General features: G+C 41.1%; 7 protein-coding genes across 9 annotated transcripts; 4 read left to right on the plus strand and 3 right to left on the minus strand.

Moving 5' to 3' along the window:
- Nucleotides 1-2626: 2626 nt before the first annotated feature.
- On the plus strand, nt 2627-10435 carry alx3 (ALX homeobox 3). Its single transcript, XM_026154403.2, has 5 exons — nt 2627-3466; nt 5290-5605; nt 9008-9282; nt 9429-9554; nt 9707-10435. Exons 1-5 carry the CDS (start codon nt 3431-3433, stop codon nt 10055-10057), a joined length of 1104 nt encoding a protein of 367 aa, XP_026010188.1. The 5' UTR covers nt 2627-3430; the 3' UTR covers nt 10058-10435.
- Nucleotides 10436-12993: 2558 nt separating this feature from the next.
- rbm15 (RNA binding motif protein 15) lies at nt 12994-15906 on the plus strand. The gene has a single exon (XM_026154348.2). It carries the CDS (start codon nt 13283-13285, stop codon nt 15848-15850), a length of 2568 nt encoding a protein of 855 aa, XP_026010133.1. The 5' UTR covers nt 12994-13282; the 3' UTR covers nt 15851-15906.
- Nucleotides 15907-24091: 8185 nt separating this feature from the next.
- Nucleotides 24092-51175, minus strand: slc16a4 (solute carrier family 16 member 4). Of its 3 annotated transcripts, XM_026154254.2 has the most exons (11): nt 50887-51175; nt 50448-50525; nt 45813-45950; nt 37432-37564; nt 37163-37295; nt 36836-36979; nt 36508-36669; nt 35759-36409; nt 28897-29108; nt 26342-26435; nt 24092-24830 (listed from the first exon to the last, which is right to left on the minus strand). In XM_026154254.2, the coding sequence occupies exons 4-11, from the start codon at nt 37546-37548 to the stop codon at nt 24622-24624; spliced, it is 1722 nt and encodes a 573-aa protein (XP_026010039.1). In that variant the 5' UTR covers nt 37549-37564; nt 45813-45950; nt 50448-50525; nt 50887-51175; the 3' UTR covers nt 24092-24621. The 3 variants fall into 3 exon arrangements, with proteins under 3 accessions (XP_026010039.1, XP_026010040.1, XP_026010043.1); XM_026154255.2 differs by lacking the exons at nt 50448-50525; nt 50887-51175 and adding an exon at nt 46218-46344; XM_026154258.2 differs by lacking the exons at nt 45813-45950; nt 50448-50525; nt 50887-51175 and adding an exon at nt 39693-39832.
- A 448-nt stretch (nt 51176-51623) lies between these two features.
- On the minus strand, nt 51624-56335 carry lamtor5 (late endosomal/lysosomal adaptor, MAPK and MTOR activator 5). Its single transcript, XM_026154074.2, has 4 exons — nt 56131-56335; nt 55975-56036; nt 53476-53593; nt 51624-51999 (listed from the first exon to the last, which is right to left on the minus strand). Exons 1-4 carry the CDS (start codon nt 56163-56165, stop codon nt 51939-51941), a joined length of 276 nt encoding a protein of 91 aa, XP_026009859.1. The 5' UTR covers nt 56166-56335; the 3' UTR covers nt 51624-51938.
- A 5609-nt stretch (nt 56336-61944) lies between these two features.
- prok1 (prokineticin 1) lies at nt 61945-63718 on the plus strand. The gene is made up of 3 exons (XM_026155095.2): nt 61945-62103; nt 62867-62992; nt 63368-63718. The coding sequence occupies exons 1-3, from the start codon at nt 62026-62028 to the stop codon at nt 63485-63487; spliced, it is 324 nt and encodes a 107-aa protein (XP_026010880.1). The 5' UTR covers nt 61945-62025; the 3' UTR covers nt 63488-63718.
- A 1674-nt stretch (nt 63719-65392) lies between these two features.
- On the plus strand, nt 65393-68354 carry LOC113013362 (pepsin A-like). The gene is made up of 9 exons (XM_026154204.2): nt 65393-65451; nt 65658-65799; nt 65936-66053; nt 66569-66687; nt 66792-66988; nt 67185-67301; nt 67434-67578; nt 67777-67875; nt 67972-68354. The coding sequence occupies exons 1-9, from the start codon at nt 65393-65395 to the stop codon at nt 68107-68109; spliced, it is 1134 nt and encodes a 377-aa protein (XP_026009989.1). The 3' UTR covers nt 68110-68354.
- A 294-nt stretch (nt 68355-68648) lies between these two features.
- Nucleotides 68649-70452, minus strand: LOC113012999 (uncharacterized). The gene is made up of 6 exons (XM_026153490.2): nt 70244-70452; nt 69861-70172; nt 69604-69730; nt 69378-69496; nt 69201-69247; nt 68649-69080 (listed from the first exon to the last, which is right to left on the minus strand). Exons 1-6 carry the CDS (start codon nt 70281-70283, stop codon nt 68922-68924), a joined length of 804 nt encoding a protein of 267 aa, XP_026009275.1. The 5' UTR covers nt 70284-70452; the 3' UTR covers nt 68649-68921.
- Nucleotides 70453-144179: the final 73727 nt, after the last annotated feature.

Raw genomic sequence — 144179 nt, forward strand, 5'->3', positions numbered from 1 at the left:
TGCGGCTACATAAATTGACACTTGACAAACGACCCAGATTTGTTTTACGGGAAATTGCAGGCTATTTTTCAGTCTCCGTTACGCATGCGTCACCGCCTATCAGAGCCGCTTTGCCAACAGTCCCCAGCCTGCTTTTAAACGCATTTAGGGATTATTTATTTTTGGCTCTGGCGTGTGTCCGCTGTATCGAGGCCTTGCCGATACATCCAGATGGTTTTGCTGAAGTGTATGTTTACGGATTCCTGGAGATTGTGCGGAGTGAGGCTGCACCGGTCTGTCCTTCATTAAGCCACTCAGAGCATGGAGGCTTTTATCACGACAGACTGCGCTTTCATAACGACATGTTGCCGGACACACAGCGTTTCTGTGTCTGCGCTACTGTGCAGAGCGAGCCTCCTCATTCATGGCCGATAGAGAGGATGTTAAATGCTCCTTTTAAAGTGCTGAGACGTTAGAGTTGAAGATAACGCCTGCAAGGGGCCTTTAGCTTGTTGTATGACTGCACCCTTCAGCTGCAAATGTTTCAGATAACATCAATGATTTTTGGTTAAACTAGGCCTGTTAGAGACTGGTTCCTTTGTGCATTTGCGCCAAAAAGCTAAAAATGTATAACATAAAAGTTCTCATTGTGATTATTTTTATTTTAAACTGACAGAACTGACAATTTTCATAAACTTTAGTATTGCTGTGGCCTATATGCACCTTTATGGTAGTTCTGCCTTGAATTTTAATCAAAAAATCCCTCATTTCTAAAACACAGAGAGAACTACACTGAGCAGATATTGCAACAAGTCTTTTTATTTTGTTTATTTATGTATTGATTGATTGATATATTAGTCATATTAATGCCAATTTCCATTCTAATTAGTTCTGAAATATTGCACTATTTGTCAGTGCAGACTGTCACACGGTGTCTTCTGGTTTGAAAATCATCAGGGGGCTGACTGAGCAGTTTAGTATGAGGTGATCTTTGTAGCGGAGAAGTATGGAAAAATGTTTCTGTTCAGCGATTTATGCTCCTGCAAAGTTCTATGGAAAATAGTTTTGTTTCATGCAATCAAATTCATCAGAAAAACAAAAAACAAAACATTTATAGTTTATTTGTCTGCGTAAGTCTGTGTCCCTTCATCACTGATGTGGACAGGTCTTCTACTGTGTGTTGTGGCTGTGGGTCCTTTTTGCTGCTAACACTCACTGGGTTCCAGTGTGCACTATGACGCCTCGTATGAGGTCAGAGAGAGGACAGCAGTCCTACTTCCCATTTTCCTTCACCCCCCCACTCCCCAAACAAGCACCACTACAGCAGACCAACTTAAGCTTTAGCTTCCCATAATGCACCTCTCTAGCCAACTGACCCCAAGGTCGGCAGCTGTCAATCTTAGCCTCAGCTGGCTCTACAGCTTCTGGACATTGACTGGAGGATGTGAGGGAGGCCTCTGAGAGGAGCCCCGGCTCTGCATATGGGATCATCTCTGTGCATTCATGGTGCCTAATTAAATTAGCAATCCTTCTCCTATTCTAATGCAAACCTCAGGTTGAATTGCCACCCTGAACGTGAGAGGAAAGGCCCCAGGCACTGATACCCGGACAAAGACAGCCAAAGTTGTACTTCATTCTAGCTGGCAGTCTGTGATGGTATCCATGTGGCAGGTGGATCGTAGCAACCCCTCCATCTTCTTGCTTGCTTTTGGGGTGGGATGGGGTGTGTTTGTGTGTGTCTGGGTGTTGGGGGGCGGGGGGGGGGGGGGGGGGTTACTGAGAAAGACTAGGTCACATGTGACAAACTGTATTCACCTTCATATTGCACTGATAAATGATTGCATGTACGTCTTAAAGGCATTAGAGCCTGAATATTTTACTCAGCAGACTATTAAAGTGTGTGTGTGTGTGTGTGTGTGTGTGTGTGTGTGTGTGTGTGTGTGTGTGTGTGTGTGTGTGTGTGTAAGTGAGAGGATGTAAGGTTTCACAGGTCGCCCTGTAGACGTGGAAGTGACTTTAGCTTGAGGGCTGCACAGTGTGCAGTGAGAGTGCAGGGTCACCTTTATCCTATCTGTCTGTGCCCAGAGCAGGGAAGGCAGTGGAAGGAGGTTGGGGTGGTGGTGGGGAGTTGTAGGACTCCCAACAGGCTGAACTGATTTCCTGTACAGGGTCATGCCCAGGACAGACTTGGAGGACAAGGGTTTAAGACCGCAGGGAGTAGCAAGCGGCACTAGTTGATGCTATTTTCTGCTATTTCAGTGTTTTTAACCAACACATACTTACATACATACATATCTGTCTGATTTACTCAGATTTGCACATAATGTGCTTATTTAATAATGGAAAAGTACAGTACTTGGTTTAAGGCTGGAATTTCAACATCTATTTTAGTCTAAAAGTAGGAGCTTTAAGTTCTTGAATGAATGGATCCTCCACAACACCAAGATTGATTAGCCAAGCCACAGCACACATGAATTTCTATATAGACCTAAAGAAGACCTTGATTCCTCAACAAATCTAACATACCCACACAATCCACTGCATCTTGTGCTCTCTTGATGCAATATTCATATAAACACTGTAACCTGGGGCAGCTCAGAGATCATAGCATGGTCCTTCTTCCTCTTGCCCACATTTCTGGAATGCATTTACTCAGCTGGGTCTGTGAAAGAGAGCTCTGCTGCCTCGGGCCACTGAGGGCATGCTTGTCATGAGATTTGAGGAGCATATATACGTGGCTGCAATGTGTACATCTTAAAACTTGTACACCTCTAACGGTGTTAAGAGGTTTTTAATGGTGGTCAGCCAGACAAGTAGGCAACTACACCTAAGCTTAAATTTATGAGGAGGAACACACTTAGAGTGTGGGAGGATAAAAGGTGGCACTGTGGTTGTGATTAACATGACAACTCGACTGACCCACACATGTTAATCTAAGTCATGTTACTCATAAATGTCATTATGCCTTATATCTAAGGTCACTAATCATTTTAAACTTTAAGGGGCTCTTCTCTTTAATACAAGCAGCATTGTCTTTGAGATTCGAGTCCAGAAAAAGTTTTGTTTTATTCCAGAAACACACTTTTTGTGAGAGAATGGGTAAAAGAGGGAGGTTATTTTTTTTTATCATCTGCTCACTCCATAATGGACAGTGATTGTTATTAATATATTTCTCATTGATTCATTTGGCGGATTTGTTTTTTGTTTTATTTCTTTTTACAGAAAGAATTGCAAGTTTTCTCAGATTTCTTTAATTTTTTTGTAGCTCACTTTGTGAGCAAATTTCTTTCTGCAGAGAATTCCCCACACTCAGCCGAAAGGTGGATACGCTGATACTGAAGAGCATAAACTGGAATTGTAGGAAGCTCATGTGGCCTCTCTGGCCAAATGGACCCTTGTTTACGCACTTGTCCATCACTGGAGCCGTGTGAGGCCTCAGGTATCCAGAGAGATGTCCCCAAACCCAACAGCACCATGGCAGAACCTGGTAAGTGCACAGTGTTTACATGAGGTTTGTCTAGATCAGAGATAAGGTGTTAATCAAAAAGCCTTTTCAGTTAATGCTGAGTCTGTTTCTGAGGATGTTTTCATCTAAAGGGCAAAAATGAAACATTGATCTAGTGCACAAAATATAATTTTATGACCTTATTTTTGATATCGCTGTTTTATAGTAGAAGACTCTTATTAAAGCCGATGTCACGTAGTTAACAGGACAAAAAGAAGAAAAAAACGCACAATCTAAGAATAAAATGGCATAATTAAAACTGTGTATCAGCAGGGAAATGTTATGAGCCTCATAACTATTGTTTTGTTTTTATTATTTCTTTCACTATTATTTAGCACAGCCGCATGAACTCGGCTTCATAGTTTAGAGGAGAACGACACACTGAAGACTCATGCACACACACATGCAACAAAGTTGGTATTTTGCATTTAATCTGTCTGACTTCTACGGTAACAATTACCGATATTTCGGCCGATTACTGTTTCAGAGATGGCTGCTTATTGAGGTGTTTTTTTTTCTTACTCCCATTTTGTAAGTGGATTAGAAATGTTCTTGCGGTTAAAAAAAGCATTTCATACCGCCTCTAAAATCTCGTCCTTTACAAACGAGCTCCTGGAAAGGATATGTACTCTTTAATATATATTTATAAATTTTTTTTGTCACCGACAGCGTATTTTTAACGAACACAATTTTATAATTTTCATGATCTATTAAAAAAAAGCAAAAACAAAAGAAATCAAAAGAAAACAAACAAAACAAAACCAAACAAAAAAAGGTTATCACAGTGGAAAAACCCCACTTTTAATGTTTTTATCAGTAATTACCTTATTTGATCATTTATAACAATTTTATCGTCCCAGCGACGTCGGAATTCATTTGAATGGACACCGCAGACACCAAAAGCAACACTAGGGCTTTTCCCCATTTGTTAAAAGTCATTTTAATATCACAAATAAAAGTCACAAAACAGCGAATACTATTGTTTTCTTTTATCTAAAAAGATATATATGTCACCTTTTCTGGTCACAGGACAAGTTTGTATATGTATCATCAATAGGATGTACAAAAAAAAGAAATAAAGAAAGAAAATAACGTTGCTACGTATTCAATACTTCATACCTGTTTTTCATATAGATCAGAATTATAATATATATAATTTTAATGCATATAACATATATATTAGAATGAAAAAAAAAGTTCAATGAAATAAAACACTAACGGGCAGAGTTATGGTATCCGCCATTTTTATCGTTATTATTATTATTATTATTATTTTATCTTGTCACTTTTCTGTGCGTAAACTGCACCGTCTGATGCCTGCCTCTCCTGTCTCGCTTGATTTCGTGATTAGGATCGTAACAGCATATGAAACAGAAATTAAATGCTTAATTGGAAGGACAGAAACCACACGTGATTGAATTTTTGGCGGATTATGTCAGACTTGTGGAGAAACGTTCTCTCTCTCCCCTACCTCGCTCCTTTTCTCTCTCTCTGTCTTGCTCTCTCTCTCTGTCTGTCTGTTTGTCTCTCGCACACACACACACACACACACACACACACACACACACACACACACACACACACACACACACACACACACACATGTGCGCGAGCGCGCGATCAGTCCCGGTTTCACGGGTCTTTGTTTCTGATCTGTTAAATCCCACCCACTTGACATGAACATAGAGGAGAAAAAAAATCTCTCACTCGGGCGCCCACGTTAACGGCACCCAGTTGCTGTTGTCGACACAGCCTGCTGGACCTGTAAGATGGAGACGGAGAGCTGTTTGCCTTTCTCTTCGCAGACCAGCAGGAGGACGCCAACAAACTCTCCGGGACTCGAGCACGGCGGCTCCAGCTCCTTTCTCCCCTGCGATGAGCTCCAGAAATCGCACCTTCCTCCGCCTTCTCTTCCACACCGTCTCAGCCTGAGAGGGGATCTCTACGCGACCGCAATGGGGAGGTTTGGTGATGCTGCGGTGGACTTTACGCACGGCGCTTCTCCAGCGAACCCGACCGGTTCACCGTCCAAACACAGCAAGTTCTTGGACAGTATCAACCAGGACCAGAAAGGGGTGGCAATAAGCGGCAAACCGTCGTTTTATGAGAACAACACGGACGGTGAGTTAAAGAGTTTTTGAGTGAACATTTACTGGAATTAGCCGCGTCTTAACTATCTCAGTTTTAACTAAAACAAAGTGCAGTAGCTTGATAGCGGGCTTTGGATCAAATAAGAATCATTAAAAGTACTTTACGTTTGATTTGCCCCACCCCCTTTTTAAATTTTTTGTAACTTAGGTTTTTCTAAAGAAAATGCTCGCCATCATTCACTTGGCAACTGGTTGAAAAAAATAAGTAAATGGGAAAATCAAATATGGAAATCATTTTACACTTTTTTTTCTGGTTATTCAATTCAGTGGATCCTTTTTACAAATAATTTTTAGTATGCTGCATTTTGTGTACTTTTCATATAGTAATAAAAATAAAACAAAAGTGCATTTATGCAAAGAAAAGTGTGGTTGCAATAAAAATGTCACCAAGTTTTCTTTTTTCACTTAACAGTCCTTGATGTGAAGTTACAGAGGTTAAAGGTCAGCCTAACAGCAAGTTGGGTGTGTCATTAGACTACTACTCTTCTTTTCAGGCCAGCACTCAGCTTGGTATCTCTGTGTTTTTGCAGACGCTCACGCTTTCAGTTTCTCCTTCTTTTGCAGACTTTTTGGTCACACAAAACAGAACTGACTTTGTTTTGCAAGCACGGAGTTGCACAAATGTCAGACACGATCGCCCACAAATGTCCATCTTGGGAAGGAAAGCAACCGCTGTATATGTTGAACTGAAGCCTGAAGAAATTATGTGGTCTTTCACTTGTTTATTGGTGCTGATGATTCTGCAAAGCAGCAGAGGATATCAGCCCCGATAAGCTTCTCGGTATATCAGTGTCCAGAATAATATACATTAGTTTCATTCAAGTTAATGCCAAAGACAGCGAACACATTCATTAAATTTTCTTTTGCACAATTATTACTTATGATAACACGATAATATCAGCCGGCTTCTTTCGAAATTAACTTTTATTTTAATTCTTGCTCAAGGAAAATGAGGTGTGCGTGCTTCCCCTTTTCCTTTTCTGTCTTTATCTTGTGCGCGCACACAGACATGCGCAAGATTTCCACTCATAACTACTTAAATAGTTTGATTTATTTTGCAGTTTAATGCTTATTGGTGCGAGTGTGTAAACCAGCGCATGTACGTGCAGAACACGTGCGCGCGCGTGTGTGTGTTCTTACGTTTTCTCTTTTAAACTTTCAAAAGCAGACGCGTCTTCCTGTTTCGTCTGCAGTGAGAGGAAAGTTTAACGTAAAAAAACCCAAAACTTTTTTACATTGGTTTGTAATATTTTCTAGTTTTTCGCAATCAGCTATATTCTACTATAAAAGTTGAAAAAAATTAGAACGGTCAGATTTTAACTCAGTTATGGTGATTAGCCGATCTGTGGCTTTATCGTCGGGCACTAAAAGATTAAAATTTTAAAAATACTATATAGAAAAAACCCAACGATTCTGAAATGCAAAAGCAGTCCTTTATTTTTGCTTTTCTTTCTTTCATTTGTTATTTGGGAAGATGTAAATTCTTTTGGTGAAAAGAGAAAAATTCAGTTTTAATGATTGCACGTTGTTTTTGTATTTATTAGACTCATCTTCGTTGACACTCATTTTCTTTACGTCTGTTTGTTTGTGTTTGTGACTGTGGCGTAGCTGCCACAGTTGAGTTTTTTTAGATAAACTGCATGCACAGGCTTAATATTTCTTTTATTATTCCTATTTTACTCCTCAGAAATATGCCACACATACCTTCATTTTTTTCCAATCATGTTTAACCTTCTTATACTCCACAGATACCATGTGCTATAATAACTTAATATTTTAACTGTGCAACTTAATAACTTACTACACCAATCACGGCTAATAAATATTCTTTATTCAGAACTGAACAAATTCAGAATATTTTAAAACCTCGGAGTAACATTTTGTCCAAATTTAAGACAAATTTAAAACATTAAAATCCATAGCAAAATGCCTGGAAAAATGCCATTTAAATTTCCACAGTCGCAAAACAATAGCTCATCGTGCTCGCAGCATGATATTCCTGCCTTTTCATTTTGAACTTATCTCCTTTTTGCCTTTTCCTGCATTTCATATAGATCTCCAATTACACTTGAGTATAGTCATAGCAGATATGGGTGCTTGACAAGGTAAAAGCTCAATGCCCCCTTTTTTTTCCTGCAGTTGAGTATATTTTCAGCATGTGGTGTAAGGTTGGAACTAATGGACTTGAGGAAATTAATGTTGCAATAAAGAGTGTTCTCTGTTGGGCCCTATATTGAATTAAGAGCACAGCAAAGTAGTGTTTCAGCTGCCCAGAGTGAGTGAGTGCCTCCTGAAAGATGGAAAGTGGTTTTGTTTCGTAGCTCAGGGTTAAACATAATGAACTTGGACAACAACATCCAAACACTGCAGGAGGAGCCCTTTCCATGGTCTGTTAACAGGAAGGAAAGTAACGCTTTGAGATTTTCCCTCACTCCTGAATGTAAATGGCAGAATATATAGAATTAGTCCAAAACAATCATGTGCTTTAACAGATAAAAAAAATTGTGTTTCTCTTAGACTTTCTCTACATGCAATGTAAAGAGCCTGGGCGGGACTGTTGCTGTGTATTGCTGCTGTATAAATAACAGTTAATTCCTCTCTTCAGATATTTGTGACATATTTCAACAAGTTCCTATCAAGTGTAGGTGACCCTGAAAATGCCCTTTGTTCTGCATATTTTAATCAGCAGGTTAAAGTTTAGCCAGCTTTTTGAGTATTTTCTACCTAAATATGGCTCGTCTGGCTAATCGGAGTAAATCTGAATTTGTGTTGCTTGTGCATTTTCTCTGGCGGCTCACAGTTTTTAGTATAATTTGGGACTATTTTCTCAAACTGAGAAAATAGTCACATACATCACAGACAAAACTTTTGATGTGATACACAATTTGTGTTTATTTTAACTGCAGTGTGTTGGTTTTAAAATGTGTCCATGTGGGCCAAAGCTGTTTCCAGGTGAGCTGTGCTGGTTTAAAAAGGACTGCTCATCTCTATTTCTTTGCACAAGGGCCTGAAAAAGCTTTCAGCAACTTTGTATAAACTATGTGAAAAGAAAAAGGAAAGTACACAAAATCAACTCTTTCTGACCAACAGGTCATAAAGGCCAAAATGAGCAGCAGCAAGATAAACAAACCAGATCATTCATTATGTTTGCAGAGATTTGTACTTAAACAATTGTAAAATCTAAATAAAATTTGGCGTTCCATAAAAAGTCATTTAAGCTGTATCTTCAGGCAATGATAGTCTCAAATGATTAAATTTCAGTGTATATATTGATGCAGATGGACTTAGAAAAAACTGTTAGAATTTGTATATGATTTTATATTTTTTTAGTGGATGTGTAACTTTTCCTTTGCGTTTTCCTGCCTTGCTTCAGTTCGGGACAAAGACACTCCAAAAACCATGGGCTATCCTGGGATTGTCACGGACTGTTGTGGCAAGCTCAAAGAGCCAGGCAGTGGTTTACAAGGAGATTCTATCGCTGACTCCATTGACTTATCTGGCAAAAACAAGAAGCGACGTAATCGCACGACCTTCAGCACATTTCAACTGGAGGAGCTGGAGAAAGTGTTTCAAAAGACACACTACCCCGACGTGTACGCCCGGGAGCAGCTGGCGCTGCGGACGGAGCTCACTGAGGCTCGGGTTCAGGTATGCCAGGGCAACTCCATCACAGTTGACACCTTTTTTATTTTCTAAATGTAATCAGAAGAAAGTATGATGCCCTAACAAAAAGTTGTCTTCTGGAAATTTACTGTTATACTATTTTGTGTTATAATATATTTTATTTTTAAAAGGTTTGGTTCCAAAATCGCAGAGCCAAATGGAGGAAACGAGAACGCTATGGGAAGATCCAGGAGGTTCGCAACCATTTTGCTGCTACATATGACATTTCTCTTCTTCCTCGCCATGACGCATACCAGGTAGGCCAATGTAGCTCTCACATGGCATGCATGTTGTAGTCGTAAACTTAACATCATAAAACCTGCTGAGAGATTGCTTTTTGTTTTCACTGCACAGGACTGAACAATATTAAAACTTTTGCTGATATCATTCTAAATCTCTTCCTATCCAGATGCAGAGCAATCTGTGGCCGGGGGCAGCTTCAGGAGGAGGCGGTGGTTCGGGTGCAGGCTGTGTCCTAGGGGCTGACTCTATCTCCTCATCCTGCATGAGTCCGTACCCTCACCCCCACAGTAATCTGCAGGGCTTCATGGGCATGCCCACATCCTCCAGCCACCCGCACCATCACCATCACCCGCCTCACCATCCAGGCATCAACAGTCTCTATTCTCTCCACGGCTTCCCAGGAGGCCTCGGGTCGCCTTCCATCGAGGGCCCCGAGACCGAATACAAGCCAACAGGCCTGGTGGCGCTGAGGATGAAAGCCAAAGAACCAGGCAGCATTCTCTCCTGGCCAACATGACCATAATAATGCCAGCTCCCCATTATGCACTGACTGAGCCGCAGCACATTACAGTCGTCACCCATACACGATCCCAGATGTACATTTGTGGATTTGACTCGAATATTTCCTCCAAACATTTATATAAATCAACTTAGAGACGTGTTGCTATTCAGAACTGTTGGAACAGGCATTTTGCAAACAATAAGGCCAACTTGAGAATCTTGCACAAAACCCAACTTATTAATACAAACATTCTTGTTTCCAGTTCTTATTTTGTATCACAGTGCTGAGACCAAAGAGGAGAATTATTTAAGCATGTAAAAAATGTATCATATTAATCCCTTTTAATGTCTGTTGTGTTGTGCGTGAGTAATAAAGGGCTCCATGTAAATTTAACTGTCTTATTCAGCAGCAAACTATTTTGGGGAAGATGGATTTTCTTTTTCTTTCTTTTTTCAAAATGAACAAAAACCATCTCAGTTATAATTATTTTAGCCATGACTCTTTTGCAAAATAATAGCCATGTTTGCGATGCAAATATAACTGGCAATGTGGTTATGAGGTAAAAATACTTTACAGACTGTGGAGAAAAAAAAGGTTTCTGCTGTGCGGAAAGTGTACAGAGTGAATGTGCAGCCCGCTAGGCTTCACTTCAAGTTGCACTCCATGCATCAGGGGAAAGTGGCAGGTTCATAATGGAAAAACTAACCTGGTGACCACACTTCACTACTGATAATAAAGTAGATAACCACAGATGGTTATGTATTTGTCATGCATGTCCTACCATGTGAGGTGTTTAATCGATTACTGTGGCTCGCAGCATATTTTGTATGCTGAGGCCAGGTCAAGGTCAAATGTCTTCTGCATCCATGTGTACAAGCAGAATAGAACAGAATATACTCACATTATCCTGAATGCTGTCCTAATAATCGTTTTCAGAAAAATCTCCCCAAACAATTTATGTTATTGTCAAGGAAACATTGAATTGCACGGTACATCCCATATGGTGTGAATTACTAAATGCCAGTGCATTCATGTCAAACTGGCAAACATTTCAATCTGTGAGACTGATGTGAATTGAGAAAAAGAGTTTCACTGTGGGACAAAGCCCCGCCAAGCTGAACTCACTCCCCGGGAGTGTGCATGGCTTTCAGGGGAATATATTGGCTCCCCTTTGTCTTTGCCTGCTTCGGTTTGACAGCGATGCAGGGGCGGATTAGCTGCCTTCCCCTAAGTCTGTGCCGGAGTTTCCTGAGAGCCACTAACATGTGGTTCCAATAGAAGAATGCAGAAAGCCATCAGAAACACTTTCCACACCCACAGCTTCAAATTCCAGCCAGTCCCTGGGAGACGGCAGCTCTCACTGCAGTCACATAGTCCCCCTGATTAATTCCCAGATTAAGAGGAGAAGATAAGAAGACCTGTCAGAAGGGATAAGGGATTGAGGAGATTGCTGTGTTTAGGAAAGCTAGAGAAATAGCAGATGGTGGATCAGAGCTTAATTTTGATATTTATTTTTACAGTGTGAGCAGGTTAATCAAATCCACCCGTAAACAAAAGAGGAAGCTTGGTGGTTTAATGATTTTGATATTTTTATTCCTTAAAACAGTCAGAACAGCTGTAATAGATTAACTCAGGGGCTCATGATCATAGTTTGGCTTATTCTACTTCAAAAATGTCTCAGAGTGAACACACGGTGATGCCATTTCACTATAGGGGGCCATAGGTTTTCATCAAGCTCTCATTAAAGTTATCATGCTGTTGCATTGGCTTTGATCTGTGTTAAATCAATGTATCAGGATCCAAAGAGCCTCTATGAGTTTTTCAGAAAGAAATGAAAAATGATGAGTCATCGCTGCACAATGCTAGAGCTAATCATCACTCAGTATGTCAGGGTTGCTAGCTGTAGACTGTCACAAGAGCCTGGAAGCTAGTATACCCTCGGCCTCATTATTTGACTAAAAAAATATGATTTAAGGCTCATTAAAGTCTGTAAAGCTGACTGCTGGCCACTGCTCTGAGCTTTGATCTCAACAAGATTGATCTTGGCTTCAAGGTGTAGCTATTGAGACACAACAGATAAGCTACTTTTATTTAACATATCCCACTAAGGTAAACAAAGTAGTGCACTGTGTGATTGACTCGGTTTCAGCAGTTTGTCAAGGCTGCTTCCAAAATTTTATCGCTAGGAAAAATGTTTTGGCAGTCCATTCGAGAAAATCAAATATTCAGAATATAAAATGTTTGTGCCGAAGTGCAAACAGCAGTGCTTGATTTGAGCCAAAGCATGACTTGTAAAAAATGGGGAAATACTGTGAGACATTAAAGAGCAGACATTAGTAGGTTGTGATGCTTTCAACTTAAAAACTAAAGTGTTTTAATCGTCTCCATGAAAAGGCTGTAATATCTACTGCTACATGTGGCCTACACTGTAGCAGATATTAGTCAATATCAGCAGCTTGATTTGCTCGTATAGTTGCCAGGAAAGGCCCTTTCCGCTCAACGCTAAGGGGAGTGGGCTGCTGCACTTTCTGTTCAATACTGCCATCTTGTGGTATTGGATCTAATTGAAGATAAAAGGATTATCTGCTGGCCCCGACACCATAATTAAGTCTCACCTCCCGGGAAAAACGAAATGAATAATATTCTTACAAAACCTGCCCACAGTATTATGCTACAGTTAACAGTGAATGGACAGCAGAAACTGGCGTTGTGATATAAGCAATAAGATTTATCTTAAGTCTTAAGGTGCAGCCATTTAGACCTAACAAATAGGCCACTTTTATTTAAATAAGTAGAATAGCATACAGCTCAACAAAATAAAAATATAATATGACAATGCAAGTGTCTTAATAAGGTAAAAGCTTTTCTGAAATTTCAAAGGAATACAAAATACAAATAAAGTAAAATGTACGTTTATATTTAAACAAACACAAACAATTTCGATAACTTATTTATTAGTTTTTTATTTTATACTCAATTTATTAAGAAAATATAAAAAATATAGTGCCTGCCGCTGGGTGATTGACGTGCGCTTTAAAGCTTCCCACCCACTTTCTAACCAATCAGAACGAAGGGGTGGGTCTTCGAGCTAATCTTTACAAAATGGCGACTGTTGTTGTTTTGCCGCAGGGTCAGTGAATAAACCTGTTTTTCACTTCAGTAAATTTCTGCATTAAATTGCAGAAAAAATCGCACCAAGGAAGAGCAAGTGTCCCGACGGTCGACACCGAGTGGGCCGAAATGAAAGGTAAAGAGCGGTCGCCGATTAAAAAACGCTCCCGGGCCCTGGACGATATTCGAGACAGGGGAGGATGCCATCCGACCAGCAAGAAAATGGGGGCTCTGTCCGTTTCCAGTGGGAGTAATAATGGAAACAGTTCGTCCAAAGGCGACGGCGGCTCGACAAGACGGAGTCTCCTCGGGGAAAAAAGAGACCGAGATTTCGACGGTCACAGCCGGACTGGAAATAATCACAGTTGTCAGTCTGCAGCTGCCGCCGCCGCTGCAGCGAGCTCCGTGGGCAAAAACCACAACCTGAGCCTGACGCTGGATTTAGCCTCACCAAGGACCACCTCTCGGGGTGAGCCGCGGTTGCAGCCACCCAGCACAGAGAGTGAGTACAAAACGCTTAAAATCAGCGACCTCGGCACTCAGCTTAGCGACGAGGACATCGAGGACGGACTCTTTCACGAATTTAAAAAATTTGGCGATGTGAGCGTCAAGATAGGTCGTAGCAACGACGAGCGGATAGCCTTCGTAAATTTTAGGAAGCCGGAGGACGCCAGAGCGGCTAAGCACGCCAGGGGACGGCTGGTGCTGTACGACCGGCCGCTGAAAATCGAGGCGGTCTACATCAACCGGAGGAGAAGTCGGTCTCCGGTGGAGAGAGACGTGTACGGTGCGGCTCAAAGCCACAGACATTTGCAGAGACCCCTCTCGCCCACCGGGCTGGGATATAGAGACTACCGGCTGCAGCAGCTAGCCTTGGGACGGCTTCCTCCACCCCCACCCCCACCTTTGCCGAGAGAACTGGAGCGGGATAGGGAGTTCGCTCTGTTTGAAGCCAGAGCACGCCCAGCCTTCATTGCAGAACGGGCAGCTTTCCGAGAAGAGGATTTTATTTCTCCAGAAGATGACCAAAGAGCTAACAGGACGTTGTTTTTAGGCAATCTGGATATAACTGTCACAGAAGCAGACCTCAGGAGGGCCTTTGACAGGTTTGGAGTCATAACAGAAGTGGACATTAAGAGACCAACACGGGGGCAAACCAGCACGTATGGATTTCTGAAATTTGAGAATCTTGACATGGCTCATCGTGCTAAGCTTAGCATGTCTGGTAAAATAGTGGGCCGCAATCCCATAAAAATAGGCTATGGGAAAGCAACACCAACCACGCGCCTGTGGGTGGGTGGTCTTGGACCTTGGGTTCCCTTAGCTGCCTTGGCAAGAGAGTTTGATCGCTTTGGCACTATAAGGACCATTGACTACAGAAAAGGGGACACTTGGGCCTATATTCAGTATGAAAGTTTAGATGCTGCACAAGCAGCATGCACACACATGAGAGGCTTCCCACTGGGAGGTCCAGAGAGAAGACTTAGAGTGGACTTTGCAGACACTGAACATCGTTATCAGCAGCAGTTCCTGCAGCCTCTCCCAATACCACCATTTGACATGGTGGCTGAGTCATTTGTCCACCGTGCCACACCTGAACCACTGAGGGTCAGGGAACGAACTCCACCGCCGCTTCACTTCAGGGAGAGAGAGCTGTTTCCTGGAACTGACTGGCCCAATCCTGCTATTCGCGAGCGAGTACGTGCCTCACCTTTTGAGCCTCTGGAGCATTTGGACCGTGAGAGGCGAACTCGTGAGCCCTGGTCTTTGGAAAGAGAGCTGCAGGGGCGAGAGCCTGCTCGAAAGCGGCGCATATTGGAGGACGGACGCCACATAGACCACTCCCCTGACAGCACTGAGAGGACAGTAAGACGCAGACGTGCTTCTCCAGATGCCAGTCCTGGAGGCAGCAGCAGAGATGGGGGGCGCTTTAGTGACTCAGAACGCCCCCTGCGGGGCGAGAGAGCCTCTCCTGCGACAGAACGCCACAGCAGCCTTGAAAGAAGCGTGTCAGACCGAAGGCCCAAAAGCCAGAGTCTGTCTGATAAGGGACTTTCAAGCAACATTATTTCAGCAGTTGGAGAGCGCAAGCGCAAGGCAATCGATGGTGGCAAAGGACCAGCCAAGAGAGAACGTTCTGAGAGCAGCTCAAAGGGAGGCCAGCCATCCAAGCTGGATGGCACCAAACTCAGTTTGGCCTGGCATGGTATGCTATTGTTGAAGAACAGCAACTTTCCAGCCAACATGCACCTGTTAGAGGGAGACCACAACGTCGCCAGCGACCTGCTTGTCGACAGCGCTACAGGAAGGCGAGTGAGCGAGCTAAAGATCACGCAGCGACTCCGGCTGGACCAGCCCAAGCTCGACGAGGTGTCTCGGCGCATCAAGGTGGCAGGTCCGGGCGGCTACGCAATCCTGTTGGCGGTTCCCGGCACCACAGAGGATGCATCTTCATCTGACCCTGCAGCTTCAACTCAGCGGCCGCTTCGCAACCTGGTGTCCTACCTCAACCAAAAACAAGCGGCTGGAGTCATCAGCCTGCCTGTGGGAGGAAGCAGAGATAAAGACAACACAGGGGTTCTTCATGCTTTCCCTCCCTGTGATTTCTCCCAGCAGTTCCTGGATTCCTCTGCCAAAGCTCTGGCAAAAAGTGAAGAGGACTATCTAGTCATGATTGTGGTCCGCGGAGCATCTTAAAGAAACAAAACACACTAAATTCAAATGGAATTAAAAAAAAAAAAAAAAAAAAAAAAGGATCTGCTGTATGTCAGTAACTATTGCATGCTGTGTGTTCTGCATCATGGAGTACACTAGTATGGTTATTGAGTGTTATGTTACCATGTAAACCACTTAAAGGACAAACAGTGCCCCCCTGCAAAGCTAAAAGTATGTGTGTTTCTGAAGTTACTTTTCAGAGGTGTCAGTCACAATCATCAATCTGCAGTAATTTAGCCAAAATTCTGTAAAGCGGTTAAAGTTTAGTAAGCTTAATTTATGAACAGAGAAGTCATGCAGACTATATTTTTCTTTGTAGTTCATTTGCAGATTTAAAATGTTAGCCATCCAGGTCTGCAACAGAAAAAAGGAAAAAAGAAAAAGCAGGAGCGTTAGAAGTTTAAGAAGGGGACACAATAACAGCTCCATTTAAAATCGAACCACAAACTCTGTGTTGAAACCTCACCTTCCACAGGGTGCTAACAGTAACAGAAGAAGACATGTTTCTATTATAATGTCATGCATTAGACAAACAGGTGCTGTTATTGTGTCCTGATATTTGCACCAGGCTTTCAGAAAATACAATTTTTTTTTTCTTCAAAGCTTTGAATTACAGTGCAATAATATGTCTACTATTACCACTTTTTGATGAAGGGAGACAAACGCGATTTGAATTGTTTTTCTTTTCTTTTTTTGTGTTAGAGGGTCGGTGAACTATCTCTGGTTACATTTCAAGGTCAAAACATGTTGCACAATTTTTCTCTCACCCACCACATTACAGCGTTGTCCCATCTCTCATTTATTTTCATCCTTAACAAAAAGTCAGGCAAATGAAGTGTGGTTCACTGAGGAAGAGTTGTGCAATGCCTTTTAAGTGTTACGATGCTCATGCTTGTCTGTCGCTGTGGATTTTGAAAACTGGAAAACATTGTGAAGGTCAGCAGATTCAACTTTCCTAGATACAGCTCAGTTTAATTGCATTAGAAATTCAGTTTGGAACGAAAGTACAGATTATGTTCAGGCTTGTTGTTTGGGTTTAGGTGTATTTGTCTTGTACTCCTCTGAATTGGAACGCCAAAATTGCAAGATAGACAATGAACTCAGTGTGAGTCCACTGGTAAAGCTAAATGGTCATGTCAACTCTGTATGAAATGCTGAATACTAACAGAATTTATTTTCAAGGGAACAGCCCATTACACATAGCGTAGTTTAAAAAACAAAACAAAAAAACAGCTACTAACATTTTTTTTTTTTTTCACAAAATATTTTATTTTGTGCATCCCTGTCTTTAGAAATGGTTGTGAAAATGTGAACTATGAAAAAGTATAATAGTAATGGATAAAAAGCTTAGAGGATTTTGTGTTGATTTGACAGACTGCTTCATTTATTTACCCTAAAACCAGTAGGTCCTTCAATAATAATAATATTAAATATGCCAGTACAAACCTAATATTTGTACAGTAAGTAGGTCTGTGCAATTTTATAGTTTTAGAGGTATCTTAACAGTTAATGTTGATTTTATTTTAGCAGTCTAAATTTGACAGTATTTCACTCACGCTTGCCAACATTTATTTATTTTTCCCCAAGGCCTACCCTGTTTTGTTTTGCCAGTGTAGTTTTGCCATGTAGTAGTAACCTGCCATGCACTATAATTTGCTGAATTTGGTTTAATATGTATTGAAAACATTTATATGTGGGGGGGGGGAAAAAGAAAAGAAAATTGTTGTATATGTGAACATCACACCCACTGCGGCTTTGGACTCTTGAGGAGACGAGCACAGAGCTGAAAACCTCTGCAGAGAAGGCACCCTGGTGGTTGTGAGTCCTCACTGATGAGGCAGCTTTTAAGTTGTGTAGCCCATCTGCACCTGTGATGACTTCTGTTTAAAATGGAAAAATTGAGCAATGTACACTTTGATGTCATGGGGAAGGAAAATCCGTAGAGCCCATGCGAAGCTGTTCACATACCTGCAAGTGCATTTGGGCACTTAATGTGACCGATTATCAATAAATTGTTCATTTGAAGGGAAACATGTTTCTTCGATGGAAGTGAATTGAAGAAACGAGCTGCCCGTACCTTATTGTGTTTCGAAAAAGGAGTTGTCACTTGAAATTTTGTTTCTGCACACGAGAGGGGAGACGATTTGCAGTTTTAGCACCAGTGAAGAGAGACCCCCATTTCGAGTGAGGATTGCTGCTTACTTGCAGGCCAGTTCTGACCTCCTCAGTTGCCTAAATTACTTTCTCCCTCACAATTCCTGCTTATGTCCTCAACTGTTCCTGTTGGCATGCGAATGACTGATCAGGATCGAGGAGCCAGAGTCCAGTTTGCAGTGGCGGCACGTGCCAGTATCCTGTTGTCTCATGTTTCATGTGCAGTGTTCCTGGGTCTGAATACGAGGCGAGGGAAGCTCATCACCTCCGTCGCACACTCCACTCGGGAGATTGTGGGCGACGCCGCTCTGAAATTTCCATAGCATCTACAGTTCATGCTGTCACTCTCACTGCAGAGGCCAAGCTGAACCACTGGGCTGATTGTCTTTATTACACTTTGCCCAGTTATATGAGTTGATTTGACTAAATGTTTGTATCAGGGAAGAGGATTGGGCCAAACCTCAGCTAGGAATATTGTTTGTGTTCTCCTCTGATTGAACTCTCTCCGAGGAGACGAGTGAGGAAGCTCGTTTGCTTTTCTGAAGTCGTATGCCGTCATCACCCGAGGTCTGCTGCTGCTGCATGGAGCTGAAACACAAGCAGGCCTAATCCTTTACCCTTTTTTTGCATCGCTGGAAGGAATCTACGATGCACCTCACCACTTCCCCAAATTCATCTAGGAGACTTGTTTATTTTGACAATTCCCTTTTATAAGTTTAAGACCGCTGTAGACAAAAAAAGAGGAAAGAAAGCTTCCATTTCCCCCAACAACCTGTTATAGTCATGTTAGTGTGAAAGCAAATGCTGTGTTCTGTGCTGAGGATGAGCCCTTGCTTCACTAGAGAAACATTGCCATCTTGAGGACCACGGAGCACCTGCTTTCCTCTCTCACCATCTACCTGACACCATACAGAGCTGCTATCACTAAAACTGCTGTACAGAGACAGCACGATGGTGAGTAAGGTGACCGAGCGCTGCCTGCCAGGTCTGTATCGTTGGCTTTGGCAGCAGTGGTGAGTATTGAGTGTCAACACCTCACGTTTTCCAATAACAAATGGACAGCAGCACGGTGATTTTCATTACTGGGGTTATTTTTCTTTAATGACAATTGGCATGAATCCCAAAGGGCATGTAGGACAGAATGAGAATACAGTGCTGCGCTGACCGTCGCCAGTTTTAAGATTAAGCTAAATAAAAAGATAAACTGTCCCAAATGATCAACAATTGCAAATTAAAATTTAACAAATTATGTGGAAACATTTGCTTGTTAGGCTACTGCAACTGCCACACCTCTAGATCACGTACAAAATCCTGGGTATTGTTTCTGCAGCTTTCAGGTCAATATCATTCTTTCAGAGATCAATCATGTCACTGATTGTCAGGCACTAAAGGCAACACTAATATTGTGCTCTGTGAAGTTACTGGTATAAATTCAGTTATAAGGATCTCATTCTTTTATTGTGTGGCAAAAGATGGCTTTAAGCATTGGTGATAAATGAATGCATTATTGAACAAATCCTTTAGTATGAAATTTGAGGTGCTTTGAGTATGTATCAGTATGCTCATACGAGATTTAGAGACCTTTTTTTTTCACTCGACTGCATTTGTAACCTGTAGTTGCGGATTCCTGTGCAGATCTTAATTACTCTGACTAAATTACAAGTGAAACAACACTTTATTGATGTATAGGAATATAAAATAACTAAATGTAAGCCCCACCTTTACCAGTGAGATGCAGACACTAGTGAATGAGTAATTATAATCTGTATTTTATAATACTTGTTGTTAAATACTTCTTCCAAAATTGTTTCAAATCACTGTAGTTCCTTTTAAGAGTACTTTCTGTCATAGATAATATTAATGATTATGCATGCAGAAACCTTTAATTTATTATAGTCTCCAGTTAATAAAAACAAGCAAAATTAATTGATTGATTGCAGAGATCTAGTCCCAGATCCTCTAAATCCAACATAGAGCAGCTGAAGCTAGTAAAAATAAAAAGTCCAATCTGTGGTCAGAACTTCAGTGCGTGTTTTTTTGAGGCTGTGTAAATAGAAACGGAAACAGTGAGCTCAGATACTGTCAAATAGGACACTGTTTAATGGAAAGCAGAGTGCAGTAGTGTTATTAGGTATCACTGTACACTAATGTATCTTACAGGTCAGCAGCAAGATCATAGCTGGTAATGTTTTCTTCTGTTGTTGTTGTTTTTTAAATGTTCCCAATTATAGAAAAATCTACACAAATAGAAAGATTATTTAAATCACAGCTGTATAAAGTTTTTAACTTTTTGAGAGAAGGAATTCTGCAGATTCACACATTTCCAAGATTAGTTGTGGCATGAACCTTACACTGGGTGGTGGTCTAATAAGCTGCATCGGTTTCAGCAAATAAATTAACAGTTTTGGTAATTAACATAATATTTTTTTAAATGTTTCTGTAATGGTTAATCCATCAGTATGCACAAAATATTTTAATAGTTAAAATGTACCTGTTATTTTTATCCATGAATTCAAAAAATTAAGCACATGATGTTATTTTTTAACTTTTGATTAAGAAAAATTAGTTTTAGTGGTTGAATGTTATACTTGATTAATTTCTGACTTCTCAAATTTGGACATAAAAACATGAATTCAGTTTGTTAACAAAAACAAACAAGACATAATTTTTAAAAAACGTTTTTTAGACAGATTTCTAAAATATTTGTTTTCTCATTTTTTATCACGTGCAGTCAAAAATCTGTTAAGCACTGCATATCATCCAACTATACTGACTCTGGTTATAGTGTCACTACTTACATGATTTTGTGCAATCAATGTTTGCAAACACCTTTTTTGTACATAAGTATTTTTGCAAATAATCTGAAGCGAAGTATAACACTGTGAAATAAATCTCTAAGACCGAGGTACGATATGATATCCTTGTTAATACATTATTGTTAAAAGATGATCTGATTTGCTGTTATGGCCACAAAAACCACATATTCATACTTGCTTGTAGTATCCATGCTGACTGCAGTGTAGTTCGTTGTAGTGTTAAGCACCAATTTGTATATTAGCATTTTATGCTGGTGAGATTTCCTATTTCTTGATAAGTGTTTCTAATATAACTTTTTTCTTTTCTTTTTTTCACCTGACACACTTTAAAGTGTTAAATTTTGCAATCATTTTGCACCTTTTATGAGTGAAACCATGTTTGTATTTTTTTTTTTTTTTCCTCTCAGGGTTCAGCTGGACAGCTCTTTGTTCCCAGGATACTTGACACACCACCAGGTGTCATCTGCAGTAAGTACCCCGTATGTTGTGAGTAGCTGTAGCATGAAATCTGTGACAGCTGTAGATGAATATCTGGTATTTAGGAAAATGAGTGTAATTCTTATTTAGCACGTCCTGATAATGTGTCAATAAAACAAGTTTATTTGTTAAAACTTGTGTTTCTTGGCCTGGTGTTAGTTTGTCATCTGAATCACACAATAACAGACTGAGGTACACATCAGTTTATTACAGCTGACCTGCACACTGTTACAGCGCTTAAAAATGAACTCTACTGGCTTAGAACCAGAAATCTATGATTGGTTAACCATATCTCCTAAAGTCAATCAGTTAAAAAAAAAAATCCAGGAGTGAGAGTCAGGAATTTAAAATAAGTACCTTACCGAATAATGTGTTTGCTGCAACAAAAGCATCCAATCAAATGTCATCAAACGGCACATGGATATTGTTTAAGCGTACAGCTTCTTAACATATCCAGATAACTAGCAAGTAAAATGATCCCTAACCCAAATCTACCTTTAAAGCATCAAATACTTTTCATAAAAGATGCATTATAGTACAAAATAGTCAGTGGAACTAAATCACAAAAGCATACTGATGGTGAATGCAACTCGTGAGCCAAAAGAGCCTTTGTGCATGACTGCTGTTATAGAAACAATACAAAGAACCTCGCTCAGTATTGTGAAAAAGAGTTGAGGGGGAATAATTTGGTACTAATTGAGACAGCATTCTTTGAGCAAAAGCCTCATTCAGCCACACGAGGGCAGCAAAACAAAGCGCACGATTCAATTAAGACATTAAAAATAACTGAATAGTGGGTGGTCATAGTGGTTTAAAATACGCACATTTTTAACCAGCAATAAGCTTCAAGTTGAAGGTTTTTTCTAATGTGATCTTTGGCTGATATCAGAGGAAGTTAGTAAAAGATACATTACCTTGTAAGGCAAACAGTGGTGAAAAACAAGGAATCCACTGAAAACAAAGAACAAAACAAAACCCTCTCTACAATAAAAAAAAAAAAAAAAGATTTAAGACTCCCATGTACAAATACAATATCATTAGAAGTTGCATTGCCATTCACTGGCTGCCTGCAGGCACTGTAAAGACTGGGCAACAGTTTTAAACAGTCCACTTGTGGCACTGTGCATTTACATGGTCAACATTACACTATCAACACAGTTGGTCAGAGACATACAAGGACGTACAAGGATGACAAAATAACAAACAAAACAAGAACAAAATGCTGCTGTTCAGGGGAGCTCGTCGGCTCCATCGCTCCTCAGTCTAACTGCGACATAGAAAACACTGAAACCTTAACTGAACAACAGGCTTTCGGGAGCTGGTGATAGTTGCAGAGAAGGAAACATGTGTTTATGTGCGCATTTACCAAAGGAAAATCTCTCTCTCTGTGCATTTGCATAGAACAGCTCATGAGCGTGTGCTGACAAGTTAAAGATAACTGACATCTGAATGTTTGTCATCATCAGTGACCTAGAAAAGGAGAAAGTTGTTTCCTTATATAATTATAAACTACCTAAGGTTCTAATTTAATACATTTTTAAAAAATCTGAAGAAAATACTTCAGAAGATTGCAGCTGTAATCACTGTGTAAAAGATTAAAATATCCTATGTGATCAAAAAAGATGAAGTAAGTCTGAACTGTATTTGAAGCACCGAAAGGAGGTTAGGCGAACTCAAAGTGTTGCAACTGAATTCTCAGTTTACTGACCAGTAAAACAAGTTACTTCACAGGAGAAAGCAACTGAATAATAATTTGCAGTGTTACATAAGAAAGTTATAAGCAAATAGTGAGTGATTAAAGCGGTAAAAAATAAAATAAATTGAGGCACTAAAGATAGCTGAAGAGTACGGTGTGAAAGTATTAGGTGAGTAATGTCAGCAGCTGAATGTCGGTTAAAATAGTTCAATAGACATTTGAGTAGAATCAGTTAAAGTGTCAGCCTCCAGTGCTGAAAGCAGCCTAAATGTCAGTTAAAAATAAGGGACAAACATTTCAGCAGATGCATTTACTGCTAAAAGGAGCCGATGTGTAAAAGCTTTAAAAGGGCTACTTTGCATGACAACAGTGAAAGAGCTGGGGTAAGTGAACGCCCCACAAGCAGCTTGCGTTTCATGCAAACGTCCTGCAGCCCTTAAATGCTCAAGCTGTCTGAAGACCCTCCCACGGCACAATGCACACCCATGAAAACTCCTGGGCTCTAAAAAGCATAAAACTTCTCATGTGACTCCAGGAAAACCATGAAAGGTATGAAAAACTAAGCTAATGCCACCATTAGCATCTGTGCACAACTGAAAATAAGTATGAATGTGGTAAAAAAAAAAAAAAAATCCAGAGGTGACAGGCACAGCAGAACAATTTCTGTGGGGGGAAAAAACCTGAAAGCATGATGCTCAAACATCTGAGAAAAAGGTCAACAAGACTGAATTTTGTGTCATCATAAAAAGATGCTGAAATACTCAACGGACAAAAAAAGTGTTTGGAAAAATGAAGAATGCCACTGCGAGTCTCAAAGTGAGTACACCAGTAAACCACACGCCTACAATAATCAACTTAGCAAAGAGATACATTTTCTCGGTTAAACTGCAGAAGCAATGCAGGCTTTTTGGCTTCGTATTACAGATTATGTATTGTTTCACAGGCGCAGGCTGAAATAATACGGCAGCTCGGTATCTCGGCTATCTTGAGAGAATGTCATGCAGCATAATCACAAGCTGGCCCAAAGTGCATATCAGTGAGTAATGTTTACCAGATACAGGTAAAAGCTTCCCAAAGACATCAGGTGAAAAGTACTTTATCATGGATGCGTGCTTCCATGGATCATAACAAAAAAAAAAAAGAAAAGAAAGGAAACTCAACAGAAGACAGGATTTCGAGTTCAACTGCAGAGCTTCTTTCCGAGCAGTGTAATAAGCAACAAAACATTTCTGCACAGTCAGTGCAGTTTTATGTTTCTCTCCCAATAAGTTATGCTTGCATATGTGCGTATAATAAATTGTGGCAGGTGTTGTACGCAAGGATTTTCTCCAGTTTTGAATCGGTGTGCCTCTCATCAGAACACCGGGGGATAAAGTATTTTGAAGAGCACTAACATTTTGGCTTTGAAGGTTCAGAAAAGTCATTTTTTTTCCTCATCGACATCCCGACTACTGTAAGTTCTTAAACATCGTGTTGCTGTGCAGCCCGCGTTATGCTCCCGCTGAAATGAACGGACAAGGTCCCGACTTCAAGCTGGAGTCCAAGGTGAACAGTGGGCAGGTCTGTCATCGTGAGCGCGTTGGTTCCAGATTGAACCCTGGAGTTAATTCCTACACAGCGCCGTTCTGCAGGCGCTCAGGGGTGAAACAGCCATTGGTCTTACAGCTGCTTTCTGCTCTTTTGGCCTGGGACAGTTTCCTCTTGGCCTTCCAGCGCTGAGCCAGCGGCTCCATAAACAGAGAGAGGGAGGAGAGTAGATAGCAGAGCCCCGCCAGGTAGAAGGAACAGTCGTAGGTCTGAGTGTAATCATATAAGAACCCTAGAAAGCACAAAGATCACAAGGATGCGTTAAGAGCCTGTGTGTTCATCTGTGAATACAGTTATTATGTTTTCTTCTTCTGGCCACCCCCACTCCCTTTTTAAAAACAGGGTCATGACTTCACGATAAACTACAAAGCAACTCAACTGTTACTTTCTTCATTCCTGTATTTCTATTTATTTCCTTTACACAAGCCGTGTTGATACAAGCATGCGAATGCAGATGAGACGGAGCAGAAAGGCAGGTGTAAACACATTACACAGCCATCTGAAGTTTGAGCGTTTATCCTGACTGTAATATTTGAAAACATTTTTTTAATGCCCTACAGCCCGAGGCAGGGGCCATGGCTTGCCAAACGTTTAAACAGAAGGGATAGTAAACAGAGCCACACGTTATTTCCATACGGCCATAAAGGGGGCCATTACTCACGTTTAAAACTCCCGAAATCCATAAGCTCCTCTGTGGGGATTGCTCAACACAGTGTGAGTGGGTTCAAAGCCTCTCACTTTAATGTGGGCCAAATGTTACCAGATACATTTATTTTTCCTAGAAGTAGCTCACACATATGAAGACGAAAAAAATCTAGGGCACTATATCTGTATTATGATTCAGCATTTTGTATATTTAAGGAGACAGCCTGCCAGTTGAGCACACAGGCAGATGTTACTTCTGCAACAATCTTACGCTGCAAAATCAGTGTAACAATAATACCGTTTACAAAGCAGCTCTCTCAAACCTACCATGGATACATCGCTGTTATTCTAAGGGTTTGACATGAAGAATGCAATCTGACCCTGTAACCTTTGTATACATTTCCTTAAACTGAAATTCCAGTTAGTCTCGATGTCTCCAGGCGAGCTCTGACTGTAGGTTGTTTTTCTCCTGTGTTTCAGTTTTCACACTCCACAGTGACTGCATACACCCAGACAGGCTGACACACATTTGGGAAGCACCACAAGGAATTCAGGGCACCAGGAAAATATGTACACACACACATATACATATATATATATATATATATATATATATATATATATATATATATATATATATATATATATATATATATATATATATATATATATATATATACACATATATATATATATATATATATATATATATATATATATATACACATATACATATACATATATATATATATATATATATATATATACACATATACATATATATATATATATATATATATATATATATATACACATATACATATATACACATATACATATATATATATATATATATATATATATATATATATATATATATATATATATATATATATATATATATATATGTACACATTCACTCACTCCATGTCAGAAATAGCACACAGACACACACAAAAGTAACATCTTTGCTATCATCACATCACATACAGATGTAGTACATATGGTTATGTGTTACAGTAAGGGTTTCTCATTATGTACCTTTGGAAAAGTGAGACAGCACATGCTTGAATGTTTTCCAAGATGTGAATCACTCACCTGCCAAAGGAGGCCCTGTGAGGCAGCCCAGGCCGACAAAGAACATTGAGAAGCCCATGGAGTTATTGAGCTTCTCCGACCCCACGAGATCTACCTGCGGGGCAAAACAACATACCAAGCACTTGTCACTGCCATCTATTTGCATTTTAAACAGCCCATTCTGCAGCACTACAAACCATGAACATTACTACAGGTTTTCCAACAAACATTTGAGAGCACAACACTTTTAAATAAAGCGAGAAACTGGAAAAATTTAGCCCGATAACGATAGAAAAGCCAGTTCAAAATAATGGAATATGTGTTAAATGTGTTTAAAAAATGCTTCACTTTTATTTCTGCAGTCCCTAATTTCCATGTACAGCAAACATGACCTTCAGTGTTGTGCAAAAGTCTTGAGCCCCCATCTTTTCTTTATATGAAAAAACATAAAACATAAATGCAAATACAGTACATAAGGTTATGTATACGCTTGCATAAGCTTTCTTGTAATTTCTTTAGTATTCTTCAGGAATAGTTCTCCAGGCTTCCTAAAGGATATTCAAAGCTCCTCTTTGGATTTTGGATGCCTTTGGTTCTGTTATTTGACAAGATGATCCCACACTACTTTAATAATGTTGACATCTGGGAGTCCAAACTCTGACTTTATCGTTTTCTATCAAGATAAAGTTTTGCTGACAGAGCCTCCACCATGTTTCACTGTTGTACCTCTCTCCTGACCTCAAACTGGTGATGTTCTGCACCAGAAATTTCAAATTTGGATTGATCACTCTATAAGACCTCATGACATTGATTTTCAGTACAGTTCTTGCGTATTTAGTCATATTTCAGCCTTTCCTCCCTCTTTCACTTCCTTAAGAATGGCTTCTTGATAGGCACCATGCCATAGAGATCATTCCTGATGAGGCCTCAGTGAACAGAAGAGCTAGATGCATCTCTCTGGCTGTGTGTCAGGTCTTTCCCGTTTTTCTTTCTTATTTCTTAAGGACATGACTATCAGTTACTGTTTATCTGCTGTAGATAATTTTGTTTTCTTTTTTGTTACTAAAAGAAATAAAAAAAAGATCAAAATGGACTGAAAATTAGTTAAAAACAGCCAATGTCCACGAAAAACTTTGAAAGACCTTCAGAAAGAATGGAAAACTTGCTCAAGACAGAAATAAATGCTGTTTGAAGACTTTTGCACTCTACTGTAGATGTATAAAGATAAACCCGCATTGTGCCTTTATATCTGTAATAACCCAGCATGATTCTGCTCCTCAAACATTATTGATCTTAAAAAAAAAAAAAGCTTTAGCTGCATTTAGTTGTTGTATAGTCCCCGCCGCTGCGCTGATAAACCACTCAGTTTAATAGTGACAGCATTCTTCACATAAGCACTTTATGTTGGAGAGACTCTTAGTTCATAAATCAATAAATTACAGATTACTGCTATGATCTTCCCTTCTTAGAAAACCTTTGCCTGGAAAATAAGTAATTTCCATCAGCAGGCTGGTTTTATCTGTTTGTCACTGTCTGTTGGTTCTTCCAGTCAGATTTTCTAAAAAAAAAGACGAATCGGACGTCATCCCTTCAGCCCATAGATATATCCTGACCTTTGAGACCATACCATTGGCAAGTGAGGTCAAACGTGTGTCCTCATGCTTTTGTTTTGAGGGGTGATATATCTACAAGACACTGGATACCCACTGACTTAATGTGTTGATCCACCCATAACAGCAGTTAGGAAACATCTCATACCACCTGCTTCAAAGTTTTTCTTTCCATGTGGGATATAATCTAATTACTAAGCCAGTTCACCTTTACATGGCCCTTAAACTGCCAGACAAATCTGATATTGCTGACTTTGCAAGGTGAATGAACTACAGACTAACAGTATAGTGAGGGTGATAGCGGCAGGTTTGGTAAAAAGTCAAACAACACTAAGAGAGCACCCTGCGTTTCATTCCAAAGATACCACTGAATATGTAGCATTTAACCACCATTAATAGTTTTCATGCATTTTCTTTTAAAAAGAAAAACACTGAGAAATCTTTTCCTGCATGGTGTAACAAAGCAACAATTTTAATCCTATTGCATGGATGAAACATTGTCTAAACCTCGTGACTTGTTCATCGAGGTTGACTAACATTTTAGTTTTCTGGTTCTGTCATTTCCAAGTGTTTTTGGAGTATTTTGGACAATTTTGCTCTGTTCATACTCAAGACTTAAAAACATACACTTGTTAGCATTGCTGTTATCACCGTGGTCATATCAGCATGCTGACATTAGTGTTTAAATGGTATACCTGCACAGCCTTGCAGACTGACCTGTTGTTCACTGACTAAAGGACACTAGAATTGATTATTTGCACATGCACCAACTGAACCTTTTCATCTTAAACATATATTAAATGACACGTCTATTCCAGGGATGGTATTTTGAATTATGTATTTATATATTTCATTTTATTATATACACTGTATATATTTACAAAAAAAACTTATAAAGTGTTGAAACCATGGGGAACAGATAATTGAGGTTGTTTGTTTCCAAAGAGATGCATGCATCCCACTTACCAAAACAGGCAGCAGCAGAGCCATGTAGCCACCACAGAAGATGGCGAAAAAGACTGCGTAGACCATCAGCAGCATGTAAGAAGTTGCCAGTGGGGAAAGCAGGTTGACCAAGCCACACAGGATCAGGTAGGCTTTGTGGAAATGGTACTTGTGGAAAAGATTCCTGTCTGTCACCCAGCCCGAGGCCAACTGGGCGATGGTCTCTGTGATACCTGTAACAGGCAAAGGTGGACAGACAACTGGATGAGAAAGATATATATTTATATGACTTTAAATTTTGATATAAATGTGTGTAGGGCCATTTTTGATCTGTGCATTTATACTGATGAATTCATTACAGCAGAGAGTGTTACGATGAATAAAACGATTCACATTTTAGAATGTTGTGGTTGTAAAATAAAGGTAACACAGAAGTTCACCGCGCCTTGAGGCGACTGTTGTTGTGATTTGGCGCTATATAAATAAAATTGAATTGAATTGAAGTTTCTCTGGTTCACAAAGATCCAGCTGAAGATAGTTTTAAAAGCAACTCAGTCTCAAGGCACCCTTATTAAAATTCCAGCCAATTTACACATTTAACTAGTATGCAAATCTTGCATACATACGGGTGTGGCCACTTCTCAGGTAACTAATGTTTTTTTTTCCAATGTTCTAATAAAACCTTTAAGGTTTTTTTGTAAGTGCATTACTTCCTGTCTTGCTAACTAAATAAGCTTTCAATTCATTTTATATCAAGGTGAAGCACTAATCTAGCTAGTTTTGCAGGACTGTGAGCTGATGGAACTTCCTAGCTCTACATTCTTCTCTAAAATGATTATGTTCAGTTTAAAACAAAGATGCCAAAAAATCCCACAAAAAAACCAAAAAGATCATGACCAAAAACCAGGATTGTAACAGTCCACAAACCAAATGATCACCAGTTTTATATACAGGCTAGTGCACAAAGACATGAAAAATATTCCACTAGCTGTTACTTACATGCATAACAGCTGCATAAAAATGATGCAACATTTCATTGCAATTTCAGTATTAACGCTATAAGAAGCAGCTTCAGGTTGGACTGCATTCCTCAAGTGTGTTTGTTTCGACATCTATGAAACATTTTAGTGTTAAATCATCTACAAGCTCAGCTTTCTAAAGGAAGGGGCCCAGGCAGAACTAGATGATCCTCGAGTCTGTTACACTGACACTTTGAGCCATTTAATGATCGGTCATTATCAACACTTTTTCAGATAAATAAATGACGTTTTGAACAGCCCTGTATCTCCTGATCTTTCTTCTATTCCCACAATAAGGTTGTTGTGTTTTTAGTAAAATACCTTGACAACAACTAGATGGATTAACATGAAATTGAGATCTCACATTTCAAATTTAAATCCATCAACTACTACTTTAGAACTTGGTTCGAGGCTAACTCTGGTGTTGAGAATTAGGATTACAGGTTGATGCAGTTATTATGTGCTTAACGAAAACAACGCCAGGAGGAACTGTGAGTACATTTCTCAATGTGAAGGTTGTCTGTGCAGATAAATGATGTGTAAGGAAAGGGTAAAGAAAGCCTGTGAGGAGAAGGAAACTGAACTAAATAAAATAGGTCACTATTATCCAACCTAACTTCCCTGTTGCTCCTGTTCTCTTGACACAAGAATACTGTGTAACCGGCACAGTGGGTGGCAACACACCGACCTGTTAACATCTGCATTACACCAGCAACAATAAGCAAACTACCTATTAAGCATTTCTTCTCATCTGACTGATTGTTTGCTCTACTTGGGTATGATGACTGGGCAGATATGGACTGCGCTCTGCTGAGGTCAACTGGAATGCGATAGGTGATGTGGAAACTGCAGTGGTGTATTGAGCGTCGCAGGAATAGCTACAAGCAGGCAGTGCTGAGCAATTAATCAATGAAACAAACTGGTGCGGTACGGATTCAGAATTATCCATCCTTTGCACAGCCTCTGCAGCACAACTCCGCAGGCTGTAGGCAACTCTCAACTTCAATGCATGATATAAAAATCCTGCTGAATATGAGCTTACGTAGTCTAAATTCCCACTTTATGTTTTACAGTGTCGCTCTTCATAGCAAATTTGAATAAATCTTACATTAATCTACATTAACATGCAGATGTCAAGTAACAACAGTAAATTAGTAAAAGAATAGACTATAAAATGCTTCATCATCGAACATCTGTGCTTTCTTTATATGACAGCATTCTCCATGGAGGTTAGAAAATTGACATGAGGCAGCTGTTCACTGTTTATGTGTCCTCCTCTTGTGATCCAAGACATATCCTGCAGTGTCTCCTGCTTGCATACTGACAAGTTGTGAGTTTGTTTGTGTGTTTTAGCCTCAGCAGGTCGATTCAGCTTTGCAGCTGTCCTTGTTCAAACTCAGCACATTGCTATTTAAATTAGGCTTCACCAAGTAGCACCTTATGCCAAGTTCATGTGGTACACTGGTTTTGACCAGTTCTGTTAGTAGTACTACCAGGTACAGACATTTGTGAATGCCTCTGAGAATTAACAGATCATGAGGGGGGGAGGGGCATGTTGGTTTTCCCAGTTTCTATGAAACTGCTTCCTTCTCGTCTCGTCTCTTCTTCTGCACACACTTCTGCCTCAGAGCTCCTCTGCAAAGTATCAGCTACTTCAGGACTGGGCTCCAAAATTAAAAAACAAACAAACAAAACAACAACAACAACAACAACAAAAAACTGGGAGCCCCACTTGTCAACACGCCAACAACTTTACTCCATTAGCTGTTGCTTAGCGACTCCGGTTTGTTCCAGTGCTGGTGACTGAGGGTTGACGAAAAGACTGACCCGGACGATAGTGGCCTCTCTAACCGAGCCAAGTTAATGGGCCTCAATGACAAGCACTGGGTCAGAGAAAGAGGGACAGCGGGACATTGGGATGGTGGCTTTGTGGTGTGAGCAGCACCCCATCTCTTTAACTTTGTCTCGCTTTCTCCACCATTACAGCACATGAGCAGAGAAAGTGACAGAAAAAACGTGGCTGACAAAAAAGAACCTGTCTTGCTGCTTTCTGGAAGCTCTTCTGAGTAAACCCACAGACTATTATACTCTGGCTTTACAGCTTTAAGAAACAACAGACAGTTAATCTTCATATATTCTGTAATTGCATGAGTCTGACTCCAGTTCAAATGCTGCTGTTCCATACAAATACTGCCTCGGTCTGTGCCACATCATATCGTCCACAATGATCGCCATATAAATTGCGACAAGACTTAAAAGTTATATGAGGAGAACAATACTATAGTAATGCCACGTTACTATAGTAACTGGCCATCGGGCATACCGGGCATTTGTCCAGTGGGCTGATGGTGATTTTTCGTTTTTATGGGCCGATGACTTTTTTTTTTTTATAACAGTATAAACAATGAAAGGTGATGGATTGGCCAGAAGCTGGCAGATGTGTAAAAATAACTCAGTTGTTTGGTGGTGGCTATGGCGGAGCTGCCACAAGAGGCCAGGTGGATGAGGGAGAGGGGAGGCAGGAGGAGCAGAGATCCGAAGCGGCCGCTGGTCCGAGTGTCAGGTGAACTGAACTTCAGGTAAGAAGTTATGACCTGCAGTCTATCTGGGTCAGATATAAACCAAGTTTAGGTGGAGTTTATTTTTGTTGTGCTGAATTTTTACCGTCAGTTACAATAACTTGTACTGTGTACTAGCTAGCATGACGGAGTTTCTACAGCTGGGTGGGTGCTATGATGTTACTGATAGTGAACTTTATTTTATTCACAAGGTTAGTTAGTAGAGTTGCCAACCGTCCCCTAAAAAACTGAATTGTCCCGCATTCAGAGAAAATATTACACGTTTCGTATTGAGGTGAAAAGGAACACAGTTTGTCCCGGACTTCAGCTAGGATGGAAAAAGACACAAAGCTGGAGTTTTTCTCTGTCTTTACGCTGCAACTGCCTCTTCTTCTCTCATTCAATCGTGAAACTGATCAATGATCAGCTGATTGGCTTTTCTCTCGTGTTTGTTTATCGCCCACTTTGGGCCAGAAAGAGGAAACCAGCGGATGTTGAGCTAAACAACAGCAGCACGTTTAAGCTTGATCAGCTGTTGTTAGAATTTATTTAATATTAATTTCTAGTATCAGCTGATGTTTGCTGGAGCCACAGCTGTAAAAGCTGCTGGTCATGATGTCAGTTTGGTTATCTGGGGAGAGGGAAACATGAAGATGAAACCAGGAGATGTCCTTACTGAATCATCAGAGCTGAACAGGTGATGGAGAAACAGGTTTAACTTTTAGGTGACATGACTGAGTTGAAGGGAAGTTATGAACTGCTAGCCCATACATAAGCTGCCTTTATAGGTTAAAAGTATCAGAATCGGTGTCGATATTGGCAATACTGACCCTGTATTTACTTGATACTGGATCAATACCAAAATTTGCAGTATCACTCAGCACTAGTGAGTGTCACTGGACCACTTGCTAGCTGCACTCCATATGACACGAAGAGAAAACAGTAGATGGAAATTACAGATGTGGTTACCTGGTGGAAGAGCAGGGCTTTAAGCAGATGGTGAAAAAGTTTGAGCCAAGATAAAAAACTTTTAGATAGAAAATGTTCTGTGATAATATTATGCAGCTCCTTATGAGTCACAAAGCTACATCACTTTAGTTATTGTTAAACTATGTGCTCAGCAATTATTATTTATACTTTTACTTAAAATATCCAGGAAAAACACAACACTGATATTTCATTAAAGCTGAGTGACTGTTATTGGGCTACATGCTGCTGTTGCATTATTGTTATAGTATAGTCACACTTCGAATTAGGTTATCAGTGACAGCAGCTCACTGATTAAGGATGGAAAATTTACATTTAATGTGATTGCCTGCAAGCTGCAAGCATCACATTTTCTAGATGTCCTGTGATTTAATTCTGAGATCCTTTCTCCCACCCACTAATGCTGACACAGATTGGCTACAGGCAATTTTAAAACCAAAAAGATGGGCTTTTTTTCTGAACGCACAAAATGCATGATTTTGACACTAATAAAAAAATTGTACACAAAAAGTTTTGCTTTAATTCAAACAAACAAATGCACTTTTGTTGTGCTATCACATAAGAGCTGTGATATAATAGAAGTTTGATTTATTGATACCCCCTTTTCCTCTCAAACCCCTTATCACTACTACACCAATCAATAATAGATGTACCTATGTGTCATTATTTATAGCTAAAGTATGCCTTTCATTAATATTAATACAGTCTCTATCGGTTAACAGTTATTGATTATCAGTGGACAGATTATAAAACAAAGTGGTTAAAAACAACCACACATGGAGCTTTTCAGTTATTCATAAATCTACAGAATTACATGCATGGTGTGCATAATGTTAATGCTGTTCTCTGTTCATATGGAGTGGCCTCATCAGTGGCACACTGCTGAACCCACCCACCCTGGCCAGTAGACCAAAGTTCAGCTTTTATGTAAGAACATCCATTACATAAGACTGCAGAGTCTGAGCAGCTCACAAATAATTAATGGCTAGAGGTTGACTGAACACTTTTTTGCATCCCTCCTCAGACTCAGTCTGAAAAAACTAAACTAAACTGGAACTTCATCTTTATACTTCAAGGTCACTACTAAAGGTTATTTTTTATAAGACATAGCTGTTTAATTCTAAATTTGTCACATCTGTGAAACTACTTCAACTCTTACTGTCATAAACTTAAGGATGTCTGAGCACTCTAGTGCTGCAGAATCAAGCCAAAAATTCACTTCTACTTTAATCTACATACAGAGATTCTGCATATGAACATGCACAACCTGTAAGCAAATAGCAACATTTTTGGAAACCAAAGCTTTCTTAGTTCTTTTTGTAGTCAGAGTACTACAGAGCAGCTGAGCTGGCACTGGTCACATGTACGTTAAAATCCATGTGGATAACAACAGAAGGGAAACCTTTCCCGAAAAGCCACCTCAAAACTATCAGCAATTTTATTTGTTTTGTTTTAAATGCTTTTGAAACATGGCCAGCGTAGCTTAGATATTGTAACTACACTCTGGAACGCCCTGAAATACTGCCAGTTGTTTCCAGAAGACAACCAGACAATAAGATTCCACATTGATCCAGCTTAAACGAGTTAGAAGTCATGCAACAGTGCAACAGTGTTGCAAATTAACTGACGCTTGCAAATGTTTCTCTCATTGGTACAAGAGTTAAGTGGATTAGAAACAGTCATTTTTGGTAAAAAGTTACACATAAATATTTCTCATTAAGTTGGAAACAAGCTTGATATTGATGACTCTTCTTTAAAAAGGGGGCCACTGGCTGTAGATTACAGATGTGATCTTGTAATCTGCAAGTGACTGTCTGCTTTTATATCTTTAATTCAACAGTGATGTTAAAAAGGCTTGGACCCCAGAAACCCTATAATATTTGTAGCTTTTGATAAACTTTATAGATGACTTTAGATGGCTTGTATTTATTTAAATTGTGTTTTCATAATAATTTAATTTTATATTAATTTTATATTATATACTATTGCTAAAATATTTTTAAAAATGTATTTTCAAATAAATGTTTTTGAAACTTATCAAATCTTTGTAATTGTTCTTCACTACATCACAGAAACATGTAAGGAAGCAAAAACAAAGGAAGCAGAAAAGTGTATAAAAACAAAATTTGTCCCACTGCCCAAACTTCTCACCATGACTGCAGACCACATGCAGGCCATAAGCTGTATTGCTCTAGCTAATTATTTACAGCACAGACGAAAAAAAAAAAACAAGAGAGTTCTATTTTCCAAAATATCACACTACTCATTAAACGCTGATTGCAGTAACACAGAGAATCTATTAGCCAACATAAACCTTACCTGCGACAGAGATGATAAAGGAAGCATCCATGGCATCAATGTCCAGGGTTCTGGCTCGGGCAGACAGGTGGAAATAGGGAATAAAGTAGGCAAGCTGACTGAAGACCAAAGACCAAGTGTATATGCAAAAGAAAGGGTCCTTCAGCAAAGAGAAATCCAGTACTTTGGCTTTTGTGACAGTCACCTCACTTGGCGAGCTTGCATGTGAGGAAAATCCAACAATCGTGGACCCATTCATACTGCCATTGAGCTCCGCTGAGCAATCTGGAGTTGTGGGTTTACACTGACCCAGGTCATGATGGGGCTCATGGCCATTTACTCCATTCAGGACCAGTCTGGTCAGTTCAGGGTTCACTGACTGGTCCTGGAGTCCCTGAGTACATTGCCCCCCCACGTTCACGGTGTCCCTATGAGAGGGAGGAGGGGATTGAAGACAGTCTGATTTGGAGACGCCATTGGAAACGTGAGTGGACCCATTCAAACAGTTCTTGGAGTACTCCTTCTCTGAGGAGCTCTTGAGAGAAACAGCAGGACTCTTTTGGATGGCAGAGGAGGTAGGGTTTGAAACAGGTGGCTTTACATTGATGGGTCGCAGCAGCATGCCAGAGGCCACCAGATTCAGCATGAGACCACTGAGAATCAACATGGCTCCTAAACATGACAGTGAGAGTTTAGGATCTAAAACATCACTTTTAGATCACTCCATGGCCTGTATTTCTACACTTAGGCACAAAATTTCTCCTTCTTACCTTGCCAAGCATACCGGTCCAAAAGCAGCTGAGTGAAGGGAGCGAGAGCAAAGGTCAAACCCATACCAGAGCGTCCAATAGCATATGCTGTTGCTAACCTTTTTCTGAAGTACAGTGCTGTGACCACTGAGAAGGCCTGATACAGTAGTGCAAACCCCATTCCTGAGAGGAGCAAACAATGTTATTATCTGACATTGCGTCAGTCACGGGGACACACAGGTTGGTTTTACGAATTAATAACACGACACAGAAGTCGTCTTGTTACTAGAGTTCGTGTGGAAACAGCAACATTAAGGTACTTTACTGTTTAGCAATTAGTTAAACTCACCAACTATCACGCCCATGCTGATGTAGAGGAATACCACGCTGTTGGCGAATATACTCAACAGGAAGCCTCCGCTAACCAGCACTGCACCGGTGATCGAGGTCACTCTGGCTCCCACCTTGGCACATGCCACAGAGGCGAGGGGCGCTACAGAAGTGAGAGGAGACGAAACACAACGACAAAAAGCTAAATGCAGACATACAGACCACAAAAGGCTATTAAATACATTTTGTGAAGGAGAGACAGTAAGTCACAAGAAAATAAAACTGTGGAAAATGACGATAAAGATGTGATGCAATAGAAGGAAAAGATTTTTTTTTTAGTTTGAACCTCCAGACAGACGCAGACTTGACATGATGGAACCGATCCAGCTGATACTTTCTGCTGAGCCACCAAACTCATCTTGGAACGCCACAAAGAAGATCCCAAAGCTCTTTAGGGTGCCCATAACGAGGACATTTACCTGCACAGACACGAATGAGAATATACAGATAATGACAGATATATTTTCTCTGAGAGAAACTTTCCAGTTAATTATATATAAATAAATGGTTCAGTGGGGAAAAAAAGGAGATTATAGAGAACAGAGGTACGCATACCAGGAAGCAATGTAGCACGACCATCCAGCCCCAGCCCCCATCTGGAGGGTCCTCATACTGGATCTCTTTCTCTTTGTCCTTCTTCGAGGTCATGGCATCCTTCCTGAACAGGTTCATTATGGCCCTGGTTTCACTTGGAGAAGAAAGATAAAATCAATCACCTCAAAGCTGCAGAAAAAGGATATCATATCAGAAGTTATATTCAGCATAAGACCAAGAAGCCTTTCAGAGTTTTTTCAAGTAAAGACAAACAGACATGAAAAAATAAAACAATAGAACAACAATGTTCGAAATAAAACTGTGACTTTCTGCTTTTTGATTTAACTTTACAGAAACCCACAAGCCAAAACGTTAAATCATTTCGAATCAATAAAAGTAAAGTCTGATATTATATATGATACTGACATAAAACATCCATCCATTTCCTTCTGCTTATCCAATTCAGCATCATGGGAGGGATGGAGCCCATCCCAGGTACCATAGGGCGAGAGGCGTGGTACACCCAGGACAGGTCTCCAGTCTGTCACAGGGCTACCATAGAGAGACAGACAACCATTCACACTCACATTCACACTTATGGGCAATTTCACATTTAGAATTACCATTTAACATAACCCCACTAACTGCATGTCTTTGGACTGTGGGAGGAAACGGGAGTACACAGAGAGAACCCACACAGACAGATATATTCAAGAGTAATACTCTATTACTTTTTCATTTCATTGAGCTGTGAAGTGGGGTGACCTCAGTACTACTAGACCTGGTAACATCTCTTTTGCACCCTATTCAGCTATTGGACTGGATATAATGCTAACACTGCTGAGATATTGTCTCTACCAATGTGTAATGTGTAAGTGTTGATTATTGACTGCAGCATCTTCTAAGTCCCTGTTAGAACTAACACTGTGTCCTGTGTGTACCTGGTAGATGATTTCTTGTCTTTGTTATGTAATAAAAAATGGTTCGTTGGGTTGGGCAGCTAAAAGAGAAGTAGTTGTCTTAAACCAGCAGCAAAGTAAACCTACAGCTACAAAGCAACATTTCAACAATTTTAAACTACACATTCTAAAGCAGGGGTCTCAAACTTGGCCTGGGGGCCACTTGTGGACCACATCACCCCTACTTGCGGCCCGTATATTGACATGAAGAAAGATAATGCAATTTGGCTTTTTTGTTGGGGAGGATTTGTTTGTTGTTGCATGCACTGTTAAAATAAGTTCTTTAAAAAGCAAAAAATGATTTAATATAAAGGTAATATGAGCAGAGAGTACAAACATGTGGAGGGATTGGCTACGTTAGCTCAGTGAGAGAGTTATTTGTTAAAAAAAACATTTGTCAAACTATCGTTTTTGGCTTGTAGCTTAAACAGAACTGACTTTTCTTCCCTGTTTGAATTCAAAGGGATGCACATGATAACCTGGTAATTAAGTAGAAATGTAAAACAGAAATGCAGCATTAAAATAAAATGAACTTATACTAGTAGTGATGTCCTCACTGGCCGATACCAGAAGAGGTGAAAGAGGATAATAATGGATTAGTGAGTGGTTTAATAATGAAATGATTTTTAACGTATTGTGCTACACGTAGCACAATACGTGTAGCACAATAGACACATAGACACACACACGTATTGTGTGTGTGTCTATGTGGTCTATGTGTAACTAAACAAGTTAAGACTTAAGCTGTAAGACTTTGGCTTATTTCAAATGAACCCATGCCTCTGTTGTTAACAGATTCAGAAATGACTTGCTCTTTTGTGAGCCAGCTTCACTGCAGTTTGACTCCCAACGGGCAACATGTGACCTTGAATTACTTCGGGCCCTTGTTGGAACATATTTTCAAATACGCTGACTTGTATTAGCAAACATATATATATATATAATCACCCTTATTTGAAAATACAAGACAAAAAAATTCATCCATGGAGGCAAAAAAAAGGCAAAAGTGATTTTAGGTGAAAAGGTAACAGCTAGATAGAGTTAAGTTTAAATAAACCAAATGAAAACTTTCTCACAATAAGGAATAATGACAAACTGAGTCAGCAGCTGAATGCAGGCTGTGCCAGGGTCAGCGATAATACACAAGGGCAAACAGCAGCACAGATTAATGCATCTCAACAACAATGCAGACAGCAGTAAACAAACTCAGCTGTAAGTTTAGAAACTCGTTTAAAGTTAAGCATCTGTGTTGAGATCCAAGACACAGAAGGATGTGCATTTTAGCTTTCGTAGTGATGGTTTATCCTTAACATCGTCTTTTACCTGTAACTGTTGTTTTACTGGTGTGGAGAAACTGTGATAGCTTCCTCTCCAAACTGCGCTCTAGACACTCCTTGACTGATAAACTTCATATCTTTACAGTTGCCATCTCCACCCATAGATCCACCCATAGCTTTGACAGCCACACATGTTATTTAGCAACCAAACAATAAAAGCGCTTAGGTACCCCCAAAATGTTTCTTCTGTTTTTCTTCTGCCATGGAAGAATATGGCAGCAGCTGGAGCTGACTGGGGTCAGTCCCTTGATTGTTTTTACAAAGTTTCATGTCTGGGCCTTGGGCACTCTAGCACCACTAATGGGCTGAAGTTGGATTTGCGCCTAACTTCTGAACGATATGCCCAATTTTCAAACAAGAGTTGCGGTGATCTCTTGGATCAGCCTGGATTCAAAGCAATCCATGATTCTCAAGCAAATTGGATTTTTTGAAAAGTTTTACATGTTTGTTCAAAAGCTCCTTTATTTTTTGCAGTCCTTACCATAATCGGCAAAGCTATCCTTTACACGAAGACCTTTTAGACCTCACCAAATGTATCATATGGCGTGTTCATTTTTAAAAGCTTTGAATCATCACAGCCAATGGAAATGTGCAGCGAGGTGCCAAACAACTACCTCATAAGTTGGCAAAGACATACATTTAGGATCTTACTGAAGGGTTAAATCACAATTTACCTCATCTTGGGGCGACAGTGGCTCAGGGGGTTGGGAAGCGGATCTGTAACCGGAAGGTCGCCAGTTCGATCCCCGGGCTCTCTGTCCTGGTTGTTGTGTTCTTGGGCAAGACACTTTACCCTCCCGCCTACTGGTGTTGGCCAGTAGGTGCAATATGGCAGCCTCACTTCTGTCAGTCTGCCCCAGGGCTACAACTGTAGCTGCCTTCACCAGTGTGTGAGAGTGAATGAATAGTGGCATTGTAAAGTGCTTTGGGTGCCTTGAAAAGCGCTATCTTCAGAAAGTTATAATAACTGTGTGTTACAATAAATCAATATTCATTCGTTAACATAACTGTTATTATATCTCAGCAACTGTTGCAAGTTTTACACTATAAAGCCCCCTGTCCATTGTGATTGCAGCAGAATACATGATGGTAAATTATCCCAATAAAATACTAACGCGTCCCTGCTCAGTGTTTGACAGTCAGTTACATAAGATTGCCTCGTATTTGTGACCAGAGATATATACGCTGTCGATGAAGGTTTAATAAATAAGTAAGCCATTCGGTTCTGCTGTATCTGCAGAATAAAGGATTGTGACTTTAAATATTAATCGTAAGTTCTGCAGAAAGAGATAATATGTGTATAAGAAGACGGTACTTCAAGAAACGAGCAAAGCTGTAAAACCACGGGGCAAACTCCAAGTTTACCAAAGTATTAGCTGTAACTGCCTGTCCTGTGCCAGGGGTACCGGACAGTCTAACACAGGGCAGAACTGTCTTTCACGTAGCTCTGAAAAAGAGGACGTGAAAGCAGGATTCCAGTGTGCAATGTAAAGACAATATTTGAACAGAGCTATCCTAAAGTCTAAACAATGCAACGCTAAAGTGATTCCATACTGACCACAGATGGGTTTTGGCTCAGGCTAACAAGGCAGCTGCACCGGCTGGACAGAAGCCAAAGTCATTGCTCCTCAACACTGCCACTGTTGCCTGATGCATCCCATACATTCTTAATGAGCATTTCTCACACTGCAGTAAAGAGCTGATGTTGAGTGGTGACTACAGACAGATAGGGCACCGCACATGCAGCTGACTCTCCAATAACCTTACTTTTTTTTTTAAAGCTGTTCAGATGATTCGTTTGCTAGTGAGTAACCAAGTTACTGATGTTTCTATGATAACTACAATATGATGAATTCTAATATGAATTATATTGTATTGACACAGATGTTCCATCAAGTTTTGTCATGTAGCGGGTAACCCTAAATTACACTGGCTTAAGAAAACGGATGGATGGATGTAGCAGCTGAGTCAAAGGGGACCTAACACTCGTATTTCAAGTTTCCAAACTTTTTATTGTGGGAGTCAAGTATCCACCAATCTTCTTTGAGATCCTCTTCTTTAATCAGGCTCCATTTTCAGCATCCTGTGACTGATATATCCGCTACCTCTGCTCGACACATGTCCAAACCATTTCAGCCTTGCTTCTCTAACTTTGTCTCCAAACTGAGCTGTCCCTCTGACATACTCATGTTTACCCTGTCCATTCTAGTCACTTCTGTAAAAAGTCTTGATATTCGTCTCCAGCCACTCTACCCTGCCTGTGCTCCCTTCTGAACTGTCTATTGTTTTGAATGGTTGAACCCAGGTATTTAAAGGTATCTACCCTCACTACCCCCACTCCTTGCAGTTTTCCTGTTACACCCTTCTCTCTCAGTCACACACAGCTGTTTTGCTTCTACTGACCTTCATTCCTCTTCTCTCCATTGCATACCTCCACCTCTCAACACTCTCTTCCACCTGTTCCCTACTCTCACTACAAAACACGATGTTGTGTCTGAACATCTTAGCCCATGTAGACTTCTGTCTGACCTCATCTGTAAACCTGTCATTTAACACTGCATTGCTGGATAAAACCTACAGAGCACACAAGTTTATATGGTAAAGAAGCATATGAGATTAATAATGTTATGAACAACTAATGAACAAAATCCATGTTTGACTTTTTTTTTTTTTAAAGTTAACAGTAGGTGAAGCTGTGTTTGGTGTTCACAGCTGTTCCCCGCTTGGTTTACTAAAAACCAACAGCTTCAAAGGACCACCCAAAACCAGCTGAACCATATGAGCATCACAACAACTTTAAACCTTTGCTGCATTTAAACAAATGGCACAACAGCAGTCTATAACTATCGGTTACTACTGACATAAAGGCAGTTATTCGAAACTGTTTGCTGTCAGAGAGCAGTCCTAACCACCTGTTTACCCTAAGTCTTTTGTAGCCAGCATTGCTAACTCAGTCTGACTTAGAAATGTATAAAAAGCCAGGCCCAAACTAGAGAGAGAGAGCACACAGAGCGGATTAAATGGGAATGAATTGGGCCAGTGTAGTGCAAGAAAAGTATTTCCCCCTATGTGCGGTTAACAAGTTGTCCTTAGAGAGTGCTTGAGCGCATGTTTGTGAATGTGCCGAGTTTCAGGGTTTGAGCGACAGGGGACTGGAGTCCAGCACTTTGTAGTGTGGTGTTCACACTGTGTTACCGCAGATCTTTCATGCAAACCTTCTCTTTGCAAGACTTCATATGTGCATCTGGTCTAATACTGCATTTCATTGAGGTTACTGTGTGTGTAATGTTCTCCAAAACCTGTTCCGCACCTACATTTCCTTCATACTGCTATCAATGAAACTACTGCCCACCAAAACACAATGAGAACAAATATTTTGCAGCTCCACCCACTGAGTGCAAGACTTTACATGGCATCCACACTGAGCAAACTTGTGCACTTTCCCATGAAACACTTGCAATTATATTGCAATTATATTTTTTAAGTATGGCAAATCCAGTATTTATGACATCCATCTAACAATTCAGCACATTCATATATACCGAATTACAGTCTCCCGCTTCCTGACTGGCAAATCACCATAAATATTTGCATGTAACCTCCACATTGCATAACATGACCTTGTTTGTGAAACCTTTCACAGAGTAACAGCTGAGTCGAGTCCTAGAGCACCTTTTAAGGTCAAATCAGGCAGACACACCTAGCCTGGCTTTGTACTATTCAAAATAAACCCACTTATTATCAGCCAGCTATTGTTGTTGTGAGGCAATAACAAAGTTTTCATGCTAACTCAGCATGCAAGCCTCTCTCTAACCTGAGAGCAAACTGGAGCTATAAAATCAAAATTCAAAGATCCAACATTAATGTTAAGTCACCGTGTCTTGAACACACTCAAGCACTCTGCTTTAAGTTTAGCTGGTTACAATTAGCCTAAACAGGGGTCTAAACCAGTGAGATAATTCAAACTCTGAAGTATAGAATATTAAAAATATCCAAAGGCCTTTATGCAAATTATCCAACCATGACAGTACACCTATTAGACCAGTTTAGTGCTCACTAGAGACACATTTTGTTCATTCTGAAGGGAGAGCTAATTGAATAAATAAAATGACGTGCTTTATTTCCTTTACTACCAGGATGAACTTCTGAGAAGAGGTATGGGGTCTTCAGGGATCTAATGGAAGAATGTGTCAACTTTAATTCACCTGATTCTAAAGACAAATGTTTTGGAGTACAGGGGAGACACTTAACCCCCTTTTGTGCTCAATTAACTCATTTCAGCAGTTTCTTTTCTCCACTATGCAGTATCTATGGCAACCTGATCTGTGGGATAATATTTCTGGTTTATGAATTGGACTAAATTTTTTTATACTGTGAACAGGACAATGGCAATCACTGGTGACTGGACTAACCTTATTTGAGATGAAAATGCAAAAAAGGCAATCGCATTCAAGAGTTTGCATTTCCAATTTGCAATCTAGACAGCACTTGATTTTGAGTATTGACATTTTTTTCTCTATTAATACCTTGCTTAGAAATGACGGCAAAAATAAAAGGTCTTTTAACTCTTCAGCATTCTAAGTTTCTATTTATTTCTCCTTTTCCTTTACAGAAGTGGACTAGTGCAGCCTGCAGGTCAGTTTGTCGAAACCTGCAGATAAACTCAGGCTAAGAAAAACAACCCAAACTAGAGAAAAAAGAAAATAACTTATGAAGTTAAATATGACAAATTGCCAACTAAATATAACAAAAGACAAAAACAACTTCATTTCAGGGCGGCCCCTGAAGTACAGCCACTGTTTGACACCATTGTCTGACCCTTACAAGAAGCTAAACTCGTCTCTATGTATCCTCAAGTTCACTCCAGGAAATATTTCATAACTGTGTTTCATCTGTTATCCAAAAGAAAACTGTAAATAGGTAAACAGTGTTTAACAAAAAGCATATTAATGAACATAATCTCAGACTGTTTAAAATCAACACATCACCCAACACTTTCCCAAATGTGCCCCTCCTTTGTACTGCAGTTGGCACATTACTTCGGGATCTTGATTATAAAAGCAGCCTGGTTTGGCCGCTACTGGATCCAAACCCGAGGAAAGCCAAATACAGTTTGAAGGAGAGGTGAGAAACAGATTAATTAAGTACACATCTTAAAATGTGATATGTTTCATTATTTTAGAATCATACATGCAGGTTTATTCTGCTCTGGTTGGAACTTCTTGCCCACAGAGGCTTGAGTTTTCTGCTTCAGGTAGAGTTTCCCAAAAATGTTGTGTCAAATTTTAAAAAATAACAAAAAAAAAAGTGCTCCATTAACACACTTAAAAAAAATTATTAGTGTTAAAAATATCATTAGAATAACACCCACAAAATCTTTCACCTGGTTATTTGTGTCCCAATTGATGTAGCTCTGCACCCCACTTATGGGGCCCGGCTCATGGTTTTAGAACCACGTGCTAAGAGTAATATGAGACTTTAGCAGCTGGAGGGTTCGAATCAGGAGGTTCCTATAGCATAACAGTATAAATTTCTTCCAGCTTGAGCTGAAGTTCTGATGGCACCAAAAAAAACCAGGCACTGTGGTTTTCAAACTCCCAACTCATACAAGTTCTTGTCTTTTGGACTTGTGCACAGTAAACTCAAAGACTGTCTGTCTCTAGAAATTATGTCAGACTCTAACAGAAAGTTGTGTATCCTCTTAATAGCATTTTCTGTGACCCCAATACTGCCCCCCCCACACACACACACACACACTCACACACACTAGTTCTAGAAACACATGGCACTAAAGAGATCAAGGAAACCTTTGCAGATATCAGATCTCTTCAGTGAGGTCTTATATTCAGAGGTTGCAGAAAAAGAATATTCAAAAAGCATCAACGTTATACAAAAAAGAAAAAAAAATCAAAGCTCCACTAATTATATATGCATAATAACTGAAATGGAGACAGAATATAATTATTATTCCATTATTGTTCCACCATCCTGCAGAGTAACAGTTCTCTTTTCACCTGCTGTGAATGACTATTTAATTCGAATTACATTTTAAGATGTTTAAATCGATTTCTTATTCAGATGAAAATCTTCCTTTAGTAGAGCTTACCTGTTATGTTTTGTAGGTAGAAGCCCTGAAGGCACTGTAGGTGAAGATAAATCTCAGAAGTCCTAGTTTCTGAGTACCACCCTCAGAATGATTGAAGGGCACTTGGAACTACAGCTGCACCAAGATCAGCTTCATAACCTACAAATATAAGTGAAATAAAAACAGAAGAAATCATTGTGTTGAAGCATATGTTTTAGCACCTGTCAATGAGGCACCATTTAGAAAGAAGAAAGATAAATAAAACCACAGAGCCTGTAGGGAAATCCATTACATTAGAATACAAGCAAACTAGTTGCATTATTGTTCATCAGTCGTAAAGAAGACCCATCAAGATGTAGTGATAGATCTAGAACAAGGTAAAATAAATAAATAAATGTGTCTATTTCACCCAGAGAAGTGTCTTACCTTTCTCATCCCGAGCTACAAAAAAGTCTAAATCAAGTTATCCATGTGTTCCTGTGCTGTTGAATTCTAAACTATGACTTTGAGAGAAGTGTAAACACCTACAGAGGAGTTTGTGCTTAAAAAAAAACAAAAAACAGGTAGCCTATCTTGTTTAACAGGTTTTTAAGAAAATTGTGAAACGGAGGTTACGTGGTCCTTTTAAAGTCATGCATGTCAGCATTTTGACAAAAACTATGACTGAAAGAGACATATAAAGCTCTGTAAGACTAGAGTTAACTATGTGTAGTTTGTGGTGAATAGCTACAGGCTAAACAGCGAATAATAAGTTTCTTACTTAAGTGGGCTGTGTCTAAAGCCTTAGGGCTAATACAGGAAAATCAGCTTCACGGTGCAGCAATTGTACAAAAAGTGGGTCAAACAAAGATCACACTTCCAAAATAGTAACACACTTTACTCACATATGGCAAAACATTTGATTGGGTAGGAGTCTGAAAAACAGGATAGTTTGAGAACATACTCTATCACTGTAATATTTATAGTACCATGATTTGAAATTGGTGAAATGATCTCCCTGTGCTGCATTCCTACTGTCAGATAGAGCCTGTAAAATGGGTTTCATTTGACCACAAGATCCAAAATCAACTGAATCCAAAAAGTACTCTAAAAAAATAAAGATTTTGATTAAAAAAAAAATCAAAGGATGTTTCTATTGAACTGGGTAGCACCGAGCTCCATATGTAGGCCATAATGAAAGAGGGATGGAGTATAAATGAAAAGCAGGTTAGCGCAGAATTCATGTTAAAAAGGGCAAATGTCTTAAAAGGAGGAGGTATGTTACTTATAACTACACATAAACTACCATTTATTAATCAGTTAAAGGCACATCAAGTGTGGGAAAAACAACAGCTGGCTTCTTTAATAGTGCCTTCATTTAAAACTTGCTGAACTGGAGCGCTTTCCTCTCTTCTGTCAGAGACGAGAGGAATTGTTTTGATAATACATCAAAAAACTAAAAACCTGTTTCTCAAAAAACTTAACCAAACTTTTCATTCTTGACCAAGGTTCTAAAGTTCCTTCACCAAACACACTTTTTAACCACATTTTTAACACTTTTATCATTTAAAGTTATGCGCTTAAATAATTATTGAATGGTTCTACAGTTTCAATGTTAATGCCATGCTTTTAAAAATATTTTAAATTGAGAGCCTACCGATTCAAATTCCCAGCCACGGCTGGCCTCAGCTGCTGTGTCAGGTGTCTCTGTGCACAAAGAAATGCCCACGTGATCTCTGTGCCCCTCATTATAGTGGGTGCCTGCCTGACACCTACTCCTCGTCCCCTACCTGTGTGACTTTGCCTTCTTCCACCCTTAGCTGGGTAATTACCTTGCCCAAATGCCATTAATTGTGGCCCCTAATAAAAAGCGATACTTGATCAAAAAAGGTCAACCTGTATTTATTTTAGCATTGACTAATGAAATTGATCTTTTTTCATTATTTTTCCATTAGGTTTACCCAAAACTCATGAGGATGCAACCTATGTATGCATGACGTATGTTCAAACCTTCGGTTGTACAGTTCTCTAAGGACCTGTTTACAGAAAACAGGGGCACAATCGAGATATCCGTTATCAGTGCTGACTGACAGCAGGGCTATTCAACTTCTATAGCAACAGGTAGGAAAACTACTGAGGGTCCATACAATAATGTATACAGTATAACTTTAATAGCTATTTTACTAGGTGGCATCAAGTAGTCACGCGCATTCCTTTTCCTTTGTAGTATCGTTTTAAGTGATTCTAGACAGCAGCCAATCCATATAAAAAAGTAGGACAGTCTTCATTATGATGCACAAAAAGCTATATGTAAAAGGGAAAAAAACAGGACAAGAATAAGTTGCTGGCAGGCACAACAAATGTAGCTGGTTGGATACTGTATAACTGTATACATCAGACTAACGTTAAGCTTACATTAATTCGGGGCCTGTTCATAATAAGAAAAACGCATCTAATTATATACATTAAGTCTTTAAACCAGGTCTATAAGTGTAAAATGCTCACAGTAAGACAACACAGTTATCAAAGTAATTATAAACTGGCATGTCCATGGCAGAATCACAACCTATTCCAAGCAGTCACAAGTGGCTTGCAGCAGGTTCATACCCATATTTGTTTAAGGTGAAGTCACTAAAACAGTATCCAGACTAGCATGGCTGTTTGCACTATCACAACAATAGAAAAATAGATGACAGTCTTTGTAGTGTCACTAATACAGCATTACATGCTTTAGTAACATTGTAGACTAACCATACATACAAAAAAATGGGTAATTTAAAGTTGTTTCAGCCAATGAGAAAAGCTGGGCTGCCATTTCTTTGCTTGCAGCATTATGCAACCACCCCTGCATCCAATTTCATGAAACTGGAGGGGTGGGGGGGGGGGGAGGGGGGGGGATAAAGGGGAGAGGAGACATGAGCAAATGAGAACCCAATGAATTTTGGGGCAGTTCTTTAGAGGTGGAGTGAATAGGGCATAGGTGGGTTCGATTTGACGGAAGACGTGTCCCTCTAACTCGGCAGGGAACAGCATGCTCTCGTTGGGGATTGAAAGCATTTTCATAATGGAAAGGGACGCTTTGTGCAGTGGGGTGCAGTGGACTTTTTAGCTTTACAGGCCAACACTGTAAAGCCAAAAGTCAAAAGTCCACTGCACCCTCACTGGAAATGCTGTTTGTAGCAAAGATAGAGTGCATTTGACCAATTCAATGTGAAAGATGCACTCATCAATACATTGCTTTTACACAGATGTTTGCCTTCTTCGCTTGCAACCTATTTGATGGAAAATAGGTAACAAGAACACAGCGCTAACCTCAGTAAGAACATCCTGTGAATGTGTCTGTTATGATGGGCGTCCTATCCGACCAAGATTCTGTGTGGCACACAGAGGTGTGGCACACAGAGGTGTGGCAAGAGCAGACGTTTTGCTTTTAGTTGATAAGTAACATACCTGATTTGACTTTCTGTGTCCTGCACTTTAAGTTTCACAGTTTCCCTTCTGTCATTAACAGGCTTATCCAACACGCACTGCATAGATTTGATTGTTCATTATTTGTGTTTCCTCAGGCTGGAAAAGATGCATTTTCCAGGCGGAGGTCACATAAAAAGTCAAGAATTATTTCAGTTTTTTTCAGGTATGGATGAGGTATTTACTAGATTAATGATGTTATAGACTCAAGATTAAATGAATGAATGATTAAATTAGTGATCTTTGCGCACAGCATAATGTCAAACCTGCGATTAGTGAGCCTCGGCATCTGATCTTTCACTCCAATGATCCTAGCTACAGTCACCATCAGTAACTAAGAGAACACTGTTCTGTGAATGCAGACTTAGTAAATAACAATATTTAGTTATAGAAGACCTAAAAGTACTATAGGTTAGTGAAAAACAGTCATCCGGTCCAAAAGTGTTCTATAGCTGCATTAGTGAGAAAGACAACTCAGATTATTTAAAACCTTTAAACGTGCTAGATCAACCTTTAACCTTGTTCCCTATTAATTATCTCGCATTAAGTTTCTTCTTATAGATTTATCACCTCGTGTGCAGCTTGGGACCTGAGACTTGCTTGTTTATAATTCCACTTAAAAGTAAAAGGCATGCCCTTGTATGCAAAACCTGTGAAAATAAAAAATAGTGATGGACATAGTTGTGGTCACCTGTGCTACTTTTCATATGCACACAGGGCTTTGGAACCACACCGGAATCGCCCCTGGACCGGAGATGCAAAGTCCTATTCATAGTCTCCAGGTGATCAGCAGAGGAACAAGTCAACCACTTCATCATAACATGTTTTATTTGGAGTACTCCAGTCAACATAAAGTGTTAACAAAGCACAAGTATTAGTAATTAGGCCTGTTCACTGCCAGTGACATACTTTTGTGTGGATTATGCATCGATAGCTGAACTTTTTTTTCTCCTGGGAGATTAAATGGGAGTTTACATCTCCTAGGAGATTACATAAACTACGACTTTGCTAAAACTCACAAAAAAGTTCATTTAATTATACTTCGTTTATTATTGCTTGGTGACACTGTCTTTATGACTTTTGGTCCCATCAATCAAAATAACCCATATCATCCAGCAGTCTTGCTTCTACATCAGGAATAGTGAGATTATGGAGCAAGCCTTTGACTTGCAGTCGTATTATAGTGAGGAAAAAACAGGGTGGTCTTACCTTGTGTAGCTGCAAGCCAGTCCTTATCTTCACTTCGCAGGCCGGTTGCATTGCGCCGCTCACTTCAACTCAGCACCGCTGCGAAGTGAAGAGAAGGGTCGCTCAAACAGATGTGAAAATTCAGGCAGACATGGGATGGCACTGACACGAGATTATATCTCTTATCCACCAGACCAAAAAAAGAGGCCCGAACCTGGACTGACGCAATCTAGGTGAAACTCTCTTAACCCCGAAATAACTTTCATGGGTCAACGAGGATACCGGTCTGTTTTTGGACAGTTATATTTCTGTCCGTGTCTGAGCTTTGTGTGTGGGAGAACATAGATCTTTACCAATAAAAGAAAAATCCGGTTAAAATGTAATCCGAACATTTCGTTTACTCATCTGAGGAATAAGTAAGTTGAAACGTGTTTGCAGTTAAAGAAAAAGCTGCTCGTACCTTTGATTTCCCCCTGCCGTCGACTTGCTTCTGTCCCGCTTTGAACTAGTTTGTTTTGACGCGTAATTTGGGGTTTTCTCGCTCAGAGCTTCTGCGCCCATGAAAGACGTGCGCGTCACCATTGAGGGACTTCTCGGCACAGAGAGACTGCTGCGGGACGTTTTTCTCCGGGGATGATCGTGCCATAACTTTGCCTCTATGCCCCTGACCCTCTAAGTTGCATCTCACATCTCAGCCTCAGCATCGCTCTCTGTGCCGAGGAGCTGCAGAGGGCAAAGCCTTCGCGGAGGAGAACCACGTGACTGTAGCACCAATGAGCCCCAATCTGAAAGCTCGGAGACTAGGAAGGAAAAAAAAATCCCCTCTGCGGTCAGAACCTTAGAGCGAGGCAGACTTTACTCACATTACACGGTCTAGTATGTGAATAGGAGACCATGTGCTATAGAAAGCAGGATAGGCGGGAACTATATCTAAAAATAGGCCATCTGCAAGCAATATTACAAAATCAGTGCAAGTTCTTACAGAGAGGAGAGCACCCAGATGATACCTGTTCCCACCTGCACCTACTCTCAAAACGACTGGGGCTTTATAGCAGCTCCGTTTAATGATTGCAAACACTGAAACCAGTTTGTTCTCACCTCTGCAGCAAATATCATCCAGCTTCCAAGAAAATGGCTCAACCATGTAAGACTGAGCAAAGGAGAAAACAATGAATACTTAACACACATTAGGCAATCTCAAAGTCAAGTTAAAGTTTATTAGGGGTTGTTACTCTGTGTACGACAGCCTTGAAATCAAAAAGACACAGGAACAGAGAGCGTTGATATAACAAAGCACGGAGCTGGTTTTGGAAACGATATCAAAGTAACAGTATTACTTTCAGATCAGCATTTACCATTCAATTTAAAGAACAAGCATCTTCTTATTGAAATATGGAGTCTGAATATACAGAAGCAGCAAATCAGTTTTTGGATTGCGTGAATAAACTTAATGTGCATACACTTCTTTACAAAAAGAGAGAAAAAAAAAAATCCTCAGCGAGTCGGTTGTCTTCAAGATGCAATCTTATGAACTGCTACTGTGATGGTCCCGTGACTCCTCACCAGAATGTTCCTAAAGAACAAATAAAGATAAAAAAAAAATGTAGAAACTCTGAGCTGATAAACAAAAACTGTACTGACAAACAGGGATTAGTCAAAGGTGACAAAGTTCAGGAAATGCTCTGTTTTTCTCTATGACATGTTTTCACCTTTGACTGATAAATCTTTTTCAACCTGTCAGTCGTACACTGCTAATCTGATGATCAGTATGAGCAATCAATCAATGATTATTACTCAAAAAAAAATTTTTGTCATCATCATTACCACAAATTTCAGTAAACGAGGTAAACTAGCACAGAAAGAAAGCACCACTTCCTAGATTTCATCACAAAACCACAAATTTGTTCTTATCAAGTGGTTACAAATGATCAAACTCTAGAAATAATCAGAACAAAATAAATAACCACCTTTAAAAAGGAAACAGTTAAAAAACAATAACAACAAAAAACAGGCTCATCCATTGTCTCTATCCTATCACTTTAAAGTCTTAATTTTATTTTTAATAACTTCTCCTTTATGGTCACAAGTATTTTGAGAGCTGATGTTAATGGTACACCAGAAGGGGGCAGCAGAGCTGCAAAAATAAAGTCTTTTTGTCAAGCCTGTGATCAGTTAGAGAAATTAATCATTTGATTTTGGCCTGTTTTTAGATGTTTTTTGGAGGTACTGAAGATATGTTTAGCCTACTTTAGAGTTCAGAAATGTAGAATTATTGTAGAGACACTAACACTGCCCTCGATGTAATAAAGGCCTGAGTATGTCATAAACTTAGGAGTAGATTTCTAGGAGACTTTCCCCCACTTGAGCTGTGAAAGTAAGACAAAGAGAAGTTAATGTTGAGTGGAAATTCCCCAGGTGAGACCTGGGTGGCGGTCTCAGTGTTTGTAATATGTTAACTCTGTGTTCTCTGTTGTGTAGAGGAATTTGGTGTAGCTTAGGTGAGGAGATTACTTTTATGACCGGCAGGAAGTCACGTACACAAATACACACACACACACACACAGTGCTTTGACTGTTATGACGCACCCACACCTACATGCACAGTCACTCACGTGCACTCACATAGACACACAGGTACGCGGGCACACAGGCACTCACATGCTCGTGCATACACACACAGACACAGAGTTTGCAGCACACGGTGGTTTTATGATGGAGTCGCTTCTACAAAACTGTGTTTCACAGACAAAGGAGTGAAGATCTGCAGAGGGACACCAGCCTTGCACGTCCTCCCTTCTAGAAGATGCATGCTTAACTGAAGATGAATGAAGATGAATAAAGGTTTTGTGAAAATGACTACTGAGTTCCGGTGCCGTCTCTGGATGCCCGAGGAATAAAAAGAACTGGGGTGAAACTGATTTCGTAACAGTACTCATCTCCCTGCATATTAATCAGTGCAATGCTTGAATTCACTGAGATGGAGAAAAAAAGGAGAGATGAAAGTCAGTCAAACAAAAACCAAAAAGACAAAAGTCGTGTCAGTGCTCACCCCGACTCGGACTCCAGGCATACGGTTGGAGTGTCTGTTGGGTCTTTTGTGAGAGCTGCAGCTTGTTTGGCCAAAACGGACACAACACCGCCATGTTCATCAGACAGGGACCCGCGGCCTGGAAATAAAAGACTTTTTTTTAGAAGAAAAAAAAACACTCAAACCAGTGTTGATTAATTTCTCTTTAAGGTCATCGTGCATCTAACAAACTCATGTTGTCTAGCTTCTAGCTGAGGAGCCAAACCAACATTTTTTGATTTTAACACATTTCTTTGTTGATAAGGAAAACCAGGCTACACCTGAAGGAACAAATCCACGGTTTTGGACAAGCACACTAACTTCACTGCGTTTCCAGACCTACTCTTAGCAACAATCCAGAAAGTTTCTGCACCTGGTCAAGAAAACCCTGGAAAACACAATTTGCTGTTTCTGCACTTCAGTTTTTGTAAGATGAACAAAAATGAACATTTTACAGCATTATGTGGATAATTAGTTGGATTTGTCTGTAGATTTTGTTACGTTAGGACAGACAGTCTGTATGTAAGTTGAGTGGCTGCTACTTTACTACGCAGACATGAGAGTGCTGTGAATCTACTGAACTAAAATGTAGGAAGAAGTCAAATCAATACAGAAAGCTGTCAGAGAGTCAGACAGCAAAATTGTTTGGCCAGTAAGATTTTATTCATAATATTTTAATGAACTTCTTTTGAAGCATATACTTCAAATACACACAACTATCACACAGTGGACATTCCATCGCAGTGAAAAGTGAGCCTGTGAGTAGAGAGTCTACTTGTATTTCAATGATATGAAAGTCTGTTGGTCAAATGTAATAAAATCCGCAAATGCTGATAAAGCAGCACATAATCTGGTGTAAGTGATAACCCTTCCAGCTGAGTTATACCACTATCAATATGCTAATTATGTTTTTGAATGAAAGATACACGACACACAATTTGTTATTAAAGAGCAGCAATTTTTTGTATCAGAGAAAATCTAGTAAAACGTTTACATTTACAGTGGTCCCTCGCTATAACGCGGTTCACCTTTTGCAGCTTTGCTGTTTCGCAGATTTTTTTTGTGCAATTTTGCATGGTTTTTATTTTATTTATTTATTTTTACAGCGCGTTGTGTTCTGCGTCCTGATTGGCTGTAGACCATTGTCAATCAATCGTTCAGCTTGTCAAATTTACATAAATCTTCAATCGCTAGCAGTGTGACTCTGAAGTGCTGTACTGTATGTTTGTATGTTTTCTCCCCAACAAACACAACAATGTCAACGAAACGTTTTGCACCGTCAAGGGCGACCGCGGGTGCCTTTGGTTTCATTCTATAATACTGGAGATTATTTTTTATAATTATTATAGATGAAGTTGGCTACTTCGCGGATTTAACCTATCGCGTGTTATTTTTAGAACGTAACCCCCATGATAAACGAGGGACCACTGTACATTTGAAAAATACCATCTGTAACATTTATACCCATGTTTGGATGATTTTTACAGGAACTACATCAAAGTTAATCAAGGGATCACTAAAAGATTTATTAATCCTTGATAGAGCAAGCATAGGAGCAGGCTGCTGACTCTCAGTCATGTAAAAAAAGAATGTTTTCACGGGACTCGGTGGAGCACACTGCAGCCATCTTGTTCATGATGTTTAACATTTAACACATTTACCATGAGACATCCACTCATGGGAAGATTGTGGCATTGTGTGTTAACACACACCTGAATCCTGCAGACCACCAAATTCCCAAAATTTCAGCTTTCATAATTAATTGTCTTTCATTCTCACTTGACTTATATGCAGAATGAAAATTAATTCTCCATCAACATAGTTAAAGTTTTTTAATTATTGTATTTTATTATTGTATTAGAATAATGTATTAGTAGTGGATGGTTTAAAAACAACTTAGAACTTATTATTCTAAAACTAATGATTACATTTGACTACAAATACAGTATGTACAATGCTAATACTCAGATCAGTATACAATATAGTTTTACTACAATGTAAGTGCGTCTTTCTGTTTCATGCAGTGACAAACGTCACTAACCCATTATGATCAATGCTTTAGGTAGAAATTTTAGTATGGCCGTTGAGCTTCAACAATTAACAGATTGCAGGTAAAAAAAAAAATCCCCACATTTCCAAAGAAATGCCCACAACCTTTTTATTATGAAGGAGCTTAACGTGGATTTTTTTTAATTAATACTTGTGTTTTTACTTTGTTTATTTGAATTATTCTTTTGCTCTTGAATCTGTTTTATATTGTCTTATGTATTACTTTAAATGCTTATTTGTAGACCAGTATTGATCAATAAGAACTTAATGTTTTCGTGAAAACAACACCACTCGGTACTCTCTCTCCCATCCAAAGCGTAATGACTTATGGCTAAATAACCCATAACTTTGAGCATCTGAGCAGTGACACCAGTGCACTTTGACAAGTAAAAGGCCAGTTAACGTGAACTAGTTTGGGGTTTCCTCACTTACAGCCCAGGTTGTGTCCTTGTTGATCCGTGCAGAGCACACCAACCACTGCTGGATTCTTCATGCTGCCACAAACAAACACACAGAAGGAGCGAAAGTCGCTTTAAAGGTCACAAAAACGTAAAACATATACTCAGTGCTAGAGTGGTTTTAACTTACGTATCATCGAGATGCTGTTCGAGGGTCGACTCCATTCTTATCAATCGGGAATAACTTAAATCGAAGTTTGCTCAATGAAGCTGTATTTTTGTTGTTGTCTGCTACCTCAACGTTTCCGGGTAGAGTCAGCTGACTGTCACATGAACTAAGGGTCCATATGAGGACCAAAATATGCCAAGCGCGGAAATATACAATAGTATTGTAGGACCAAGTGAGTCATGCGCATTGAAATAAAGCGTTTCGTTTTCGATTTAATGATGAATGATGCATCAAAATACATTCCCTCATTCATTCATTTATTGGACATTCAGGCATTAATAAAGTCAATAATTATTTGATAATTCAATCGAAAATAAAAGGACTGATCATAAATAAATATTTCTAAATGAACTATAAATCCATTAATTTAATAAATATTTAAAATAAAATGGCATTAAACTAACAAATAAAAACTTAATAAAAAAACATTTTTAATGCCAAATTTAAAAACTATTTTTTCAAAACCCTTTTGAAAAAATGCAATTTTTAAAAGAGACATCACTAAATGGATTTAAAAAATCAATTACAAATACAAATGTATTTCTGACATTTAAAATGATGATTCACACTCCCCAGTTTAAAATCTATTGCCTGCTTGCATTCGCCTTTTCTGTTTTCTATGGGGTTAACTTCCATATTATCTAATTCATAATATATTGGCCGTTCTTACGTTCATATAAAGCACAGAGTTTGTGACTAGATAGATCGATATTTGCTAATACACTTTTGTAACTTCCATATTTACACCCTAGAGAATTAATTGTGCAGGAAAATCCCCGTAGATCAGCAGTTTCTGAAAAACTCAGAACAGCTCACCTTTGTTCTCCATTCTGATACTCAGTTTGAATTTCAAAATGTCATCTCGACTATCTCAATGCCTAAATAAAGAGTCATCAAACTTGCATATTTAATGAAGTGGCCAGTGAGTGTATGTCACAGTTTTGTGTGCAATGAAGCCAGAATGCAGGACACAACACAGAGGAGTCAATAGAAAGCTGATAATAAGTCCAAAAGCACAAAGTACAAAGAATACAAGGAGACCTGAAGACAACAAAAGCACATGCACAGGGAACAAAACACCAACATGACAAAGATGAAAGTAATCAAGACAATTCAACAGACAGAAAATACGATTCAAAAACAGGAAATCAGAGAGAAATAAATCACACTAAAGCAGGAAACAATCCAAAAGCTACAAATAAACACAGAGACAGGAAAGCTCATATTAAAAATGAAGGGAACACTGGAGAAGGGAACACTGGAGGACACAGAAAGATAAGATGAAGGGAATAACAGAGGCAAGCACAGAAGGAAGTTAACGCATGAGAAATAACTCAAACTAGGAACTGAAGCTAAATAAAGATCATGGATCCAAAACAAGCAGTAGGTTTGTTACCCATCTGAAAAGGCATCCAAAACACCATGAAAACTAAACAGTAGCCAGAACTAAAAAAATTAAAAAAAACAAAACAACAACTTTGCATAACATGAATAAACAAACAAACAAAAACCCAAATAGACTCAAATATAAAAAGGAAAAATTCAAAACCCAAACACTGAACAAAAAACAAACAGTGGACAAAACACAGGACCGTAACATTTACATCATGATGAGATTTCATATTCCCCACTCTGCGAAAAGTGTTTGATTCATGAGTATAATATTCAGTACAGTTTTCCGTGTCCCGAGGTCCTCATTCACTGAAGTAACTGTCTACACTAGATAGGTTATGTAATGAAACCTTGCTCCTCTATATTTCATCATTGATCTGTTACTCTCTTCATACCCACCTCCACTAGAAATTGATTTTGGTACTCAGAGGTGTATAAATATAAAATCAGATTAGTTTAGTTTTTCTTCTGAATATATTTATTGATTATTCACTTCCCAATGTATTCCTATGGAGCAGTCACTCGACACCCACAAATAAGCTGAGGTTGCCTAAAACAACTCCAATGTCGAAGGTGCTCCTCGGTACTGAGAAGCAAAATCACCCCTTCAAACACAATCTTCACCATCCATGTAACATAACAGAATGACTCAGCATAATAAATACAAGGACGGTAACAATGGCTTTTATTGCATGTAAAATATAGCAATAATACTTTGGGTTTAAAACAGAAATCTTGTTTCTTGTACCCTCTTGATGGCAGATTTTGTTAATGCAATTTCTTTAGAAGTTAGTGTGAGGCCTCTGGGCACACCTCCACATGATTTCTGCTGCCTGTCCCAGGATGGCTTGGCTTCAGTGCTCCTGCTGACAGGGCAAAAATGGGTGAATGTAATTATATGGCCACTGCATTGGAGGAATCCATCACCTGTGCAGCAGCAGGGTAATGTCCTGCTGAGTAACCCAAGGGGTGCTCTCCCCCTCCCTCCTTCCCTCTAATTTTTTTCTGTCTTTGGCTCTCGTCTTCTCTCGCTCATATTTCTCTTTTCGCAACTTAAATCACAGTCTGCCCGTTTTCTCTGACAACCAGCTGCTCATCACTGTCCAAGCAGTCACGTACTCACAGACGCATGTAAAAGTATAAGTCTGTGCATAAGGAACAATTTTCAGCCTGCTTTTTATGCCATACATGCATGCTCATGTATCATGTACACATCACATACACACAGTAACTCCTGCTATCTTCATGAGGACAGCCAATAAAATACTAAATCCATAAGCCCATTGCTGTAACCTTAGCCGTCACAGCAAAGCCAGTCACTCTAACCTTACTGAATTCTCAATGAAACCCTAAATCTAAGTCTTTTCCCTAATTTCAAATTAAAATTTGTCCTCCAAAGATAGTAGAACAGGCCTGCACACACACACACACACACACACACACACACAAACACACACACACACAGGAAATCTTTAATCTTGTACAACCAGAGGTTGGTATAAATCCAGTTATTCGTGACCTATACATTAGAGCTGCAGTAAATCTGCAAATGAGCTGGATCTGAAATAGAGACCTGACTCAGAGTCGATGTATCACTGCGATCCTCACTACCATAATTCAGAGACATTAAGACTCATTATTCCTATTCTCGTATCACTTTAGTGGCACTGTAGCTTCGACGTCTCAGTGAGGAGTGGTGCGAGGTTTTAATCATTCATTTAAACCTCTTTAAAACACATAGCATCATGACACACACCATACAGCAGGGGTCGGCAACCCTAGGCACGCGTGCCACAGTTGGCACGCGAAAGGGTTAACTGATGGCACGAGTATTCTCATTGTGCTGACTTTTTACAATCAGTTACAGTAACTCGTACTGCGTACTAGCTAGCATGACGGAGTTTCTATACAGCTGGGTGGGTGCTATGATGTTACTGATGTTGAACTTTATTTTATTCATAAGGTTAGTTAGTAGAGTTGCCAACTGTCCAGTAAAAAGACGAATCGTCCGTATTCAGAGAAATTATTACGTGTTTCGTATTGAGCTGAGAAGGGATGCAGTTTGTCCCGGACTTCAGCTACAATGAAAAAGACACAAAGCTGGAGTTATTCTGTGTCTTTACGCTGCAGCTGCCTCTTCTCCTCTCATTCTCTGCCCCTCCCTCTCCTGTTGCTACTTCAATTATGAAACTGATCAATGATCAGCTGATCGGCTTTTCTCTCTTGTTTGTTTATCGCCCACTTTGTGCCAGAAAGAGGAAACCGCCGGATGTCGCGCTAAACAACAGCAGCGCGTTTAAGCTTGATCAGCTGTTGTTAGAATGTATTTAATATTACTTTCTAGTATCAGCTGATGTTTGCTGGAGCCACAGCTGTAAAGCTGCTGGTCATGATGTCGGTTTGGTTATCTGGTGAGAGGGAAACATGAAGAGGAAACCAGGAGATGTCCTTACTGAATCATCAGGGCTGTGATGGAGAAACAGGTTTAACTTTTAGGTGACATGACTGAGTTGAAGGGAAGTTATGAACTGTTTCTGAGAGACAAATAACACCAGGATCCTTTTTTATGTAGCTGACAGCTGGTAACTGTGCAGGGGCGGGTTTAGCAAAGTTTTGCCAGGGGGGCAGGTAGGGCACCTAACAGGGAGAGGGGGGCACAAAGAAATACTTTCTTATTCTCATTTAAAATGTCTGTTATTAAATAATTATCTGAATCTTACAACCAAAGTTTTTATCTGACGTAAAATATATAGAAATCATATATATACCAACAAGACTGTACATCACTGTCACAACAGCGTTTGTTTTCATTTAAAGGCTTAATGGCTTTAATACCTGGTGGGCCGGTCTCTAGTCAAAATGCCCGGGACGATTTTTGTCCCAGTCCAGCCCTGGGCACGACACGCAGTGAATTAATATGAGAAGGTGCATTAAAAAATAAATGGCCGCGTCAGCGGTGCACATCGCAAATTAGCTCTCATAGACACATTAGTTGTGCTGCTTCTTCATGACGGTATCTTAGCTAACAACCCCAACTTAGCCTACTGGTGAGAGGGTCGTTGTTAGCTTTCCATATTCCGACATTTCAAAAGCTTCAGGAGCTGTCCGCTCAGCACAGCATCAGCACCACGGAAATACACGGATACATCCGTAGGCTTGAGACACAAGGCGTTTTTGGGACTTTCAGGTGTATGGACCAATTTTTTTTTTCTGATCAAACCAGAAATCTTTAATGAGCAGCTGGATTTGTCTCACATTAACTGGCTGAGTTAATGCCAGTTAATGCAACATCGAAGCAGCTGGAATCCACAGCTGTGCGTGTTCATGGAGCTGCATTTTCACCTGCTGGACATCACTACCTGACAGGTTTAACTGTCTTCAGAACATTGCAGAGGCCTTATTGACAGTATTTGACTCTACATATCTGTGTGAGCGGATTTTCTCTCACATGAGTCCTCAGGCAGCCGTCTGAATGCTGGACACTCGGAGACCTGTGTCTCTGAGTGGGAGACCAGAGATCACATTTTCCCTGTATTAACAGACATGCCATATTGGCCCAGTTTATTGTTCTTATCATTGTTGTGAGGAGACCATAAATAGCATTTGCATTTTCTGTTGTACAGTTCATTTGCTGTCATGGATAAAAAGTCTTTTTTTGTTTCAAAATAGCTGATAACTATTCACTGATAGCTGCCAACATCTGCGAACAAATATAATTCTATAAAGTGGTTCTATATAGTGCGTAACTGTTCATATAGAGCGTTATTAAATTTATTGCTAATGGAATCATATGGCACACTGACTTCTGAGGAAATTTTAAATGGCACTCGTCATCAGAAAGGTTGCCTACCCCTGCCATACAGTAATGTGATAAATAAGAAATATTGCGTTCTTGTTTCTGTTTTACCAGAAGACCAACCCACAAGTCAGTAATGTGGTAATGTCAGTAAACTCATTAGATGGCTTTGATTTTTATTTGTTTTGTCTTGATCACTTCTGATTGACAAATAGCTCAGGACTTGTGCCCTTTCTTCCACAGACATGTCAGATTTATTTTAGTTTGTCAACTCCTGAATTGGTTCTTTTGTTTTTGCTAGCTTGGTGGAAACTCTTACAGCTCCGGTCCAGAGACGATGTAGTCGAACCCTAAAGTGAGTCTTCGTAAGCCATCATCTGGATAGGTGAGATGACAGAGCTTCTGAGTGGACAGGCAGAAGGGGTGTAAGGGGGATTTTTCTGGCATGAGGAGGGAGGAAAGAAGAGAGGGAGGGGAGAGTGTTGGGTGGGGGGGGTCACAGGTGGATAAAGAGAAGGAGAAAGGGAGGCTGCCTTCTCTAAGGAGTTGAGTAAACGTTGAGGAGTGGCTGAAGAGTCGGGGAACCAGCTTGACGTGCCACAGAGACAGTTCACAGTTGTTGTGTGGTGCTGGGGGTGCTGAGAGAGTCTAGTTCTCTTGTTGCTGTCATGGGTTTCAGGGAGGTGCTGCTGTCCTTCCTCCTGTTGTCTGTTGGGAGCTGGTGCAGAGGAGCTGTTATCACAGGGGTAAGATGGAAATTTCTAATGGAGCAACTCAATGTTAAGGTTTTTGATTTATCAGACTAAAGCAATATTTTAATCAACTCATCAATCTGTGTGTTGTCATATTGAAAGTGCATTTTACATTGTGTCTATCATAACTGTAACTGTTGCTTCAGTTCAGTGCCCCATTCCACTTGGAATGGGGCACTAGTATATTCAAATAATTTTTTAAAAAATCAAGAAAAATATTTAAAATGTCTGTTTCTATCATTATATTTTCATCATCACAAAATCCTTTTATATGTATATATATATATATATATATATATATATATATATATATATATATATATATATATATATATATATATAATTTTTAGTTTTATTTTAAATTATTTTAACTTACATTTTTGTGTGTGGATGAAAACTGAACACATCACTTCTCTGGATAATATTGTTAAATTTCATTACAAATGACTAATGACAGATCATATCCTCCCCCGCTTGAAGTTAACTGGAAAAATCAGAGGAAATTATCTCAGCCCCCTGAATGCTATTCATTTGTAAATGGGTTAGGGAGAGGACAGGGAATAAATCAAATGGATTTCACTCGCCAAACATGGGAGGGTATCTCTATTACAATAAGTAAAAGTTATATATATGAAAAGATAAACTCTATATCTATTACCATATATGAAGATGAAACTGATTTATTGGCAACAATAGAATTGCTTTTATTACTTTTTGTCTAGACCTCTGCCACCTTGTCCTTCTATCTTTCCTGCAGGCTTGTGAGAGAGATGTGCAGTGTGGTTTTGGCCTTTGCTGTGCTGTCAGTCTATGGCTGAGGGGTCTGAGGATGTGTGTCCCAAGAGGTGTGGAAGGGGATGAGTGCCACCCCTTTAGCCACAAGGTGGGGATAAATGTGATGTCAGTTATAATAATCTTCCAGTGTTACACACACATACGCGCACATAGGCACACACACACGTTTATCCTTCTTTCCTGTTTTAAGAAATTCTGATTGCTGTCAAGCTGGCTGAAGCCTTAGAAAAGCTGCTGATAAGTGCAGGGGGTATTGATTCTACTCAGCAGATCTGAGCCATATATCTCTTTGATTATCTGGAACAGGCAACGATTACTTCTACTAACACCACATCCATCTCTGAAACTCAGACTGATTAAGAGAAGCTTTAGGGCCTGCAGTTCCAGTTGTCAGCTCATAAAGGATTTAAGCTGTCAGATTACCCCAAAGCTACATTCCCTTTCCCCTTTTTCACGCTTCCAGGTACCCTATCCAGGGAAAAGGCAACATCACACCTGCCCCTGTCTCCCCCACTTGGTGTGCACCAGGTATGCTGACAGCAAGTACAGGTGTACTGAGGACTTCAAAAACATGGACTTTTAACGGACGAGAGAACACCCAGAATGATGCAAGCACAACAGCAAACAGAGTGGAAATCTGAACGGCCTGCGGATCAAAATCTTCTTCAGTGACTTTATTCTTCATTTGTGTACTCTATGCACTAAAATGTATAGGTTCTACTGATGCACACAACAAGCACATAAAAAGAAACAGGGAAGTGTAACCAACAAGATCTACAATAAACATGAGACAGCTTTAATTTAACAAGCCAAATGTTACCCCGAGAGTTATTTGTGAACCTTTAGCACATCTGCTGTTTCTTTCATGCTCATTTTATATTAATTTATCATGAGACGTGTTCGAGTATTACTGTCAATAAACATATACATAAAGTTGTGTTTTATAGAGGGCTCAGTTAATATTGTTGCATAAAACATTATGTTCAGTATGGAATGGAAATGTCAACTGGTTTTAATCACGGTGTGATAACGGTCATAAACAGAATCTTAGTGCAAATACTTTCACACGCAAACTGACCTTGTATAATATATTTGATTAGTGCATACGTGAGTCAAGGTGAAATTCCCTCATGTTAAATCGTTAGTAGTTCTTTGTTTCTTCTGTCTTAAATTGAAATGTACCGTGTCCAGTGTGAAATCATGACCTGACACGTGGACTTCAAAAGCTTTAACTAATAAAAAATTAATAACAGGAAAACATTAAGGGAAAAAGTAGTATAGATCACCAGAGATGTTATGAACTGGGAGTATTACCCTGCAGCTGTGAGGTACTTGTGCTGTCCTTTACTTACTCTACTTGGTCTTTATATTTATACTCCACTGCATCTGTGTAAAATATTGTCCTTTGTACTTATATTTATTTGACATCTGCAGTAACTACTTACTTTTTAGGTCGAGTTACCACATAGAAAACATTTATAATGCTCATCAAATACAGCTCACCGTTACAGTATATAAAGAGCTGCAGCCTTAGCTACAGCATAAAACACCACTTATACATAAATGCACAGCAAATAATAATAAACCAGAATAAATTCAAAGACTAGCCACTTACATCATTTGTTTAATGTAGGATTACATTTTGCTAACTGTAATTGAGTATGTTTTGATTGGAGTACTATAATTGCTACTTCTATTGGGTGTGAATACTTTATGCTACCAATTTGTTAAATGTTACTGCAGCGTAGTACAGAAAAACAGCTATTGTTTTTCAGTGAACTTATGAAAATTGAGAAAAAGTGTTTGTCTAAATCTTAAACCTAACCCTAATTTCAGTTTATTAAGTCAAAACTTTGAGATAATAATGAGAAATTTTGACTTATGGATGGCAAAATAAGCAAATAAATACAGTGGTGGAAACAAGTTTCTGTAATTTACGGCTCACACTTTCACATGATTACATCTTTGCTTGTCCTACCTTTGTTTTATTGTTATCAGATAAACCTTTCCAAGTAATTCAAGCTCACATCTTTGGAAACCTTGAGGAAAGTTTGCATACTGGTATTAAGTAGAAGGTCTGGACATCATATCTCCTGAACTGCACACCAACACATTGGTGTACCTGTTTAGCACTTACAGTGTATTTAAATGATGTGACAAATAATAAAGTCAATCCTTTGGAAGTTAGTTGTCATTTTCAGTAGATACCCTGTAAATACAAGTTTGACTTTTAGAGTTGCAACTTTTAAGTTCATACAAAACATTTTTTTTACAATCTTCCTGAACACTTTCAGTGTTCACAAGCTTAATGGGATATTTGTCCCCAGATAAGAGTCTGTTTTCTAAATCATATGCTTCTTATCACCATCTTTCATATCAGCTTATAGGAAAGGGCATTTCGGAAAAACAACCTTGATTAGTTGTATATAAGGGCTGGCCTCAGCAACTGGACGTTCACTCATCTGAGTCTACCTGTAGAGACAGCAACATGATGAAGTGGCTGGTCGTTTTGACTGCCCTCGTGGCTTTCGCTGAATGTCTCCATAAGTAAGTCTGACTTGATTGGTTGTTTCTTTATTTGTTTTATGTATTTGACATTAAATACATAAAAAATTGTGAAACTCTCCGTGTTCCTATGAGGAGATCTAAAGGTCCTCCTGCTCACCTGAATATCGCACAGACATTTCTCCAGCTGTAAAGTTCAGGCCTGCCTTGCTCATTGCATGACTTTCTGCTCACATTGCTACATGTAGGATGCCCCTGATTAAGGGAAAATCTGCCAGGCAAACCCTCAAAGAGAAAGGGTTGTGGGAGGAGTACAGGAAGAGTCACCCATACAACCCAGCAGCCAAGTTCTACAGCAGTGGCACCGAGTCCATGACCAATGACGCTGACGTAAGCCCAGATTAGTAAAAAGCTTTAGATTTTGTTCATGTCGTTGAAAACATACCTTGCTTTACTTTTTCAAAATTGTCTTTTTAAATCTGAATCTGCATCTGTGTACTTGTTCCTTCTTTATCTGTCCCTCTAGTTGTCCTACTATGGTACGATCTCCATTGGAACCCCTCCTCAGTCCTTCTCTGTTATTTTTGACACTGGCTCCTCCAACTTGTGGGTCCCTTCAGTGTATTGCAACAGTTCAGCCTGTGGTGAGTGCCACTATGATGACTGCCGAAGCTCAGACAACATGGTACAACCTGGCCAGTATGGTTGGAACATACAGAAATGTGTACTTCTGTTATTAGATACTGTTCAAAAATATCCCTTTTTCATTTTAGGCTCTTTTTCATTCATGAATTTTATCCATAATGTAACTTTTTTCCAGCAGAAAATATGCTCTTAACTCGTGAGGCGAAATCAATATACAAGCCTAGATGAACTTGACCGCTAGCAACACTGGAATCCTTCGAGCATTAGTAGAAGTCATTTAGCAATAATAACAGAGCAGCACAGTTTGATTATCACAGTGACTTGAGATTTCTGCAGTATTTGCACTTGCAACTCTGATTCTCCACATAATGAATTGGTTTACTTTGGTAGCACATTCTTTCTAGCTTGTTCTAGTTGTAACTTTACCAGCAGAACAACACTCATTGCCATCACTGAAATGCTAGACATCCAAGTTGTATAAAATTGCAAAACTTAAAAATGCATTCCTCTGCAGAGAACCACAATCAATTCAACCCATCACAGTCATCCACCTTCCAGTGGGGTGACCAGTCTCTGTCCATCCAGTACGGGACTGGCAGCATGACTGGGTTACTGGGCAGCGACACTGTTGAGGTAACCAAAACCCGTGGAACAAAAAACTTAGTCTATTTAGACTTCAGATGGGCATCTCTTTGTGGTTTGCTGAACTGTGAGTGACAGCTGTTTTGCATGTCCAGGTGGGCGGCATCTCTGTGGCCAAGCAGGTGTTTGGATTGAGTGAGACAGAGGCTTCTTTCATGACTTACATGCAGGCTGATGGGATCTTAGGACTGGCCTTCCAGAGCATCGCCTCTGACAATGTTGTACCAGTTTTTAACAACATGATCACTCAGGGGCTGGTGTCAGAGCCCATTTTCTCAGTCTACCTGAGCGGGTACTGAAATGAAATGGAATTCAGTTGGCTGGAAAATCTTTATTGGGTTTTTCTTTTTGAGTATATTTTGTGAATTTATGATATGATTCTCTCTCTCTCTCTCTCTCTCTCTCTGTGTGTGTGTGTGTGTGTGTGTGTGTGTGTGTGTGTGTGTGTGTGTGTGTGTGTGTGTGTGTGTGTGTGTGTAATATCTTAGCAATAGTGAACAGGGCAGCGAGGTGGTCTTTGGTGGTACTGACAGCACCCACTACACTGGAACAATCACCTGGATCCCCCTGTCTTCTGCCACCTACTGGCAGATCAACATGGACAGGTGCCAATAAGTCATCCAAAAGCTGTTTTCTTCATAGCCAACATCTTTGCTTACAGCTTCATATCAGACACAAAAAATCACAAGGTTATAAAACTTCTTGGCTTGACTGTAATTCAACTTTCCACTTCACAGTGTTACCATCAACGGGCAGACTGTAGCCTGCTCTGGCGGGTGCCAGGCCATCATCGACACTGGCACCTCCCAGATTGTTGGTCCAACCACTGACATCAACAATCTGAATAGCTGGGTTGGAGCCTCAACCGACCAGTCAGGAGATGTGAGTCATACCATCGTGACACAAATTTTCCCCTTTTTCTGAACCCAGAGTAAACAGACATTTAAGACCCTGACGTCAGAACTTTGAAATAAAAATAATTAAGTGGGATTCGGATAGCTGCTTCGGTTGGAAAACTGTAAAATACCAATAAACAGATTTTCTTCTGCCTCATGGCCTCTGACTTTGTTCTGCTGACAGGCTATAGTGAACTGCCAGAACATCCCGAGCATGCCCGATGTCACCTTCACTCTCAATGGAAACGCCTTCACAGTCCCTGCATCTGCCTATGTTTCTCAGGTCAGTAAGACCATCCTGCCAACCACAGCACCAAATAATACAATACAATAATGAAGATTTGAAGAAATATATCTTTTCTTTCTCCCCTGTCCACAGAGCTCCTCTGGTTGTATGACTGGCTTTGGTCAGGGTGGCACCATGCAGCTCTGGATCTTGGGAGATGTTTTCATCCGGGAATACTATGCTGTCTTTAATGCCCAGTCCCAGAACATTGGTCTGGCCAAGTCAGCTTAATGACATCAGTAATCTCATAAATACTCCAAGCATGTATTTTAATGGAATGGGAGAGTTTATGCAAACAGGAGTTTGTGGAAAACGTGCATGTGAACATGTTGTAGCTGCCTTTACATTAAACAGATTATAGCAACGCATAGCATTTCTCTGTGTGTGTGTATCTGTGTCGACTGGACTTGCATGGCTATCTACTATTATCGCACATCAGTAGAATAAAGTGTTTCTGTGTTGTGCTGAAATGTCACAGGAACAAGAATCAGTCCAGTGTGTTCTTTTATACACTCGACCTTTTACAAAGGATCTGAAAGTTTTCACTTTTTTATGGTAAGGACAACAGGCTAAGAAAAAAATGACCCAACTGCTCTCAGAAGAAAAAAGGGCAGGTTGCCACTGACATCGAAGAAGCTGATAAGGACAAACATTGATAGAACAGATGATAACCTGATGACATGATTTCACAACTCTGCTGCTATCTCAACCTGTGAACATGAGAATGGGGAAGTCTCAAACACAGACAAAGCACACATTTACTGCAGAGACAGAGTTAACTGTTTTAATTTCATTTCTTATGCTGTCAACATTTCTCCATTAATAGCTCATTATTATAAACATCATCAGATTTCAGATTTTACAGTCCATTCAAGGTTTGGGATACAAAATAATCAAAACAAAGTAGAAGTGATCAGTCTCTGCTTGATCATTAAACATCTTTTAGTATTTAAGCAGTTAACTGACATATACATAAAAACTTTCCAACAAAACACTGACAAAAGAATTAAAGTGGATCAGACATTAAAATCTGTAACTCAAATTCACGGTTGGATTGCCAGTATGGAGTATTCCACCATCCCAGCATGCTCTTCGTCAGCAGCTCCTGTTGGTGCGTTGTGCATCCTCACATTTGCATACACTTCTTCGGGCTTCTGCAGAGCCCTGAAGTCCACCATTGTGTAAACTACGCTGCTCGTTTCCTAGTAGAGACACATTTTGCCAAGAGACAGTATTTTAGAGGAAGTTTAAAGTATAAACATGTCTCCAATTTAACATGATAGTGAGTCACAGCGACTGCTTGTTCCCTGTTTAGCACGTACCGAAGCTTCTTGGTTCAGTGAGTCACGGTGAGTTTGTCCATATTTGTCTACAAAGAAAAACAACAGAACTTCACATCATTTACCCATTCTATAAGAGGAAAAAAAAGAATATATTTTATCATAAACTTTGGCAGACAGTCTGAGCTCTGCGACAGCAGTTTTCAGGGAACTGCTTACCTAGCAGTTTGGATTTTCTCCTGACTCTGCAGCAAACAACACCAATCACTGAACTGATGAACATCATCACTGTAATTGCCACAATGACAGCCAGCGGCAAACTAAAACTCCAGGAGACTCTGAAGAGGAGCAGAGCACAAAAATGAAAAAACTATTCATGTTTCAGACACAGGAACAATTTGACCAGTGAGCAACAACAAAAACGAGCAATGTGCAGAGTGACCACCTGTTGCTGTCACCGTGGTCCTCTGCTAAAGCAGGTCTAGTGGACTCTGGGAGTGCTGTGGATGTGCCAGGGGCTTTGGTGGTCCCTGTGATTGGAGGCTGTGAATGGCTGAAGTGATCTGAAACTTCTGCAAATTTCAGATATAACAAAGTCAAATAAAAATCATGCTTAAATACAGCTAATAAACAATGACAGTAACAACTGTTGCATGAAATGCATTTAGAGCATCCTGTCAAAAGTTTTATAAGAATACTCACCAGACACTTCTACATAATAGTCCCTGTAGATGTGATTTGGGGCTCCCAGCACGACACACCTGTAAAAGCCTCCATCTACAAATTGCACATTTGCTATTCTAAATTCAATCCAGCCATCATTTTCTATTTTGGTCACTCTTCCTTTCAAAAGTTCACAGGTATATCCTGAACTGTCCATCAGCCTGTAGCAGCCTCCCGGATACAGTTTACAGCAAGCCTTGTTGTAACTGTTGTAAAATGAAGGAAAGGAGAGTCTCAGGAAAATGTGCTCGAACTCTTTAATCCTCTCCTGGCCTTTTAGATGACAGATATCTGGAAAACAAACAGCTGTCAATACAACTTCTCAAATACTGGAAAAAGTGGAATAGCCTTTTTTTTCATACCTATTAAAAGAATAAAAACAATGGAAAACTTCATCTTCATTGTGATGCTCGCTAATTCTCAGCACTTTGGGACAGTTTTAGTTTTGAATTCTTGCTGCAGGATTGAAGGCTCCTCCTAAAGAGGAAAGAAGAGGAAGTTATCAAAGACGTGGTCCTCACGAGGCTTTGGGAACTGTTGCTGGACACGTCTGTGGCACAACAGTTCTGTGGCTGATTCTTTTTTTGACTGTGTTATGTGTCTGCATATTGGAAATGGACACAAATGGAAATAGACAATGGAGAGTCAATATCACTGGAAAAGAAATATGAAAATGCTTTCACCTCATATCCAACAGCGAACATTTGTCTCATAGTTTTGCATTTACACAAGAATGTGATCGCTTTAGCAGCTCATTAAGTTGCATGACTAAAATCTTGCAAAACACAAAATGTACTATTGCTTTTTTATATGGTTACAATAATAAAATAAAACCAACTACATGAAACATATGCTGGTAGCTTTATTTTATTTTACTGCACAGACAAAGACACAAGGAGATTAACCGAACTAGTTCACTTCTGATGCAACATTTGTGTTTATTACATCGTGTGTGTGTGTGTGTGTGTGTGTGTGTGTGTGTGTGTGTGTGTGTGTGTGTGTGTGTGTGTGTGTGTGTGTGTGTGTGTGTGTGTGTGTGAGTGATTCAGCCTCCAGTACTATTAAAAGATTTTACCATATACTGTGATTTCCATTAACAAGTTATACTGTCATAAACTACAACTATGCCTGCCAGTGACTTTGTGAGGTCATTAGACTTACTTAGAGCTTTTTATTCTCATTGTGCATTTTCTTGGGTAGCTGGACCACAAAGGTAAAGTAAGAAGAAGAGAAACCAATATACAACGAAGGCGGAAAATAAATAAATAAATAAATAATTAAATAAATATAATAACATAAAAAACAGTGTATATGTATACATATGTGAGTGGAACTATATACATGGTGTATGTGTAGGAAACATTGAAACAGACTGGGACCAAAATAATTGCACATGAGCCAAAAATATTGCACATTAAAACAAATATTTACCAAAGCTGGAAAACAGAGTATTGAGAAAACATATTTCGATTTCTGCTGAGACATTTGGATGGTACAGTCAAAATTTAAGGATACTTGCTTAAGTTTAAACCAAGCATTTACTTTGAATGTGGCGTGGTTGTTGGTTTTGGTTTCAGTATTTCAGAAAGCACTGATCCACTGGCATTTCCCACACAGTCATCTGTAAGAGAAAATATCCAGTAAACGGAGGTTCTTCAGAAGAAAATGTGTTGCTGATATCAAAGGTCAGAGGAAGAAGGCCAGACTGCTTCAAGGTGAAAAGAAAGCAACAGTAACTCCAAGAAGGAAACCACATCGGATGCAACTTCTGTTAACTGAAGTATATATATGCATATATTATTCCCCGCTCGCCCCTGCGGGCGGTCAATCCTTCAAGCTCGGGTCCTTTACCAGAGGCCTGGGAGCTTGAGGGGATCTTAGCTGTTCCTAGGACTGCGCTCTTCTGGACAGAGATCTCTGATGTTGTTCCCAGGATCTGCTGGAGCCACTAGCCTAGCTTGGGAGTCACTGCAAATGACTCCCAAGCTATATATACATATGTATGTGTATATACACATACATATACATATATATATATATACACATATCAGTTGGTGGCATGCAGTCTGACTTCATCACATTTTAGTACCTGCTCAGATCTCTTCGAAGCCCGGCCAAGCAGGCACCATTTAGTACCAAGTACCAGGTACTGTGACATAATGGAAAACCCTGAAAACTGTGGCAAACTGTGGCAAGTCGATCTGATTAATTACTAATGTAAAAGGGGCTTTTTGAGACAGTGGTCTTGGTGCAGTTACAAATGAATTTCAGAGCAGTTCATTTATGGTATAGATTAACCATGACAGAGACACACAACCATTAACCTCTTTATGAATTAGAAAAAAGAGATGCTAAATCTTGTCATATTATGATTCTTTTTCAAATGCATTAGATTAGTGCTATCACTACAGGGGACAATGCTGCAGCCTTATTTGGTCTTGAGCTGCACGTTTACAAGGAAAGAGGATGATGCTTTTCCTTCTTTTACTTTAAACAAAACATCTCAGTTCAGTTCTATTCTCTGACACACTGTGGACATTTTCAGATTTGGTAGAAACTCTATCAAGATTTTATTCACAGCAAAAAAAAAGTGTACAGTATCTATTTCATCTACTGGCATCCATAAGCTCCTCATACAATGTACAAATTTTCACATTTACTATTTGACAAAAAAAGGAAAAAATATTAAGGAAGTTATTTATTTTGCTTTGGAAAAAAATTGTTTTAATGATTGAATGTTATGTCTGATTAATTTCTGAATTCTCAGACTGGTCCGGTGTGCAGGCCAAAATATGGGTATAAAAAGATGAATTCAGTTCCATGGCTTTGACTTTTAGTTTTTAACAAGTTTTTGCCAGATTTAAAAACAATATTTGTGCTTTCCTGTTATTAATGACTGCTGGTCTAATAAATGTTTTAAGCATTGTATCAGTATGATTTGTATTCATTCTAATACACAAAACTATTTATACAATTTTTTGCACAATTTGTTGGTTTGATAAATTAATCTTGGAACACTCCTGTGAGTAAAGCTGGCATACAAACATGAAATCACTTTAAATACAAGAAAAGGATCTTTTATAAAACCCACTGAGCCTGGACATAAACCCAAAGCTACATGAGAGTTTCTTAAAAACAGGTATATGAGATGAATAAACTCCTAGAGAGAAAAAATGAAACAAAGTTTGATTTACCAAATCTGTTATGAACTAAACAATAGTAGTAAAGCACTCCCGGATCTCTCGAGTGATCACTGAACAAGCTTTTCTTCTTTTCATCGTGGAAACATTCACGTGATCTTTTGTTTTGTTTTGTTTTTGCATTTGTTTTGCTGTAGTCTGATGTGACTATGTGTTTCACATTCATTCACATTGCTTTTTCTGTAATCGGGTGTCATTACACTAACTACAGTACTAGTGATGCTGTGATAAAACCCTGTGAATATGTCGAATCTGTCCGGCCAATTGCTTCGCCAAAACACAGATCACACAAAGCCCCATTCAACAGTATTTGGAAATACTGACATCTGCTGGTCATTCACTCTACAACAGCCCTGCTGTGATATATCAGTGAGTATGTGAACGTTAATCATGTATCAATTGCAGAATACCCGTATGAGTATGAGGTCCAGTGTGTGTGTGTGTGTGTGTGTGTGTGTGTGTGTGTGTGTGTGTGTGTGTGTGTGTGTGTGTGTGTGTGTGTGTGTGTTTATGAAACAACCCATCCACTCTACGATTGTTTTGCGAAGATGTCACATGCTCACAAAATGCTGATAATTTTAACATTTTTAGTGGCTCCATAATGTGCTTGCATTCTCCTCGGAATCACCCAGATCACATAAAACACTGCCTGGAATTCTGTAATGTGTTTTCAAAAGCTTGAATGACATAACGAGGGAGTAACGTTGTTTAAGAGAAAGGGGGCTTCGGTTGTACTTGGTTAAATGACATTCTGAAGAACGACAAAGGCCTCGACACAGACGTAACTTCCCTACTAACTAAACAATTTACAACGAAAGAAGCCCCCTGCGTACTCACATTATGATGAGTGTAGAATGGATGTTTTCACAGCAGGTATGGACAAGCATATGATCACAGCTACCAACATTTTCCCAGTATTACTATTTGTGTCACTTAAAGCACATTATGTCAGTTTGTTTAAGAAGCAGGGTTGCAGCCATTTCATTATGATGTCACTCTCAAAGATCACAGAGCAGATCACATAGCATTTGTAGAATCAAGAGATCTGGTACAAAGACGTGCATGTGGTGTCTTATTGCACCCCAAAATGATATGTGGCGGGATCTTTTAGTGGTTTTTGTACAGCGGATCAGTTAATTTGTGCGTGCATACCACCCCAAATGTACCTTGCATTCAAGAAAGACCTCAACTGTTACTGGAACATATTGCTCAGCTAAAATGCAGGTCCAGGTTTACAGGCCAGCTGTATTTCTGCTACGTGCACATGGAATTGACACTTCATTGCATATACATTTGCCTCCCGTTCCTTTTGTTGTTTTAGGTTAATACTTTAAAAGGCGATTTAAAAAAATTTAATAACGTGAGAGTTATGTCAGGTGGCATTGTATGTGTGTGAAAGCTGTACATTTCTCCTCAAATCAATGTTTTGATTCAGTGTGTCAACCCATGTGGTACTTTAAATTACACAAATGAAGGTTTAGAGTGCTGCAGTCTAGTAGGTATTGACTCAAGCAAGATTTAAAAAGCATTACAAGTTGATCATGACCCTAATTCAGAAAGCATTAATTTTTTCCTGCAAAAGAACACAACCTCCAGGCTTTTTCAGCATTGTCAGTTTGTGCAAAGAATCATTTTCCACTACATGTACAACAGGTGAAAAACAAATTAAAATAAACACATTAAACCTCCCAAGTGTTTTTTGTTTAATTGCTATTATTTTTCATTTCCTAAAGATTAATTGAAAGGTCCATGGAGTTTGGAGGGTGAGGACCCAGGAAACCGCAACAAGGAGGAGAGGGACAGAAAATGGCAAGTCGCAAAGGAGGCCTTGGAGACCATGATGAAAATGTCCACCTCACTCAGGCTTTTTGCTTTAGACTTTCCATTCTGGACCAATCTATGTGCAGAAATGTGCCTAAAACCCTGAAAACTGTTAAACTTACCACAGATATTCACTTAGTGTCTATAATAACAACATTTAATAGTTTCATGAATTGTGTTCATCTCATACCCAAACCACCTTTATCAAATTCTACTCTAAATTCTGCTCTAATACAATACCAGTACTCATGACCAGAGTGCACAAATGCAACATTGTTTTTTCATACTTGACAACACAATAAAACACAAGAAAAATCAGAATATGTTTGAGATTAGGATTTTTATTTGATGGTAAATCAATTTTCTTAAAATTTCATTTTGTTTTACTTTGATGCTATAATGGATGATTTTAAAATTCAGTTAAATCTAAGATTATATAGCATCGTAGCAAAACAAGAGTCTCCTCAAGGTGCTTTATAATGTAAGGTGAAAACCCTACAGTATTAGCAGGAAAATACCCAACAATCAAAAGATCCCCTTTGAGCAAGCACTAGGCGACAGTGGGGAGAAAAAACTCCCTTTTAACAGGAAGAAACCTCCAGCAGAACCAGGCTCAAGAGGGGGCGGCCATCTGCTGCGACCGGTTGGGGGTGATGGAGAGACAATATAGGGAGACAAGATGAAATATACTTCTGTTGGCCAATTACATTGTTTTTGAATAAATTATTAAATGCTTCGAGATCTTTAAAGAAGCATTGTAGTGTGTGTGTGTGTGTGTGTGTGTGTGTGGAGGGGGGGGGGGGGGTGCAGCTGGTCTTTTAGTCATCGCTGCTGCCCCTACAGCAGCTCCTAAACGGCTTCGTTAAAGCTTTTCCCACTGCCCGAAAGAACCTTGTAATTTTAGACTTCAGTGGGGGATTGAGTACAACCTCAATAATCATGTCCAGGAGATCCAGAAAAAGTTCATCAAAAGTGTAATCATCTGGTGTAAGAGCCGAATGTACAAACTGATCTGCAGAGTCAAGCTCCTTTATAAGGGCCTTACTCATTTTCTTTAGCATCCGCCGTTTGTTATTTTTAAGAGCACTCAGATATCCTGGGATTCTGACCTTATCTAGAAGCAGATCTGTAAGACGCCTGGTGATCGCTTCGTAATTTTCTATATTCAGATAGTTTGTGTCGAAAAGACATTTCTCCAGGAGCTCATCTAACAGACAGTTACTGAAGTCTCTGACAATTTTCTCAGACTCCTCCTGTAAGTTTTCAGAGGTTGATGGCTGACTTTGAGCTTCTGTAAGCCCAGCTTCAGTGATTGGTTCAGGCTCAGGGCTGTTTTCTGGGGGTGGGCCCTGCTCTAGTACACTCACGCAGGAGACTGTTTCATTTTTGGGAGGACAATCTGGACGTGACTCTGGTTCAGACAGTCTGTCATTTTCTTTTTGCTCTGTTGGAGTCAGTGCTCTTAAAATCACATCCTGGATGTCTCCCACGGCACCAGAAATCTTGTCACTTTGAACAGTTTGATCCAAAGCATCATTCTCTAACCACAGAAGAGTGTTTTGCAAAAACTTTTGCACTGAGTCTTCTACAGTCACATAGAGGACCTCGGGCGAAAAGGGTAACTCATCTGTTGGCTCTGCAGACCTAGAGATGACAGAGTCTGAAAGACATTTTCCTGATAGCATCACAGGGAGTACATATCTTTCAGTTGACTGGAGATGGTCATACACTTTATCTGTCAACTCCCTGGAAAACATCTCAATTTCCTTTATCCTTTCCAGGGGGTTCCAGATATGGTTCAAATGTTCTGGCCCGTTTAATTTATTAAACATTTGTTCAAGAACAGGTTTGATGGTGTTATAATCAACTGGGGAAGAACTCTTAAACATGCTATCCATCACTGGTGTGTTTACATAGCTACAAAAAGAACTGTAGCTGTCCATACAATCTGCTCTCTGATCATCAAGAGACTTGACCGGTTCGTGGAGACAGATGAAGAACCTTTTGTTTTTCTTCACCAGGTGTTTTATCTCTCTGATCATTTTGTAAAACTGCTTTTTGGCAAAAGCGCAGAAGTGGTCTTTGTGCAGCTTTTGGTCATTGCTTTTTCTGGATGGGATGCATGACGTGAAAAAGTTTTTCACCTTTTGGATATTTAACTGCACATTAAAAGCAGATTCGCGTGAGTCACATTTCTCACTAGATGTGACATCTTCACCATCAAAAGACTGCAGATTATCAATTATTGTCATTACAATGTCAGCTGCAGCTATTTCTGCTGGCGTGCTGGGACGCTGGAGACTTTCAGCTGTCTCAGCATCTGTGCACTTCTCTATCTCTGTGTCATCTTCGGCATTCGAATACTTCAGAGTGTCAAGTATTGCACTGACAACATCAGCCACGATCACTTCACCTGTGGTGCTGGAACGACTTTCCGCCATCTCTCCAGTTTCACTTTCTTTTATCTCTACAGGCGTCATGTCATTTTCATCCTTATTGTCCTCTGTGATTCCTGTGTCTGTGCTCCATTTGGTGAGAGCGCTGCTCACCTCCTCAACAACCATTGCCTTCTCAGAGATCTTTGATTCAGTACTCTCTGAATTAGACGGGCTAGGGGAACTAGCTGCGCCGCCCTTTGACATGCACTGGCTGCTTAGCTTAGCTGCACATTTTTCCAAACACGAGGCTGCGTGAGAGACCATGCGTCGAAGGTTTTTTGTGGTTGTCATTTTTCCACTGACATAAACGGCAGGATCTGACCGTAAATCCGGGTTGTTCAAGAGTAGAGTCACAGCTGAGTCGACCTTTTCTGAGATCTCCAATTCAATCAGTTTTGTCAGCTTCTTACTGGACTGACAGTTTTCATGGGGGATGTTAAGAGCGATGCCAATGCTGGTTGAAAGAGAGTCTCCCAGCGACGGAGCTATTTTTGCCACAGGTATGCTGATACCTGTTTGGGACAATTCGTCTGTCATTAACTCCTGAAGTGTGGGAAGTGCAGATTTCAGGATGCCGCTAGAAACTATCTGAATGATTTCGATTATCATATCAGCCAGTAATGCTTGGAGATCAGAGTCCCAGATTCCCTGTTCAATCATTCCCCATTGTACCTGGGAGAACTGATCGAAACACTTGGTTATAGCTGGTAAAATATGCTCGGGAATAATGGGGATAGAGCCTGTAGTCTGAAATTCAGCCATTGTGGACGTTTCTGTTTCAGTAAAATTATTTGAAGGACTTTGAAAATCTAAGATTCTAGAGTGCGAAGATCGCGGTCTGTACATCTCATTTACTTAACGCTAAGTAGATTGTGAGTCCTGGCGGGGTCTATATATAGGCTCAGTTGACTGTAACGTCACGGGCACGTCAAAGCGTTCGCTTACGTCACAGTCAGGCGATCAAAGCGTTCGCTACTTCACGTCACACGCATGCGCACTGTCTGTGTTTTGAACTCCCACGCACAGGCTTCCCGACTTAAACCGCTAATAAATTCTTACAGATGTCACAGGGTGGAAAGGGACAAGTTATCTAAGTTTTTCTACTATGCATGTTTTGCTGTGTTTTACCTTTTTAATATTTTAATATTGTACACTGGCTTATTTTTATGAGTTTTACTGCATGTTTTAATGGTATTTATTTGATGACTTGTCCTGGAAAGACTCCGCCCCTACCTGATAATAAACTGATCACACCTGCGAGAGATCCCAGAGAGGCCAATAAGAGGGCCTGGCAGACCAAAGGAAGGGGTTCGACCGAGAGGCTTGAGAGACGGCCAGGAGTAAGTGATGCCAGGCGGCAGCGCCTGCAAGCCGAAGGGGCTGGTGGAGCTGGGCGTTAGGAAAGGACGGGCAGCACCAGCGACTAGGGACGCGGAGCGAACAGGCGGACGGCAGTAGTAACGAGAGCCCAGCTTGTGCACTGCGGGAGAGCAGAGGCGGCGAGACAGCTGGTGCCGACTTGCAGTTTTAAAGAAGCGGCGGGCGGAGTTGAGAGCTCTGCCCACCCGGGGTAAGTCTTCGACTTAGCCCCTTTTATTGAATGAAAATTGCCGAAAAGAATAGTGACTGCCGCTCCCTCCCTTTCTTCAGCGTACCAGGACGCGGAATGCGGGGAGGAAGGCGAGGACTCCGCTGGGTTTCCCTTTTACATCACTTCGCTGGACTTTTTTAGTTCTTTGTGACTTTTATATCGTGGCGGATGCCACTGGACTTTTAATGTTGTGTTTTATTACTTTTTATTGTGTTACCCCTTGGCCAAGGTTGTTTTAATTCATTTTGCATTTTTAACTATTTAAATATAATAAATTATATTTTAATTATACAGTTTTTTAATCGTGTGCTTTCCCTTGGCGGCTCCACTGCTCTGTCCGTTTGGAGGAAGGTTTCCTTCCTTTAAAAAACGACACTGTGGAAATAAAATCAGCCTTTCCGCTCCGTTACACATACACATCGCCTTGGTGTAAAATACAGTATCTGGAAGCGAAAGGACATTTAGCCTCGTTATTTACTCTCTTAAAATGCACAACACCCATATATAAAGTAACCGCGTGCGGCATTTTAAGAGAGTAAATATTGACTCAAGCAAGATTTAAAAAGCATTACAAGTTGATCATGACCCTAATTCAGAAAGCATTAATTTTTTCCTGCAAAAGAACACAACCTCCAGGCTTTTTCAGCATTGTCAGTTTGTGCAAAGAATCATTTTCCACTACATGTACAACAGGTGAAAAACAAATTAAAATAAACACATTAAACCTCCCAAGTGTTTTTTGTTTAATTGCTATTATTTTTCATTTCCTAAAGATTAATTGAAAGGTCCATGGAGTTTGGAGGGTGAGGACCCAGGAAACCGCAACAAGGAGGAGAGGGACAGAAAATGGCAAGTCGCAAAGGAGGCCTTGGAGACCATGATGAAAATGTCCACCTCACTCAGGCTTTTTGCTTTAGACTTTCCATTCTGGACCAATCTATGTGCAGAAATGTGCCTAAAACCCTGAAAACTGTTAAACTTACCACAGATATTCACTTAGTGTCTATAATAACAACATTTAATAGTTTCATGAATTGTGTTCATCTCATACCCAAACCACCTTTATCAAATTCTACTCTAAATTCTGCTCTAATACAATACCAGTACTCATGACCAGAGTGCACAAATGCAACATTGTTTTTTCATACTTGACAACACAATAAAACACAAGAAAAATCAGAATATGTTTGAGATTAGGATTTTTATTTGATGGTAAATCAATTTTCTTAAAATTTCATTTTGTTTTACTTTGATGCTATAATAGATGATTTTAAAATTCAGTTAAATCTAAGATTATATAGCATCGTAGCAAAACAAGAGTCTCCTCAAGGTGCTTTATAATGTAAGGTGAAAACCCTACAGTATTAGCAGGAAAATACCCAACAATCAAAAGATCCCCTTTGAGCAAGCACTAGGCGACAGTGGGGAGAAAAAACTCCCTTTTAACAGGAAGAAACCTCCAGCAGAACCAGGCTCAAGAGGGGGCGGCCATCTGCTGCGACCGGTTGGGGGTGATGGAGAGACAATATAGGGAGACAAGATGAAATATACTTCTGTTGGCCAATTACATTGTTTTTGAATAAATTATTAAATGCTTCGAGATCTTTAAAGAAGCATTGTAGTGTGTGTGTGTGTGTGTGTGTGTGTGTGTGGAGGGGGGGGGGGGGTGCAGCTGGTCTTTTAGTCATCGCTGCTGCCCCTACAGCAGCTCCTAAACGGCTTCGTTAAAGCTTTTCCCACTGCCCGAAAGAACCTTGTAATTTTAGACTTCAGTGGGGGATTGAGTACAACCTCAATAATCATGTCCAGGAGATCCAGAAAAAGTTCATCAAAAGTGTAATCATCTGGTGTAAGAGCCGAATGTACAAACTGATCTGCAGAGTCAAGCTCCTTTATAAGGGCCTTACTCATTTTCTTTAGCATCCGCCGTTTGTTATTTTTAAGAGCACTCAGATATCCTGGGATTCTGACCTTATCTAGAAGCAGATCTGTAAGACGCCTGGTGATCGCTTCGTAATTTTCTATATTCAGATAGTTTGTGTCGAAAAGACATTTCTCCAGGAGCTCATCTAACAGACAGTTACTGAAGTCTCTGACAATTTTCTCAGACTCCTCCTGTAAGTTTTCAGAGGTTGATGGCTGACTTTGAGCTTCTGTAAGCCCAGCTTCAGTGATTGGTTCAGGCTCAGGGCTGTTTTCTGGGGGTGGGCCCTGCTCTAGTACACTCACGCAGGAGACTGTTTCATTTTTGGGAGGACAATCTGGACGTGACTCTGGTTCAGACAGTCTGTCATTTTCTTTTTGCTCTGTTGGAGTCAGTGCTCTTAAAATCACATCCTGGATGTCTCCCACGGCACCAGAAATCTTGTCACTTTGAACAGTTTGATCCAAAGCATCATTCTCTAACCACAGAAGAGTGTTTTGCAAAAACTTTTGCACTGAGTCTTCTACAGTCACATAGAGGACCTCGGGCGAAAAGGGTAACTCATCTGTTGGCTCTGCAGACCTAGAGATGACAGAGTCTGAAAGACATTTTCCTGATAGCATCACAGGGAGTACATATCTTTCAGTTGACTGGAGATGGTCATACACTTTATCTGTCAACTCCCTGGAAAACATCTCAATTTCCTTTATCCTTTCCAGGGGGTTCCAGATATGGTTCAAATGTTCTGGCCCGTTTAATTTATTAAACATTTGTTCAAGAACAGGTTTGATGGTGTTATAATCAACTGGGGAAGAACTCTTAAACATGCTATCCATCACTGGTGTGTTTACATAGCTACAAAAAGAACTGTAGCTGTCCATACAATCTGCTCTCTGATCATCAAGAGACTTGACCGGTTCGTGGAGACAGATGAAGAACCTTTTGTTTTTCTTCACCAGGTGTTTTATCTCTCTGATCATTTTGTAAAACTGCTTTTTGGCAAAAGCGCAGAAGTGGTCTTTGTGCAGCTTTTGGTCATTGCTTTTTCTGGATGGGATGCATGACGTGAAAAAGTTTTTCACCTTTTGGATATTTAACTGCACATTAAAAGCAGATTCGCGTGAGTCACATTTCTCACTAGATGTGACATCTTCACCATCAAAAGACTGCAGATTATCAATTATTGTCATTACAATGTCAGCTGCAGCTATTTCTGCTGGCGTGCTGGGACGCTGGAGACTTTCAGCTGTCTCAGCATCTGTGCACTTCTCTATCTCTGTGTCATCTTCGGCATTCGAATACTTCAGAGTGTCAAGTATTGCACTGACAACATCAGCCACGATCACTTCACCTGTGGTGCTGGAACGACTTTCCGCCATCTCTCCAGTTTCACTTTCTTTTATCTCTACAGGCATCATGTCATTTTCATCCTTATTGTCCTCTGTGATTCCTGTGTCTGTGCTCCATTTGGTGAGAGCGCTGCTCACCTCCTCAACAACCATTGCCTTCTCAGAGATCTTTGATTCAGTACTCTCTGAATTAGACGGGCTAGGGGAACTAGCTGCGCCGCCCTTTGACATGCACTGGCTGCTTAGCTTAGCTGCACATTTTTCCAAACACGAGGCTGCGTGAGAGACCATGCGTCGAAGGTTTTTTGTGGTTGTCATTTTTCCACTGACATAAACGGCAGGATCTGACCGTAAATCCGGGTTGTTCAAGAGTAGAGTCACAGCTGAGTCGACCTTTTCTGAGATCTCCAATTCAATCAGTTTTGTCAGCTTCTTACTGGACTGACAGTTTTCATGGGGGGTGTTAAGAGCGATGCCAATGCTGGTTGAAAGAGAGTCTCCCAGCGACGGAGCTATTTTTGCCACAGGTATGCTGATACCTGTTTGGGACAATTCGTCTGTCATTAACTCCTGAAGTGTGGGAAGTGCAGATTTCAGGATGCCGCTAGAAACTATCTGAATGATTTCGATTATCATATCAGCCAGTAATGCTTGGAGATCAGAGTCCCAGATTCCCTGTTCAATCATTCCCCATTGTACCTGGGAGAACTGATCGAAACACTTGGTTATAGCTGGTAAAATATGCTCGGGAATAATGGGGATAGAGCCTGTAGTCTGAAATTCAGCCATTGTGGACGTTTCTGTTTCAGTAAAATTATTTGAAGGACTTTGAAAATCTAAGATTCTAGAGTGCGAAGATCGCGGTCTGTACATCTCATTTACTTAACGCTAAGTAGATTGTGAGTCCTGGCGGGGTCTATATATAGGCTCAGTTGACTGTAACGTCACGGGCACGTCAAAGCGTTCGCTTACGTCACAGTCAGGCGATCAAAGCGTTCGCTACTTCACGTCACACGCATGCGCACTGTCTGTGTTTTGAACTCCCACGCACAGGCTTCCCGACTTAAACCGCTAATAAATTCTTACAGATGTCACAGGGTGGAAAGGGACAAGTTATCTAAGTTTTTCTACTATGCATGTTTTGCTGTGTTTTACCTTTTTAATATTTTAATATTGTACACTGGCTTATTTTTATGAGTTTTACTGCATGTTTTAATGGTATTTATTTGATGACTTGTCCTGGAAAGACTCCGCCCCTACCTGATAATAAACTGATCACACCTGCGAGAGATCCCAGAGAGGCCAATAAGAGGGCCTGGCAGACCAAAGGAAGGGGTTCGACCGAGAGGCTTGAGAGACGGCCAGGTGTAAGTGATGCCAGGCGGCAGCGCCTGCAAGCCGAAGGGGCTGGTGGAGCTGGGCGTTAGGAAAGGACGGGCAGCACCAGCGACTAGGGACGCGGAGCGAACAGGCGGACGGCAGTAGTAACGAGAGCCCAGCTTGTGCACTGCGGGAGAGCAGAGGCGGCGAGACAGCTGGTGCCGACTTGCAGTTTTAAAGAAGCGGCGGGCGGAGTTGAGAGCTCTGCCCACCCGGGGTAAGTCTTCGACTTAGCCCCTTTTATTGAATGAAAATTGCCGAAAAGAATAGTGACTGCCGCTCCCTCCCTTTCTTCAGCGTACCAGGACGCGGAATGCGGGGAGGAAGGCGAGGACTCCGCTGGGTTTCCCTTTTACATCACTTCGCTGGACTTTTTTAGTTCTTTGTGACTTTTATATCGTGGCGGATGCCACTGGACTTTTAATGTTGTGTTTTATTACTTTTTATTGTGTTACCCCTTGGCCAAGGTTGTTTTAATTCATTTTGCATTTTTAACTATTTAAATATAATAAATTATATTTTAATTATACAGTTTTTTAATCGTGTGCTTTCCCTTGGCGGCTCCACTGCTCTGTCCGTTTGGAGGAAGGTTTCCTTCCTTTAAAAAACGACACTGTGGAAATAAAATCAGCCTTTCCGCTCCGTTACACATACACATCGTGTTGGTGTAAAATACAGTATCTGGAAGCGAAAGGACATTTAGCCTCGTTATTTACTCTCTTAAAATGCACAACACCCATATATAAAGTAACCGCGTGCGGCATTTTAAGAGAGTAAATATTGACTCAAGCAAGATTTAAAAAGCATTACAAGTTGATCATGACCCTAATTCAGAAAGCATTAATTTTTTCCTGCAAAAGAACACAACCTCCAGGCTTTTTCAGCATTGTCAGTTTGTGCAAAGAATCATTTTCCACTACATGTACAACAGGTGAAAAACAAATTAAAATAAACACATTAAACCTCCCAAGTGTTTTTTGTTTAATTGCTATTATTTTTCATTTCCTAAAGATTAATTGAAAGGTCCATGGAGTTTGGAGGGTGAGGACCCAGGAAACCGCAACAAGGAGGAGAGGGACAGAAAATGGCAAGTCGCAAAGGAGGCCTTGGAGACCATGATGAAAATGTCCACCTCACTCAGGCTTTTTGCTTTAGACTTTCCATTCTGGACCAATCTATGTGCAGAAATGTGCCTAAAACCCTGAAAACTGTTAAACTTACCACAGATATTCACTTAGTGTCTATAATAACAACATTTAATAGTTTCATGAATTGTGTTCATCTCATACCCAAACCACCTTTATCAAATTCTACTCTAAATTCTGCTCTAATACAATACCAGTACTCATGACCAGAGTGCACAAATGCAACATTGTTTTTTCATACTTGACAACACAATAAAACACAAGAAAAATCAGAATATGTTTGAGATTAGGATTTTTATTTGATGGTAAATCAATTTTCTTAAAATTTCATTTTGTTTTACTTTGATGCTATAATGGATGATTTTAAAATTCAGTTAAATCTAAGATTATATAGCATCGTAGCAAAACAAGAGTCTCCTCAAGGTGCTTTATAATGTAAGGTGAAAACCCTACAGTATTAGCAGGAAAATACCCAACAATCAAAAGATCCCCTTTGAGCAAGCACTAGGCGACAGTGGGGAGAAAAAACTCCCTTTTAACAGGAAGAAACCTCCAGCAGAACCAGGCTCAAGAGGGGGCGGCCATCTGCTGCGACCGGTTGGGGGTGATGGAGAGACAATATAGGGAGACAAGATGAAATATACTTCTGTTGGCCAATTACATTGTTTTTGAATAAATTATTAAATGCTTCGAGATCTTTAAAGAAGCATTGTAGTGTGTGTGTGTGTGTGTGTGTGTGTGTGGAGGGGGGGGGGGGTGCAGCTGGTCTTTTAGTCATCGCTGCTGCCCCTACAGCAGCTCCTAAACGGCTTCGTTAAAGCTTTTCCCACTGCCCGAAAGAACCTTGTAATTTTAGACTTCAGTGGGGGATTGAGTACAACCTCAATAATCATGTCCAGGAGATCCAGAAAAAGTTCATCAAAAGTGTAATCATCTGGTGTAAGAGCCGAATGTACAAACTGATCTGCAGAGTCAAGCTCCTTTATAAGGGCCTTACTCATTTTCTTTAGCATCCGCCGTTTGTTATTTTTAAGAGCACTCAGATATCCTGGGATTCTGACCTTATCTAGAAGCAGATCTGTAAGACGCCTGGTGATCGCTTCGTAATTTTCTATATTCAGATAGTTTGTGTCGAAAAGACATTTCTCCAGGAGCTCATCTAACAGACAGTTACTGAAGTCTCTGACAATTTTCTCAGACTCCTCCTGTAAGTTTTCAGAGGTTGATGGCTGACTTTGAGCTTCTGTAAGCCCAGCTTCAGTGATTGGTTCAGGCTCAGGGCTGTTTTCTGGGGGTGGGCCCTGCTCTAGTACACTCACGCAGGAGACTGTTTCATTTTTGGGAGGACAATCTGGACGTGACTCTGGTTCAGACAGTCTGTCATTTTCTTTTTGCTCTGTTGGAGTCAGTGCTCTTAAAATCACATCCTGGATGTCTCCCACGGCACCAGAAATCTTGTCACTTTGAACAGTTTGATCCAAAGCATCATTCTCTAACCACAGAAGAGTGTTTTGCAAAAACTTTTGCACTGAGTCTTCTACAGTCACATAGAGGACCTCGGGCGAAAAGGGTAACTCATCTGTTGGCTCTGCAGACCTAGAGATGACAGAGTCTGAAAGACATTTTCCTGATAGCATCACAGGGAGTACATATCTTTCAGTTGACTGGAGATGGTCATACACTTTATCTGTCAACTCCCTGGAAAACATCTCAATTTCCTTTATCCTTTCCAGGGGGTTCCAGATATGGTTCAAATGTTCTGGCCCGTTTAATTTATTAAACATTTGTTCAAGAACAGGTTTGATGGTGTTATAATCAACTGGGGAAGAACTCTTAAACATGCTATCCATCACTGGTGTGTTTACATAGCTACAAAAAGAACTGTAGCTGTCCATACAATCTGCTCTCTGATCATCAAGAGACTTGACCGGTTCGTGGAGACAGATGAAGAACCTTTTGTTTTTCTTCACCAGGTGTTTTATCTCTCTGATCATTTTGTAAAACTGCTTTTTGGCAAAAGCGCAGAAGTGGTCTTTGTGCAGCTTTTGGTCATTGCTTTTTCTGGATGGGATGCATGACGTGAAAAAGTTTTTCACCTTTTGGATATTTAACTGCACATTAAAAGCAGATTCGCGTGAGTCACATTTCTCACTAGATGTGACATCTTCACCATCAAAAGACTGCAGATTATCAATTATTGTCATTACAATGTCAGCTGCAGCTATTTCTGCTGGCGTGCTGGGACGCTGGAGACTTTCAGCTGTCTCAGCATCTGTGCACTTCTCTATCTCTGTGTCATCTTCGGCATTCGAATACTTCAGAGTGTCAAGTATTGCACTGACAACATCAGCCACGATCACTTCACCTGTGGTGCTGGAACGACTTTCCGCCATCTCTCCAGTTTCACTTTCTTTTATCTCTACAGGCGTCATGTCATTTTCATCCTTATTGTCCTCTGTGATTCCTGTGTCTGTGCTCCATTTGGTGAGAGCGCTGCTCACCTCCTCAACAACCATTGCCTTCTCAGAGATCTTTGATTCAGTACTCTCTGAATTAGACGGGCTAGGGGAACTAGCTGCGCCGCCCTTTGACATGCACTGGCTGCTTAGCTTAGCTGCACATTTTTCCAAACACGAGGCTGCGTGAGAGACCATGCGTCGAAGGTTTTTTGTGGTTGTCATTTTTCCACTGACATAAACGGCAGGATCTGACCGTAAATCCGGGTTGTTCAAGAGTAGAGTCACAGCTGAGTCGACCTTTTCTGAGATCTCCAATTCAATCAGTTTTGTCAGCTTCTTACTGGACTGACAGTTTTCATGGGGGATGTTAAGAGCGATGCCAATGCTGGTTGAAAGAGAGTCTCCCAGCGACGGAGCTATTTTTGCCACAGGTATGCTGATACCTGTTTGGGACAATTCGTCTGTCATTAACTCCTGAAGTGTGGGAAGTGCAGATTTCAGGATGCCGCTAGAAACTATCTGAATGATTTCGATTATCATATCAGCCAGTAATGCTTGGAGATCAGAGTCCCAGATTCCCTGTTCAATCATTCCCCATTGTACCTGGGAGAACTGATCGAAACACTTGGTTATAGCTGGTAAAATATGCTCGGGAATAATGGGGATAGAGCCTGTAGTCTGAAATTCAGCCATTGTGGACGTTTCTGTTTCAGTAAAATTATTTGAAGGACTTTGAAAATCTAAGATTCTAGAGTGCGAAGATCGCGGTCTGTACATCTCATTTACTTAACGCTAAGTAGATTGTGAGTCCTGGCGGGGTCTATATATAGGCTCAGTTGACTGTAACGTCACGGGCACGTCAAAGCGTTCGCTTACGTCACAGTCAGGCGATCAAAGCGTTCGCTACTTCACGTCACACGCATGCGCACTGTCTGTGTTTTGAACTCCCACGCACAGGCTTCCCGACTTAAACCGCTAATAAATTCTTACAGATGTCACAGGGTGGAAAGGGACAAGTTATCTAAGTTTTTCTACTATGCATGTTTTGCTGTGTTTTACCTTTTTAATATTTTAATATTGTACACTGGCTTATTTTTATGAGTTTTACTGCATGTTTTAATGGTATTTATTTGATGACTTGTCCTGGAAAGACTCCGCCCCTACCTGATAATAAACTGATCACACCTGCGAGAGATCCCAGAGAGGCCAATAAGAGGGCCTGGCAGACCAAAGGAAGGGGTTCGACCGAGAGGCTTGAGAGACGGCCAGGAGTAAGTGATGCCAGGCGGCAGCGCCTGCAAGCCGAAGGGGCTGGTGGAGCTGGGCGTTAGGAAAGGACGGGCAGCACCAGCGACTAGGGACGCGGAGCGAACAGGCGGACGGCAGTAGTAACGAGAGCCCAGCTTGTGCACTGCGGGAGAGCAGAGGCGGCGAGACAGCTGGTGCCGACTTGCAGTTTTAAAGAAGCGGCGGGCGGAGTTGAGAGCTCTGCCCACCCGGGGTAAGTCTTCGACTTAGCCCCTTTTATTGAATGAAAATTGCCGAAAAGAATAGTGACTGCCGCTCCCTCCCTTTCTTCAGCGTACCAGGACGCGGAATGCGGGGAGGAAGGCGAGGACTCCGCTGGGTTTCCCTTTTACATCACTTCGCTGGACTTTTTTAGTTCTTTGTGACTTTTATATCGTGGCGGATGCCACTGGACTTTTAATGTTGTGTTTTATTACTTTTTATTGTGTTACCCCTTGGCCAAGGTTGTTTTAATTCATTTTGCATTTTTAACTATTTAAATATAATAAATTATATTTTAATTATACAGTTTTTTAATCGTGTGCTTTCCCTTGGCGGCTCCACTGCTCTGTCCGTTTGGAGGAAGGTTTCCTTCCTTTAAAAAACGACACTGTGGAAATAAAATCAGCCTTTCCGCTCCGTTACACATACACATCGCGTTGGTGTAAAATACAGTATCTGGAAGCGAAAGGACATTTAGCCTCGTTATTTACTCTCTTAAAATGCACAACACCCATATATAAAGTAACCGCGTGCGGCATTTTAAGAGAGTAAATATTGACTCAAGCAAGATTTAAAAAGCATTACAAGTTGATCATGACCCTAATTCAGAAAGCATTAATTTTTTCCTGCAAAAGAACACAACCTCCAGGCTTTTTCAGCATTGTCAGTTTGTGCAAAGAATCATTTTCCACTACATGTACAACAGGTGAAAAACAAATTAAAATAAACACATTAAACCTCCCAAGTGTTTTTTGTTTAATTGCTATTATTTTTCATTTCCTAAAGATTAATTGAAAGGTCCATGGAGTTTGGAGGGTGAGGACCCAGGAAACCGCAACAAGGAGGAGAGGGACAGAAAATGGCAAGTCGCAAAGGAGGCCTTGGAGACCATGATGAAAATGTCCACCTCACTCAGGCTTTTTGCTTTAGACTTTCCATTCTGGACCAATCTATGTGCAGAAATGTGCCTAAAACCCTGAAAACTGTTAAACTTACCACAGATATTCACTTAGTGTCTATAATAACAACATTTAATAGTTTCATGAATTGTGTTCATCTCATACCCAAACCACCTTTATCAAATTCTACTCTAAATTCTGCTCTAATACAATACCAGTACTCATGACCAGAGTGCACAAATGCAACATTGTTTTTTCATACTTGACAACACAATAAAACACAAGAAAAATCAGAATATGTTTGAGATTAGGATTTTTATTTGATGGTAAATCAATTTTCTTAAAATTTCATTTTGTTTTACTTTGATGCTATAATGGATGATTTTAAAATTCAGTTAAATCTAAGATTATATAGCATCGTAGCAAAACAAGAGTCTCCTCAAGGTGCTTTATAATGTAAGGTGAAAACCCTACAGTATTAGCAGGAAAATACCCAACAATCAAAAGATCCCCTTTGAGCAAGCACTAGGCGACAGTGGGGAGAAAAAACTCCCTTTTAACAGGAAGAAACCTCCAGCAGAACCAGGCTCAAGAGGGGGCGGCCATCTGCTGCGACCGGTTGGGGGTGATGGAGAGACAATATAGGGAGACAAGATGAAATATACTTCTGTTGGCCAATTACATTGTTTTTGAATAAATTATTAAATGCTTCGAGATCTTTAAAGAAGCATTGTAGTGTGTGTGTGTGTGTGTGTGTGTGTGTGTGTGGAGGGGGGGGGGGGGTGCAGCTGGTCTTTTAGTCATCGCTGCTGCCCCTACAGCAGCTCCTAAACGGCTTCGTTAAAGCTTTTCCCACTGCCCGAAAGAACCTTGTAATTTTAGACTTCAGTGGGGGATTGAGTACAACCTCAATAATCATGTCCAGGAGATCCAGAAAAAGTTCATCAAAAGTGTAATCATCTGGTGTAAGAGCCGAATGTACAAACTGATCTGCAGAGTCAAGCTCCTTTATAAGGGCCTTACTCATTTTCTTTAGCATCCGCCGTTTGTTATTTTTAAGAGCACTCAGATATCCTGGGATTCTGACCTTATCTAGAAGCAGATCTGTAAGACGCCTGGTGATCGCTTCGTAATTTTCTATATTCAGATAGTTTGTGTCGAAAAGACATTTCTCCAGGAGCTCATCTAACAGACAGTTACTGAAGTCTCTGACAATTTTCTCAGACTCCTCCTGTAAGTTTTCAGAGGTTGATGGCTGACTTTGAGCTTCTGTAAGCCCAGCTTCAGTGATTGGTTCAGGCTCAGGGCTGTTTTCTGGGGGTGGGCCCTGCTCTAGTACACTCACGCAGGAGACTGTTTCATTTTTGGGAGGACAATCTGGACGTGACTCTGGTTCAGACAGTCTGTCATTTTCTTTTTGCTCTGTTGGAGTCAGTGCTCTTAAAATCACATCCTGGATGTCTCCCACGGCACCAGAAATCTTGTCACTTTGAACAGTTTGATCCAAAGCATCATTCTCTAACCACAGAAGAGTGTTTTGCAAAAACTTTTGCACTGAGTCTTCTACAGTCACATAGAGGACCTCGGGCGAAAAGGGTAACTCATCTGTTGGCTCTGCAGACCTAGAGATGACAGAGTCTGAAAGACATTTTCCTGATAGCATCACAGGGAGTACATATCTTTCAGTTGACTGGAGATGGTCATACACTTTATCTGTCAACTCCCTGGAAAACATCTCAATTTCCTTTATCCTTTCCAGGGGGTTCCAGATATGGTTCAAATGTTCTGGCCCGTTTAATTTATTAAACATTTGTTCAAGAACAGGTTTGATGGTGTTATAATCAACTGGGGAAGAACTCTTAAACATGCTATCCATCACTGGTGTGTTTACATAGCTACAAAAAGAACTGTAGCTGTCCATACAATCTGCTCTCTGATCATCAAGAGACTTGACCGGTTCGTGGAGACAGATGAAGAACCTTTTGTTTTTCTTCACCAGGTGTTTTATCTCTCTGATCATTTTGTAAAACTGCTTTTTGGCAAAAGCGCAGAAGTGGTCTTTGTGCAGCTTTTGGTCATTGCTTTTTCTGGATGGGATGCATGACGTGAAAAAGTTTTTCACCTTTTGGATATTTAACTGCACATTAAAAGCAGATTCGCGTGAGTCACATTTCTCACTAGATGTGACATCTTCACCATCAAAAGACTGCAGATTATCAATTATTGTCATTACAATGTCAGCTGCAGCTATTTCTGCTGGCGTGCTGGGACGCTGGAGACTTTCAGCTGTCTCAGCATCTGTGCACTTCTCTATCTCTGTGTCATCTTCGGCATTCGAATACTTCAGAGTGTCAAGTATTGCACTGACAACATCAGCCACGATCACTTCACCTGTGGTGCTGGAACGACTTTCCGCCATCTCTCCAGTTTCACTTTCTTTTATCTCTACAGGCATCATGTCATTTTCATCCTTATTGTCCTCTGTGATTCCTGTGTCTGTGCTCCATTTGGTGAGAGCGCTGCTCACCTCCTCAACAACCATTGCCTTCTCAGAGATCTTTGATTCAGTACTCTCTGAATTAGACGGGCTAGGGGAACTAGCTGCGCCGCCCTTTGACATGCACTGGCTGCTTAGCTTAGCTGCACATTTTTCCAAACACGAGGCTGCGTGAGAGACCATGCGTCGAAGGTTTTTTGTGGTTGTCATTTTTCCACTGACATAAACGGCAGGATCTGACCGTAAATCCGGGTTGTTCAAGAGTAGAGTCACAGCTGAGTCGACCTTTTCTGAGATCTCCAATTCAATCAGTTTTGTCAGCTTCTTACTGGACTGACAGTTTTCATGGGGGGTGTTAAGAGCGATGCCAATGCTGGTTGAAAGAGAGTCTCCCAGCGACGGAGCTATTTTTGCCACAGGTATGCTGATACCTGTTTGGGACAATTCGTCTGTCATTAACTCCTGAAGTGTGGGAAGTGCAGATTTCAGGATGCCGCTAGAAACTATCTGAATGATTTCGATTATCATATCAGCCAGTAATGCTTGGAGATCAGAGTCCCAGATTCCCTGTTCAATCATTCCCCATTGTACCTGGGAGAACTGATCGAAACACTTGGTTATAGCTGGTAAAATATGCTCGGGAATAATGGGGATAGAGCCTGTAGTCTGAAATTCAGCCATTGTGGACGTTTCTGTTTCAGTAAAATTATTTGAAGGACTTTGAAAATCTAAGATTCTAGAGTGCGAAGATCGCGGTCTGTACATCTCATTTACTTAACGCTAAGTAGATTGTGAGTCCTGGCGGGGTCTATATATAGGCTCAGTTGACTGTAACGTCACGGGCACGTCAAAGCGTTCGCTTACGTCACAGTCAGGCGATCAAAGCGTTCGCTACTTCACGTCACACGCATGCGCACTGTCTGTGTTTTGAACTCCCACGCACAGGCTTCCCGACTTAAACCGCTAATAAATTCTTACAGATGTCACAGGGTGGAAAGGGACAAGTTATCTAAGTTTTTCTACTATGCATGTTTTGCTGTGTTTTACCTTTTTAATATTTTAATATTGTACACTGGCTTATTTTTATGAGTTTTACTGCATGTTTTAATGGTATTTATTTGATGACTTGTCCTGGAAAGACTCCGCCCCTACCTGATAATAAACTGATCACACCTGCGAGAGATCCCAGAGAGGCCAATAAGAGGGCCTGGCAGACCAAAGGAAGGGGTTCGACCGAGAGGCTTGAGAGACGGCCAGGTGTAAGTGATGCCAGGCGGCAGCGCCTGCAAGCCGAAGGGGCTGGTGGAGCTGGGCGTTAGGAAAGGACGGGCAGCACCAGCGACTAGGGACGCGGAGCGAACAGGCGGACGGCAGTAGTAACGAGAGCCCAGCTTGTGCACTGCGGGAGAGCAGAGGCGGCGAGACAGCTGGTGCCGACTTGCAGTTTTAAAGAAGCGGCGGGCGGAGTTGAGAGCTCTGCCCACCCGGGGTAAGTCTTCGACTTAGCCCCTTTTATTGAATGAAAATTGCCGAAAAGAATAGTGACTGCCGCTCCCTCCCTTTCTTCAGCGTACCAGGACGCGGAATGCGGGGAGGAAGGCGAGGACTCCGCTGGGTTTCCCTTTTACATCACTTCGCTGGACTTTTTTAGTTCTTTGTGACTTTTATATCGTGGCGGATGCCACTGGACTTTTAATGTTGTGTTTTATTACTTTTTATTGTGTTACCCCTTGGCCAAGGTTGTTTTAATTCATTTTGCATTTTTAACTATTTAAATATAATAAATTATATTTTAATTATACAGTTTTTTAATCGTGTGCTTTCCCTTGGCGGCTCCACTGCTCTGTCCGTTTGGAGGAAGGTTTCCTTCCTTTAAAAAACGACACTGTGGAAATAAAATCAGCCTTTCCGCTCCGTTACACATACACATCGTGTTGGTGTAAAATACAGTATCTGGAAGCGAAAGGACATTTAGCCTCGTTATTTACTCTCTTAAAATGCACAACACCCATATATAAAGTAACCGCGTGCGGCATTTTAAGAGAGTAAATATTGACTCAAGCAAGATTTAAAAAGCATTACAAGTTGATCATGACCCTAATTCAGAAAGCATTAATTTTTTCCTGCAAAAGAACACAACCTCCAGGCTTTTTCAGCATTGTCAGTTTGTGCAAAGAATCATTTTCCACTACATGTACAACAGGTGAAAAACAAATTAAAATAAACACATTAAACCTCCCAAGTGTTTTTTGTTTAATTGCTATTATTTTTCATTTCCTAAAGATTAATTGAAAGGTCCATGGAGTTTGGAGGGTGAGGACCCAGGAAACCGCAACAAGGAGGAGAGGGACAGAAAATGGCAAGTCGCAAAGGAGGCCTTGGAGACCATGATGAAAATGTCCACCTCACTCAGGCTTTTTGCTTTAGACTTTCCATTCTGGACCAATCTATGTGCAGAAATGTGCCTAAAACCCTGAAAACTGTTAAACTTACCACAGATATTCACTTAGTGTCTATAATAACAACATTTAATAGTTTCATGAATTGTGTTCATCTCATACCCAAACCACCTTTATCAAATTCTACTCTAAATTCTGCTCTAATACAATACCAGTACTCATGACCAGAGTGCACAAATGCAACATTGTTTTTTCATACTTGACAACACAATAAAACACAAGAAAAATCAGAATATGTTTGAGATTAGGATTTTTATTTGATGGTAAATCAATTTTCTTAAAATTTCATTTTGTTTTACTTTGATGCTATAATGGATGATTTTAAAATTCAGTTAAATCTAAGATTATATAGCATCGTAGCAAAACAAGAGTCTCCTCAAGGTGCTTTATAATGTAAGGTGAAAACCCTACAGTATTAGCAGGAAAATACCCAACAATCAAAAGATCCCCTTTGAGCAAGCACTAGGCGACAGTGGGGAGAAAAAACTCCCTTTTAACAGGAAGAAACCTCCAGCAGAACCAGGCTCAAGAGGGGGCGGCCATCTGCTGCGACCGGTTGGGGGTGATGGAGAGACAATATAGGGAGACAAGATGAAATATACTTCTGTTGGCCAATTACATTGTTTTTGAATAAATTATTAAATGCTTCGAGATCTTTAAAGAAGCATTGTAGTGTGTGTGTGTGTGTGTGTGTGTGTGTGGAGGGGGGGGGGGGGTGCAGCTGGTCTTTTAGTCATCGCTGCTGCCCCTACAGCAGCTCCTAAACGGCTTCGTTAAAGCTTTTCCCACTGCCCGAAAGAACCTTGTAATTTTAGACTTCAGTGGGGGATTGAGTACAACCTCAATAATCATGTCCAGGAGATCCAGAAAAAGTTCATCAAAAGTGTAATCATCTGGTGTAAGAGCCGAATGTACAAACTGATCTGCAGAGTCAAGCTCCTTTATAAGGGCCTTACTCATTTTCTTTAGCATCCGCCGTTTGTTATTTTTAAGAGCACTCAGATATCCTGGGATTCTGACCTTATCTAGAAGCAGATCTGTAAGACGCCTGGTGATCGCTTCGTAATTTTCTATATTCAGATAGTTTGTGTCGAAAAGACATTTCTCCAGGAGCTCATCTAACAGACAGTTACTGAAGTCTCTGACAATTTTCTCAGACTCCTCCTGTAAGTTTTCAGAGGTTGATGGCTGACTTTGAGCTTCTGTAAGCCCAGCTTCAGTGATTGGTTCAGGCTCAGGGCTGTTTTCTGGGGGTGGGCCCTGCTCTAGTACACTCACGCAGGAGACTGTTTCATTTTTGGGAGGACAATCTGGACGTGACTCTGGTTCAGACAGTCTGTCATTTTCTTTTTGCTCTGTTGGAGTCAGTGCTCTTAAAATCACATCCTGGATGTCTCCCACGGCACCAGAAATCTTGTCACTTTGAACAGTTTGATCCAAAGCATCATTCTCTAACCACAGAAGAGTGTTTTGCAAAAACTTTTGCACTGAGTCTTCTACAGTCACATAGAGGACCTCGGGCGAAAAGGGTAACTCATCTGTTGGCTCTGCAGACCTAGAGATGACAGAGTCTGAAAGACATTTTCCTGATAGCATCACAGGGAGTACATATCTTTCAGTTGACTGGAGATGGTCATACACTTTATCTGTCAACTCCCTGGAAAACATCTCAATTTCCTTTATCCTTTCCAGGGGGTTCCAGATATGGTTCAAATGTTCTGGCCCGTTTAATTTATTAAACATTTGTTCAAGAACAGGTTTGATGGTGTTATAATCAACTGGGGAAGAACTCTTAAACATGCTATCCATCACTGGTGTGTTTACATAGCTACAAAAAGAACTGTAGCTGTCCATACAATCTGCTCTCTGATCATCAAGAGACTTGACCGGTTCGTGGAGACAGATGAAGAACCTTTTGTTTTTCTTCACCAGGTGTTTTATCTCTCTGATCATTTTGTAAAACTGCTTTTTGGCAAAAGCGCAGAAGTGGTCTTTGTGCAGCTTTTGGTCATTGCTTTTTCTGGATGGGATGCATGACGTGAAAAAGTTTTTCACCTTTTGGATATTTAACTGCACATTAAAAGCAGATTCGCGTGAGTCACATTTCTCACTAGATGTGACATCTTCACCATCAAAAGACTGCAGATTATCAATTATTGTCATTACAATGTCAGCTGCAGCTATTTCTGCTGGCGTGCTGGGACGCTGGAGACTTTCAGCTGTCTCAGCATCTGTGCACTTCTCTATCTCTGTGTCATCTTCGGCATTCGAATACTTCAGAGTGTCAAGTATTGCACTGACAACATCAGCCACGATCACTTCACCTGTGGTGCTGGAACGACTTTCCGCCATCTCTCCAGTTTCACTTTCTTTTATCTCTACAGGCGTCATGTCATTTTCATCCTTATTGTCCTCTGTGATTCCTGTGTCTGTGCTCCATTTGGTGAGAGCGCTGCTCACCTCCTCAACAACCATTGCCTTCTCAGAGATCTTTGATTCAGTACTCTCTGAATTAGACGGGCTAGGGGAACTAGCTGCGCCGCCCTTTGACATGCACTGGCTGCTTAGCTTAGCTGCACATTTTTCCAAACACGAGGCTGCGTGAGAGACCATGCGTCGAAGGTTTTTTGTGGTTGTCATTTTTCCACTGACATAAACGGCAGGATCTGACCGTAAATCCGGGTTGTTCAAGAGTAGAGTCACAGCTGAGTCGACCTTTTCTGAGATCTCCAATTCAATCAGTTTTGTCAGCTTCTTACTGGACTGACAGTTTTCATGGGGGATGTTAAGAGCGATGCCAATGCTGGTTGAAAGAGAGTCTCCCAGCGACGGAGCTATTTTTGCCACAGGTATGCTGATACCTGTTTGGGACAATTCGTCTGTCATTAACTCCTGAAGTGTGGGAAGTGCAGATTTCAGGATGCCGCTAGAAACTATCTGAATGATTTCGATTATCATATCAGCCAGTAATGCTTGGAGATCAGAGTCCCAGATTCCCTGTTCAATCATTCCCCATTGTACCTGGGAGAACTGATCGAAACACTTGGTTATAGCTGGTAAAATATGCTCGGGAATAATGGGGATAGAGCCTGTAGTCTGAAATTCAGCCATTGTGGACGTTTCTGTTTCAGTAAAATTATTTGAAGGACTTTGAAAATCTAAGATTCTAGAGTGCGAAGATCGCGGTCTGTACATCTCATTTACTTAACGCTAAGTAGATTGTGAGTCCTGGCGGGGTCTATATATAGGCTCAGTTGACTGTAACGTCACGGGCACGTCAAAGCGTTCGCTTACGTCACAGTCAGGCGATCAAAGCGTTCGCTACTTCACGTCACACGCATGCGCACTGTCTGTGTTTTGAACTCCCACGCACAGGCTTCCCGACTTAAACCGCTAATAAATTCTTACAGATGTCACAGGGTGGAAAGGGACAAGTTATCTAAGTTTTTCTACTATGCATGTTTTGCTGTGTTTTACCTTTTTAATATTTTAATATTGTACACTGGCTTATTTTTATGAGTTTTACTGCATGTTTTAATGGTATTTATTTGATGACTTGTCCTGGAAAGACTCCGCCCCTACCTGATAATAAACTGATCACACCTGCGAGAGATCCCAGAGAGGCCAATAAGAGGGCCTGGCAGACCAAAGGAAGGGGTTCGACCGAGAGGCTTGAGAGACGGCCAGGAGTAAGTGATGCCAGGCGGCAGCGCCTGCAAGCCGAAGGGGCTGGTGGAGCTGGGCGTTAGGAAAGGACGGGCAGCACCAGCGACTAGGGACGCGGAGCGAACAGGCGGACGGCAGTAGTAACGAGAGCCCAGCTTGTGCACTGCGGGAGAGCAGAGGCGGCGAGACAGCTGGTGCCGACTTGCAGTTTTAAAGAAGCGGCGGGCGGAGTTGAGAGCTCTGCCCACCCGGGGTAAGTCTTCGACTTAGCCCCTTTTATTGAATGAAAATTGCCGAAAAGAATAGTGACTGCCGCTCCCTCCCTTTCTTCAGCGTACCAGGACGCGGAATGCGGGGAGGAAGGCGAGGACTCCGCTGGGTTTCCCTTTTACATCACTTCGCTGGACTTTTTTAGTTCTTTGTGACTTTTATATCGTGGCGGATGCCACTGGACTTTTAATGTTGTGTTTTATTACTTTTTATTGTGTTACCCCTTGGCCAAGGTTGTTTTAATTCATTTTGCATTTTTAACTATTTAAATATAATAAATTATATTTTAATTATACAGTTTTTTAATCGTGTGCTTTCCCTTGGCGGCTCCACTGCTCTGTCCGTTTGGAGGAAGGTTTCCTTCCTTTAAAAAACGACACTGTGGAAATAAAATCAGCCTTTCCGCTCCGTTACACATACACATCGCGTTGGTGTAAAATACAGTATCTGGAAGCGAAAGGACATTTAGCCTCGTTATTTACTCTCTTAAAATGCACAACACCCATATATAAAGTAACCGCGTGCGGCATTTTAAGAGAGTAAATATTGACTCAAGCAAGATTTAAAAAGCATTACAAGTTGATCATGACCCTAATTCAGAAAGCATTAATTTTTTCCTGCAAAAGAACACAACCTCCAGGCTTTTTCAGCATTGTCAGTTTGTGCAAAGAATCATTTTCCACTACATGTACAACAGGTGAAAAACAAATTAAAATAAACACATTAAACCTCCCAAGTGTTTTTTGTTTAATTGCTATTATTTTTCATTTCCTAAAGATTAATTGAAAGGTCCATGGAGTTTGGAGGGTGAGGACCCAGGAAACCGCAACAAGGAGGAGAGGGACAGAAAATGGCAAGTCGCAAAGGAGGCCTTGGAGACCATGATGAAAATGTCCACCTCACTCAGGCTTTTTGCTTTAGACTTTCCATTCTGGACCAATCTATGTGCAGAAATGTGCCTAAAACCCTGAAAACTGTTAAACTTACCACAGATATTCACTTAGTGTCTATAATAACAACATTTAATAGTTTCATGAATTGTGTTCATCTCATACCCAAACCACCTTTATCAAATTCTACTCTAAATTCTGCTCTAATACAATACCAGTACTCATGACCAGAGTGCACAAATGCAACATTGTTTTTTCATACTTGACAACACAATAAAACACAAGAAAAATCAGAATATGTTTGAGATTAGGATTTTTATTTGATGGTAAATCAATTTTCTTAAAATTTCATTTTGTTTTACTTTGATGCTATAATGGATGATTTTAAAATTCAGTTAAATCTAAGATTATATAGCATCGTAGCAAAACAAGAGTCTCCTCAAGGTGCTTTATAATGTAAGGTGAAAACCCTACAGTATTAGCAGGAAAATACCCAACAATCAAAAGATCCCCTTTGAGCAAGCACTAGGCGACAGTGGGGAGAAAAAACTCCCTTTTAACAGGAAGAAACCTCCAGCAGAACCAGGCTCAAGAGGGGGCGGCCATCTGCTGCGACCGGTTGGGGGTGATGGAGAGACAATATAGGGAGACAAGATGAAATATACTTCTGTTGGCCAATTACATTGTTTTTGAATAAATTATTAAATGCTTCGAGATCTTTAAAGAAGCATTGTAGTGTGTGTGTGTGTGTGTGTGTGTGTGTGGAGGGGGGGGGGGGGGTGCAGCTGGTCTTTTAGTCATCGCTGCTGCCCCTACAGCAGCTCCTAAACGGCTTCGTTAAAGCTTTTCCCACTGCCCGAAAGAACCTTGTAATTTTAGACTTCAGTGGGGGATTGAGTACAACCTCAATAATCATGTCCAGGAGATCCAGAAAAAGTTCATCAAAAGTGTAATCATCTGGTGTAAGAGCCGAATGTACAAACTGATCTGCAGAGTCAAGCTCCTTTATAAGGGCCTTACTCATTTTCTTTAGCATCCGCCGTTTGTTATTTTTAAGAGCACTCAGATATCCTGGGATTCTGACCTTATCTAGAAGCAGATCTGTAAGACGCCTGGTGATCGCTTCGTAATTTTCTATATTCAGATAGTTTGTGTCGAAAAGACATTTCTCCAGGAGCTCATCTAACAGACAGTTACTGAAGTCTCTGACAATTTTCTCAGACTCCTCCTGTAAGTTTTCAGAGGTTGATGGCTGACTTTGAGCTTCTGTAAGCCCAGCTTCAGTGATTGGTTCAGGCTCAGGGCTGTTTTCTGGGGGTGGGCCCTGCTCTAGTACACTCACGCAGGAGACTGTTTCATTTTTGGGAGGACAATCTGGACGTGACTCTGGTTCAGACAGTCTGTCATTTTCTTTTTGCTCTGTTGGAGTCAGTGCTCTTAAAATCACATCCTGGATGTCTCCCACGGCACCAGAAATCTTGTCACTTTGAACAGTTTGATCCAAAGCATCATTCTCTAACCACAGAAGAGTGTTTTGCAAAAACTTTTGCACTGAGTCTTCTACAGTCACATAGAGGACCTCGGGCGAAAAGGGTAACTCATCTGTTGGCTCTGCAGACCTAGAGATGACAGAGTCTGAAAGACATTTTCCTGATAGCATCACAGGGAGTACATATCTTTCAGTTGACTGGAGATGGTCATACACTTTATCTGTCAACTCCCTGGAAAACATCTCAATTTCCTTTATCCTTTCCAGGGGGTTCCAGATATGGTTCAAATGTTCTGGCCCGTTTAATTTATTAAACATTTGTTCAAGAACAGGTTTGATGGTGTTATAATCAACTGGGGAAGAACTCTTAAACATGCTATCCATCACTGGTGTGTTTACATAGCTACAAAAAGAACTGTAGCTGTCCATACAATCTGCTCTCTGATCATCAAGAGACTTGACCGGTTCGTGGAGACAGATGAAGAACCTTTTGTTTTTCTTCACCAGGTGTTTTATCTCTCTGATCATTTTGTAAAACTGCTTTTTGGCAAAAGCGCAGAAGTGGTCTTTGTGCAGCTTTTGGTCATTGCTTTTTCTGGATGGGATGCATGACGTGAAAAAGTTTTTCACCTTTTGGATATTTAACTGCACATTAAAAGCAGATTCGCGTGAGTCACATTTCTCACTAGATGTGACATCTTCACCATCAAAAGACTGCAGATTATCAATTATTGTCATTACAATGTCAGCTGCAGCTATTTCTGCTGGCGTGCTGGGACGCTGGAGACTTTCAGCTGTCTCAGCATCTGTGCACTTCTCTATCTCTGTGTCATCTTCGGCATTCGAATACTTCAGAGTGTCAAGTATTGCACTGACAACATCAGCCACGATCACTTCACCTGTGGTGCTGGAACGACTTTCCGCCATCTCTCCAGTTTCACTTTCTTTTATCTCTACAGGCGTCATGTCATTTTCATCCTTATTGTCCTCTGTGATTCCTGTGTCTGTGCTCCATTTGGTGAGAGCGCTGCTCACCTCCTCAACAACCATTGCCTTCTCAGAGATCTTTGATTCAGTACTCTCTGAATTAGACGGGCTAGGGGAACTAGCTGCGCCGCCCTTTGACATGCACTGGCTGCTTAGCTTAGCTGCACATTTTTCCAAACACGAGGCTGCGTGAGAGACCATGCGTCGAAGGTTTTTTGTGGTTGTCATTTTTCCACTGACATAAACGGCAGGATCTGACCGTAAATCCGGGTTGTTCAAGAGTAGAGTCACAGCTGAGTCGACCTTTTCTGAGATCTCCAATTCAATCAGTTTTGTCAGCTTCTTACTGGACTGACAGTTTTCATGGGGGATGTTAAGAGCGATGCCAATGCTGGTTGAAAGAGAGTCTCCCAGCGACGGAGCTATTTTTGCCACAGGTATGCTGATACCTGTTTGGGACAATTCGTCTGTCATTAACTCCTGAAGTGTGGGAAGTGCAGATTTCAGGATGCCGCTAGAAACTATCTGAATGATTTCGATTATCATATCAGCCAGTAATGCTTGGAGATCAGAGTCCCAGATTCCCTGTTCAATCATTCCCCATTGTACCTGGGAGAACTGATCGAAACACTTGGTTATAGCTGGTAAAATATGCTCGGGAATAATGGGGATAGAGCCTGTAGTCTGAAATTCAGCCATTGTGGACGTTTCTGTTTCAGTAAAATTATTTGAAGGACTTTGAAAATCTAAGATTCTAGAGTGCGAAGATCGCGGTCTGTACATCTCATTTACTTAACGCTAAGTAGATTGTGAGTCCTGGCGGGGTCTATATATAGGCTCAGTTGACTGTAACGTCACGGGCACGTCAAAGCGTTCGCTTACGTCACAGTCAGGCGATCAAAGCGTTCGCTACTTCACGTCACACGCATGCGCACTGTCTGTGTTTTGAACTCCCACGCACAGGCTTCCCGACTTAAACCGCTAATAAATTCTTACAGATGTCACAGGGTGGAAAGGGACAAGTTATCTAAGTTTTTCTACTATGCATGTTTTGCTGTGTTTTACCTTTTTAATATTTTAATATTGTACACTGGCTTATTTTTATGAGTTTTACTGCATGTTTTAATGGTATTTATTTGATGACTTGTCCTGGAAAGACTCCGCCCCTACCTGATAATAAACTGATCACACCTGCGAGAGATCCCAGAGAGGCCAATAAGAGGGCCTGGCAGACCAAAGGAAGGGGTTCGACCGAGAGGCTTGAGAGACGGCCAGGAGTAAGTGATGCCAGGCGGCAGCGCCTGCAAGCCGAAGGGGCTGGTGGAGCTGGGCGTTAGGAAAGGACGGGCAGCACCAGCGACTAGGGACGCGGAGCGAACAGGCGGACGGCAGTAGTAACGAGAGCCCAGCTTGTGCACTGCGGGAGAGCAGAGGCGGCGAGACAGCTGGTGCCGACTTGCAGTTTTAAAGAAGCGGCGGGCGGAGTTGAGAGCTCTGCCCACCCGGGGTAAGTCTTCGACTTAGCCCCTTTTATTGAATGAAAATTGCCGAAAAGAATAGTGACTGCCGCTCCCTCCCTTTCTTCAGCGTACCAGGACGCGGAATGCGGGGAGGAAGGCGAGGACTCCGCTGGGTTTCCCTTTTACATCACTTCGCTGGACTTTTTTAGTTCTTTGTGACTTTTATATCGTGGCGGATGCCACTGGACTTTTAATGTTGTGTTTTATTACTTTTTATTGTGTTACCCCTTGGCCAAGGTTGTTTTAATTCATTTTGCATTTTTAACTATTTAAATATAATAAATTATATTTTAATTATACAGTTTTTTAATCGTGTGCTTTCCCTTGGCGGCTCCACTGCTCTGTCCGTTTGGAGGAAGGTTTCCTTCCTTTAAAAAACGACACTGTGGAAATAAAATCAGCCTTTCCGCTCCGTTACACATACACATCGCCTTGGTGTAAAATACAGTATCTGGAAGCGAAAGGACATTTAGCCTCGTTATTTACTCTCTTAAAATGCACAACACCCATATATAAAGTAACCGCGTGCGGCATTTTAAGAGAGTAAATATTGACTCAAGCAAGATTTAAAAAGCATTACAAGTTGATCATGACCCTAATTCAGAAAGCATTAATTTTTTCCTGCAAAAGAACACAACCTCCAGGCTTTTTCAGCATTGTCAGTTTGTGCAAAGAATCATTTTCCACTACATGTACAACAGGTGAAAAACAAATTAAAATAAACACATTAAACCTCCCAAGTGTTTTTTGTTTAATTGCTATTATTTTTCATTTCCTAAAGATTAATTGAAAGGTCCATGGAGTTTGGAGGGTGAGGACCCAGGAAACCGCAACAAGGAGGAGAGGGACAGAAAATGGCAAGTCGCAAAGGAGGCCTTGGAGACCATGATGAAAATGTCCACCTCACTCAGGCTTTTTGCTTTAGACTTTCCATTCTGGACCAATCTATGTGCAGAAATGTGCCTAAAACCCTGAAAACTGTTAAACTTACCACAGATATTCACTTAGTGTCTATAATAACAACATTTAATAGTTTCATGAATTGTGTTCATCTCATACCCAAACCACCTTTATCAAATTCTACTCTAAATTCTGCTCTAATACAATACCAGTACTCATGACCAGAGTGCACAAATGCAACATTGTTTTTTCATACTTGACAACACAATAAAACACAAGAAAAATCAGAATATGTTTGAGATTAGGATTTTTATTTGATGGTAAATCAATTTTCTTAAAATTTCATTTTGTTTTACTTTGATGCTATAATAGATGATTTTAAAATTCAGTTAAATCTAAGATTATATAGCATCGTAGCAAAACAAGAGTCTCCTCAAGGTGCTTTATAATGTAAGGTGAAAACCCTACAGTATTAGCAGGAAAATACCCAACAATCAAAAGATCCCCTTTGAGCAAGCACTAGGCGACAGTGGGGAGAAAAAACTCCCTTTTAACAGGAAGAAACCTCCAGCAGAACCAGGCTCAAGAGGGGGCGGCCATCTGCTGCGACCGGTTGGGGGTGATGGAGAGACAATATAGGGAGACAAGATGAAATATACTTCTGTTGGCCAATTACATTGTTTTTGAATAAATTATTAAATGCTTCGAGATCTTTAAAGAAGCATTGTAGTGTGTGTGTGTGTGTGTGTGTGTGTGTGTGGAGGGGGGGGGGGGGTGCAGCTGGTCTTTTAGTCATCGCTGCTGCCCCTACAGCAGCTCCTAAACGGCTTCGTTAAAGCTTTTCCCACTGCCCGAAAGAACCTTGTAATTTTAGACTTCAGTGGGGGATTGAGTACAACCTCAATAATCATGTCCAGGAGATCCAGAAAAAGTTCATCAAAAGTGTAATCATCTGGTGTAAGAGCCGAATGTACAAACTGATCTGCAGAGTCAAGCTCCTTTATAAGGGCCTTACTCATTTTCTTTAGCATCCGCCGTTTGTTATTTTTAAGAGCACTCAGATATCCTGGGATTCTGACCTTATCTAGAAGCAGATCTGTAAGACGCCTGGTGATCGCTTCGTAATTTTCTATATTCAGATAGTTTGTGTCGAAAAGACATTTCTCCAGGAGCTCATCTAACAGACAGTTACTGAAGTCTCTGACAATTTTCTCAGACTCCTCCTGTAAGTTTTCAGAGGTTGATGGCTGACTTTGAGCTTCTGTAAGCCCAGCTTCAGTGATTGGTTCAGGCTCAGGGCTGTTTTCTGGGGGTGGGCCCTGCTCTAGTACACTCACGCAGGAGACTGTTTCATTTTTGGGAGGACAATCTGGACGTGACTCTGGTTCAGACAGTCTGTCATTTTCTTTTTGCTCTGTTGGAGTCAGTGCTCTTAAAATCACATCCTGGATGTCTCCCACGGCACCAGAAATCTTGTCACTTTGAACAGTTTGATCCAAAGCATCATTCTCTAACCACAGAAGAGTGTTTTGCAAAAACTTTTGCACTGAGTCTTCTACAGTCACATAGAGGACCTCGGGCGAAAAGGGTAACTCATCTGTTGGCTCTGCAGACCTAGAGATGACAGAGTCTGAAAGACATTTTCCTGATAGCATCACAGGGAGTACATATCTTTCAGTTGACTGGAGATGGTCATACACTTTATCTGTCAACTCCCTGGAAAACATCTCAATTTCCTTTATCCTTTCCAGGGGGTTCCAGATATGGTTCAAATGTTCTGGCCCGTTTAATTTATTAAACATTTGTTCAAGAACAGGTTTGATGGTGTTATAATCAACTGGGGAAGAACTCTTAAACATGCTATCCATCACTGGTGTGTTTACATAGCTACAAAAAGAACTGTAGCTGTCCATACAATCTGCTCTCTGATCATCAAGAGACTTGACCGGTTCGTGGAGACAGATGAAGAACCTTTTGTTTTTCTTCACCAGGTGTTTTATCTCTCTGATCATTTTGTAAAACTGCTTTTTGGCAAAAGCGCAGAAGTGGTCTTTGTGCAGCTTTTGGTCATTGCTTTTTCTGGATGGGATGCATGACGTGAAAAAGTTTTTCACCTTTTGGATATTTAACTGCACATTAAAAGCAGATTCGCGTGAGTCACATTTCTCACTAGATGTGACATCTTCACCATCAAAAGACTGCAGATTATCAATTATTGTCATTACAATGTCAGCTGCAGCTATTTCTGCTGGCGTGCTGGGACGCTGGAGACTTTCAGCTGTCTCAGCATCTGTGCACTTCTCTATCTCTGTGTCATCTTCGGCATTCGAATACTTCAGAGTGTCAAGTATTGCACTGACAACATCAGCCACGATCACTTCACCTGTGGTGCTGGAACGACTTTCCGCCATCTCTCCAGTTTCACTTTCTTTTATCTCTACAGGCATCATGTCATTTTCATCCTTATTGTCCTCTGTGATTCCTGTGTCTGTGCTCCATTTGGTGAGAGCGCTGCTCACCTCCTCAACAACCATTGCCTTCTCAGAGATCTTTGATTCAGTACTCTCTGAATTAGACGGGCTAGGGGAACTAGCTGCGCCGCCCTTTGACATGCACTGGCTGCTTAGCTTAGCTGCACATTTTTCCAAACACGAGGCTGCGTGAGAGACCATGCGTCGAAGGTTTTTTGTGGTTGTCATTTTTCCACTGACATAAACGGCAGGATCTGACCGTAAATCCGGGTTGTTCAAGAGTAGAGTCACAGCTGAGTCGACCTTTTCTGAGATCTCCAATTCAATCAGTTTTGTCAGCTTCTTACTGGACTGACAGTTTTCATGGGGGGTGTTAAGAGCGATGCCAATGCTGGTTGAAAGAGAGTCTCCCAGCGACGGAGCTATTTTTGCCACAGGTATGCTGATACCTGTTTGGGACAATTCGTCTGTCATTAACTCCTGAAGTGTGGGAAGTGCAGATTTCAGGATGCCGCTAGAAACTATCTGAATGATTTCGATTATCATATCAGCCAGTAATGCTTGGAGATCAGAGTCCCAGATTCCCTGTTCAATCATTCCCCATTGTACCTGGGAGAACTGATCGAAACACTTGGTTATAGCTGGTAAAATATGCTCGGGAATAATGGGGATAGAGCCTGTAGTCTGAAATTCAGCCATTGTGGACGTTTCTGTTTCAGTAAAATTATTTGAAGGACTTTGAAAATCTAAGATTCTAGAGTGCGAAGATCGCGGTCTGTACATCTCATTTACTTAACGCTAAGTAGATTGTGAGTCCTGGCGGGGTCTATATATAGGCTCAGTTGACTGTAACGTCACGGGCACGTCAAAGCGTTCGCTTACGTCACAGTCAGGCGATCAAAGCGTTCGCTACTTCACGTCACACGCATGCGCACTGTCTGTGTTTTGAACTCCCACGCACAGGCTTCCCGACTTAAACCGCTAATAAATTCTTACAGATGTCACAGGGTGGAAAGGGACAAGTTATCTAAGTTTTTCTACTATGCATGTTTTGCTGTGTTTTACCTTTTTAATATTTTAATATTGTACACTGGCTTATTTTTATGAGTTTTACTGCATGTTTTAATGGTATTTATTTGATGACTTGTCCTGGAAAGACTCCGCCCCTACCTGATAATAAACTGATCACACCTGCGAGAGATCCCAGAGAGGCCAATAAGAGGGCCTGGCAGACCAAAGGAAGGGGTTCGACCGAGAGGCTTGAGAGACGGCCAGGTGTAAGTGATGCCAGGCGGCAGCGCCTGCAAGCCGAAGGGGCTGGTGGAGCTGGGCGTTAGGAAAGGACGGGCAGCACCAGCGACTAGGGACGCGGAGCGAACAGGCGGACGGCAGTAGTAACGAGAGCCCAGCTTGTGCACTGCGGGAGAGCAGAGGCGGCGAGACAGCTGGTGCCGACTTGCAGTTTTAAAGAAGCGGCGGGCGGAGTTGAGAGCTCTGCCCACCCGGGGTAAGTCTTCGACTTAGCCCCTTTTATTGAATGAAAATTGCCGAAAAGAATAGTGACTGCCGCTCCCTCCCTTTCTTCAGCGTACCAGGACGCGGAATGCGGGGAGGAAGGCGAGGACTCCGCTGGGTTTCCCTTTTACATCACTTCGCTGGACTTTTTTAGTTCTTTGTGACTTTTATATCGTGGCGGATGCCACTGGACTTTTAATGTTGTGTTTTATTACTTTTTATTGTGTTACCCCTTGGCCAAGGTTGTTTTAATTCATTTTGCATTTTTAACTATTTAAATATAATAAATTATATTTTAATTATACAGTTTTTTAATCGTGTGCTTTCCCTTGGCGGCTCCACTGCTCTGTCCGTTTGGAGGAAGGTTTCCTTCCTTTAAAAAACGACACTGTGGAAATAAAATCAGCCTTTCCGCTCCGTTACACATACACATCGTGTTGGTGTAAAATACAGTATCTGGAAGCGAAAGGACATTTAGCCTCGTTATTTACTCTCTTAAAATGCACAACACCCATATATAAAGTAACCGCGTGCGGCATTTTAAGAGAGTAAATATTGACTCAAGCAAGATTTAAAAAGCATTACAAGTTGATCATGACCCTAATTCAGAAAGCATTAATTTTTTCCTGCAAAAGAACACAACCTCCAGGCTTTTTCAGCATTGTCAGTTTGTGCAAAGAATCATTTTCCACTACATGTACAACAGGTGAAAAACAAATTAAAATAAACACATTAAACCTCCCAAGTGTTTTTTGTTTAATTGCTATTATTTTTCATTTCCTAAAGATTAATTGAAAGGTCCATGGAGTTTGGAGGGTGAGGACCCAGGAAACCGCAACAAGGAGGAGAGGGACAGAAAATGGCAAGTCGCAAAGGAGGCCTTGGAGACCATGATGAAAATGTCCACCTCACTCAGGCTTTTTGCTTTAGACTTTCCATTCTGGACCAATCTATGTGCAGAAATGTGCCTAAAACCCTGAAAACTGTTAAACTTACCACAGATATTCACTTAGTGTCTATAATAACAACATTTAATAGTTTCATGAATTGTGTTCATCTCATACCCAAACCACCTTTATCAAATTCTACTCTAAATTCTGCTCTAATACAATACCAGTACTCATGACCAGAGTGCACAAATGCAACATTGTTTTTTCATACTTGACAACACAATAAAACACAAGAAAAATCAGAATATGTTTGAGATTAGGATTTTTATTTGATGGTAAATCAATTTTCTTAAAATTTCATTTTGTTTTACTTTGATGCTATAATGGATGATTTTAAAATTCAGTTAAATCTAAGATTATATAGCATCGTAGCAAAACAAGAGTCTCCTCAAGGTGCTTTATAATGTAAGGTGAAAACCCTACAGTATTAGCAGGAAAATACCCAACAATCAAAAGATCCCCTTTGAGCAAGCACTAGGCGACAGTGGGGAGAAAAAACTCCCTTTTAACAGGAAGAAACCTCCAGCAGAACCAGGCTCAAGAGGGGGCGGCCATCTGCTGCGACCGGTTGGGGGTGATGGAGAGACAATATAGGGAGACAAGATGAAATATACTTCTGTTGGCCAATTACATTGTTTTTGAATAAATTATTAAATGCTTCGAGATCTTTAAAGAAGCATTGTAGTGTGTGTGTGTGTGTGTGTGTGTGTGTGGAGGGGGGGGGGGGTGCAGCTGGTCTTTTAGTCATCGCTGCTGCCCCTACAGCAGCTCCTAAACGGCTTCGTTAAAGCTTTTCCCACTGCCCGAAAGAACCTTGTAATTTTAGACTTCAGTGGGGGATTGAGTACAACCTCAATAATCATGTCCAGGAGATCCAGAAAAAGTTCATCAAAAGTGTAATCATCTGGTGTAAGAGCCGAATGTACAAACTGATCTGCAGAGTCAAGCTCCTTTATAAGGGCCTTACTCATTTTCTTTAGCATCCGCCGTTTGTTATTTTTAAGAGCACTCAGATATCCTGGGATTCTGACCTTATCTAGAAGCAGATCTGTAAGACGCCTGGTGATCGCTTCGTAATTTTCTATATTCAGATAGTTTGTGTCGAAAAGACATTTCTCCAGGAGCTCATCTAACAGACAGTTACTGAAGTCTCTGACAATTTTCTCAGACTCCTCCTGTAAGTTTTCAGAGGTTGATGGCTGACTTTGAGCTTCTGTAAGCCCAGCTTCAGTGATTGGTTCAGGCTCAGGGCTGTTTTCTGGGGGTGGGCCCTGCTCTAGTACACTCACGCAGGAGACTGTTTCATTTTTGGGAGGACAATCTGGACGTGACTCTGGTTCAGACAGTCTGTCATTTTCTTTTTGCTCTGTTGGAGTCAGTGCTCTTAAAATCACATCCTGGATGTCTCCCACGGCACCAGAAATCTTGTCACTTTGAACAGTTTGATCCAAAGCATCATTCTCTAACCACAGAAGAGTGTTTTGCAAAAACTTTTGCACTGAGTCTTCTACAGTCACATAGAGGACCTCGGGCGAAAAGGGTAACTCATCTGTTGGCTCTGCAGACCTAGAGATGACAGAGTCTGAAAGACATTTTCCTGATAGCATCACAGGGAGTACATATCTTTCAGTTGACTGGAGATGGTCATACACTTTATCTGTCAACTCCCTGGAAAACATCTCAATTTCCTTTATCCTTTCCAGGGGGTTCCAGATATGGTTCAAATGTTCTGGCCCGTTTAATTTATTAAACATTTGTTCAAGAACAGGTTTGATGGTGTTATAATCAACTGGGGAAGAACTCTTAAACATGCTATCCATCACTGGTGTGTTTACATAGCTACAAAAAGAACTGTAGCTGTCCATACAATCTGCTCTCTGATCATCAAGAGACTTGACCGGTTCGTGGAGACAGATGAAGAACCTTTTGTTTTTCTTCACCAGGTGTTTTATCTCTCTGATCATTTTGTAAAACTGCTTTTTGGCAAAAGCGCAGAAGTGGTCTTTGTGCAGCTTTTGGTCATTGCTTTTTCTGGATGGGATGCATGACGTGAAAAAGTTTTTCACCTTTTGGATATTTAACTGCACATTAAAAGCAGATTCGCGTGAGTCACATTTCTCACTAGATGTGACATCTTCACCATCAAAAGACTGCAGATTATCAATTATTGTCATTACAATGTCAGCTGCAGCTATTTCTGCTGGCGTGCTGGGACGCTGGAGACTTTCAGCTGTCTCAGCATCTGTGCACTTCTCTATCTCTGTGTCATCTTCGGCATTCGAATACTTCAGAGTGTCAAGTATTGCACTGACAACATCAGCCACGATCACTTCACCTGTGGTGCTGGAACGACTTTCCGCCATCTCTCCAGTTTCACTTTCTTTTATCTCTACAGGCGTCATGTCATTTTCATCCTTATTGTCCTCTGTGATTCCTGTGTCTGTGCTCCATTTGGTGAGAGCGCTGCTCACCTCCTCAACAACCATTGCCTTCTCAGAGATCTTTGATTCAGTACTCTCTGAATTAGACGGGCTAGGGGAACTAGCTGCGCCGCCCTTTGACATGCACTGGCTGCTTAGCTTAGCTGCACATTTTTCCAAACACGAGGCTGCGTGAGAGACCATGCGTCGAAGGTTTTTTGTGGTTGTCATTTTTCCACTGACATAAACGGCAGGATCTGACCGTAAATCCGGGTTGTTCAAGAGTAGAGTCACAGCTGAGTCGACCTTTTCTGAGATCTCCAATTCAATCAGTTTTGTCAGCTTCTTACTGGACTGACAGTTTTCATGGGGGATGTTAAGAGCGATGCCAATGCTGGTTGAAAGAGAGTCTCCCAGCGACGGAGCTATTTTTGCCACAGGTATGCTGATACCTGTTTGGGACAATTCGTCTGTCATTAACTCCTGAAGTGTGGGAAGTGCAGATTTCAGGATGCCGCTAGAAACTATCTGAATGATTTCGATTATCATATCAGCCAGTAATGCTTGGAGATCAGAGTCCCAGATTCCCTGTTCAATCATTCCCCATTGTACCTGGGAGAACTGATCGAAACACTTGGTTATAGCTGGTAAAATATGCTCGGGAATAATGGGGATAGAGCCTGTAGTCTGAAATTCAGCCATTGTGGACGTTTCTGTTTCAGTAAAATTATTTGAAGGACTTTGAAAATCTAAGATTCTAGAGTGCGAAGATCGCGGTCTGTACATCTCATTTACTTAACGCTAAGTAGATTGTGAGTCCTGGCGGGGTCTATATATAGGCTCAGTTGACTGTAACGTCACGGGCACGTCAAAGCGTTCGCTTACGTCACAGTCAGGCGATCAAAGCGTTCGCTACTTCACGTCACACGCATGCGCACTGTCTGTGTTTTGAACTCCCACGCACAGGCTTCCCGACTTAAACCGCTAATAAATTCTTACAGATGTCACAGGGTGGAAAGGGACAAGTTATCTAAGTTTTTCTACTATGCATGTTTTGCTGTGTTTTACCTTTTTAATATTTTAATATTGTACACTGGCTTATTTTTATGAGTTTTACTGCATGTTTTAATGGTATTTATTTGATGACTTGTCCTGGAAAGACTCCGCCCCTACCTGATAATAAACTGATCACACCTGCGAGAGATCCCAGAGAGGCCAATAAGAGGGCCTGGCAGACCAAAGGAAGGGGTTCGACCGAGAGGCTTGAGAGACGGCCAGGAGTAAGTGATGCCAGGCGGCAGCGCCTGCAAGCCGAAGGGGCTGGTGGAGCTGGGCGTTAGGAAAGGACGGGCAGCACCAGCGACTAGGGACGCGGAGCGAACAGGCGGACGGCAGTAGTAACGAGAGCCCAGCTTGTGCACTGCGGGAGAGCAGAGGCGGCGAGACAGCTGGTGCCGACTTGCAGTTTTAAAGAAGCGGCGGGCGGAGTTGAGAGCTCTGCCCACCCGGGGTAAGTCTTCGACTTAGCCCCTTTTATTGAATGAAAATTGCCGAAAAGAATAGTGACTGCCGCTCCCTCCCTTTCTTCAGCGTACCAGGACGCGGAATGCGGGGAGGAAGGCGAGGACTCCGCTGGGTTTCCCTTTTACATCACTTCGCTGGACTTTTTTAGTTCTTTGTGACTTTTATATCGTGGCGGATGCCACTGGACTTTTAATGTTGTGTTTTATTACTTTTTATTGTGTTACCCCTTGGCCAAGGTTGTTTTAATTCATTTTGCATTTTTAACTATTTAAATATAATAAATTATATTTTAATTATACAGTTTTTTAATCGTGTGCTTTCCCTTGGCGGCTCCACTGCTCTGTCCGTTTGGAGGAAGGTTTCCTTCCTTTAAAAAACGACACTGTGGAAATAAAATCAGCCTTTCCGCTCCGTTACACATACACATCGCGTTGGTGTAAAATACAGTATCTGGAAGCGAAAGGACATTTAGCCTCGTTATTTACTCTCTTAAAATGCACAACACCCATATATAAAGTAACCGCGTGCGGCATTTTAAGAGAGTAAATATTGACTCAAGCAAGATTTAAAAAGCATTACAAGTTGATCATGACCCTAATTCAGAAAGCATTAATTTTTTCCTGCAAAAGAACACAACCTCCAGGCTTTTTCAGCATTGTCAGTTTGTGCAAAGAATCATTTTCCACTACATGTACAACAGGTGAAAAACAAATTAAAATAAACACATTAAACCTCCCAAGTGTTTTTTGTTTAATTGCTATTATTTTTCATTTCCTAAAGATTAATTGAAAGGTCCATGGAGTTTGGAGGGTGAGGACCCAGGAAACCGCAACAAGGAGGAGAGGGACAGAAAATGGCAAGTCGCAAAGGAGGCCTTGGAGACCATGATGAAAATGTCCACCTCACTCAGGCTTTTTGCTTTAGACTTTCCATTCTGGACCAATCTATGTGCAGAAATGTGCCTAAAACCCTGAAAACTGTTAAACTTACCACAGATATTCACTTAGTGTCTATAATAACAACATTTAATAGTTTCATGAATTGTGTTCATCTCATACCCAAACCACCTTTATCAAATTCTACTCTAAATTCTGCTCTAATACAATACCAGTACTCATGACCAGAGTGCACAAATGCAACATTGTTTTTTCATACTTGACAACACAATAAAACACAAGAAAAATCAGAATATGTTTGAGATTAGGATTTTTATTTGATGGTAAATCAATTTTCTTAAAATTTCATTTTGTTTTACTTTGATGCTATAATGGATGATTTTAAAATTCAGTTAAATCTAAGATTATATAGCATCGTAGCAAAACAAGAGTCTCCTCAAGGTGCTTTATAATGTAAGGTGAAAACCCTACAGTATTAGCAGGAAAATACCCAACAATCAAAAGATCCCCTTTGAGCAAGCACTAGGCGACAGTGGGGAGAAAAAACTCCCTTTTAACAGGAAGAAACCTCCAGCAGAACCAGGCTCAAGAGGGGGCGGCCATCTGCTGCGACCGGTTGGGGGTGATGGAGAGACAATATAGGGAGACAAGATGAAATATACTTCTGTTGGCCAATTACATTGTTTTTGAATAAATTATTAAATGCTTCGAGATCTTTAAAGAAGCATTGTAGTGTGTGTGTGTGTGTGTGTGTGTGTGTGTGTGGAGGGGGGGGGGGGGTGCAGCTGGTCTTTTAGTCATCGCTGCTGCCCCTACAGCAGCTCCTAAACGGCTTCGTTAAAGCTTTTCCCACTGCCCGAAAGAACCTTGTAATTTTAGACTTCAGTGGGGGATTGAGTACAACCTCAATAATCATGTCCAGGAGATCCAGAAAAAGTTCATCAAAAGTGTAATCATCTGGTGTAAGAGCCGAATGTACAAACTGATCTGCAGAGTCAAGCTCCTTTATAAGGGCCTTACTCATTTTCTTTAGCATCCGCCGTTTGTTATTTTTAAGAGCACTCAGATATCCTGGGATTCTGACCTTATCTAGAAGCAGATCTGTAAGACGCCTGGTGATCGCTTCGTAATTTTCTATATTCAGATAGTTTGTGTCGAAAAGACATTTCTCCAGGAGCTCATCTAACAGACAGTTACTGAAGTCTCTGACAATTTTCTCAGACTCCTCCTGTAAGTTTTCAGAGGTTGATGGCTGACTTTGAGCTTCTGTAAGCCCAGCTTCAGTGATTGGTTCAGGCTCAGGGCTGTTTTCTGGGGGTGGGCCCTGCTCTAGTACACTCACGCAGGAGACTGTTTCATTTTTGGGAGGACAATCTGGACGTGACTCTGGTTCAGACAGTCTGTCATTTTCTTTTTGCTCTGTTGGAGTCAGTGCTCTTAAAATCACATCCTGGATGTCTCCCACGGCACCAGAAATCTTGTCACTTTGAACAGTTTGATCCAAAGCATCATTCTCTAACCACAGAAGAGTGTTTTGCAAAAACTTTTGCACTGAGTCTTCTACAGTCACATAGAGGACCTCGGGCGAAAAGGGTAACTCATCTGTTGGCTCTGCAGACCTAGAGATGACAGAGTCTGAAAGACATTTTCCTGATAGCATCACAGGGAGTACATATCTTTCAGTTGACTGGAGATGGTCATACACTTTATCTGTCAACTCCCTGGAAAACATCTCAATTTCCTTTATCCTTTCCAGGGGGTTCCAGATATGGTTCAAATGTTCTGGCCCGTTTAATTTATTAAACATTTGTTCAAGAACAGGTTTGATGGTGTTATAATCAACTGGGGAAGAACTCTTAAACATGCTATCCATCACTGGTGTGTTTACATAGCTACAAAAAGAACTGTAGCTGTCCATACAATCTGCTCTCTGATCATCAAGAGACTTGACCGGTTCGTGGAGACAGATGAAGAACCTTTTGTTTTTCTTCACCAGGTGTTTTATCTCTCTGATCATTTTGTAAAACTGCTTTTTGGCAAAAGCGCAGAAGTGGTCTTTGTGCAGCTTTTGGTCATTGCTTTTTCTGGATGGGATGCATGACGTGAAAAAGTTTTTCACCTTTTGGATATTTAACTGCACATTAAAAGCAGATTCGCGTGAGTCACATTTCTCACTAGATGTGACATCTTCACCATCAAAAGACTGCAGATTATCAATTATTGTCATTACAATGTCAGCTGCAGCTATTTCTGCTGGCGTGCTGGGACGCTGGAGACTTTCAGCTGTCTCAGCATCTGTGCACTTCTCTATCTCTGTGTCATCTTCGGCATTCGAATACTTCAGAGTGTCAAGTATTGCACTGACAACATCAGCCACGATCACTTCACCTGTGGTGCTGGAACGACTTTCCGCCATCTCTCCAGTTTCACTTTCTTTTATCTCTACAGGCATCATGTCATTTTCATCCTTATTGTCCTCTGTGATTCCTGTGTCTGTGCTCCATTTGGTGAGAGCGCTGCTCACCTCCTCAACAACCATTGCCTTCTCAGAGATCTTTGATTCAGTACTCTCTGAATTAGACGGGCTAGGGGAACTAGCTGCGCCGCCCTTTGACATGCACTGGCTGCTTAGCTTAGCTGCACATTTTTCCAAACACGAGGCTGCGTGAGAGACCATGCGTCGAAGGTTTTTTGTGGTTGTCATTTTTCCACTGACATAAACGGCAGGATCTGACCGTAAATCCGGGTTGTTCAAGAGTAGAGTCACAGCTGAGTCGACCTTTTCTGAGATCTCCAATTCAATCAGTTTTGTCAGCTTCTTACTGGACTGACAGTTTTCATGGGGGGTGTTAAGAGCGATGCCAATGCTGGTTGAAAGAGAGTCTCCCAGCGACGGAGCTATTTTTGCCACAGGTATGCTGATACCTGTTTGGGACAATTCGTCTGTCATTAACTCCTGAAGTGTGGGAAGTGCAGATTTCAGGATGCCGCTAGAAACTATCTGAATGATTTCGATTATCATATCAGCCAGTAATGCTTGGAGATCAGAGTCCCAGATTCCCTGTTCAATCATTCCCCATTGTACCTGGGAGAACTGATCGAAACACTTGGTTATAGCTGGTAAAATATGCTCGGGAATAATGGGGATAGAGCCTGTAGTCTGAAATTCAGCCATTGTGGACGTTTCTGTTTCAGTAAAATTATTTGAAGGACTTTGAAAATCTAAGATTCTAGAGTGCGAAGATCGCGGTCTGTACATCTCATTTACTTAACGCTAAGTAGATTGTGAGTCCTGGCGGGGTCTATATATAGGCTCAGTTGACTGTAACGTCACGGGCACGTCAAAGCGTTCGCTTACGTCACAGTCAGGCGATCAAAGCGTTCGCTACTTCACGTCACACGCATGCGCACTGTCTGTGTTTTGAACTCCCACGCACAGGCTTCCCGACTTAAACCGCTAATAAATTCTTACAGATGTCACAGGGTGGAAAGGGACAAGTTATCTAAGTTTTTCTACTATGCATGTTTTGCTGTGTTTTACCTTTTTAATATTTTAATATTGTACACTGGCTTATTTTTATGAGTTTTACTGCATGTTTTAATGGTATTTATTTGATGACTTGTCCTGGAAAGACTCCGCCCCTACCTGATAATAAACTGATCACACCTGCGAGAGATCCCAGAGAGGCCAATAAGAGGGCCTGGCAGACCAAAGGAAGGGGTTCGACCGAGAGGCTTGAGAGACGGCCAGGTGTAAGTGATGCCAGGCGGCAGCGCCTGCAAGCCGAAGGGGCTGGTGGAGCTGGGCGTTAGGAAAGGACGGGCAGCACCAGCGACTAGGGACGCGGAGCGAACAGGCGGACGGCAGTAGTAACGAGAGCCCAGCTTGTGCACTGCGGGAGAGCAGAGGCGGCGAGACAGCTGGTGCCGACTTGCAGTTTTAAAGAAGCGGCGGGCGGAGTTGAGAGCTCTGCCCACCCGGGGTAAGTCTTCGACTTAGCCCCTTTTATTGAATGAAAATTGCCGAAAAGAATAGTGACTGCCGCTCCCTCCCTTTCTTCAGCGTACCAGGACGCGGAATGCGGGGAGGAAGGCGAGGACTCCGCTGGGTTTCCCTTTTACATCACTTCGCTGGACTTTTTTAGTTCTTTGTGACTTTTATATCGTGGCGGATGCCACTGGACTTTTAATGTTGTGTTTTATTACTTTTTATTGTGTTACCCCTTGGCCAAGGTTGTTTTAATTCATTTTGCATTTTTAACTATTTAAATATAATAAATTATATTTTAATTATACAGTTTTTTAATCGTGTGCTTTCCCTTGGCGGCTCCACTGCTCTGTCCGTTTGGAGGAAGGTTTCCTTCCTTTAAAAAACGACACTGTGGAAATAAAATCAGCCTTTCCGCTCCGTTACACATACACATCGTGTTGGTGTAAAATACAGTATCTGGAAGCGAAAGGACATTTAGCCTCGTTATTTACTCTCTTAAAATGCACAACACCCATATATAAAGTAACCGCGTGCGGCATTTTAAGAGAGTAAATATTGACTCAAGCAAGATTTAAAAAGCATTACAAGTTGATCATGACCCTAATTCAGAAAGCATTAATTTTTTCCTGCAAAAGAACACAACCTCCAGGCTTTTTCAGCATTGTCAGTTTGTGCAAAGAATCATTTTCCACTACATGTACAACAGGTGAAAAACAAATTAAAATAAACACATTAAACCTCCCAAGTGTTTTTTGTTTAATTGCTATTATTTTTCATTTCCTAAAGATTAATTGAAAGGTCCATGGAGTTTGGAGGGTGAGGACCCAGGAAACCGCAACAAGGAGGAGAGGGACAGAAAATGGCAAGTCGCAAAGGAGGCCTTGGAGACCATGATGAAAATGTCCACCTCACTCAGGCTTTTTGCTTTAGACTTTCCATTCTGGACCAATCTATGTGCAGAAATGTGCCTAAAACCCTGAAAACTGTTAAACTTACCACAGATATTCACTTAGTGTCTATAATAACAACATTTAATAGTTTCATGAATTGTGTTCATCTCATACCCAAACCACCTTTATCAAATTCTACTCTAAATTCTGCTCTAATACAATACCAGTACTCATGACCAGAGTGCACAAATGCAACATTGTTTTTTCATACTTGACAACACAATAAAACACAAGAAAAATCAGAATATGTTTGAGATTAGGATTTTTATTTGATGGTAAATCAATTTTCTTAAAATTTCATTTTGTTTTACTTTGATGCTATAATGGATGATTTTAAAATTCAGTTAAATCTAAGATTATATAGCATCGTAGCAAAACAAGAGTCTCCTCAAGGTGCTTTATAATGTAAGGTGAAAACCCTACAGTATTAGCAGGAAAATACCCAACAATCAAAAGATCCCCTTTGAGCAAGCACTAGGCGACAGTGGGGAGAAAAAACTCCCTTTTAACAGGAAGAAACCTCCAGCAGAACCAGGCTCAAGAGGGGGCGGCCATCTGCTGCGACCGGTTGGGGGTGATGGAGAGACAATATAGGGAGACAAGATGAAATATACTTCTGTTGGCCAATTACATTGTTTTTGAATAAATTATTAAATGCTTCGAGATCTTTAAAGAAGCATTGTAGTGTGTGTGTGTGTGTGTGTGTGTGTGTGTGAGGGGGGGGGGGGGTGCAGCTGGTCTTTTAGTCATCGCTGCTGCCCCTACAGCAGCTCCTAAACGGCTTCGTTAAAGCTTTTCCCACTGCCCGAAAGAACCTTGTAATTTTAGACTTCAGTGGGGGATTGAGTACAACCTCAATAATCATGTCCAGGAGATCCAGAAAAAGTTCATCAAAAGTGTAATCATCTGGTGTAAGAGCCGAATGTACAAACTGATCTGCAGAGTCAAGCTCCTTTATAAGGGCCTTACTCATTTTCTTTAGCATCCGCCGTTTGTTATTTTTAAGAGCACTCAGATATCCTGGGATTCTGACCTTATCTAGAAGCAGATCTGTAAGACGCCTGGTGATCGCTTCGTAATTTTCTATATTCAGATAGTTTGTGTCGAAAAGACATTTCTCCAGGAGCTCATCTAACAGACAGTTACTGAAGTCTCTGACAATTTTCTCAGACTCCTCCTGTAAGTTTTCAGAGGTTGATGGCTGACTTTGAGCTTCTGTAAGCCCAGCTTCAGTGATTGGTTCAGGCTCAGGGCTGTTTTCTGGGGGTGGGCCCTGCTCTAGTACACTCACGCAGGAGACTGTTTCATTTTTGGGAGGACAATCTGGACGTGACTCTGGTTCAGACAGTCTGTCATTTTCTTTTTGCTCTGTTGGAGTCAGTGCTCTTAAAATCACATCCTGGATGTCTCCCACGGCACCAGAAATCTTGTCACTTTGAACAGTTTGATCCAAAGCATCATTCTCTAACCACAGAAGAGTGTTTTGCAAAAACTTTTGCACGAGTCTTCTACAGTCACATAGAGGACCTCGGGCGAAAAGGGTAACTCATCTGTTGGCTCTGCAGACCTAGAGATGACAGAGTCTGAAAGACATTTTCCTGATAGCATCACAGGGAGTACATATCTTTCAGTTGACTGGAGATGGTCATACACTTTATCTGTCAACTCCCTGGAAAACATCTCAATTTCCTTTATCCTTTCCAGGGGGTTCCAGATATGGTTCAAATGTTCTGGCCCGTTTAATTTATTAAACATTTGTTCAAGAACAGGTTTGATGGTGTTATAATCAACTGGGGAAGAACTCTTAAACATGCTATCCATCACTGGTGTGTTTACATAGCTACAAAAAGAACTGTAGCTGTCCATACAATCTGCTCTCTGATCATCAAGAGACTTGACCGGTTCGTGGAGACAGATGAAGAACCTTTTGTTTTTCTTCACCAGGTGTTTTATCTCTCTGATCATTTTGTAAAACTGCTTTTTGGCAAAAGCGCAGAAGTGGTCTTTGTGCAGCTTTTGGTCATTGCTTTTTCTGGATGGGATGCATGACGTGAAAAAGTTTTTCACCTTTTGGATATTTAACTGCACATTAAAAGCAGATTCGCGTGAGTCACATTTCTCACTAGATGTGACATCTTCACCATCAAAAGACTGCAGATTATCAATTATTGTCATTACAATGTCAGCTGCAGCTATTTCTGCTGGCGTGCTGGGACGCTGGAGACTTTCAGCTGTCTCAGCATCTGTGCACTTCTCTATCTCTGTGTCATCTTCGGCATTCGAATACTTCAGAGTGTCAAGTATTGCACTGACAACATCAGCCACGATCACTTCACCTGTGGTGCTGGAACGACTTTCCGCCATCTCTCCAGTTTCACTTTCTTTTATCTCTACAGGCGTCATGTCATTTTCATCCTTATTGTCCTCTGTGATTCCTGTGTCTGTGCTCCATTTGGTGAGAGCGCTGCTCACCTCCTCAACAACCATTGCCTTCTCAGAGATCTTTGATTCAGTACTCTCTGAATTAGACGGGCTAGGGGAACTAGCTGCGCCGCCCTTTGACATGCACTGGCTGCTTAGCTTAGCTGCACATTTTTCCAAACACGAGGCTGCGTGAGAGACCATGCGTCGAAGGTTTTTTGTGGTTGTCATTTTTCCACTGACATAAACGGCAGGATCTGACCGTAAATCCGGGTTGTTCAAGAGTAGAGTCACAGCTGAGTCGACCTTTTCTGAGATCTCCAATTCAATCAGTTTTGTCAGCTTCTTACTGGACTGACAGTTTTCATGGGGGATGTTAAGAGCGATGCCAATGCTGGTTGAAAGAGAGTCTCCCAGCGACGGAGCTATTTTTGCCACAGGTATGCTGATACCTGTTTGGGACAATTCGTCTGTCATTAACTCCTGAAGTGTGGGAAGTGCAGATTTCAGGATGCCGCTAGAAACTATCTGAATGATTTCGATTATCATATCAGCCAGTAATGCTTGGAGATCAGAGTCCCAGATTCCCTGTTCAATCATTCCCCATTGTACCTGGGAGAACTGATCGAAACACTTGGTTATAGCTGGTAAAATATGCTCGGGAATAATGGGGATAGAGCCTGTAGTCTGAAATTCAGCCATTGTGGACGTTTCTGTTTCAGTAAAATTATTTGAAGGACTTTGAAAATCTAAGATTCTAGAGTGCGAAGATCGCGGTCTGTACATCTCATTTACTTAACGCTAAGTAGATTGTGAGTCCTGGCGGGGTCTATATATAGGCTCAGTTGACTGTAACGTCACGGGCACGTCAAAGCGTTCGCTTACGTCACAGTCAGGCGATCAAAGCGTTCGCTACTTCACGTCACACGCATGCGCACTGTCTGTGTTTTGAACTCCCACGCACAGGCTTCCCGACTTAAACCGCTAATAAATTCTTACAGATGTCACAGGGTGGAAAGGGACAAGTTATCTAAGTTTTTCTACTATGCATGTTTTGCTGTGTTTTACCTTTTTAATATTTTAATATTGTACACTGGCTTATTTTTATGAGTTTTACTGCATGTTTTAATGGTATTTATTTGATGACTTGTCCTGGAAAGACTCCGCCCCTACCTGATAATAAACTGATCACACCTGCGAGAGATCCCAGAGAGGCCAATAAGAGGGCCTGGCAGACCAAAGGAAGGGGTTCGACCGAGAGGCTTGAGAGACGGCCAGGAGTAAGTGATGCCAGGCGGCAGCGCCTGCAAGCCGAAGGGGCTGGTGGAGCTGGGCGTTAGGAAAGGACGGGCAGCACCAGCGACTAGGGACGCGGAGCGAACAGGCGGACGGCAGTAGTAACGAGAGCCCAGCTTGTGCACTGCGGGAGAGCAGAGGCGGCGAGACAGCTGGTGCCGACTTGCAGTTTTAAAGAAGCGGCGGGCGGAGTTGAGAGCTCTGCCCACCCGGGGTAAGTCTTCGACTTAGCCCCTTTTATTGAATGAAAATTGCCGAAAAGAATAGTGACTGCCGCTCCCTCCCTTTCTTCAGCGTACCAGGACGCGGAATGCGGGGAGGAAGGCGAGGACTCCGCTGGGTTTCCCTTTTACATCACTTCGCTGGACTTTTTTAGTTCTTTGTGACTTTTATATCGTGGCGGATGCCACTGGACTTTTAATGTTGTGTTTTATTACTTTTTATTGTGTTACCCCTTGGCCAAGGTTGTTTTAATTCATTTTGCATTTTTAACTATTTAAATATAATAAATTATATTTTAATTATACAGTTTTTTAATCGTGTGCTTTCCCTTGGCGGCTCCACTGCTCTGTCCGTTTGGAGGAAGGTTTCCTTCCTTTAAAAAACGACACTGTGGAAATAAAATCAGCCTTTCCGCTCCGTTACACATACACATCGCGTTGGTGTAAAATACAGTATCTGGAAGCGAAAGGACATTTAGCCTCGTTATTTACTCTCTTAAAATGCACAACACCCATATATAAAGTAACCGCGTGCGGCATTTTAAGAGAGTAAATATTGACTCAAGCAAGATTTAAAAAGCATTACAAGTTGATCATGACCCTAATTCAGAAAGCATTAATTTTTTCCTGCAAAAGAACACAACCTCCAGGCTTTTTCAGCATTGTCAGTTTGTGCAAAGAATCATTTTCCACTACATGTACAACAGGTGAAAAACAAATTAAAATAAACACATTAAACCTCCCAAGTGTTTTTTGTTTAATTGCTATTATTTTTCATTTCCTAAAGATTAATTGAAAGGTCCATGGAGTTTGGAGGGTGAGGACCCAGGAAACCGCAACAAGGAGGAGAGGGACAGAAAATGGCAAGTCGCAAAGGAGGCCTTGGAGACCATGATGAAAATGTCCACCTCACTCAGGCTTTTTGCTTTAGACTTTCCATTCTGGACCAATCTATGTGCAGAAATGTGCCTAAAACCCTGAAAACTGTTAAACTTACCACAGATATTCACTTAGTGTCTATAATAACAACATTTAATAGTTTCATGAATTGTGTTCATCTCATACCCAAACCACCTTTATCAAATTCTACTCTAAATTCTGCTCTAATACAATACCAGTACTCATGACCAGAGTGCACAAATGCAACATTGTTTTTTCATACTTGACAACACAATAAAACACAAGAAAAATCAGAATATGTTTGAGATTAGGATTTTTATTTGATGGTAAATCAATTTTCTTAAAATTTCATTTTGTTTTACTTTGATGCTATAATAGATGATTTTAAAATTCAGTTAAATCTAAGATTATATAGCATCGTAGCAAAACAAGAGTCTCCTCAAGGTGCTTTATAATGTAAGGTGAAAACCCTACAGTATTAGCAGGAAAATACCCAACAATCAAAAGATCCCCTTTGAGCAAGCACTAGGCGACAGTGGGGAGAAAAAACTCCCTTTTAACAGGAAGAAACCTCCAGCAGAACCAGGCTCAAGAGGGGGCGGCCATCTGCTGCGACCGGTTGGGGGTGATGGAGAGACAATATGGGGAGACAAGATGAAATATACTTCTGTTGGCCAATTACATTGTTTTTGAATAAATTATTAAATGCTTCGAGATCTTTAAAGAAGCATTGTAGTGTGTGTGTGTGTGTGTGTGTGTGTGTGTGGAGGGGGGGGGGGGGTGCAGCTGGTCTTTTAGTCATCGCTGCTGCCCCTACAGCAGCTCCTAAACGGCTTCGTTAAAGCTTTTCCCACTGCCCGAAAGAACCTTGTAATTTTAGACTTCAGTGGGGGATTGAGTACAACCTCAATAATCATGTCCAGGAGATCCAGAAAAAGTTCATCAAAAGTGTAATCATCTGGTGTAAGAGCCGAATGTACAAACTGATCTGCAGAGTCAAGCTCCTTTATAAGGGCCTTACTCATTTTCTTTAGCATCCGCCGTTTGTTATTTTTAAGAGCACTCAGATATCCTGGGATTCTGACCTTATCTAGAAGCAGATCTGTAAGACGCCTGGTGATCGCTTCGTAATTTTCTATATTCAGATAGTTTGTGTCGAAAAGACATTTCTCCAGGAGCTCATCTAACAGACAGTTACTGAAGTCTCTGACAATTTTCTCAGACTCCTCCTGTAAGTTTTCAGAGGTTGATGGCTGACTTTGAGCTTCTGTAAGCCCAGCTTCAGTGATTGGTTCAGGCTCAGGGCTGTTTTCTGGGGGTGGGCCCTGCTCTAGTACACTCACGCAGGAGACTGTTTCATTTTTGGGAGGACAATCTGGACGTGACTCTGGTTCAGACAGTCTGTCATTTTCTTTTTGCTCTGTTGGAGTCAGTGCTCTTAAAATCACATCCTGGATGTCTCCCACGGCACCAGAAATCTTGTCACTTTGAACAGTTTGATCCAAAGCATCATTCTCTAACCACAGAAGAGTGTTTTGCAAAAACTTTTGCACTGAGTCTTCTACAGTCACATAGAGGACCTCGGGCGAAAAGGGTAACTCATCTGTTGGCTCTGCAGACCTAGAGATGACAGAGTCTGAAAGACATTTTCCTGATAGCATCACAGGGAGTACATATCTTTCAGTTGACTGGAGATGGTCATACACTTTATCTGTCAACTCCCTGGAAAACATCTCAATTTCCTTTATCCTTTCCAGGGGGTTCCAGATATGGTTCAAATGTTCTGGCCCGTTTAATTTATTAAACATTTGTTCAAGAACAGGTTTGATGGTGTTATAATCAACTGGGGAAGAACTCTTAAACATGCTATCCATCACTGGTGTGTTTACATAGCTACAAAAAGAACTGTAGCTGTCCATACAATCTGCTCTCTGATCATCAAGAGACTTGACCGGTTCGTGGAGACAGATGAAGAACCTTTTGTTTTTCTTCACCAGGTGTTTTATCTCTCTGATCATTTTGTAAAACTGCTTTTTGGCAAAAGCGCAGAAGTGGTCTTTGTGCAGCTTTTGGTCATTGCTTTTTCTGGATGGGATGCATGACGTGAAAAAGTTTTTCACCTTTTGGATATTTAACTGCACATTAAAAGCAGATTCGCGTGAGTCACATTTCTCACTAGATGTGACATCTTCACCATCAAAAGACTGCAGATTATCAATTATTGTCATTACAATGTCAGCTGCAGCTATTTCTGCTGGCGTGCTGGGACGCTGGAGACTTTCAGCTGTCTCAGCATCTGTGCACTTCTCTATCTCTGTGTCATCTTCGGCATTCGAATACTTCAGAGTGTCAAGTATTGCACTGACAACATCAGCCACGATCACTTCACCTGTGGTGCTGGAACGACTTTCCGCCATCTCTCCAGTTTCACTTTCTTTTATCTCTACAGGCGTCATGTCATTTTCATCCTTATTGTCCTCTGTGATTCCTGTGTCTGTGCTCCATTTGGTGAGAGCGCTGCTCACCTCCTCAACAACCATTGCCTTCTCAGAGATCTTTGATTCAGTACTCTCTGAATTAGACGGGCTAGGGGAACTAGCTGCGCCGCCCTTTGACATGCACTGGCTGCTTAGCTTAGCTGCACATTTTTCCAAACACGAGGCTGCGTGAGAGACCATGCGTCGAAGGTTTTTTGTGGTTGTCATTTTTCCACTGACATAAACGGCAGGATCTGACCGTAAATCCGGGTTGTTCAAGAGTAGAGTCACAGCTGAGTCGACCTTTTCTGAGATCTCCAATTCAATCAGTTTTGTCAGCTTCTTACTGGACTGACAGTTTTCATGGGGGGTGTTAAGAGCGATGCCAATGCTGGTTGAAAGAGAGTCTCCCAGCGACGGAGCTATTTTTGCCACAGGTATGCTGATACCTGTTTGGGACAATTCGTCTGTCATTAACTCCTGAAGTGTGGGAAGTGCAGATTTCAGGATGCCGCTAGAAACTATCTGAATGATTTCGATTATCATATCAGCCAGTAATGCTTGGAGATCAGAGTCCCAGATTCCCTGTTCAATCATTCCCCATTGTACCTGGGAGAACTGATCGAAACACTTGGTTATAGCTGGTAAAATATGCTCGGGAATAATGGGGATAGAGCCTGTAGTCTGAAATTCAGCCATTGTGGACGTTTCTGTTTCAGTAAAATTATTTGAAGGACTTTGAAAATCTAAGATTCTAGAGTGCGAAGATCGCGGTCTGTACATCTCATTTACTTAACGCTAAGTAGATTGTGAGTCCTGGCGGGGTCTATATATAGGCTCAGTTGACTGTAACGTCACGGGCACGTCAAAGCGTTCGCTTACGTCACAGTCAGGCGATCAAAGCGTTCGCTACTTCACGTCACACGCATGCGCACTGTCTGTGTTTTGAACTCCCACGCACAGGCTTCCCGACTTAAACCGCTAATAAATTCTTACAGATGTCACAGGGTGGAAAGGGACAAGTTATCTAAGTTTTTCTACTATGCATGTTTTGCTGTGTTTTACCTTTTTAATATTTTAATATTGTACACTGGCTTATTTTTATGAGTTTTACTGCATGTTTTAATGGTATTTATTTGATGACTTGTCCTGGAAAGACTCCGCCCCTACCTGATAATAAACTGATCACACCTGCGAGAGATCCCAGAGAGGCCAATAAGAGGGCCTGGCAGACCAAAGGAAGGGGTTCGACCGAGAGGCTTGAGAGACGGCCAGGTGTAAGTGATGCCAGGCGGCAGCGCCTGCAAGCCGAAGGGGCTGGTGGAGCTGGGCGTTAGGAAAGGACGGGCAGCACCAGCGACTAGGGACGCGGAGCGAACAGGCGGACGGCAGTAGTAACGAGAGCCCAGCTTGTGCACTGCGGGAGAGCAGAGGCGGCGAGACAGCTGGTGCCGACTTGCAGTTTTAAAGAAGCGGCGGGCGGAGTTGAGAGCTCTGCCCACCCGGGGTAAGTCTTCGACTTAGCCCCTTTTATTGAATGAAAATTGCCGAAAAGAATAGTGACTGCCGCTCCCTCCCTTTCTTCAGCGTACCAGGACGCGGAATGCGGGGAGGAAGGCGAGGACTCCGCTGGGTTTCCCTTTTACATCACTTCGCTGGACTTTTTTAGTTCTTTGTGACTTTTATATCGTGGCGGATGCCACTGGACTTTTAATGTTGTGTTTTATTACTTTTTATTGTGTTACCCCTTGGCCAAGGTTGTTTTAATTCATTTTGCATTTTTAACTATTTAAATATAATAAATTATATTTTAATTATACAGTTTTTTAATCGTGTGCTTTCCCTTGGCGGCTCCACTGCTCTGTCCGTTTGGAGGAAGGTTTCCTTCCTTTAAAAAACGACACTGTGGAAATAAAATCAGCCTTTCCGCTCCGTTACACATACACATCGTGTTGGTGTAAAATACAGTATCTGGAAGCGAAAGGACATTTAGCCTCGTTATTTACTCTCTTAAAATGCACAACACCCATATATAAAGTAACCGCGTGCGGCATTTTAAGAGAGTAAATATTGACTCAAGCAAGATTTAAAAAGCATTACAAGTTGATCATGACCCTAATTCAGAAAGCATTAATTTTTTCCTGCAAAAGAACACAACCTCCAGGCTTTTTCAGCATTGTCAGTTTGTGCAAAGAATCATTTTCCACTACATGTACAACAGGTGAAAAACAAATTAAAATAAACACATTAAACCTCCCAAGTGTTTTTTGTTTAATTGCTATTATTTTTCATTTCCTAAAGATTAATTGAAAGGTCCATGGAGTTTGGAGGGTGAGGACCCAGGAAACCGCAACAAGGAGGAGAGGGACAGAAAATGGCAAGTCGCAAAGGAGGCCTTGGAGACCATGATGAAAATGTCCACCTCACTCAGGCTTTTTGCTTTAGACTTTCCATTCTGGACCAATCTATGTGCAGAAATGTGCCTAAAACCCTGAAAACTGTTAAACTTACCACAGATATTCACTTAGTGTCTATAATAACAACATTTAATAGTTTCATGAATTGTGTTCATCTCATACCCAAACCACCTTTATCAAATTCTACTCTAAATTCTGCTCTAATACAATACCAGTACTCATGACCAGAGTGCACAAATGCAACATTGTTTTTTCATACTTGACAACACAATAAAACACAAGAAAAATCAGAATATGTTTGAGATTAGGATTTTTATTTGATGGTAAATCAATTTTCTTAAAATTTCATTTTGTTTTACTTTGATGCTATAATGGATGATTTTAAAATTCAGTTAAATCTAAGATTATATAGCATCGTAGCAAAACAAGAGTCTCCTCAAGGTGCTTTATAATGTAAGGTGAAAACCCTACAGTATTAGCAGGAAAATACCCAACAATCAAAAGATCCCCTTTGAGCAAGCACTAGGCGACAGTGGGGAGAAAAAACTCCCTTTTAACAGGAAGAAACCTCCAGCAGAACCAGGCTCAAGAGGGGGCGGCCATCTGCTGCGACCGGTTGGGGGTGATGGAGAGACAATATAGGGAGACAAGATGAAATATACTTCTGTTGGCCAATTACATTGTTTTTGAATAAATTATTAAATGCTTCGAGATCTTTAAAGAAGCATTGTAGTGTGTGTGTGTGTGTGTGTGTGTGTGGAGGGGGGGGGGGGTGCAGCTGGTCTTTTAGTCATCGCTGCTGCCCCTACAGCAGCTCCTAAACGGCTTCGTTAAAGCTTTTCCCACTGCCCGAAAGAACCTTGTAATTTTAGACTTCAGTGGGGGATTGAGTACAACCTCAATAATCATGTCCAGGAGATCCAGAAAAAGTTCATCAAAAGTGTAATCATCTGGTGTAAGAGCCGAATGTACAAACTGATCTGCAGAGTCAAGCTCCTTTATAAGGGCCTTACTCATTTTCTTTAGCATCCGCCGTTTGTTATTTTTAAGAGCACTCAGATATCCTGGGATTCTGACCTTATCTAGAAGCAGATCTGTAAGACGCCTGGTGATCGCTTCGTAATTTTCTATATTCAGATAGTTTGTGTCGAAAAGACATTTCTCCAGGAGCTCATCTAACAGACAGTTACTGAAGTCTCTGACAATTTTCTCAGACTCCTCCTGTAAGTTTTCAGAGGTTGATGGCTGACTTTGAGCTTCTGTAAGCCCAGCTTCAGTGATTGGTTCAGGCTCAGGGCTGTTTTCTGGGGGTGGGCCCTGCTCTAGTACACTCACGCAGGAGACTGTTTCATTTTTGGGAGGACAATCTGGACGTGACTCTGGTTCAGACAGTCTGTCATTTTCTTTTTGCTCTGTTGGAGTCAGTGCTCTTAAAATCACATCCTGGATGTCTCCCACGGCACCAGAAATCTTGTCACTTTGAACAGTTTGATCCAAAGCATCATTCTCTAACCACAGAAGAGTGTTTTGCAAAAACTTTTGCACTGAGTCTTCTACAGTCACATAGAGGACCTCGGGCGAAAAGGGTAACTCATCTGTTGGCTCTGCAGACCTAGAGATGACAGAGTCTGAAAGACATTTTCCTGATAGCATCACAGGGAGTACATATCTTTCAGTTGACTGGAGATGGTCATACACTTTATCTGTCAACTCCCTGGAAAACATCTCAATTTCCTTTATCCTTTCCAGGGGGTTCCAGATATGGTTCAAATGTTCTGGCCCGTTTAATTTATTAAACATTTGTTCAAGAACAGGTTTGATGGTGTTATAATCAACTGGGGAAGAACTCTTAAACATGCTATCCATCACTGGTGTGTTTACATAGCTACAAAAAGAACTGTAGCTGTCCATACAATCTGCTCTCTGATCATCAAGAGACTTGACCGGTTCGTGGAGACAGATGAAGAACCTTTTGTTTTTCTTCACCAGGTGTTTTATCTCTCTGATCATTTTGTAAAACTGCTTTTTGGCAAAAGCGCAGAAGTGGTCTTTGTGCAGCTTTTGGTCATTGCTTTTTCTGGATGGGATGCATGACGTGAAAAAGTTTTTCACCTTTTGGATATTTAACTGCACATTAAAAGCAGATTCGCGTGAGTCACATTTCTCACTAGATGTGACATCTTCACCATCAAAAGACTGCAGATTATCAATTATTGTCATTACAATGTCAGCTGCAGCTATTTCTGCTGGCGTGCTGGGACGCTGGAGACTTTCAGCTGTCTCAGCATCTGTGCACTTCTCTATCTCTGTGTCATCTTCGGCATTCGAATACTTCAGAGTGTCAAGTATTGCACTGACAACATCAGCCACGATCACTTCACCTGTGGTGCTGGAACGACTTTCCGCCATCTCTCCAGTTTCACTTTCTTTTATCTCTACAGGCGTCATGTCATTTTCATCCTTATTGTCCTCTGTGATTCCTGTGTCTGTGCTCCATTTGGTGAGAGCGCTGCTCACCTCCTCAACAACCATTGCCTTCTCAGAGATCTTTGATTCAGTACTCTCTGAATTAGACGGGCTAGGGGAACTAGCTGCGCCGCCCTTTGACATGCACTGGCTGCTTAGCTTAGCTGCACATTTTTCCAAACACGAGGCTGCGTGAGAGACCATGCGTCGAAGGTTTTTTGTGGTTGTCATTTTTCCACTGACATAAACGGCAGGATCTGACCGTAAATCCGGGTTGTTCAAGAGTAGAGTCACAGCTGAGTCGACCTTTTCTGAGATCTCCAATTCAATCAGTTTTGTCAGCTTCTTACTGGACTGACAGTTTTCATGGGGGATGTTAAGAGCGATGCCAATGCTGGTTGAAAGAGAGTCTCCCAGCGACGGAGCTATTTTTGCCACAGGTATGCTGATACCTGTTTGGGACAATTCGTCTGTCATTAACTCCTGAAGTGTGGGAAGTGCAGATTTCAGGATGCCGCTAGAAACTATCTGAATGATTTCGATTATCATATCAGCCAGTAATGCTTGGAGATCAGAGTCCCAGATTCCCTGTTCAATCATTCCCCATTGTACCTGGGAGAACTGATCGAAACACTTGGTTATAGCTGGTAAAATATGCTCGGGAATAATGGGGATAGAGCCTGTAGTCTGAAATTCAGCCATTGTGGACGTTTCTGTTTCAGTAAAATTATTTGAAGGACTTTGAAAATCTAAGATTCTAGAGTGCGAAGATCGCGGTCTGTACATCTCATTTACTTAACGCTAAGTAGATTGTGAGTCCTGGCGGGGTCTATATATAGGCTCAGTTGACTGTAACGTCACGGGCACGTCAAAGCGTTCGCTTACGTCACAGTCAGGCGATCAAAGCGTTCGCTACTTCACGTCACGCACGCATGCGGTTACTTTATATATGGGTGTTGTGCATTTTAAGAGAGTAAATAACGAGGCTAAATGTCCTTTCGCTTCCAGATACTGTATTTTACACCAACACGATGTGTATGTAAGAATTTATTAGCGGTTTAAGTCGGGAAGCCTGTGCGTGGGAGTTCAAAACACAGACAGTGCGCATGCGTGTGACGTGAAGTAGCGAACGCTTTGATCGCCTGACTGTGACGTAAGCGAACGCTTTGACGTGCCCGTGACGTTACAGTCAACTGAGCCTATATATAGACCCCGCCAGGACTCACAATCTACTTAGCGTTAAGTAAATGAGATGTACAGACCGCGATCTTCGCACTCTAGAATCTTAGATTTTCAAAGTCCTTCAAATAATTTTACTGAAACAGAAACGTCCACAATGGCTGAATTTCAGACTACAGGCTCTATCCCCATTATTCCCGAGCATATTTTACCAGCTATAACCAAGTGTTTCGATCAGTTCTCCCAGGTACAATGGGGAATGATTGAACAGGGAATCTGGGACTCTGATCTCCAAGCATTACTGGCTGATATGATAATCGAAATCATTCAGATAGTTTCTAGCGGCATCCTGAAATCTGCACTTCCCACACTTCAGGAGTTAATGACAGACGAATTGTCCCAAACAGGTATCAGCATACCTGTGGCAAAAATAGCTCCGTCGCTGGGAGACTCTCTTTCAACCAGCATTGGCATCGCTCTTAACATCCCCCATGAAAACTGTCAGTCCAGTAAGAAGCTGACAAAACTGATTGAATTGGAGATCTCAGAAAAGGTCGACTCAGCTGTGACTCTACTCTTGAACAACCCGGATTTACGGTCAGATCCTGCCGTTTATGTCAGTGGAAAAATGACAACCACAAAAAACCTTCGACGCATGGTCTCTCACGCAGCCTCGTGTTTGGAAAAATGTGCAGCTAAGCTAAGCAGCCAGTGCATGTCAAAGGGCGGCGCAGCTAGTTCCCCTAGCCCGTCTAATTCAGAGAGTACTGAATCAAAGATCTCTGAGAAGGCAATGGTTGTTGAGGAGGTGAGCAGCGCTCTCACCAAATGGAGCACAGACACAGGAATCACAGAGGACAATAAGGATGAAAATGACATGACGCCTGTAGAGATAAAAGAAAGTGAAACTGGAGAGATGGCGGAAAGTCGTTCCAGCACCACAGGTGAAGTGATCGTGGCTGATGTTGTCAGTGCAATACTTGACACTCTGAAGTATTCGAATGCCGAAGATGACACAGAGATAGAGAAGTGCACAGATGCTGAGACAGCTGAAAGTCTCCAGCGTCCCAGCACGCCAGCAGAAATAGCTGCAGCTGACATTGTAATGACAATAATTGATAATCTGCAGTCTTTTGATGGTGAAGATGTCACATCTAGTGAGAAATGTGACTCACGCGAATCTGCTTTTAATGTGCAGTTAAATATCCAAAAGGTGAAAAACTTTTTCACGTCATGCATCCCATCCAGAAAAAGCAATGACCAAAAGCTGCACAAAGACCACTTCTGCGCTTTTGCCAAAAAGCAGTTTTACAAAATGATCAGAGAGATAAAACACCTGGTGAAGAAAAACAAAAGGTTCTTCATCTGTCTCCACGAACCGGTCAAGTCTCTTGATGATCAGAGAGCAGATTGTATGGACAGCTACAGTTCTTTTTGTAGCTATGTAAACACACCAGTGATGGATAGCATGTTTAAGAGTTCTTCCCCAGTTGATTATAACACCATCAAACCTGTTCTTGAACAAATGTTTAATAAATTAAACGGGCCAGAACATTTGAACCGTATCTGGAACCCCCTGGAAAGGATAAAGGAAATTGAGATGTTTTCCAGGGAGTTGACAGATAAAGTGTATGACCATCTCCAGTCAACTGAAAGATATGTACTCCCTGTGATGCTATCAGGAAAATGTCTTTCAGACTCTGTCATCTCTAGGTCTGCAGAGCCAACAGATGAGTTACCCTTTTCGCCCGAGGTCCTCTATGTGACTGTAGAAGACTCAGTGCAAAAGTTTTTGCAAAACACTCTTCTGTGGTTAGAGAATGATGCTTTGGATCAAACTGTTCAAAGTGACAAGATTTCTGGTGCCGTGGGAGACATCCAGGATGTGATTTTAAGAGCACTGACTCCAACAGAGCAAAAAGAAAATGACAGACTGTCTGAACCAGAGTCACGTCCAGATTGTCCTCCCAAAAATGAAACAGTCTCCTGCGTGAGTGTACTAGAGCAGGGCCCACCCCCAGAAAACAGCCCTGAGCCTGAACCAATCACTGAAGCTGGGCTTACAGAAGCTCAAAGTCAGCCATCAACCTCTGAAAACTTACAGGAGGAGTCTGAGAAAATTGTCAGAGACTTCAGTAACTGTCTGTTAGATGAGCTCCTGGAGAAATGTCTTTTCGACACAAACTATCTGAATATAGAAAATTACGAAGCGATCACCAGGCGTCTTACAGATCTGCTTCTAGATAAGGTCAGAATCCCAGGATATCTGAGTGCTCTTAAAAATAACAAACGGCGGATGCTAAAGAAAATGAGTAAGGCCCTTATAAAGGAGCTTGACTCTGCAGATCAGTTTGTACATTCGGCTCTTACACCAGATGATTACACTTTTGATGAACTTTTTCTGGATCTCCTGGACATGATTATTGAGGTTGTACTCAATCCCCCACTGAAGTCTAAAATTACAAGGTTCTTTCGGGCAGTGGGAAAAGCTTTAACGAAGCCGTTTAGGAGCTGCTGTAGGGGCAGCAGCGATGACTAAAAGACCAGCTGCACCCCCCCCCCCCCCCACACACACACACACACACACACTACAATGCTTCTTTAAAGATCTCGAAGCATTTAATAATTTATTCAAAAACAATGTAATTGGCCAACAGAAGTATATTTCATCTTGTCTCCCTATATTGTCTCTCCATCACCCCCAACCGGTCGCAGCAGATGGCCGCCCCCTCTTGAGCCTGGTTCTGCTGGAGGTTTCTTCCTATTTAAAGGGAGTTTTTTCTCCCCACTGTCGCCTAGTGCTTGCTCAAAGGGGATCTTTTGATTGTTGGGTATTTTCCTGCTAATACTGTAGGGTTTTCACCTTACATTATAAAGCACCTTGAGGAGACTCTTGTTTTGCTGCGATGCTATATAATCTTAGATTTAACTGAATTTTAAAATCATCTATTATAGCATCAAAGTAAAACAAAATGAAATTTTAAGAAAATTGATTTACCATCAAATAAAAATCCTAATCTCAAACATATTCTGATTTTTCTTGTGTTTTATTGTGTTGTCAAGTATGAAAAAACAATGTTGCATTTGTGCACTCTGGTCATGAGTACTGGTATTGTATTAGAGCAGAATTTAGAGTAGAATTTGATAAAGGTGGTTTGGGTATGAGATGAACACAATTCATGAAACTATTAAATGTTGTTATTATAGACACTAAGTGAATATCTGTGGTAAGTTTAACAGTTTTCAGGGTTTTAGGCACATTTCTGCACATAGATTGGTCCAGAATGGAAAGTCTAAAGCAAAAAGCCTGAGTGAGGTGGACATTTTCATCATGGTCTCCAAGGCCTCCTTTGCGACTTGCCATTTTCTGTCCCTCTCCTCCTTGTTGCGGTTTCCTGGGTCCTCACCCTCCAAACTCCATGGACCTTTCAATTAATCTTTAGGAAATGAAAAATAATAGCAATTAAACAAAAAACACTTGGGAGGTTTAATGTGTTTATTTTAATTTGTTTTTCACCTGTTGTACATGTAGTGGAAAATGATTCTTTGCACAAACTGACAATGCTGAAAAAGCCTGGAGGTTGTGTTCTTTTGCAGGAAAAAATTAATGCTTTCTGAATTAGGGTCATGATCAACTTGTAATGCTTTTTAAATCTTGCTTGAGTCAATATTTACTCTCTTAAAATGCCGCACGCGGTTACTTTATATATGGGTGTTGTGCATTTTAAGAGAGTAAATAACGAGGCTAAATGTCCTTTCGCTTCCAGATACTGTATTTTACACCAACACGATGTGTATGTAAGAATTTATTAGCGGTTTAAGTCGGGAAGCCTGTGCGTGGGAGTTCAAAACACAGACAGTGCGCATGCGTGTGACGTGAAGTAGCGAACGCTTTGATCGCCTGACTGTGACGTAAGCGAACGCTTTGACGTGCCCGTGACGTTACAGTCAACTGAGCCTATATATAGAACCCGCCAGGACTCACAATCTACTTAGCGTTAAGTAAATGAGATGTACAGACCGCGATCTTCGCACTCTAGAATCTTAGATTTTCAAAGTCCTTCAAATAATTTTACTGAAACCGAAACGTCCACAATGGCTGAATTTCAGACTACAGGCTCTATCCCCATTATTCCCGAGCATATTTTACCAGCTATAACCAAGTGTTTCGATCAGTTCTCCCAGGTACAATGGGGAATGATTGAACAGGGAATCTGGGACTCTGATCTCCAAGCATTACTGGCTGATATGATAATCGAAATCATTCAGATAGTTTCTAGCGGCATCCTGAAATCTGCACTTCCCACACTTCAGGAGTTAATGACAGACGAATTGTCCCAAACAGGTATCAGCATACCTGTGGCAAAAATAGCTCCGTCGCTGGGAGACTCTCTTTCAACCAGCATTGGCATCGCTCTTAACATCCCCCATGAAAACTGTCAGTCCAGTAAGAAGCTGACAAAACTGATTGAATTGGAGATCTCAGAAAAGGTCGACTCAGCTGTGACTCTACTCTTGAACAACCCGGATTTACGGTCAGATCCTGCCGTTTATGTCAGTGGAAAAATGACAACCACAAAAAACCTTCGACGCATGGTCTCTCACGCAGCCTCGTGTTTGGAAAAATGTGCAGCTAAGCTAAGCAGCCAGTGCATGTCAAAGGGCGGCGCAGCTAGTTCCCCTAGCCCGTCTAATTCAGAGAGTACTGAATCAAAGATCTCTGAGAAGGCAATGGTTGTTGAGGAGGTGAGCAGCGCTCTCACCAAATGGAGCACAGACACAGGAATCACAGAGGACAATAAGGATGAAAATGACATGACGCCTGTAGAGATAAAAGAAAGTGAAACTGGAGAGATGGCGGAAAGTCGTTCCAGCACCACAGGTGAAGTGATCGTGGCTGATGTTGTCAGTGCAATACTTGACACTCTGAAGTATTCGAATGCCGAAGATGACACAGAGATAGAGAAGTGCACAGATGCTGAGACAGCTGAAAGTCTCCAGCGTCCCAGCACGCCAGCAGAAATAGCTGCAGCTGACATTGTAATGACAATAATTGATAATCTGCAGTCTTTTGATGGTGAAGATGTCACATCTAGTGAGAAATGTGACTCACGCGAATCTGCTTTTAATGTGCAGTTAAATATCCAAAAGGTGAAAAACTTTTTCACGTCATGCATCCCATCCAGAAAAAGCAATGACCAAAAGCTGCACAAAGACCACTTCTGCGCTTTTGCCAAAAAGCAGTTTTACAAAATGATCAGAGAGATAAAACACCTGGTGAAGAAAAACAAAAGGTTCTTCATCTGTCTCCACGAACCGGTCAAGTCTCTTGATGATCAGAGAGCAGATTGTATGGACAGCTACAGTTCTTTTTGTAGCTATGTAAACACACCAGTGATGGATAGCATGTTTAAGAGTTCTTCCCCAGTTGATTATAACACCATCAAACCTGTTCTTGAACAAATGTTTAATAAATTAAACGGGCCAGAACATTTGAACCGTATCTGGAACCCCCTGGAAAGGATAAAGGAAATTGAGATGTTTTCCAGGGAGTTGACAGATAAAGTGTATGACCATCTCCAGTCAACTGAAAGATATGTACTCCCTGTGATGCTATCAGGAAAATGTCTTTCAGACTCTGTCATCTCTAGGTCTGCAGAGCCAACAGATGAGTTACCCTTTTCGCCCGAGGTCCTCTATGTGACTGTAGAAGACTCAGTGCAAAAGTTTTTGCAAAACACTCTTCTGTGGTTAGAGAATGATGCTTTGGATCAAACTGTTCAAAGTGACAAGATTTCTGGTGCCGTGGGAGACATCCAGGATGTGATTTTAAGAGCACTGACTCCAACAGAGCAAAAAGAAAATGACAGACTGTCTGAACCAGAGTCACGTCCAGATTGTCCTCCCAAAAATGAAACAGTCTCCTGCGTGAGTGTACTAGAGCAGGGCCCACCCCCAGAAAACAGCCCTGAGCCTGAACCAATCACTGAAGCTGGGCTTACAGAAGCTCAAAGTCAGCCATCAACCTCTGAAAACTTACAGGAGGAGTCTGAGAAAATTGTCAGAGACTTCAGTAACTGTCTGTTAGATGAGCTCCTGGAGAAATGTCTTTTCGACACAAACTATCTGAATATAGAAAATTACGAAGCGATCACCAGGCGTCTTACAGATCTGCTTCTAGATAAGGTCAGAATCCCAGGATATCTGAGTGCTCTTAAAAATAACAAACGGCGGATGCTAAAGAAAATGAGTAAGGCCCTTATAAAGGAGCTTGACTCTGCAGATCAGTTTGTACATTCGGCTCTTACACCAGATGATTACACTTTTGATGAACTTTTTCTGGATCTCCTGGACATGATTATTGAGGTTGTACTCAATCCCCCACTGAAGTCTAAAATTACAAGGTTCTTTCGGGCAGTGGGAAAAGCTTTAACGAAGCCGTTTAGGAGCTGCTGTAGGGGCAGCAGCGATGACTAAAAGACCAGCTGCACCCCCCCCCCCCCCCCACACACACACACACACACACTACAATGCTTCTTTAAAGATCTCGAAGCATTTAATAATTTATTCAAAAACAATGTAATTGGCCAACAGAAGTATATTTCATCTTGTCTCCCTATATTGTCTCTCCATCACCCCCAACCGGTCGCAGCAGATGGCCGCCCCCTCTTGAGCCTGGTTCTGCTGGAGGTTTCTTCCTATTTAAAGGGAGTTTTTTCTCCCCACTGTCGCCTAGTGCTTGCTCAAAGGGGATCTTTTGATTGTTGGGTATTTTCCTGCTAATACTGTAGGGTTTTCACCTTACATTATAAAGCACCTTGAGGAGACTCTTGTTTTGCTGCGATGCTATATAATCTTAGATTTAACTGAATTTTAAAATCATCTATTATAGCATCAAAGTAAAACAAAATGAAATTTTAAGAAAATTGATTTACCATCAAATAAAAATCCTAATCTCAAACATATTCTGATTTTTCTTGTGTTTTATTGTGTTGTCAAGTATGAAAAAACAATGTTGCATTTGTGCACTCTGGTCATGAGTACTGGTATTGTATTAGAGCAGAATTTAGAGTAGAATTTGATAAAGGTGGTTTGGGTATGAGATGAACACAATTCATGAAACTATTAAATGTTGTTATTATAGACACTAAGTGAATATCTGTGGTAAGTTTAACAGTTTTCAGGGTTTTAGGCACATTTCTGCACATAGATTGGTCCAGAATGGAAAGTCTAAAGCAAAAAGCCTGAGTGAGGTGGACATTTTCATCATGGTCTCCAAGGCCTCCTTTGCGACTTGCCATTTTCTGTCCCTCTCCTCCTTGTTGCGGTTTCCTGGGTCCTCACCCTCCAAACTCCATGGACCTTTCAATTAATCTTTAGGAAATGAAAAATAATAGCAATTAAACAAAAAACACTTGGGAGGTTTAATGTGTTTATTTTAATTTGTTTTTCACCTGTTGTACATGTAGTGGAAAATGATTCTTTGCACAAACTGACAATGCTGAAAAAGCCTGGAGGTTGTGTTCTTTTGCAGGAAAAAATTAATGCTTTCTGAATTAGGGTCATGATCAACTTGTAATGCTTTTTAAATCTTGCTTGAGTCAATATTTACTCTCTTAAAATGCCGCACGCGGTTACTTTATATATGGGTGTTGTGCATTTTAAGAGAGTAAATAACGAGGCTAAATGTCCTTTCGCTTCCAGATACTGTATTTTACACCAACACGATGTGTATGTAAGAATTTATTAGCGGTTTAAGTCGGGAAGCCTGTGCGTGGGAGTTCAAAACACAGACAGTGCGCATGCGTGTGACGTGAAGTAGCGAACGCTTTGATCGCCTGACTGTGACGTAAGCGAACGCTTTGACGTGCCCGTGACGTTACAGTCAACTGAGCCTATATATAGAACCCGCCAGGACTCACAATCTACTTAGCGTTAAGTAAATGAGATGTACAGACCGCGATCTTCGCACTCTAGAATCTTAGATTTTCAAAGTCCTTCAAATAATTTTACTGAAACCGAAACGTCCACAATGGCTGAATTTCAGACTACAGGCTCTATCCCCATTATTCCCGAGCATATTTTACCAGCTATAACCAAGTGTTTCGATCAGTTCTCCCAGGTACAATGGGGAATGATTGAACAGGGAATCTGGGACTCTGATCTCCAAGCATTACTGGCTGATATGATAATCGAAATCATTCAGATAGTTTCTAGCGGCATCCTGAAATCTGCACTTCCCACACTTCAGGAGTTAATGACAGACGAATTGTCCCAAACAGGTATCAGCATACCTGTGGCAAAAATAGCTCCGTCGCTGGGAGACTCTCTTTCAACCAGCATTGGCATCGCTCTTAACATCCCCCATGAAAACTGTCAGTCCAGTAAGAAGCTGACAAAACTGATTGAATTGGAGATCTCAGAAAAGGTCGACTCAGCTGTGACTCTACTCTTGAACAACCCGGATTTACGGTCAGATCCTGCCGTTTATGTCAGTGGAAAAATGACAACCACAAAAAACCTTCGACGCATGGTCTCTCACGCAGCCTCGTGTTTGGAAAAATGTGCAGCTAAGCTAAGCAGCCAGTGCATGTCAAAGGGCGGCGCAGCTAGTTCCCCTAGCCCGTCTAATTCAGAGAGTACTGAATCAAAGATCTCTGAGAAGGCAATGGTTGTTGAGGAGGTGAGCAGCGCTCTCACCAAATGGAGCACAGACACAGGAATCACAGAGGACAATAAGGATGAAAATGACATGACGCCTGTAGAGATAAAAGAAAGTGAAACTGGAGAGATGGCGGAAAGTCGTTCCAGCACCACAGGTGAAGTGATCGTGGCTGATGTTGTCAGTGCAATACTTGACACTCTGAAGTATTCGAATGCCGAAGATGACACAGAAATAGAGAAGTGCACAGATGCTGAGACAGCTGAAAGTCTCCAGCGTCCCAGCACGCCAGCAGAAATAGCTGCAGCTGACATTGTAATGACAATAATTGATAATCTGCAGTCTTTTGATGGTGAAGATGTCACATCTAGTGAGAAATGTGACTCACGCGAATCTGCTTTTAATGTGCAGTTAAATATCCAAAAGGTGAAAAACTTTTTCACGTCATGCATCCCATCCAGAAAAAGCAATGACCAAAAGCTGCACAAAGACCACTTCTGCGCTTTTGCCAAAAAGCAGTTTTACAAAATGATCAGAGAGATAAAACACCTGGTGAAGAAAAACAAAAGGTTCTTCATCTGTCTCCACGAACCGGTCAAGTCTCTTGATGATCAGAGAGCAGATTGTATGGACAGCTACAGTTCTTTTTGTAGCTATGTAAACACACCAGTGATGGATAGCATGTTTAAGAGTTCTTCCCCAGTTGATTATAACACCATCAAACCTGTTCTTGAACAAATGTTTAATAAATTAAACGGGCCAGAACATTTGAACCGTATCTGGAACCCCCTGGAAAGGATAAAGGAAATTGAGATGTTTTCCAGGGAGTTGACAGATAAAGTGTATGACCATCTCCAGTCAACTGAAAGATATGTACTCCCTGTGATGCTATCAGGAAAATGTCTTTCAGACTCTGTCATCTCTAGGTCTGCAGAGCCAACAGATGAGTTACCCTTTTCGCCCGAGGTCCTCTATGTGACTGTAGAAGACTCAGTGCAAAAGTTTTTGCAAAACACTCTTCTGTGGTTAGAGAATGATGCTTTGGATCAAACTGTTCAAAGTGACAAGATTTCTGGTGCCGTGGGAGACATCCAGGATGTGATTTTAAGAGCACTGACTCCAATAGAGCAAAAAGAAAATGACAGACTGTCTGAACCAGAGTCACGTCCAGATTGTCCTCCCAAAAATGAAACAGTCTCCTGCGTGAGTGTACTAGAGCAGGGCCCACCCCCAGAAAACAGCCCTGAGCCTGAACCAATCACTGAAGCTGGGCTTACAGAAGCTCAAAGTCAGCCATCAACCTCTGAAAACTTACAGGAGGAGTCTGAGAAAATTGTCAGAGACTTCAGTAACTGTCTGTTAGATGAGCTCCTGGAGAAATGTCTTTTCGACACAAACTATCTGAATATAGAAAATTACGAAGCGATCACCAGGCGTCTTACAGATCTGCTTCTAGATAAGGTCAGAATCCCAGGATATCTGAGTGCTCTTAAAAATAACAAACGGCGGATGCTAAAGAAAATGAGTAAGGCCCTTATAAAGGAGCTTGACTCTGCAGATCAGTTTGTACATTCGGCTCTTACACCAGATGATTACACTTTTGATGAACTTTTTCTGGATCTCCTGGACATGATTATTGAGGTTGCTTTGGATCAAACTGTTCAAAGTGACAAGATTTCTGGTGCCGTGGGAGACATCCAGGATGTGATTTTAAGAGCACTGACTCCAACAGAGCAAAAAGAAAATGACAGACTGTCTGAACCAGAGTCACGTCCAGATTGTCCTCCCAAAAATGAAACAGTCTCCTGCGTGAGTGTACTAGAGCAGGGCCCACCCCCAGAAAACAGCCCTGAGCCTGAACCAATCACTGAAGCTGGGCTTACAGAAGCTCAAAGTCAGCCATCAACCTCTGAAAACTTACAGGAGGAGTCTGAGAAAATTGTCAGAGACTTCAGTAACTGTCTGTTAGATGAGCTCCTGGAGAAATGTCTTTTCGACACAAACTATCTGAATATAGAAAATTACGAAGCGATCACCAGGCGTCTTACAGATCTGCTTCTAGATAAGGTCAGAATCCCAGGATATCTGAGTGCTCTTAAAAATAACAAACGGCGGATGCTAAAGAAAATGAGTAAGGCCCTTATAAAGGAGCTTGACTCTGCAGATCAGTTTGTACATTCGGCTCTTACACCAGATGATTACACTTTTGATGAACTTTTTCTGGATCTCCTGGACATGATTATTGAGGTTGTACTCAATCCCCCACTGAAGTCTAAAATTACAAGGTTCTTTCGAGCAGTGGGAAAAGCTTTAATGAAGCCGTTTAGGAGCTGCTGTAGGGGCAGCAGCGATGACTAAAAGACCAGCTGCACCCCCCCCCCCCCCCCCCCACACGCACACACACACACACACTACAATGCTTCTTTAAAGATCTCGAAGCATTTAATAATTTATTCAAAAACAATGTAATTGGCCAACAGAAGTATATTTCATCTTGTCTCCCTATATTGTCTCTCCATCACCCCCAACCGGTCGCAGCAGATGGCCGCCCCCTCTTGAGCCTGGTTCTGCTGGAGGTTTCTTCCTATTTAAAGGGAGTTTTTTCTCCCCACTGTCGCCTAGTGCTTGCTCAAAGGGGATCTTTTGATTGTTGGGTATTTTCCTGCTAATACTGTAGGGTTTTCACCTTACATTATAAAGCACCTTGAGGAGACTCTTGTTTTGCTGCGATGCTATATAATCTTAGATTTAACTGAATTTTAAAATCATCTATTATAGCATCAAAGTAAAACAAAATGAAATTTTAAGAAAATTGATTTACCATCAAATAAAAATCCTAATCTCAAACATATTCTGATTTTTCTTGTGTTTTATTGTGTTGTCAAGTATGAAAAAACAATGTTGCATTTGTGCACTCTGGTCATGAGTACTGGTATTGTATTAGAGCAGAATTTAGAGTAGAATTTGATAAAGGTGGTTTGGGTATGAGATGAACACAATTCATGAAACTATTAAATGTTGTTATTATAGACACTAAGTGAATATCTGTGGTAAGTTTAACAGTTTTCAGGGTTTTAGGCACATTTCTGCACATAGATTGGTCCAGAATGGAAAGTCTAAAGCAAAAAGCCTGAGTGAGGTGGACATTT

The sequence above is a fragment of the Astatotilapia calliptera genome, chromosome 20 (assembly GCF_964374335.1).
Source record: "Astatotilapia calliptera chromosome 20, fAstCal68.1, whole genome shotgun sequence".
NCBI classification, from domain to species: domain Eukaryota; kingdom Metazoa; phylum Chordata; class Actinopteri; order Cichliformes; family Cichlidae; genus Astatotilapia; species Astatotilapia calliptera.

Coding starts and splice junctions, on each gene's coding strand:
- prok1 (XM_026155095.2), top strand. CDS start 62,026: ATGGGTTTCAGGGAGGTGCTGCTGTCCTTCCTCCTGTTGTCTGTTGGG. Junction 62,104..62,866: donor GAGGAGCTGTTATCACAGGG/GTAAGATGGAAA, acceptor TCTTTCCTGCAG/GCTTGTGAGAGAGATGTGCA. Junction 62,993..63,367: donor GCCACCCCTTTAGCCACAAG/GTGGGGATAAAT, acceptor TCACGCTTCCAG/GTACCCTATCCAGGGAAAAG.
- alx3 (XM_026154403.2), top strand. CDS start 3,431: ATGTCCCCAAACCCAACAGCACCATGGCAGAACCTG. Junction 9,283..9,428: donor TCACTGAGGCTCGGGTTCAG/GTATGCCAGGGC, acceptor TATTTTTAAAAG/GTTTGGTTCCAAAATCGCAG. Junction 9,555..9,706: donor CTCGCCATGACGCATACCAG/GTAGGCCAATGT, acceptor CTTCCTATCCAG/ATGCAGAGCAATCTGTGGCC.
- lamtor5 (XM_026154074.2), bottom strand. CDS start 56,165: ATGGAGTCGACCCTCGAACAGCATCTCGATGATAC. Junction 56,037..56,130: donor GAACAGCATCTCGATGATAC/GTAAGTTAAAAC, acceptor TGTTTGTGGCAG/CATGAAGAATCCAGCAGTGG. Junction 53,594..55,974: donor ACAAGGACACAACCTGGGCT/GTAAGTGAGGAA, acceptor TTTTATTTCCAG/GCCGCGGGTCCCTGTCTGAT.
- rbm15 (XM_026154348.2), top strand. CDS start 13,283: ATGAAAGGTAAAGAGCGGTCGCCGATTAAAAAACGCTCCCGGGCCCTG.
- LOC113012999 (XM_026153490.2), bottom strand. CDS start 70,283: ATGAAGATGAAGTTTTCCATTGTTTTTATTCTTTTAATAG. Junction 69,497..69,603: donor GACCACGGTGACAGCAACAG/GTGGTCACTCTG, acceptor GCTCCTCTTCAG/AGTCTCCTGGAGTTTTAGTT. Junction 69,081..69,200: donor CACTGAACCAAGAAGCTTCG/GTACGTGCTAAA, acceptor TGTCTCTACTAG/GAAACGAGCAGCGTAGTTTA.
- slc16a4 (XM_026154254.2), bottom strand. CDS start 37,548: ATGAACCTGTTCAGGAAGGATGCCATGACCTCGAAGAAGGACAAAGAG. Junction 36,410..36,507: donor GGACCGGTATGCTTGGCAAG/GTAAGAAGGAGA, acceptor TGTCATGTTTAG/GAGCCATGTTGATTCTCAGT. Junction 24,831..26,341: donor CACAGGGCCTCCTTTGGCAG/GTGAGTGATTCA, acceptor TGTGCTTTCTAG/GGTTCTTATATGATTACACT.
- LOC113013362 (XM_026154204.2), top strand. CDS start 65,393: ATGATGAAGTGGCTGGTCGTTTTGACTGCCCTCGTGGCTTTCGCTGAA. Junction 66,688..66,791: donor TGGGCAGCGACACTGTTGAG/GTAACCAAAACC, acceptor TTGCATGTCCAG/GTGGGCGGCATCTCTGTGGC. Junction 67,876..67,971: donor CATCTGCCTATGTTTCTCAG/GTCAGTAAGACC, acceptor CCCTGTCCACAG/AGCTCCTCTGGTTGTATGAC.